Source organism: Balaenoptera physalus (genome assembly GCF_965194825.1).
Source record: "Balaenoptera physalus genome assembly, chromosome: 7".
NCBI classification, from domain to species: domain Eukaryota; kingdom Metazoa; phylum Chordata; class Mammalia; order Artiodactyla; family Balaenopteridae; genus Balaenoptera; species Balaenoptera physalus.
Window position 1 is genome coordinate 62,717,978 of NC_138886.1, and position 111,887 is coordinate 62,829,864.

The 111,887-nt window shown below is 37.2% G+C and overlaps 1 protein-coding gene and 1 long non-coding RNA gene across 3 annotated transcripts; one reads left to right on the forward strand and one right to left on the reverse strand.

The window, feature by feature from the left end:
- Window positions 1–40,502: 40,502 nt before the first annotated feature.
- Window positions 40,503–92,848, reverse strand: LOC309664964 (uncharacterized protein; the record flags this gene model as incomplete). Of its 2 annotated transcripts, none has more annotated exons than XM_082471140.1 (4): window positions 40,503–44,846; window positions 82,886–82,958; window positions 84,755–84,865; window positions 92,721–92,848. In XM_082471140.1, the coding sequence occupies 4 exons, from the start codon at window positions 92,846–92,848 to the stop codon at window positions 44,829–44,831; spliced, it is 330 nt and encodes a 109-aa protein (XP_082327266.1). The 2 variants fall into 2 exon arrangements, with proteins under 2 accessions (XP_082327266.1, XP_082327265.1); XM_082471139.1 differs by lacking the exon at window positions 40,503–44,846 and adding an exon at window positions 72,342–72,440.
- Window positions 72,437–92,726, forward strand: LOC309665003. The gene is made up of 3 exons (XR_014266144.1): window positions 72,437–73,809; window positions 73,856–81,270; window positions 87,006–92,726. It is a non-coding gene; the product is annotated as an uncharacterized lncRNA (long non-coding RNA).
- Window positions 92,849–111,887: the final 19,039 nt, after the last annotated feature.

Consider the following 111,887-nt stretch of genomic DNA (forward strand, 5'->3'; position numbering starts at 1 on the left):
GATTGAGATCCTCCTGCCCCAGAGTGAAGAACCGCCCTGCCCAGTGCATGGGGTCAACATGCACTCATGTCCAATTGTGTCCGGGTAACCGACAGGGAAGAACAGCTTCCTCCAAAATGTAACTTCAAAAGAAAGGGGCATACGTTTCAGTAACTTTGTTGCATGAATAATGTCAAAGGGCAGGAAGGTTCATTGCACAAAGCAGGCCCAGTTGAAAGCAGAGCTATCTTGATAGATAGAGGGTAATCTGAACTGCAGGAGCACCGGGCAGCCAATGGTCTTACCATGGAAGAGAAACTGGGATTAGATGTTGACTTTGGCATGGGTGGAAAGTTAGTTCAAGAGGGAACTCCAGGCACAAGCAGAGCTGTAACTGGACATTTCTGTAATGTGAGGAGTCCCTTCCACCTAAGCAAAGCTGCAATTATGCCTTCCCTTTTGCTCTGGAGAGAGACATTATCTCTACCTCCCAAGGCTATTCGCCATTCAAATATCCTCGAAAAGATGGTCTGGAATAATTTGTCAGGGTCTCAGTGTAAGAGATGCAGAAACATGAGAAACATGTGGAAAGTTGTCTTCCAACAACAGTGGGAAATGAACCTTTATTTCTCCTTCAGCTTGATACTTCACTTTATTCATCCATGCAGTGGAATTAGAAGGATTCAATAATATAGATTGATTAAATAGTCCTCAAATATTCTCTTTAAATGAATGTTCTTTTGATTATTATTGAATATAATGCTTTAAATTGACTCATTTAAGAATTATAATTATTGGGTGAAGTCTGTCCATGTCCTTTGTCACTTATTGGTTCCACTCTTAGGCTAGAATGTGCTGCTTGGTCTTAAAACTACAATCCTAAACCCCAGAAATAAGGCCTGGTGCTGGTTGAAGTTGACCAGGCTGGGTCTGAGCCACTGCTGTTGACAGGTTCTGAGATAAGGGCCCTGCTCTCGCTCACTCACTCTCAATTCCTTCATTTATCTGGAATCCAAGGACTCACCTTCCCCCTTTGCCTAATTTTAGACAAGGATGGACTGATTATAAAAATACACATAAATCCAAATGCCAATAAAGATGAAATACTTCCATAGTTTTTACAAAAATAGCCAAAGGCCAAAGGAAGTGAAAAGTTTCTGTGGTTCAGAAAAGTTTATATAACTGACCAAGAATATGCAATGAAATTTCTAAAAAGAACAGGTAAGCATATAGAACAGAATTTTCCTTCACAAATAATAGAGCTAAGATATATTTTTAAACTAAATTTTTTATATAGAAAGTCCCCATAGGCTTCCCTGGTGACGCAGTGGTTGAGAATCTGCCTGCTAATGCAGGGGACACGGGTTCGGGCCCTGGTCTGGAAGATCCCACATGCCGCGGAGCAACTAGGCCCGTGAGCCACAATTACTGAGCCTGCGCGTCTGGAGCCTGTGCTCCGCAACAAGAGAGGCCACGATAGTGAGAGGCCCGCGCACCGCGATGAAGAGTGGCTCCCGCTTGCCGCAACTAGAGAAAGCTCTCGCACAGAAACGAAGACCCAACACAGCCAAAAATTAATTAATTAATTAATTAATTAATTAAAAAGCAGAACGAAAAACAAAAAAACAAAAACAACTTTCATTTATTAAAAAAAAAAAAAAGAAAGTCCCCATGAAGCCAGTGATTTATACATTATATTGTTTTGGTTTTGGAGTATGAGTAAGATAAGGAAATTTTCCTTTCTTTTATTTACTTGGTTCAAAAATCCAAACAACACAAAAAGGTACATAGTAAAGAAGCTCCCTCTCAATCTTGTCCCTATCTACTCTATAAATATTTTTATTAGTTTCTTGTGCATCTTTCCCAAACAAATCAAACATATTTTCTGAATTGTCTCCTTCCTTATATAAAAGATATATACATTGTTCTGTCCCGTGCTTTTTACACTTCAAAGTATACCTTGAGATTGTTCCATATCAGAACATAGAGTATTTTCTCATTATTTTTGCACTATTTGTAAATTATGTAGCCTATACCCTTTTGATGGAGATTTGTGTCATTTATAAGTTTATGTTATTTCAAATAGCGCTGTTAATATATATAGTGTATATACAATATACTATATATACAGTATACTATATAGTGTATACTATATATTGTATGTATATAATATATACAATATATTATTGTATATGATACTACAATATACAATAATACAATTTGTATTTGTTCTGTCATATATGTGCAACACAAATTCCCAGAAATGGGATGGCTGGATCAAATGGTTTGCAACTTGCATAGATACTGCTGAAATGCTACATATAGGACTTGTAACACTTTGCATAACCCCCAGCAGTATCTGACAGTGTCTGTTCCATGGTATAAATTTCCAAGTATATTTACCAAAGCTGGTGGAAATGTTCTGTGATATCATTTCTCACCATTGTTGACCAAATGCTTTAAAGTGACAACCATCTAGAACTATGACATTGATTTAAAGTATTAGACTATATTACTGAGCAATGTATATCTTTGAAAACATGACTGCAGAATTCTGGAAAGTTGCAGAAAATACAGGAAGTTTATACACTACAGGAAATTATTAGGTATCTGCCATATGATTAAGAAGAATTTTATTACCATAACTACAGATGATAATCTTCTGTATGTCAATAACAAATTACAAGTTTTCTTAAATTTTATCAATTATTGAGGAAAAAAATCAGCAAATTTACTCCTGACTAGAAACTTCATTCAGAAAAGACTAGCCATAAACCCAAAGGAAGACAAAATAGGTTCCTGTTTATTTAGAATAGGAAAGTAGTTAAAACAACAGGATTTATATTCAGGCAGTCCTGGGTTTCAATCCCAGTGCTATTGCCTAATGTGGTCAATTCTTCTTTCCTTCTCTGTCCTTGCCATGCCCCCAGGTGGGCAGAGAATACTCCCCTGAAGACTGACTTTGGGCTTGACCTGTGACTTGCTACGACCCTGGAATGTAAGTTCAAGTGACAGTCTGCCAGTTCCCATCATGTCATTCTCTCCCCTTGAGCTTCTTCCTTTCTCCATGAGAACCTGCCTCAGACAGTGGATCTTTATTCCAGAATGAAAAGGTACTCAGAGGAGACTTGAATCCCACCAGCAGTGTAGAGCCAAGCCCAGCTGAACCCAGACAAGCCCAGTCAAAGCGGCTCATCCAAAGTTTTTCTACAGATGTGTGAGATTTTCAGGGGTTTCTTTTTGTTTGTTTTTTGGTTTTTTGCTACTGCCAAAGCTGACCGATACATCTACTAACTGTGTAACTTTAGAAAAGATCCTCAAACTCTCTACACCACCATTTTCTTATCTGTGAAGTGAAAATAACAATAGTAACACACAATTTACAGAGTTTTCAGGATTAAAAGCAATAATGTAGCTGAAGTGTTTAGCATGGGAATTTGCATGTAATAAATGATGTATAAATGGTCAAAACATGATCAATATTAACAATCCCATACAGCATGGTGACTACATTTGATAGTACCATACTGCATATTTGGAAGTTGCTAAGAGTAAATCTTAAAATTTTTCATCACAAGAAAAAAATTATATAAATGTGTTTGGTGACAGATGTTAACTAGACTTATTGTGGTGATCATTCTGCAATATATACAAATATCAAAAATTATGTTGTATACCTGAAACTAATATAATGTCCTATGCCAATTGCACTTCAATAAAAAAAAAAAGAAAGAAAGAAAGAGTAATAATCCCTACTGAGACCATAAGCTCACTGAGGGTTTTCTCCAGTTTGTTCTGGAACAAACAAGAACGGTTTCTGGAACAGGGCAGTGCTTAACAAATTCTTTTAAATGAGTAAATGAATGTATCAGTGAAGTAAACTTGCCCCGTTCTGAAGAAACGCCTTGTTCTTCTCAAACATAGGGGCGTACGTTCAGTCATGGATTATTTTAGATCAAACCTTGTAAAAACTGGGAAGCAGGTGACTAGCAAATGATAGGGTTCTCTGAGAAGAGCTTTGGTAAACTTCTCAGGGGCTGCTTGGCGTATTGGAAAGAGCACAGATTTCCTAATCTTAGACCTTGGGATGAACCAGAACTTGCTACTTACCACTCAGGTCACTTAAATGAATTACTAGGCCTTGTGGTTGCCATCTAATAGGGTCATTAAAAAAACTGAAAAGAAATAGTATCTACGAGTTTCCAATTACCTAATAAGGGCGTAACAAATCTTAGATTGCCCTTTCTCTCGAAATATGCTTGTTGTAGCAGAGAAAATAATGGGAATATTTTAGAAGACAGTGATATAGATAAATTTTATATTATTTTACTTTAAATCTGAACTATCAATAACTTATGCTAGATACACTACTTTAGAATCTTCCTAATCTCTCCATTTAAAATGAAGTTCTTCTTTAAAATTCACTTTAATGTTGCCTCTTCAACTTGATTTAGTACTTTTGCACATAATGTGTTTAAATTTAAAAATGTGCTTTTAATTACAGAGAGGTTTCAAGGAAAATAGTAATTGCAAGGAAAGATTTAATTTAGGCCCTGCTTCTTTAAAACTCTCCACAGAATAAAATATGGCTGAATATATTTATGCTATATTTTCATACCAATTCATATGAGCGCTCTTGTGAAATAAAGGTACTTGCTCTTTCTGAATTTGCTTCATCAGGAGGCCACTGGCCTCCATTATGCAGCCTTATAAGAAACAGACCTGTGAGACGCATAGCTGTGCTAGTTGAAGGGAAATTAATAAAGACGTTATTCAAGGACATTACAGGGTGTCCTTAGCATGAACGCTCAGGGGCAAGTCCTCTGGTCTTGGCAGGAACATGTGTACTTCACTTGAGTACTCAATATGCTTTTAAGTTACAAACACTAGAAACTGGGTAACTGTCCGGGTTTTCCTTATCAAACTGACTGCTAGACACCTATAGCCCAATTCCTGACCTACCCACAGAAAGCAGGTATACCAACAATACTCAATAGAAAGTTTAAAGGACTCTGCTATGTTCTGAATGTTTGTGTCCCCACAAAATTCCTATGTTGAATTCCTAACCCCCAAGGTGATGGTATTAGAAGGTGGGGACTTTGGGAGGTGATTATTAATCCTCATGAATGCGATTAGTGCCGTTATAAATATAGCCAAGAAAGCTCCCTTGCCCTTCCACCGTTTGAGATTACAGTGAGCAGATAACCATCAATGAGGAAGCAGGGCTCTCATTTCACCAGACCATCAGTTGGATGGCACTGTGATCTTGGACATCCCAGCCTCCAGAACCGTGAGAAATAAATGTTTGTCATTTATAACTACCTAGTTTATGGTATTTTTGTTATAGTAGCCCAAATGGACTAAAAGAGACACTATTTTTTTTACGTAATAGCCTTGGACCTTGGTTAAGTACACACCCTGTTCTTCTTTTATATATATATTTCACCTATTTTAAAACATAAAGAGAGGACTTTTTTCTAGTTTTTTTTTTTTTTTAGAAGTTAGATTATACTATCTAAACTCATTAGTCGGAAATTTTTTTCACTCAAATATATTTGATACATATTTCCAAGTTAATAACTAAAGACCTAACATATTATTTTTAGAAATTTCTAAACGTATCTTCAATGGCTACTTCATATATTCTCAAGAATAAAATAAAGCAAAAGTTAACTGATTAAAGTATGTCATTTATGTCTTAAAATCTTTCCATCTTCTCCTTTCTGATTTCTTCTAAGTTTATTGAGTTACTAAGCCTCCAGAGACTTGATATGTAAATCTTTTTCTCATTTTAAAATGATTGACTTTTAAATATTTATCTTTTTGATTTCCTATGTTACTTATTTTGGCAAAGAAATGATAAATGGAAAATGAGATAAGTGGAAAATGCCCTGTGAAGTTATGAAGCTACTGACAAGGTGGTCATTGGAGATTTAACGAAAAAAACACTTAAGCTATGGGATGCAGCTCGACTGAAGGCAGAGGAGAGGCTCCATAATGGTTCCTTTTAGATCTTAGTGTTTGGTATTAAGAGTCTCTAAAGAGAGAATACTACTAAATGGATCACATTGCCAACTAATAACCATAATATGAAATTGATTATGAAAATAAACCTGACATATTTGACCCTCATCATTAATGAGTTTATTTTACTAATAAAAATAATTAATGAAGTGCAAATATAATAAAGGATCGATAAGTTGAAAGAAATAGTAACGTCATTAAAGTAATAAAAATGTATGTGATACCACAATAATTAGATTTGAGTGATAAATGCTGGTATGAGCTAAATATTCTACCAAAATGAGAATTTATTTTACATTAGTCATAATAGAAAAGGCAGAGATCTGTATAGCTATTATATAAATAGAACAGTTGTAATAATCAACTAAATAACCTATGATCTTTTAAGGCAAGATTTATCTGAGAAATAGTGGTAATTCTCTTCCCAGGGTTCCTGTGAAATACTGAGGGTCAGGATAAATTATTGCTTGTCAAACTGAATATGGTTACGTTATCAAATACAATGCACCATCATAGTACCTCTATTTTTCTGGCTTTTTAAAGGTGTTTGAATCCCAGGAGTGACGAATAAGATTATAACAATCCTGAATTCATTTTATTGTCACAGAATGGACTATGTAATATTGAATTAATAAAAGAATGAAATTTCCTAATCATCTTGTTTTCCCTCTTCCACATTGAGCTTAAGTGATTAATGCTAATAAACTCTGACTCTAAGCATAGGTCGTAATAGACCAAAAATCTGAGTTATTTTTCCCCAAGAAAAACATCACTTAAACTGTAATTTCCCAGAGGAATTTTCACAGTAATTCATCTGAGTCCCATACTCAACCAAAAATGAGGTTGTAAACTCAAGTTTGAATGAGATTTATGAGTAGTTAAATTATGCTTGTAAATAAGCCTAGATCACTAATTTTCTAGCAGTTCCGAGTTGACAGAATTATAGCAGTTTCTTCATATTGTCTAACTTTGATGTTCTTCTTTATTTTCTTGTTGCTTGACATGATAATTGATTGCCCAGGTGTTTTGAAGTTATTACTAGATTTAGATTTACAGTTACAGCAGATGGTTGAAAAGAAAAAGATAAATTCAACAGTTCTATAAATTTGATGTCTTACACTGCTTTTTTAAACTATCAAACTGAAGCTACCCTAACAGTGTCCACCTCTAGTCACATGTCTAAGAGTAGCTATACCCATAATGAATCCATCATTAACAACTTCGGCTGGCATTGAAGACCATACAGAAGGTCAAGCTAACCTCTTTTTCAAGCCTGAGCTTTCACTACTCCAGTTGTGTGTACATTTCCCTCCACTTCACTGAGTAACTCATTCTCTGACCTTGCTTCATGGTTTCCTCCTTACATGGCCCTTTGTTCGTTCAGCAATTATTCATTTTTTAAGTACCAAGTATTGTATTCACTGCTGGAGCTGCAGTAAGAAGCAAGGTATTCAAAATTCTTGTTCTAATATTTTAGTGGAATTTCCAACAAGGAAGTAGCTATACAACATAACGTGATATGTCTCCTTACTCTTCTAAGTTGCCCTCCCTTGCTCCATTTCAGCAACAAAGATATGAAACATTTCTCAAAATCAACCTCACATGGAAACTATACATAAAGCCTTGCCACATAATACCTTCTATAATTATTAATTTATGGAATCACCAAATTATTGTCATAGGGCATTCAGTACCAGATGTTGCATCCTAAGCAATGTCCCAGCATACTGTCTTGCACTTGAAAATGTTCAAGTATTTGTGTGGCCTTTTTAAAAATGTTGTGATAGCAAGGCAAAGATTTCAGTAATCTTCCCCTTAGAAATGTTGGTACACTTGCATTTTAATGCAATTGCTCTTCAATCTTAGGAAAAAGCACAATAGCTTACAAAATTTAAGTCAGAGTTTAAAGTGTCTTTGCAGGTAAATTCAAAAATTCATCTCTCATAAAATCTGTACTAGTCTGAAGTATTTGTGTTAGTTTTACTTTTCTCCCAATCCCAACCTCATTTATTGTATTCTTTGTTTTAGTCCACCCTTTCTCTCCATCTATAGTATTTGTGTTGCTGCAGGCTTCATAGGCAATCCTTCTGAGCACAGGCAACAATGAACTTTTTTTTTTAGCATCTTTATTGGAGTATAATTGCTTTACAATGGTGTGTTACTTTCTGCTGTATAACAAAGTGAATCAGCTATACATATACATATATCCCCCTATCTCCTCCCTCTTGCAACTCCCTCCCACCCTCCCTATCCCACCCCTCTAGGTGGACACAAAGCACCGAGCTGATCTCCCTGTGTTATGCGGCTACTTCCCACTAGCTATCTATTTTACATTTGGTAGTGTATATATATCCCTGCCACTCTCTCACTTCTTCCCAGCTTACCCTTCCCCCTCTCCGTGTCCTCAAGTCCATTCTCTACGTCTGCATCTTTATTCCTGTCCTGCCCCTAGGTTCTTCAGAACCACTTTTTGTTTTGTTTTGTTTTTTAGACTCCATATATATGTGTTAGCATATGGTTATTTGTTTTTCTCTTTCTGACTTACTTCACTCTGTATGACAGTCTCTAGGTCCATCCACCTCACTACAAATAATTCAATTTCATTTACTTTTATGGCTGAGTAGTATTCCATTGTATATATATGCCACATCTTTATCCATTCACCTGTCGATGGACATTTAGGTTGCTTCCATGTCCTGGCTATTGTAAATAGAGCTGCAATGAACATTGTGGTCCATGACTCTTTTTGAATTATGGTTTTCTCAGTGTATATGCCCAGTAGTGGGATTGCTGGGTCATATGGTAGTTCTATTTTTAGTTTTTTAAGGAACCTCCATACTGTTCTCCATAGTGGCTGTTATCAATTTACATTCCCACCAACAGTGCAAGAGGGTTCCCTTTATAATCCGTATATCTTCTTTGGAGAAATGTCTATTTAGGTCTTCTGCCCATTTTTGGATTGGGTTGTTTGATTTTTTGATATTGAGCTGCATGAGCTGCTTGTATATTTTGGAGATTAATCCTTTGCCAGTTGCTTCATTTGCAAATATTTTCTCCCATTCTGAGGGCTGTCTTTTTAGTCTTGCTTATGGTTTCCTTTGCTGTGCAAAAGCTTTTAAGTTTCATTAGGTCCCATTTGTTTATTTTAACAATGATCTTCTTATCTTGGAATTCTTTGTCTTACACAGGTGACTTGTACTCCCAGAGTGTAACAAAAGTCACTGCTCAAGAAATACTCCGGCTTCAACCCTGCTTCAGTCCACAACCATGAGGAAGTTGAACCTTCTGCTTCTGATGAAGCACTTTAAGAAGTATTGATACTTCACTGATTTTAAGCCCTGCCTCCACATGAATGAGTATTAACCTGGGCATCTGCTCGTAGTTGGTGCTAAGTTTCTTCACTTCAGTTACCTGACAAAATGAGTTGCTTTGCGTTATCAATAATCCAAAAGTGAGAAGTGTTACTCCCGGAGGATTTTCTGAAGAATATGCAATCATCTAATCTTGACTTTTATCCTTGGGCGAGCCAAACAGAGAATTCTAGAATTTCCTTTATTTGAACTATGCTTCATTATTGGCCTTACTTCATAGGAACATTAGGGAAATTGCCTTTTAACATGCTTTATGGATACCACTGAAGGTTGACATTGCTCTACTGACTATCTTTTATGAGTACAGACGGCAGTGGTATCCCATCTGTCAGTAAATCTGTGTTTCTTCTAAGCAGTAACTTTTCATTTATCACACAGAGGAAGTAAGTCCTATGGTCAAGGGTGGTTGCTTTGCAGTCGACAGCTTGGGTCCAAATCTTGTGGCCTCCACTTACATGCTGATGCCTTTGTTTCCTCCTTGTGGAAAAGTGGTGGAAAAGTTTTCCTCCTTGTGGAAAAGTAGTTCTACCTGGTAGAATTATTGAAAATATTAAATGACATTAAACATACAGGGCATCTACAAAAATCTCTGACACGGAGTGGGCACTCCCTGTTACCTATGATTCTTAGGAGAATAATATATTTTGAAGTTGATTCTGTTTTCTCTTTTCTGGCTTCTAGGAACATCAAAGTCAAATGTATTGCCTTTCTGAAACTTTGTGATTGGATATATCTTTTCCTGATCTTTCTACTTTTATTCTCACTTAATCTACAATTGTTTGTTTCATTTGGTTCTCTAGTTGTGATATTGCATAAAATCGCATGTAATTGTATGCCCCAAAATTTCTGGTAGAATTAAGGACTACAAAATGTGTGTATACATAATATATTTTCATTTGAATCTTTGGCTACTTCAAAAATAATCTTCAGAATAGAGATTGGACTAGGTAGTGATTGGAAGGGGGGAGTGAGTTTTCTGGAAATGTCCTCCTTGGCTCGCATGATCACTTTGTGATAATCCATTAAGCTGTAATTTGTTTATTTTTCTGTATCCTTGAGTCACATTGCACATTAAAAAGGTTTAAAATGATGGCCGTATTACATATTGTGTACTCCTTTGCACTGAGTTTTCTTCAAACCTAATAAAAGACAGTGCATTTTCTCACTTCCTGTTCAGGTCAGCTGCCTCATTTTTCTTCAAGCCAGCTTAAAGGTCCGTTCTATCATTTAAAATATTTTCAGTTGCATGGAACAGAAGGGCCACTCAAGCAGACAAGCAAGAATTTCTCTGTTCACAGAACATCAAATCCAGAGGTAGCTCATGTTTCCAAAAAGGTTCTGATCAGCTCTTCTGCTGCTGCTTCTTGCAGCCACGGGCTGCTTCTTCTGTGGTTCAGGCTTATCTTCCGCCTGGCTTCCCTCACGACTCCAAAGTGGCTCTCGGCAGCTACCAAGGTCACGTGCTGTCTCAAGTTCATTCCCAAGCTGTGTGAAAAAGCAGCGTTTCTGACTTTCTCTCCGATTGGAACTACTTAGATGATGTAACCCCTACGGTGACCCCAGGGTCAAGGGAGATCGCTTTACCTTGACTGCATCAACAGACCCCTGCCATCCCAGAAGGTGAGCACAGCAGCAAGCCCACTTAAAGGGCATGGGGCTTGGTTTATAATGGAGACGGATGAAATGGCTTGGGGTAGCAAATCAATTTACACATCACTACTTTAACTTGAACTGCTGACATAAAACCATTTATAGTAACAGACAAAGCCATTATTAGCTGTTGGAACCAAGAGCAAATTACTTGAATATTTGACTGAGTCACTCATTCCTTTATACAACAGAATTTTGCTTGAAACTTCTATGTAGACAGCTATTAGTACTTAAGTTTTGGGACACAAAGAGCCCAATAAGTGGCTATGGTAGAGTGGTGGCAATGGTGAGCACGTGAAAAACAACAACTAGAGTGCACATCAACGTTTGCCCAGTGGTATCAAAACTTGTGGGACTCCCGCTATGCAAAACATCAAAGCAATTTCACCCTCCTCTACAATTTGCCCTTGAATTTGCCCTGAATCATGTGGCCTCTGTTATTATTCAAGTATAACTATAATAATTTTACTCAGAACAAATTCGTGACTTATTTTACGTACTTTCTGTGGAGCCAAATAAATAGATCCTAAAATATGTTACAAATCAACCACCCCCAATAGCATTTTCTAATTATAAAACAAATGAGTATCTATTAAAAATCAGGCTTCTCTTAATAACAAGTTAATGAGTGATATTTCAGTAAGTGATTGTTTCTATTTTTATATATTACTTTTGGATAAAATAACATATAATATCAATTGAGACATGTATTTGCCTCAAAGGAAAATTGCAATTTATTTCCTCGCCTGCACACAGTCTCCTACAGGTCTAAGCTTGATTATAATGAAGACGATAAATTAATGTTTGATTAATCAGTACTGTTAAAAGGTCTAAATTTATTTTTCTAAACAAATCATTTTTATAAAATTTCAGGGTTAATGGTCCATGGATCTTAATGAGCGATTTTCTTGATACTGTCAGAGATTTTTGTCAGTTAAAGTAAAATAGCATTATTATTCATTGATACTTAACAAGAGAGAAAAAAAATTTTTTTAAATATTCCTATTGGGACTTCCCTGGTGGTCCAGTGGTTAAGAATCCATCTTGCAATGCAGGGGACACCGGTTCAATCCCTGGTCAGGGAACTAAGATCCCACAGGCCACGGGGTAACTAAGCTTCTCTAATTAACCACCAACGAACACAATCAACTCTGGCAAATGCTATCATACTTTTCACTGAGTGCTCAATTTAGTGTTCAGATCAAAGTCTACTGCCCATTAAACACGCGGATATCATTATCTCTACCTACAAATTTATTTGTACTTTTCATCTTTAAATTCCATTTCAGGAATAAAGATATTAACCATGGAATTCTTTTTTCTTCATGTCACTGATTAAGTGACATATGTGATGAAAGTTTACATTTTTTTCCTTTTTAAAACAGCTAATTTATCACGCAACTGTGGTACACTGTAGAATGTTTTGACGAACGGCCTATTTTACAGAATTTCGTAATACAGAAAGAGCTTTAGTGAATAATGATAATTTAGTTAATAGGCCTCATAAATATAATAGAGTCAAAAGAAAACACTTGACTCCAAACTCCTGACCTCCAAAAATAGGCCCTGCCCCTCTCAGTGTTCGCATCTCTGCAAACAGCACCACCACTCACCCAGTGGCTTCGGCCCACAGCTTTGGAATCATTCCTAGTGCATCTCTTTCTCAAAGTCCTTATTAAAATGTGACTAATATTATTATGGCAAAAGGCCCATCTTCCTCCAGTATTGCTTCCTCTGATGCATTGTTTATTGACAACAAAGCAAACTTATGAAAAGAAGCAAATGTGATCATGTTAACACCACCTCCTTATTAATTAAATATTCTTAAATAGATCCCTATAACCGAAAGAATAAAGCCCATTCTTCTTAGTGTAACATAAAGGGCCTTTCATAAAGCCTGCCTCTCCCATCTCATCTCTCATCATAATGCACTCAAGCTGTTCGCATCAGCCATCCAACTAGCCTAGGCTCTTTGTATTTCTCTGAACGGGCCAAGCTCTTCTGCTTCTAGGACTTTATACATGAATTTCTCTTTTCGTAGCTTGCCCTTCCCCACACTTCTCTACTTCATTCATGTTTATCTTTCAAAAACCCATCCAAATACCACTTCTTCCCAGAATCCTTTGTTGACATCCTAAATCTGAGCGAGCTAGATGGCATAGCGCTCAGTGGCTCTTCTATTAGCATTTTTTACACTCTGATAACTGTCTGTTTACATGGCTATTTCCATTCTTAACTGCAAGTTTCTTATGAGCAAAAACTGTCTGTCTGAACTTCACATACAAATCATCAAGCATAGAACCTGATACATATTAGGCATCCAACTATTCTGAAAGGGAGAAAAGAAGGGAGAGAGGAAAAAGCAAACCAAGAGCTCTACACAGTCTCAAGTATCTGGAGTTATAATCCTATATTGCAACTGGGAAAGCTATGATTTCCTAGGGTGTTTAACACAAAGGAGCCACAGGAATTAGTTACGACATGAAGAGTGGAAGGAAGTACTCTTCCTCCAGGCTTTAAGATTCTCTGAGAAGAACCACATCAGACTAGCAAACCCAATTCTCCTATCCAATGAAAAGGCCAGTACCATTCATGAGTGATGCTAATAATTTCCCTGTTCCAAAGAGACAAGAGCTAACAGCATACCAAAATTCCAGGAAAAGAGCACTTAAATGACACAACCCTGGATAGCCATGGACTTGCTTTATGACCCAGCTGTTTCTCTACCAACGATCATTCGAGAAAGGGACATGATATTATTAGGAAAACAACAGTCAGTATCCCCAAATTTCCCTCATTTTGTGTAATAGCAAGGAACTCAATTAATGAAAATTATACACAATTTCCCAAAATGATTAAAGATAATTTTCCAAGAAAAAATGTTCCAGCTAACTATTACTCCTTAAAGGTGCCAGAAGTTCCATTTGTATTCTACTTCTTCAGTTATTTCTGATTAAAATTACTCTTTCTTAAGTACCAGCCCTGATGATAAAAATATGAGAAAATTATCATTAAATCCTTTACTATAGTGTGTCAGGTATCTATTGCTATAAAAAATTACCCCAAACTTACAATTTAAAATAACAAACATTTTTTACCTTACATTTTCTGTGCATTAGGAAATTGGAAGTGGCTTACCTTAGTGGTTCTGGCTCAGTCTCTCTCATGAGGTTGCATGGCAACACGTCACCTTGGGCTGAACTTACCTGAAGGTTGGAGTAGGGTTGGAAGATCCACCACAAAGGTGATTCATTCACATGCTTTTGGCAGAAGGCCTCAGTTTTTTGCCATGTGGACCTCTTCACTGGGCTGTTTGAGGGTCCTTATCACACTCCTGAGAGTAAGGGATGAGAGAGAGAGAGCAAAGAGGAAACACAATACCTTTTATGGCCTATTATAGAAAATGGCATACATTCATTTCTGATATATCCTATTCATTAGAAATAAGTCACTAAGTCCATTCTATAGGCAAGGGGAGCCAAATTAAGCTCCACATTTTGAAAGAAGAAATATCAAAGAATTTGTACACATATTTTAAGACCAGCACATATGATTAATATTAAAGCAATATTGTTTTTTACTTGCACGGTATTTCAGCTTCATTAAGTCTACTTCGAGAATGAAACCATCAAATGATAGCATGCATTCTATGGAAACACAGTCTGCAAAATGACATTTTGGGATAAACTTCTTTTATTCGTGTGTATCTGCCTCTATTTGCATTGAGTGATACAAGGGGGGAAAAAAGTACATAGCTATTTCCTCTCTATCCTCAGCCTAAAAAGAGCATCAGATCCATTCAATCCTCTATGCCACCCTCTTACTTCCAAAGTTTAAAATATCTGGATGAGAAGACTGATCATTTGATAGTGAATACACAACAAATAAAAAGTAACCTGAATGAGACTTTCCATTGGTATTTCTGGTTGGTGGGTGTGAGGAGTTTGTGGTGACGATTTTTAAACTATCATTTCCTCCTCCCCTCCAGCTCATTTTCCCTTCTCCCTTCTTCTTTTTTTTTCCTCCCTACTCCCTAACCCCAACCCACTTCCTTTCATTGGGAAACAAGATTTCAGCTGATATACCCAACAGAAGGGTAACAGGGTAGCGTTTCTGAGCCTGAGCTTTTAGCTGCCCTCTGCCTCAGTTTATACCAGTCATACAAATTAAGCGACTTGCTTGTTGGCCATCCGTCTATCTTGCCCTTGAGGGCATTTTTCTTTTCTTTTCTTTTTTTATAGTTTTAAATTAATTAATTTATTTTTGGCTGTGTTGGGTCTTCGTTTCTGTGTGGGGGCTTTCTCTAGTTGCGGCAAGCGGGGGCCACTCTTCATCGCGGTGCGCGGGCCTCTCACTATCGCGGCCTCTCTTGTTGCGGAGCACAGGCTCCAGACGCGCAGGCTCAGTAGTTGTGGCTCATGGGCCTAGTTGCTCCGTGGCATGTGGGATCCTCCCGGACCAGGGCTCGAACCCGTGTCCCCTGCATTGGCAGGCAGATTCTCAACCACTGCGCCACCAGGGAAGCCCCAGGACATTTTTCTTTTAACCACTTCTAAGCTCTCTGGAGGTCAGGATCCTGGTTGAAACGCCGACCTTTGCCTCTTATAACAGCAAATGCACATATTTTGCTCTTCACCTCTACTCTGCTGTCTCAGGTTCTTTCATCCCCAATAGCATCAAGGAGCTCAGTCCTGTACTAGCGTCTTCTCCAGACCCTCTGCAGAACATAACAGGCTGGTGGGTTTTCTAGCTGTGTATAATATATCTTCTCTAACAGGTCAAATTCTCTAAGATGCTTGATCCTTTCCTCCTCCATTTGCCACCATTTCTGGCTTTTCTACTTCAGCTAGTGTAGCCCTTTACTTGGTCGAAGCATCCAAGAACTTGGAATCTTCCAGGTTCATCCTAGCAGTGTGTCAGTTGTATCCCCCAGAGTCCTTGTCAGGGCATTAAATCCTATATCACAGGAAAGTGCTTCCATCCTGATAAACTCTCTCTAAACTAACTTTGTTTCCTTGATCCAGCATTCCTAAAATCTAGATTCAGATATATTCTGCACTGTCTTCATATTAGGTCTCAAGCTCCTAGAGCATGAGATCCCTTTCCTCCCCATAGCTTCCCCATAGCACCTCTGGCCAAGTATTTTTTGTGACTTTACCTTAGTTAGCGGTCTGCTGGCAGGAGTGGAGAGGAGATTAGCTTCCGAGGAGTTACACGTAGTCTCGCAAGGCAGAGGCCTCTGTATCCTCTTCGGGTGAGGGAGGAGCATTAGGCTTAATTTGGGAAGGATGGGCTACTTTTGTAGGCCGAGAGGATTCACGGGAAAATATGGACTTAAAAATTTCAGTGCATCAACCCAGATGTCTCCACCCCAGGTCTCAGGGTGCCTTTCACACCCACAATAGTCCTAACCTTGATGTGCATTCTCAATGTACTTCAAATCTCTACCTCCCTTTTAATTAAGTCCTTGGCCACATAGCGTTTTCTGCCTGGGCTGCAGAGGATGAAAGACTATTTGTGTGGTCCAAGAGGTCCTCTGGCTTTCACACTTGGCCTTTTAATTGGGGATTAATCACCCCCAGGCATTCCTTAACTTCTTCCAATGTCGATTGCCTTCAGCAATAGCCATGCACCTTCACAGTCCTTATAAATACTAACCCCAAACCAATTTCACCTGCCATTGCATTCATTTACACTTGTATCCCATTGCTTTTCAGCACTGATGAAAATTGGTACAGCACAGGTGATGTGATTCTCACTTCCAGCCAACCAGTGGGCATTCCAGCCAAAGTGCGATTTTAGAATATGCTTCTTCAAACAACTTCTAGTGCCAAATGTCTATGTGAGGCTCCCCCAGGAAACTGATTCTGAAACAGAAATTTGCACACGTGTAGTTTCTTGGAGTTCTCTCAGGAACACTATCTGCAAGGGAAGGAGAGAAGCAGGACCGAGTAGAGAGAAAGGCTGAACTGCCACACAGTTGCAACACAGACTTCAGCCATCCCCTCAGGGAGCTTTGGAGCTGGAATAGACATTCGAAATGGTTGTGAACTGAGGCAAGACAGCCCAGTCTGCACCCCTAGTCATTGGTATGGGCTGACCTCTCCCTACAAGGGGCCCGAGCATGGGCTTGCAAGTTCCTTAAGTAGAGAATGCCTGAAGAGGGACTCACCTGTGAGCTGTCTTCGGCCAAGACATCAAGTAGCTGAGCAAGTGAGAGCTGCGTGGAAGGAGGGGGAAGAAATAGATCTGAGTAACAAAGCACTTCTACAGGTACTATGCTCCCTGAAATAGGCACAATTAAAGTATCATGAAAGCTAAGAATGGAATAAGGGAGCCTTGTAAATAAAGGATGTTGTAGCATAGGTGTAGAAAAGCATAATTTTTAAAATTGAAGTATAGTTGATTTACAATGTTGTGTTAGTTTCTGGTGTAGAGCAAAGTGATTCAGTTATACGTGTATGTATATTCTTGGTTATATTCTTTTCCATCACAGTTTATTACAAGATATTGAATATAGTTCCCTGTGTCATACAGTAGGACCTTGTTGTTTATCTATTTTATATATAGTAGTGTATATGTTACTCCCAAACTCCTAATTTATCCCTCCCTGCCCCCTTTCCCCTTTGGTAAGCATGAGTTTTTTTTTTCCCCCTATGTCTGTGAGTCTATTTCTGATTTGTAAATAGGTTCATTTGTACAGCAAAGTGATTCAGTTATACATATCCTTATATTCATTCTTTTTTAGATTTTTTTTCTCTTATAGGTTATTCACAGAATATTGAGTAGAGTTCCTTGTGCTATATAGTGTGTCCTTGTCGGTTATGTATCTTATATATAGCAGTGTGTATATGTTCATCCCAAGCTCCTGATTTATCCCTCCCTCCAATGTTTCCCCTTTGGTAACCATAGTTTGTTTTTGATATCCATAAGTCTGTTTCTGTTTTGTAAATAAATTCATTTGTATCATTTTTAATTAGATTTCACATATAAGTGATATATATTTATCTTTCTCTGTCTGACTTATTTCACTTAGGATAATAATCTCCAGGTCCATCCATGCTGCTGCAAATGGCATTATTTCATTCTTTTTTTATGGCTGAGTAGTATTCCATTGTTTTATATATATATATATATATATATATATATATATATATATATATATATATATGCCACACCTTTATCCATTCATTTGCTGATGGACATTTAGGTTGCTTCCATGTCTTGGCTACTGTAAATAGTGCTACTATGAACATTGGGGTGCATGTATCTTTTAGAATTAAAGTTTTCTGCAGATATATACCCAGGAGTGGGATTGCTGTATCGTATGGTAACTCTATTTTAAGATTTTTAAGGAACCTCCACACTGTTCTCCATAGTGGCTGCACCAATTTACATTCCCACCAACAGTGGAGGAGGGTTCCCTTTTCTCCACACCCTCTCCAGCATTTATTATTTGTAGACTTTTTAATGATGGCCATTCTGAGTTTTTTGACAAGTAAGAATGAATAGTTCATTTGGGCTGGAATTAAAAAAATCAATGAAAGGGTATAAGTGAAATATGCCAGCAGTATAGCATGTATAAGTGAGAAATAAGGCAATTAGATCAAGGTGGGAAGGGCTATGGTTAACAGAGGAAGGAGCTTGGGCTCTATTTAGTAGTCAATAGGAAACTTTTTTGAATTGAAGATGACACAAAACATTTTTCTGATATATTCAAATATAATCTAATGATGGCTCAATTTCAGTTTATAACACATCTTTATACGTTTTAAAAGATGTTTCCAATACTTTTACCTCCTCTATTTCTTCTTTCCTTGTACATTATATACGTTGCACACTTCTTTAATAGCAGCAAAAAAAGAACTGAGTTCCTGGTTGCCTTGTGAAAAAGGGATTTGCATAGTAACAGCCTTCCAGGAACAATATATTTGGCAGTTTTGAATAAGCAATAACATATGATCGTTTTCATAATGTTCTCCAATTATCTGAGAAGTATAAAAACCATTACTTGAGTCATTGAAGTTAGAATGAACATTAGGGAATTCACTCTAGGCAGAAAATGTTTCCATTGGCAAAATGCTGAAACAGTTGATCTCATAATTATGTAACTCCTCATTTCTATTTAGCTAAGCTTTATTTAAATTAATATGACTTTTGCCTGTTCCCTTGGAATACCAACCTCTAAAGACATTTGGTAGCTACACGGTGTAATCTAACAGAGCACTTACTGAATTTCTATGTCTTCTGATTTTGCCTTTAGTTCAGGATGTGCTGACATAACTTCCTATAACTCCACCTCTGCTTTACTTTGGAACACCATGATAATCAGCAATTTCTAAAAACTGCTTTCTAAATGGTAAGAAATGGGGTATTTCAACATTAAAAGCAAGAAAACTAACAGTGCCAGCAAGTTTACTTTCTCATGCTCTGTTTCTCGTAACTGGAACAAAAGCATGATTCAAGTTGGAATATCTTGACAAATTACCTGCTTATTTTACATTTATTAATAATAATGACATACATGCCAGAACAAGGTTCTCAGGTTTGTCCCTCTCCACATTTACCCCTGGTGGGGGACGATTTGTTAGCATACTGACCTCAAAGTTGTACAATGAGAGGCTGTCTGTACTGATATATTAGCAAGAATATAACTTGTTTTATTAGCATTTCATCCTGAAGATACAACTTGCTGAGAAATAGAACTTGCATATATAACTTCAAGGAATGAAAGCTTATCAGCAGGGTAGTGGGAGTGGGGAGCCTATCAAGAACAGAAACAAGTCTGGGACTGTAAGGCAGCCAGAAATAAACAGTAAGAAATGTTTGCATGATCCTCTGGACAGTAAGTGTACACCTGACGAACTTCCAGGAAATTGAGGTCCTTTCTGGAGATGTTTTTCATCATATGGGTATCCAGGCAGAGTCTCACTTACTTATATAGTGCTTTACAGTCCCTGAAGCACATTCACACATTTCTCTCCTCTGACCATTATGATAACCCCATAGCATAGGAAGAACAGGGATGATTCCACCATATACAGATGGGAAAAGCGAACCCAAACAACTTATCCAAAATGAAGTAATTACTAAGTAGCAGCAGAATCAATATTAAGCTGAAGTCACCTCTTTCAAACTGTGCTAATTTCACTCTTCCATAGTCTCTCGGATTTTGAGAGTTTAGTTATTTGATTGACTTAAATTGTAAGTTAGTAGAAAAGGCAGATCTAAGATTCTCTTTTGCTTATCCTTTGAAAAATAACTATTTAAGGAATGATTTAGTGCTTTTGATTACATCACTCTTTTCAAGATCAGAAACACAAAACCAAATCAAAATCCCCAACTTAAAATGAAAACCTCCACAGAGCATCATACTATTTACTGTTTTCCCCAGATTGTGACTCTGATCATAATTTTTCAAAACAGCTGGCCTGGACTCATCAAAATTGCATCACTAAAGACTACAAAAGGAGTGACTACTTTGGATTAATGGAGACAAAGATATATGGCATCTTAAATGCCATGTATGTCTGTACCCTGGATCAGGTAGGAAAAAAAACATTGTTGGGACAATTGCAGAAATTTGAATAGGGACTTTACATTTGATATTATTGTAGTGAGGTAAAATTTCCTGAGAGTGATGATGGAAAGTAGGAGAATGCCCTTAAAAGCTAGATGCTGAAGTATATCGAGGTGAAGCTTCATGATGTCTACAAATTACTTACAAATGGTTCAGTGAAAATTATATAAATATGTCCATGTATACAGACACACACAAGTGTGTGTGTGTGTGTGTGTGTGTGTGTATGTGCATGTGTGTGTGCATGGAGAGAGAGAAAGCAAATGTGGCAAAAAGGTAGCACATGAGTCCAGGTAAAGGATGATATATGGATATTCTTTGTATTATTCTTTCAACTTTTCTGTTGGTCTGAAATCTCAACACAAGGAGTATGGCAAAAATAGAAACATAACCACAATAAGTTTTTTTTTAATAAACTGTTAAATTGATTTGTTTTATAGTAATTTTGTATAAATTATCAATAATACTTGGAAATTTGATGAAGATGCTACATAGTGTTGGATTTCTGTACAAATGGGCAAAACTTACTTTATGCGTTAGGATAGTCTTACTTTATATTGTTATTTATAGCATGAATATTAAGCTTTTACTTTAGTAGTAAAAAATAAATAAGAATATGAGAAGAGGAATGAGAGAAAAAAGAAAAAGAAGGAAAAGCATATTTCTGTGTTTTCATTTATTAGTTCTATATCTAGGTAAATTTCAGCCATTTTTCAAGAATCATCTCCAATACCACTTACTACAAAAGGCCATAAATAAAGGCCCGTATCTTCCTGCCTTTCCCTCTTTCTTTCTTCCCTTGGGATACTCTGTCATCTCATGATATAGTCCCTATGACATTGGGCATAAATTGAAGTGGTTAAAAATTCTATTTCCAGCTACTGTTGCTGAGGAAACTTTGAATGATATAACCAGACATTTCTGGCTAAATTCTGGCGGTATTAGATTACACCTCTTCTTCTAGCAATCCCACAGCATCTTTCACCTCCGTTCACATGCCTGGAAGTTTTTGTTTTGTAACTGAAAAATGAAAAAAAAAAAAAAAGAAAGGTCCAGAAAAAAAATAGGGAGAATGGGTAGAAGGCTCTGTTATTTATTCCCTCTTCAGCCCTCTGGTCAGAGCTTGATAAGTATGAAGTCTCAAAATCCATAAGTTTTCAGAACTCTTCAATAAAAAAACACATTTGAGTCTCTAGGAACAAGAAGGGATAAGCTGAGGAGGTGACTGGCACAGAAGGGGAAGAAGGACCTCCCTTGTACCTCTGAATGGAATCTAGAACCCCGTTGGCATCATGAAAAAGAAAGAGAGGGAACATCGAGAAACAGAACTGTGACCTGAACACTGGCATTGGCATAACTGATGAGGCTTTTCCGAGTAACTTTACAGGTCAAGGACAGGGACTAATGGAAATCAGAGCAAAAAAGAAAGAAGAGGAAAGACGTGACTACATGACTGCAGCTAACAGAGGGATCTGTGGGCACATGTAAGGGGCTCCTTTGGGGCCTCCTCTGCAGAGGTCCTGCTTTCATTTGGGTGTAGGCTAGCTATAGAACAAACCTTTGTGTGACAGTGATGTCTCGCCGCAAGAACCAGGATCCCGCACAATGGCTGGGTTTTATTTTTAACTCAAGTTCCCAATGGGAATTTGCTTTTCCCACTGACATAAGTCCTCCTATCACCAGAGAATTAAGAGAACAATGAACCTGCTGGGAAAATGTCTCCATCTGAGAGCAGAAACACACAGAAAGTTCTAAAAAGGTGGGGAGGCCAGAGAGCTGCAGCCTGCACAGAATTATCATTAACAAATTTAGCAAGCAGTCACTATTTAGCAGAATCTATTAAAAGGAAGAATATCCTCCAACATCACTGATAAAGCCTCCTTAAATAAAGACGGTACTTAGAGCAGTTGCAAAGTCAAAAAGAAACGACCTCCTGGGGTTACAAAGAAAGGTCTCAAAGCACGAGGCTGACATCCCAGAAATGACAGAAACATGGAACACACCAGAACAAAACCCAAAAGCTAGAAAAGGAACTCTTCCTTGAAAAGCATTACAACATGTGACCTAGGGGTTAAGAAAAGAGCCTCGACAACCAGCCTGCCTGGCTTTGAATTCTCGCTGTGCCATCGATCATCTGTGTAGCCTCAGAGAAAATATTTACGCTTTCAGTGCCTCAGTCTTCCCCTCTGAACAATGGATATAAAAATAGACTCTGCCTCATGGTTTGTTGTGAGGATTAAATTAGTTAATTTTTCTAAACAGTGCCTGTTCAGAAATAAGTGATAGCTCTTATTAAATATTGTTGGTGACAATAACCAGGCATTGAATATTTTCAAACATCACCTCTTTCTGGGAGAGCGGGGCAGACTTAAATAATCTTGGCAGAACCTATTAAATGTCTACAGTGTGTGGCAATACATGGAAACTACCATGGAGAAGGGGAATGCTATGACAGTTTCTGGTGATCCCCTTCTCTAACAATGTCCAGACCTCCATTTAGACCTTTGCAAGCTTGGGATGTACCTGAGGCAAAGGTCACATGCATTTTGGTGCTAATGAGTTAGGCTCTGTCTCATTTGCCCTTCCTTATTTTCTACCGTATTTGACTTCACTTTCAGTACATAAATTAAGTAGACCTAATATCCCAATCTTCAGGAAAGACTGAAAATTAGCAGAGTGAGATTTTGAATATTTGCTAAGTAGAATTAGATACATGCTGATTGAGTTTAATAAAAGGTGAGATATCCTACTGTTCCAGTTATCTCTAGCTGCACAGCAAACCAAAAAAACAAAACAAAACAAAAACCTAGTGGTGTAGAATAACAACAATCAGTTGTTAGTATTATCTTCCACAGTTCTGAATATGGGCTCCGCAAAGTAGTTTTCCATCATGTGGTGACTGTCATATAGTGGTGAGGCTGAATTCATCTAGATGACTTTCTCACTCACCTGTTTGGTGACTGATGCTGGCGGTTGCTGTAACTTCAGCTGGAACCATCTATCTGAACACCTACACATGGCCCCTCCCACCATGGAGGCTGGATCCCAAGAGCAAGTCTCAAGAGACTGAGAACCAGGTGGACACTATATTTTTTTTTTTGGTCTAGCCCCAGAAGTTAGTTACTTTCCTCTCATTTTACAAAATCCAACCCCTTTTAGATTAAGGAAAATAGACTCCATAAGATCACTGCAGGAAACTTTTAAACGGATGGAATTTTAATGCAGCAACAATAACATGGGAAAATAAAGAACTACCAAGACATCTAAGAAAAACAGGAAATTTGGGATCTTTAGAAAAATAAAAGGGTTTACACAATGTGTGTGTATGTGTGCACTCGTGCACACAACTATCAGTGGCGTTATGCATAAACTCAGGCTGATTATTGTAATCACTCTACAGCTTCATGAAAGAGCACATTTTGGCCAGATTATCCTTCCTTTACTCTGTATTAAGTGAGAAAGGATGAATTAAGCCAAGGCAAATAAAGTTTTGAAGAATATATCATTTCTGTAAATGGAAAATATATATGCTTCTGGAACTTCTGGAAGACAGTGACAGGAGAAGCATCAAGAAACCCTTGTAAAGTTTTAATGAAATTGAATCAATTTTCCAAGCAAGAGCAAGAAGGAAAAAAATAGGAAAATGCCAAACTTTGATAGGAATATATATATAATCCTGCTAATTTAAGGAAAACATTTATGAATCAGTTCTTTTCTGACTGAAATAAGTCATTGGTCTACTGGGTGTGGGGAGGGTGGTCTGGAGAACTTATTCAATAGCATACCTAGAAGCTGGCCCCAGAACTTGCTAAAAACTTGATATGTAGGTACTCTGTTAGGTTTGTCACATAACAGCCCAGCTCCAGGTCTGGGAGACAGCAGCCAGGGCAAGTATGATGAAGTTAATATAAATTCTCAAAAACTAACTGTCTTCCTCAAACAATTAGAATAGAATGCTTTGTATTCAAACACCTACGTGGGCCTTTAAAAAAATGTAGCAATGCAAGAGAAATGCAGCCAAGTGCTGAGAAGAAAACCCTTCCCACCCAAATATGCTGACGTTTAGGAAAGGCAGAAAATACCTGCTTTAGATACAAACAAGACTAAAAATAGTTACTGTAATAAATAAGAGGAGAACAAAGCAATAAGAAGACAGTGAAACTAAATTGCAATAACAGAAGTAAAATCAGTGTTGAAAGCAGTAAATAACCTGAGATTCTGAACATCAAAAGGAGACTGAAGAGGCTAAAATGAATGATGAATGAGTACATTCAGAAGGCAGATGATATTAGTACAGATTGAGAAAGATGAGAGTTGATCTATAAGTAACAAGTATTCTTCCCAGAAAGGAAGCAATGATGAAAATCTAATAGAGAAAACTCCCAATTTGAGAAAAAACCCTCAAATTGGAAATTGAGAGGACTCACAGTATTTGAGAAAAATAACTGAATAGAGATTAACTCCAACATATGATCTAATGAAAATTTACATTTTGAGAATGAAGAATACATCCTGAAATCTTTCATCCATAATAAAAGAAAAAGACACTATATTTTCACTTCAGTAATAAAATGATACCAAAGAAAATGCTCCCATGAAGTTTAGAGAAAAAATAGTCATGCTACACAGATTACATACCCAGCCAAGGTGATAATTTCAGATGTGAATAAAAAGACAATTTCAGATATGCTACCCAGGTTATTTATTTTATTTAAAATGGCTTATGCATTTTTATCAAAGTAAGAAGAACTGAACTTAGAAGTCACTGAAGATTGGGAAGTTTTAATAGCAAAAAGATGGTAGTAAGCATTAAAAACAAATATAGATAAATTATATGGAAAAGTTAAAATTATACACTAAAAACTGAAGCTCATAAATAGTATCATGCCTATAATAAAGTATGTAAAATTTTAATAACTATTAAAATTAATTATGTAAAAAATTAATGTGATCTGTGTCCCAAGATTAAATAGTAATCTGAAATTAAAATATAGCACTACATTCCTAACATTTCATTAAGTAGAATACAAACTAACATTTTAATAATTAGGTTACTATAGATTTATGATAATTTAGACCAAGTGTTTATCTTCCAAACCACAAAAGAAATAAAAGTAGATAAAGCATTTTCTAGCCAGAGAAGTACTAAGTACTAAGTAAATTTTAAATGAAAACAATAAAATAATCATAATATAAATTGACAAAAATAAGACACTGTCTGGATAAGTCAGGTTGGCTTTAAAACAGCATACAATAACTTGCTATAAACAGAGGGACACTCAGAACAGAACGATACAGAAAGGCTTTGAATTAACAGATGAATAAATTTGTCCGAGCAAACATGAACATATAGTAATCAAGGTAGAATTAAAAGCAATAAAGCTTAAACCAGGATAAAAGTGCTGTTTTATATTGATAAAGTCAGTTGAGCTTTTAATCAAGGGGAAATAAACAGAAATACAGCAGAATTTTAAGATACTACCAGCTCATGAGAAGTCATACAAGTAAAATATATGTAATATTAGGATATTTAAATAATGGAGTAATATCAAGTTGTTTACCTTACAGAGAATACTCTTTTTTGAATATTTGGAAATACTCTTGTATCATCTACAAATAATAATTATATAAGATACCATAAAATATATTTAAAAATGTATCCTCAGATAATTTATTTGACAAATTCTCATATCACATTTAATAAAGATGGAGGTTAGTAATGTATAAAAAAAATATCAAAGAAGAAAGAATTTTTTTTAAGCACTGAACACTCATGAGTAATATCTAGGAGATAATGCAAGAACATTATTTAGAAAATAATCAAAAGGAGTATTACATTACAAACCAGTGTTATTGTTGACTATAGTAACAAACAAATGTATGTCCTCAAATATTTTATTATAAAAATAAAGAAATTACAAAAAGGACAGTCAACCTGAGAAAATATGAAAAAGGAAGTAATAAAAGATAAAAAGAGAAATAAATTAATCCAGGAACTGAGGGGAGAACTAACATAATAAAGTTATAGTAAAACTAACGTGAAAGAAAACCAGGAGTTAATAAAAATCTGAATATAAAAGGAGAAGAAATGAAGAGTACAAAGGATGATTTTAAATGTATAAGCAAATACTAATATAAAAATCTGTCATAAAAGAGATAGAAGAATCTCCTATGGAATAAGTACATATGGAAAATATAAAACAAAATAAATATTCACAATATCCAGGGACTATATTAGTTAATATTCAAACATCCATATGAAGTGAATCAGGAAAATAATATATAGGCTAATAAGAAAAAAATCATACTTATGTAAATGAAAAAAATCCATTCATAAGAGTCAAGATCCATGCCTAATAATAGTACTATTAAAAATTGGGATAGAAGGGTATTTTTCTCAATATCAAACATCTTTATTCAAAACAAATAATTAACATTATATATGATTTAACAATAGCGTTATTCCTAATATAGAAAGAAACAGAGCAGATATGTTCTCTCTCTATCATTTATAAGTAATATTGCTTTGATGATCTGATTAACAGGGCTTGATGCAAAATTGAAAAGCATAAATTATTGAAAGGAAGAAATACAGTTATATGTAATCATCTGCATATGGTTGACTGCATCTCTAGAAAACCCAAAGGAAGTAACTAAAATCTATTATAATTAAATAACTAGGCAAGGTGACAGGACAGGGCTTTCCAAATTTAAAAAAATCTCCAATACATTTCTGCTTTAAATCTTCTCCTTTAAACATGGCCTGCACATTTAAATATGCATAAATATGGGGAGGCTATGATATATTGCTGCTTGGGGCCCATACAAAATTTAGGAAACTCTATTAGTTTCCTAGAGCTGCCATAACAAATTACCATAAACTTGGTGACTTAACACAACAGAAATGTATTCTCTCCCAGTTCTGGGGGCTAGAAGTCTGAAGCAGGAACATGCTCGCTGGCAAGTCTCTAGGGAAGAAACTTTCCTTCCTCCTCTAGCTTCTGGTGGTTGCCAGTCATCCCTGGCATTCATTGGCTTTTAGCTGCATCACTCCAATTTCTGCCTTCATCTTCACACGGCTTTCCTCCCTCTTTGTGTATCTATATCTCTGTACCTCTCCTTATAAGGGTCCCAGTCATTTGGGTTTAAGGCCCATCCCAATCCAGTATGATCTCATCTCAGCTTGATTACATCTGCAAAGACCCTATTTCCATATAAGGTCACATTCACAGGTTTTGGGTGAATACAAATTTGGGGGAACAATATTCAAGCCAGTACAGAAAGCATCACTAGGTGGTAGTCAAAAAGGAATAAATTTCCAGTTATAAGACAAAATAATTCCTGGGGATGTAATATACAGTATGGTGAGTATAGTTAACAATATTGTATTGCATATTTGCAAGTTGCTGAGAGTAGATCTTAAAAGTTCTCATCATAAGAAAAAAAATTTTTGCAACTGTGTGGTAATAGATGTTAACTAAACTTATTGTGGTAGTTATTTCACAATATATACATATATCAAATCATTAATTTGTACACCTAAAACTAATACAATGTCAATCATATCTCAATTAAAAAGAAGAAAACGTCCCTAGTCTGTTTCAATTCCACCTATTTTCATGTATATCAATCAAATCTCTTGGCTTTGAAACTTGCTCTCAGTTTCTATGTAAGCTCAACTTTCCATAAAGGTCACTTGTGTTTATATTATTTACAATAGCCTGGACTTTGACTATCTAGATGGAAGTCCCCACATTTGTATATCAGGGCAAGAAAAATACAACTTTAAGAAAGAGACAACTGTCTTACTTTTTTTTTTTTGTTTGTTTGTTTTTTTTTACTAGTGGGTCTTAACCTTCACTGTGCATCAGAACTACCTGGTGAAATTTTAAGAACACAGTTGCCTGGGTTCTCACTCTGCCCTCTCAGACTCTGATTCCATCAGATGGAAGTGGGGTCTAAGCATTTTCAAGAGCTCCCCACCCCATATGATTCTAATGTACAGGTGAGGTTGAAAGCCACTACCTTATACCTTTAACTGTGCCTCCAGTACACAATGAACAGAATGATCATTTAGAAGATGTGGTCAATGTAGATTCATAACAGTCTCAGAATACATAAACTTAGTCCATATAATTAGCATATAAAAATACATTTAATGAGTATATAAAAAGTACTAATAATTATCCTTTGTTATATACATATATAGTATACATTATAACATATACATTATATATGTAGTATATAAAATGTATAAACACATATACACATATATATTAGATTGATGGCCTCAAATTGCTGATCATCTGTTCTCAATGGAAGTTCACTATAACTAAGATACTAAATAATCAGCTAAGGTTATAGGGTAGCATTTAACCAATCGTTGATCTGTGACACACTATATGGATTGCTGGTATTGAGGAAAGGTGGAAATCAATGGTGGCTTCAGTCCTAGGGAAGGTGTTTAGCATTAAGATGGACTGTAAGAGGGTAGGGAAGGCAAAACATAGTCATATTAATATGGCTAAATAGTCAAATCTTTTATTTGCAGAACAAAAAATTAAGTATTTATAGCTAAAAACATTGATAAAATAGGAAAGAGTCCCGGCCCTCTAGGAACTCAGTTTAGTGAAGGAAGCAATCATGTAAAAAAAAACAAAAATTAAAATGCAATGTATTATATAAAAGTAACATTCAGAATATACTAAAATTTAAAATGTGCATACTCTCCAAACTAGAAAACCCATTTAGGGAACTCTAATGAAGTACAGTTCTACATAAGGATATTTGTACAAGAATATTTATGTGCACATTATTAACAGGGAGGGGAGGGAGGAAAAGAAAAGAAAAGAGAAAAACATATATCTCCACTAGTAAAAGGCAGATTGAGTAAATTATGGAGCATTCATCTACAGAAAGAATGAGTAATATTCATGAAAATCAAGTTGTAACATAAAGCATATTACATGACCATATTTTGTTAAAAAATAAGAAATATTTTCTTAACTTATTTATATTAGCACAAAGACAGAATAGTTCAAAGCTAGTTGTATTGTGTATACTGCATTACCTTTTTTCAAGTATATATATATATTTTTCGCTTTTGACAAAAAATGTATTACTTCTGTAATTTAAATATTTAATACATTTAAATAAAAACACACTGTGATAGAAACGTATTCTTACTGAGGTACATACTATGAAAGCAATTATATTTTATGTGGTAATATACGTCTATTTTAAATTGATTGGGACTGTTGTATAGATACCAATAGAATCATAAACTATTTTTATATCCATATCAGCTGAGATAGAGAGGAGATAATAAAAATATAAAACACCATTTTCAAGGGAATTTGCATATGAGAGGAGATGGAAACTAGATTCAACATACTTTATTTTGTAAATCGGTGATTTTCACCCAAGATTGAAATCATATGGGTCTCATTGTTCTTTCTTCCAAAATATAATGTTTTACCTGTCCATCTTTTTCATCATGACTAAACCATTCAATTTACTGTTGGTGTGTGCGATCAAAGTGCACTGATAGTCAAACACGTGAGTGATTTATAAAAAGCCATCAGAGATTTATACACATATTCTAAGAATGGCCCTTGTTCCAGAAGCTTCAGCCCCTTCTCAGTCCTGAGAGGCAGCAGTGAGCCAAAGAGATTCACCAGAGAGCCTTAAGCTGAGAAAGAAGCAGGAAGAAAAACCTCCAATAATTGCTCCATGACACAGTTAATTATTTTTTCAGAGGTTTTGCCCCTCAATGAATGCTTAAGTGCATGACAATTAGTATCTCACCAGCATCCTTCAAGGCATGGCCATGTTATGATAGAATTTCAGTAACAAAAGAGTCCACTGTTCAGATTCGATGGAGAAGTCAAAAGTTTTACAGACAAGCAAAAGCTAAGAGAATTCAGCACCACCAAACCAGCATTACAACAAATCCTAAATGAACTTCTCTAGGTGAAAAAGAAAAGGCCACATCTAGAATCAAGAAAGTTATGAATGGGAAAGCTCACTGGTAAAGGCAAACATAAAGTAAAGGTAGGAAATATTCCACACACAAATATGATATCAAAACTATCAATCTTGAAAAGAAGAGAATAATAATGCAGGAAATGCATTTGAAATTAAGAGATCAGAAACTTAAAACAATCTTGTACAGATATAGACTGCTACATCAAAACCTCATGGGAACCACAAACCAAAATCTGTAATAGATACACACACACAAAAGAAAAAGCAATCCAAACACATCACTAAAGATAGACATCAAATCACAAGAGAAGAGAACAAAAGAGGAAGGGAAGAAAAAAGACCTACAAAACAAATCCAAAACAATTAACAAAATGGCAATAAGAATATTCATATCGATAATTACCTTAAATGTAAATGGATTAAATACTCCAACCAAAGGGCATAGACTGGCTGAATGGATACAAAAACAAGCCCCATATATATGCTGTCTACAAGAGACCCACTGCAGACCTAGGGACACATACAGACTGAAAGTGAGGGGATGGAAAAAGGTATTCCATGCAAATGGGAATCAAAAGAAAGCTGGAGTGGCAATACTCACATCAGACAAAATAGACTTTAAAATAAAGAATGTTACAAGAGACAAAGAAGGACACTACATAATGATCAAGGGATCAATCTAAGAAGAAGATATAACAATTGTAAATATCTATGCACCCAACATAGGAGCACCTCAATATATAAGGCAAATGCTAACAGCCATAAAAGGAGAAATTGACAGTAACATGATAATAGTGGGGAACTTTAACACCCCACTTTCATCAACAGACCAATCATCCAGACAGAAAATTAATAAGGAAACAGGCCTTAAATGAAACATTAGACCAAATGGACTTAATTGATATTTTTTTGCATAAATAAAATTTTATTAGAACACAGCCACATCCCTCCGTTTGTGTTGTCTGTGTCTGATCTCTGCTACAACAGGCTGACCCCAAAGCTGGAAATAATATTTATAGAACATTCCATCTGAAAGCAGCAGAATACACTTTCTTCTCAAGTGCACATGGAACATTCTGTAGGATAGATCACATCTTGGGTCACAAATCAAGCCTCAGTAAATTTAAGAAAATTGAAATCATATCAAGCATCTTTTCCAACCACAATGGTGTGAGATTAGAAACCAATTACAAGAAAAAAAACTGTAAAAAACACAAACACGTGGAGACTAAACAATGTGTTACTAAACAACCAATGGATCACTGAAGAAATCAAAGACCAAATCAAAAAATACCTAGGGACAAATGACAACAAAAACACGATGGTCCAAAACCTATGGGATACAGAAAAAGCAGTTCTAAGAGGAACGTTTATAGCAATACAACCTTATCTCAGGAAACAAGAAAAATCTCACATAAACAACGTAACCTTATACCTAAGGCAACTAGAGAAAGAGGAACAAAGAAAACCCAAAGTTAGTAGAAGGAAAGAAATCATAAAGATCAGAGCAGAAATAAATGAAATACAGATGAAGAAAACAATAGCAAAGATCAATGAAACTAAAAGCTGGTTCTTTGAGAAGATAAACAAAATTGACAAACATTTAGCCAGACTCATCAAGAAAAAAAGGGAGAGGACTCAAATCAATAAAATTAGACATGAAAAAGGAGAAGTTACAACGGACACGACAGAAATACAAAGGATCATAAGAGACTTCTACAAACAACTACATGCCAATAAAATGGACAACCTAGAAGAAATGGACAATTTCCTAGAAAGGTACAATCTCCCAAGACTGAACTGGGAAGAAATAGAAAATATGAACAGTCCAATCACAAGTACTGAAATTGAAACTGTGATTTAAAAACTCCCAACAAACAGAAGTCCAGGACCAGATGGCTTTACAGGCAAATGCAATTAAACCTTTAGAGAAGAGCTAACACCTATCCTTCTGAAACTCTTCCAAAAAACGGCAGGGGAAGAAACACTACTCTCAAGCTCATTCTATGAGGCCACCATCACCCTGATACCAAAACCAGAAAAAGATACCACAGAAAAAGAAAATTACAGGCCAATATCACTGATAAACATAGACACAAAAATCCTCAACAAAATACTCAGCAAACTGAATCCAACAATACATTAAAAAGGATCATACAGTATGATCAAGTGGGATTTATCCCAGGGATGCAAGGATTCTTCAATATCCGCAAACCAATCAGTGTGATACGCCACATTAACAAACTGAAGAATAAAAACCATATGATTATCTCAATAGGTGCAGAAAATGCTTCTGACAAAATTCAACACCCATTTATGATAAAAACTCTCTAGAAAGTGGGCATAGAGGGAACATACCTCAACATAATAAAGGTCATATATGACAAACATACAGCTAACATCATACTCAACAAGGAAAAGCTGAAAGTACTAAAATACTTTCAGTATTTCCTCTAAGATCAGGAACAAGACAAGGATGTCCACTCTTGCCACTTTTATTCTATAAATGTAGTTTTGGAAGTTCTAGCCACAGCAATCAGAGAAGGAAAAGAAATAAAACGAATCCAAATTGGAAAAGAAGTAAAACTGTCACTGTTTGCAGATGACATGATACTATACATAGAAAACCCTAAAGATGCCACCAGAAAACCACTAGAGCTAATCAATGAATTTGATAAAGTTGTAGGATACAGAATTAATGCACAGAAATCTCTTGCATTCCTATACACTAACAGTGAAAGATCAGAAAGAGAAATTAAGGAAACAATCCCATTTACCATTGCAATAAAAAGAATAAAATACCTAGGAATAAACCTAACTAAGGAGGCCAAAAAACTGTCCTCTGAAAACTATAAGACACTGATGAAAGAAATCAAAGAAGACATAAACAGGTGGAAAGATATACCATGTCCTTGGATTGGAAAACTCAATATTGTCAAAATGACTATACTACCCAAGGCAATCTACAGATTCAATGAAATCTCTACCAAATTACCAATGGCATTTTCCACAGAACTAGAACAAAAAAAATTTTTTAATTGTTATGGAGAAACAAAAAACTCCGAATAGCCAAAACAATTTTGAGAAAGAAAAATGGAGCTGGAGGAATTAGGCTCCCTGACTTCAGACTATACTACAAAGCTACAGTAATCAAGACAGTATGGTACTGGCACAAAAACAAAAATATAGATCAATGGAACAGGACAGAAAGCCCAAAGATAAACCCACGCACCTATGGTCACCTAATCTATGACAAAGGAGGCAAGAATATACAATGGAGAAAAGACAGTCTCTTCAATAAGTGGTGCTGGGAAAGCTGGACAGCTACATGTAAAAGAATGAAATTAGAACATTCTTTAACACCATACACAAAAATAAACTCAAAATGGATCAAAAACCTAAATGTAAGGCTGCACACTATGAAACTCTGAGAGGAAAACATAGGCAGAACACTCTTTGACATAAATTGCAGCAATATCTTTTTTGATTCACCTCCTAGAGAAATGAAAATAAAAACAAAAATAAACAAATGGGACCTAATTATACTCAAAAACTTCTGCAAAGGAAACCATAAACAAAACGAAAAGACAACCCACAGAATGGGAGAAAATATTTGTAAACAAAGTGACTGACAAGGGTTTACTCTCCAAAATATACAAATAGCTCATGCAGCTCTATGTCAAAAAACCCAAGCAACCCAATCAAAAAATGGGCAGAAGATCCAAACAGACATTTCTCCAAAAAGTACATATAACTGACCTAAAAGCACATGAACAGATGCTCAGCATCACTAATTATCAGAGAAATGCAAGTCAAAACTACAATGAAGTATCAACTCACACTGGTCAGAATGGCCATCATCAAAAAGTCCACAAATAATAAACGCTGGAGAGGGTGTGGAGAACAGGGGACCCTCCTACACTGTTGGTGGGAATGTAAATTGGAAAAACTACTATGGAGAACAGTATGGAGGTTCCTTAAAAAACTAAAAATAGAACTACCATATGATCCAGCAATCCCACTCCTGGGCATATATCCAGAGAAAACCATAATCTGAAAAGATACATGCACCCCAATGTTCATTGCAGCACTATTTACAATAGCCAAGACGAGGAAGCAACCTAACTGTCCATTGACAGAAGAATGGATAAAGAAGATATGGTACATACATACAATGGAATATTACTCAGCCATAAAAAAGAATGAAATAATGCCATTTGCAGCAACAGGGATGGACCTAGAGATTATCATACTAAATGAAGTAAGTCAGACAGAGAAAGAAAAATATGATATCACTCAAATGTGGAATCTAATTTAAAAAATGATACAAATGAACTTATTTACAAACAGAAACAGACTTACAGATATTGAAAACAAACCTATGGTTACTAAAGAGGAAACATGGAGGGGGAGGGATAAATCAGGATCTTGGGATGAACACACACACACTACTATATATATAAGATAGATATCCAACAAGGACATACTGTTTAGCAGGGGTCCCCAACCCCCGGGCCGTGGACCGGTACTGGGCCACAGCCTGTTAGGAACAGGGCCGCACAGCAGGAGGTGAGCAGGAGGCGAGCGACCGAAGCTTCACCTGCCGCTCCCCATCGCTCCCATTACCACCTGAACCATCCCCTCCACCCTCTGTCCATGGAACAATTGTCTTCCACGAAACCGGTCCCTGGTATCAAACAGGTTGGGGACCACTGCTGTATAGCACAGGGAACTCTACTCAACATTCTGTGATAACCTATAAGAGAAAAGAATCTAAAAAAGAATGAATATATGTATAACTGAATCACTTTACTGTACATCTGAAACTAACACAACATTGTAAATCAACTATACTCTAATAAAATTAAATTAAAAAAAAGAATCCATTGTTGCTTCGATTAAACAGCTTTATATTTCATAAAACTTTGGAAGCTGGTCATTTAGTGTTAAATTTCTAACATCAATTCTTTATTAATATGGGAAATATAAGTTAATCAATATAAAATTATTTCCCATGCATTATCATAATAATCATACAATTTTAAATGGAAATACATGAACAGAACAGTTCCAAGTTTTTGGACTTTCACAGGTTGATTTCTGTTGTTTATTGTTGTTTATATCTCTGTTGCATGCTTCCTACTGGATCAGTTCTTAAAAATCAGAAGTCAGTTAGAAGTCCTGAAATTAGAACTAAGTTATATGAACATGTATTACTACAAGGTAGTCGCCTTCTGAGAAATTCCAGCCAGTAAGCGGAACAGAATATTTCCAGGGAAATGAGAAACTTGCATAAATACGGGTTTGGCTTTCAAGTTGAAAGTAACACCAATTTCATGCGTTTAGTTTTTGTTCTCCAAGATCATGAACTTATGGTAAAACCAAGGACTAGTTTTAGAGCAACACTGAGCCTATATATGAATTTGGGTGAAAACTGTGCAAAGGTGGAGGTGGGTGGTTTCTGCTGAATTACGCCGTGTTTGCAAGATGGGATAAAAATCCCTATTTTGGAACCCATTTCAACAGGTTTGCATCCATGAGGGTTAAATCAAATTTAAAAATCTGCTCAAATTCACTTCGGGTGAGGCTGTCAGATTTCACACAGTTTTCACTGCCAATGGCAAGCATATCTCAGAGCAGACCATAAAGTTAGTATTTTTCAGAGTTGAAGCTTACTCTTAAAAGAAATTTAACGTTGGAACAAAAAATCAAACACCAATGTCCAAAACCAGACCAAATATATGTTTCACATATAGAATACATTGATTAATTATAATCGAAGGCAATAAAATAACAAAAGTTTATATTGCTTTTTCTAGTAATACTGAGGAACAGCCCAGGACTTTCCAAGTATATTTATCATGTTATGAATCACACAACAATGTTATGAAATAGCTATGATTCTATCTTATAGTTAAAACCAAAAAAATCATCAGTCAAAGGGTACAAAATTTCAGTTATACAAAATGAATAAGTCCTGGAAACCTACTATACAGCACAGCGCCTATGCTTAATAGTACTGTATTGAATACTTAAACATTTGCTACGAGGGTAGATCTTATGTTAAACGTTATCACAAAAATATTCGTAATAGGAGGAAATTTTTGGACACAATGGACATATTTATGGCATAGATTGTGATGATGGTTTCATGGGTATATACTTATCTCCAAACTCATCAAGTTGTATACATTAAATATATACAGTTTTTTGAATGTCATTCATGTCCCAATAAAACAGTTAAAAAATAAAATAAAGCAGGAAAACCTCAGGTACCTTCATAAGAAATACAGCAAAGCTGGGTTGTAAAACATGGAACCACAACTTGAGATCCTGTTTCTTTTAACTTTTAACTTTTTATAAGTCTATGATTCTACTCCTTTTACTAAAAGAAACAGAATTATGAAAACACCAGCCCAGGCCAAGTATACATGCTTTTGATCCACTTTAAATGAGGTAGCCTCTGGATGGGACACAGAGCCAATAGATAAGAAGAGACTGAACATTAAAAATTCAGTTAAAATATTGCATAAAAAGTTAGGAGCAAATACCCACAGGGAGGGACTGTTCAGAAGAGAAAAATTCAGTTTTGGAAGAGATGGGCTATACTGCTTTGTGTAAAATTTGATGGTTTTCTTAAATTAAATATATGGCCCTCTCAGATTAAAAGAAAAAATTAAAAGAATAGAATAGGTTAAGGCCACATTCAAATAAAAATCCAAGTTATTATCTTATATCTATTTTTATTTAAAATTAATATGCCAACCTCCCCCCATAAAGCAAAAAGTAAATGTGTGTAATGTTCCATTTTTCCACATGATAAAATTGCATTGCATTATGTCACCAACTGGATATTGCTTTACTGAGAAGTAATCTGGAGCTTAAAAAGAAAAATTAGACTTTAAAGGTCTTAACATTTGCAGATATACTGCTTAATTGCTCAGTTAAATTAAATCTTTGAAATCCAATATTTTTTAAGGTTTAAGAAAAATAAAATAGATGCCTATTAACAAAATTCCCACATAGATTTAACCACTAATGTTTACTAATCAGGAATAGAAAATCTCTTGAAATAATAGACTTGTAAGCTTTCATCTCAGAGGAGACATATGAACACTTAAAATGGAATGATCTTTCAGATGAGAAAGATTATGGTAACATTTTTTCCCCAATTCCCTTATAAATGAATCCAATACATTACTCATAGTACATTTTAATGGAAACGCATTCCAGAAAAAGTACATAATATTGCTTTTCTGCAAATACTGTAGAATATATAAAACTTAACATTCTTATTGTCCATTTGGGTCAATTCTAGTTTTACAAATAAAATATGAGCTCTTCATAAAAATGAGAAAAATAATGGAAGAGTGAAAATAACTTATGCAATAAACTGAAGTTGAAAAATGAGAAGGACTAAAACAGTATTTACTCCCCTGTTATTTAATATAATGTTAAAGTATATAAGTTTCTTTGGAAAATGCATGTGGAATCATTTCATTTAAGGTGGAAGTGATCACGGTTATTTGTCTAGGGACTTCTGCATGAAGAGACAGGAGTCAGCAGAGCGGTATTCAAATATTTGAGAAACTGCCTGTGCAAGAGGAATTAGGCATTTCACAGAGCTCTAAGAAAATGGTATTCAAACTTTAATGTACGTAAGGATACTCATAAAGATTAAAGTTCCTATTTCTGGATTCTATACCTGGAGAATCTGTTTCCAAAGATAAAAAGAATTCCCAGGAATTCTCATTTTCCAAAGTACCAGAAATGATTGTGATGAATATGGTTGATAAATTATATTCTAGAAAATCAGTGGATAGAAGCTGTAGGATTACTTCCATATATGAAAGACAAAACATTAACTAATCTGCTACCCATCAGAAATAAAACTAGCCAACAAAACATTTTTTTTCTCTCAAGATTAAGACCTTATCCATCTGGTCACCTGTCTTCTCAATTAATAGAATCTTCAATGGTTCCCAGAAAGTTGAGACCTGGTAAAACATACATCCTATCACTCATATTTTCCAAACTCTAAAGTTTTAAAGCACTTTTGAACCAGCCTTTTCTGGCTGGGAATTTACCGTCTTTTGCGCTTGAATTCTCCCTTGCATTTACTTTACCATTCTCAGTACAATGTTTTGCGGGGTTTTTTTTGCTACTTTTTAAGGCCTATTGGTGTGAAGGAAATTTCCTATTTTATCATGTACTGAGAGAGAAGGTAAATCATAGGTCTCCTTTCACAGTTTGCTTGAGAACTAACCCCAGAGATCCATTCATAAGATCATGGACATTCATCCCTAACCATCTTTCATAAACTGCCCTTGAGCTCCATGTGTTAATGGTCCAATAGTCCATTCTCAGTCATCATCCTACTTTACCAGCAGCAGTGTTCGACATAGTTGGTCATACATTCTTCCTTGAAACACCTTTTTCACCTGACTTCTAGAACACCCATTGCCCTGTTTTTTAAATTGAATTATAATTGACATACAATATTGCATTATTTTCAGGTGTACAACATAGTGATTCAATATTTTTATACATTATGAAATGATCACCATGATAAGTCCTGTTACCATCTGTCACCATACAAAGTTGTTACAATATTACTGAATATATTCTTATGCTGTACATTACATCCCATGACATTTATTTTAAAGCTGGAAGCTTGTTCCTCTTAATCCCCTGCTCCTATTTTGTCCATCCCTCTACCCCCTCCCTCTGGCAACCACCAGTTTGTTCTCTGTATCTATGAGTCTGTTTCTGTTTTGTTTGTTTTTAGATTCCACACATAAGTGATATCATATATTATTTGTCTTTGCCCATTGCCCTGGTTTTACTACAACCTGAACGGCTCCTACTTTCTAGTCTCCCCTGGGGATTCTTTCTCATTTTTTCACACTGCAATGGCTCAGTGCTCTGTCCTTAAGACTTAACTGTTCTCCACATACACCCCTCCCTTGTTGATCACTTGCAGATATTCATCAGCAAAAACTGAATGCTTAATTTGCAAAATATATACACAATTCAAACACTTCTTACCATGTTCACTGCTATCAGCCTTGTCTGGGATCTATCATCTGAATTACTGCAGTAGCCTTCTTACTGGTATTGCTGATTTTACCAGTCACTCCCCTACAGTCCATTCTCAGCAAAGCAGGCAGAGATGAGACCATTTTAAAAGACATGTCAGATCATTTCACTCCTCTGCTCAAAACTGTACTCAACTGAAGGACCAAGATTTTACTATGGCCTACAAGGCTCCAATGATCTAGCTTTTCATGAGCTCCTTGACCTCCTCTCCCACTGCTTTCTAACTCACTCGCTCCAATCCAGCCACACTGACCTCCCTGCTGTCTGTCGTCACAAACACTCACACCACAGACCACTCGCATTTGCTCCGACCTCTGCCTGGAGCATTCTTGCAACGGAGATGCACGTGGCTTACTCCCTCACTTCCTCTAGGTTTTTGTTCAGGTGTCACCTTCTCCATGTGGCCTGTCCTAGCCACCCTAGTCATAACTGCATTCTCCCCTCCTCTGGTTCATTTTCTCTCCATGTTAGTCATCACAATCTGCACAGCCTCCACCAAGTATTTTATTAACTGTTGTATTGCACATCACCCCAAACTAGAATGCAAGTTTCATAAGGGCAGAAATTCCTGCCTGTTTTGGTCCCTACAATATCCTCAGCAACTAGGAGCTCAATAAATATTTGCTGAATAAGGAATATGGAAAACACTGAATTCTGAATTGGTAAAAATCATGGATTAAAATATTTCTACATATCTCTCCAAACTGTGGGACAACTGTGTTTGGTGACGGATTATTGTGGATCAGTTAGTTTTGTGTGTCATAGTAAAGGCTATTTAAGGACATAAGGAATGAGACTATTTTACCTTTAAGACCTTTCCACAGTTACCATTTGTACCATCTATGAACACTCATCCTCCCAAACAAACACATGTTGTCAGACACTACTAATCACCCACCTCCCACTCCTATTACCATGCCATTGTCCCCTTCTTCTGTAGTAGTAGGTGTTTTAGCTGAACATAATCTCTTAGCTAAAGACCCCAGGCCACAGTTCCCAATCTCCTCTCCATTTTGATGTAACCCATGTGACTAAAGTCTTGAAAACAGGATATGGGTGTGCGTGTGTTAGTTAAAAGTAGCCCTTAAATGGGATGGACATACCTGTACATTTCTCTTTCCCATGTTTCACTGGCTGGAGTAAAGATGTGAGGCAAGCCATCTTATCCGTCAACTATTGGCCGAAGATAACGCCTTAGGAGAGCATAGCTGGAAGATGGGAGGACTTAGCCTTGCCAACTCCATTAAGCCACTAAATATGTTACCCTGAACTGTTACAAGAGAGGTAGATGAAATAAATAAACTCTCTCTTGTTTAAGCCAATGTTTTTATTAGAGCAGCCTAGACAAAATTCTAAATAATATATAGCGTCTTCATAGATAAAATAATCCTTAAAACTCTAAAAGAAATAAAAATCCCAATAATAAAGGCAGGGACATTGTGACAGTGGTTCATTGGCTTATTTAAAGGTGAAGGGTAGAAATCAATGTCTACTAGAATTAGAAACCAAAAGTGTAAACGTGCCTTGAATTAACTATTTACTAAATGTAAGCCACCGTGCTGGCATTGTATGCACATTAAAATTTAATCTTTACAATAACCTCCAAAGGTAGGTGTTTATTATGTGCATTTTACAAGTGAAACTGATAGGGCTCAGCATGTTCAGATTTTTTGAAGCAGCACTGCAAGTAAGTGCTAAAGCTAAGAGCCCAATTCTAAGAGCATACCTCAAAATGTACCTTCCCATTCTCTTTTCTCTAGTTTGACAGTTCTGTTCTCTCCCTCCAGAGGTCACTGAGAATTTAAAATTGAAGTAGTTGATTAAACACTTGACAAATATATCTCTACTCTTCCTGCTCCAAAATGGAGTTCTGCAGAAGTAATATGATTCAAAACCCTGAGCGGTGGATGGAATAACTATCAACTTGAGGCCTAATATTCAACTTGGACTTGGATTTCCAGAGTAAGATATTCAACCAGTCTGGACCTGAACTTGTTGGTCTAGTTCCTGCTGTAAGATAATTCTAATTACTGAGTCTGCCTGAATGAGCTACAAAAGCATTGGCATTAAGTGGAATTTGGTTACCCCAGACAGAATTCCCATTCATTTGAGCAGTCTGGAGTAAAAAGCAAAATCTGAATCCAAAAAACACATACATAGTTCAGATTCAATAAGTCTACAGATGTGGTTACAAAGTGGATTTAAAATTTTAATGTCTTCTTTTCCTGGCTAGGAGGAAGGGAAGTTACTAAAGAAGTTTAACAAAGAAAAATAAACTTAGAGTTTCCAGGCACATATATACACACAGACACACACACTCATCATATATATACACACACATGCATAACCTAAGAATTCTATGCACCTAAGTAAACTATGATCACCCAGGCTTAAATGCACTCTGACCGAAAACCAGTGTATCACGCGCTCAGAGGCCTTCAGATTTCAGAGACAACTTGACTACTCAGGACACGTATCTCTTGAATCTGGATGGCTTCCACATTGGCAAGAGCTCAGTCTCAGTCTGCTAAGAGTACTAATAAAGTCCATAAGACTTGACTTTTTATATAGCCGTACCAGCCAACACCTTCGCTTGACATCCAACTTAGAGTAGAGCCTGTGGCCTGAACACTTGGCTGTATAAAAAGAAAGAATACTTTTCTCTCTCAACTTTCTTATTCATCATTATGGCCCCTGTGTCATGGCAAGCATCCAGGCCACATTAAAAAATTGTTGTGCCTGGTTCTTCCTCCCATCTCTCCTCTCCTTTCTCTCCACTTTTCTTCCAAAGTCTGTTAGCATTCTCGATGTCTGTTAGAATTCTCAAAGGTTTTTCATTTCCTCTAGATCACAGTAAACCAAGGAAACATTTGGGGGACAATCTGATGGGATAATCATACAAGAATAGTGAACACAATTTCCTTCCCTTGCTGTAAATGATTAGATTATTTGCAACCTCTTCCAAAACCACTTATATATTTATCCAAAGAGTTTAGAAAGTGCAACCTACTGCTTCACTTCTAGCCAATGCTGTGTCTCTGTTCTTTCTATACTGGGCCATCTTCAAGGTACTCATGGTCATCTGTTAGATGTATAGCAGACAAAATTGTAATAAATTATTTTCTAATTCATTGTGTCAGCTATTATACGTGTTTAGAGCAACCAAAATTTGCTAGAGGAAATTATAAAGATTCTCTGAAAATTGAAAAAGTGTACAAAAAGGTTTCCAGAGTCATTTTCTCTTTCAGGATTTTGTTTCATCTTGCTTTTTATATGCATGTGTGTAGAAAGCGAGAAACAACTCTGCGTGTACCATTAGAAATATTGCCAAAAATGAAAAAAGGTTATAGAGGATGTACAAAATGAATGAAACATTTAATGAGCACTTTCCTCTCATCTCTCAACTTAATACAAGGGTCTTGAGAAATTTAGTACATGTGGCTGGATAGGAGTCTTCCTTTAAAAAAAAATGTACACTTGTGGGAAATGTCAAGACATATCTTAAGAATTCAGGTATGTTACTATAGAGATTCAGTATAGTACACTGGAAAGAGTATCCTGTGTAAGAGTTAAAAAGATAATATATACGAAGTGCCTCGTAGATGGTATACCTTACACAGCATCTATTATTTTTTAATTCTTTTTTAATTGAATAATTGACATACAATATTATATGAATTCAGGTGTACAACATAGTGATTCAATACTTATACACATTACAAAATGATCACCACAATAAGCCTAGTTACCTTCTGTCACCATCTATTATACTAGCTCTCTTATTTTTTAAAAGAAGGTACAATCTATTTAGACCTCTGTATTATTTAGCTATAGCTGAGTAATCACCCCCAAACTTAGTGACTTAAAATACCAATCATTTCTTATTTTTCATGAGTCTATGGGCTAGCTGTGCTGTTCTGCTGACCTAAGCTGGGCGCAGCTAATTTCAGCTGGGCTTGTTCATGCATCAGTACTCAGCTCATAGGTTAACTGAAGGCTTAATGCTCTAAGATGGCCTAAGAGACATGACTGAACTCTGCTCCGCCATGGTGGTCTTTCTCATGGCAAAGCAAGGGTTGGAGAGAGTGAGTAGAAACTTGCAAGGCCTCTTGGGGCCTCAATTCAGAACTGGCATGCCACCATTTCCACCACATGCTTTAGCCTAAGGAACTGATAAGGCTGGTCTAGACTCGAGGGACGTGGAAATAGACCTCACTTTTGTATGGAAGAGCTGCAAAATTAAACTCCAAATGGCGTAGATACAGCAAAGTGTGGACTATTGGGGTCATTTTTGCAATCAATCTACCAATGCATCTCTAACATCAGACACCAAAAATTGTAATAAAGTTTGTGAAACTTCCATATGCTATTTTACACAGATTGGTTTTTTTTTAACCAAATGTCAAGATTCCTCAAGCTTGAGAGCTCTAGATAGAAGTCAAAGCAACTTTGCAGTTCAAGTCCATTAAGTTTGCTTTCTTAAACCTGGTCTTTTTTTTTAAGGAAAAAAAAATGTTTCTGAAAATGTATCACTATAATTTAGCCTTCATATATAATTTACTACATACTTTTTTTTTTTGATGAAAATTCTTTGAAGAGTTTCCTTTGTTGGGCTTGGGGGTAGTTATTACCTATACTGGAGCTACTGGCTGCCTAAATGTATCTGACAAACCAAAAATGTGTAGGTTAGAGATGAAACTTTAGAACTTGAACAGGAAGTTCAAAGCATGGCATGGTCTTTTACATGGAAATATGTATGTTATCTTTTATATAACCCTTTACATTCTATTAATCTTATCTTTTAAGTGGATGCCCGTAAGTCCCCAGTGTCTGGACCCACAAAAGGATATAAGAGCAAAGAAAAGTAGATATCCTACAGTTCACTTTATCATGCAAGGAAGACTGAGTCAAGGGACTTCAGAATTCTTCAGGACCATCTGAACTAAATTTATTTCTTTTGGCTTCAAATTACTGAGGCAAGGCCACTACATATGGCTGAGTGCAGTCACCTTGCATTGAAGTCTTTCACAACATCTGCCTCTTCAATGTTCACCATATCAGTAAGGAAGGAATGAAAATCCATATTTTCAACCTCAGGTCTTCTCGGCAGTTGTAAATCTCAAGTGTGATGGCTGTTTCTAGATGTCTGCAGGTTTCTATAGGCAAAGAACTTGACAAGGCAGTGTCACCCTCTGAGCCAGCCAAGGAAGCACATTCTCAGCACTAGAAATCCCACACAATGGTCTTCTGATCTCTTTTCCCAAAATGTCAGTCAAGCAAAAGAGATCTGAGTGTTTCAGCAACATCCATAACACTGATTGTAGGGCCTTGAAACAGGAGATGTATCTCTTTATAAAAAAAAAAATACACTGAATGAATGCATTCATAAGACCGAATCTGTACGTATGCCACATTTTGAATGAAATAATTCTTATCAAATTATTCAAGGCATTTCGTGGGATTCAAAGAGTGAAACTTCTACCCAAAGATCAGTGAAGCATATCAAGACATGACCTATAAGAAGTCAGTATACTTCTGTGAAGTAGAGAAGAACTGTTTATTTTGTTCCTTCATTGACAAGATGATGATTTATGGCCCCAGTTCTCACATCATCAGCAACTTTCATGGAAGGAGAGGAGGCCTATTGCGGGATTGCTGGCCGTATTACTTTTATTACAATGTATCCTGATGTAGAAAAGTCGTAAATCACAATGGTGAGTGAAGCTCTTTTTTTTCACCCAAGTCATGAAGTATAAAAGCTGCCAAGCTCTTTAGGTACTACACACTCACAAAATACCAAGAGTTTTACCCAGACAAAATTTTGCTTGGCAAAGAAACTTTACACCATTTCAAGACCTCTGAATATTCCCAGTGAGATGCACAGAAATAGGAATTCTTCCTTAACGACATTAGCATGCACATAGCAGATGAAAACCAGAAGCTGGCTTCACTCAGAGACAAGAACAATCTCTTTCTGTTGTTGCCAATTCTTCTACGACCTTCCTCTAAGTTATAAAAGAAATGTCACTAACTCTGGAGTTGATGACACTGGATGAGCAAGGCACTGCTTCCCATTTTTCTCTTGTTCCTGGTTACAAATCATCCACTGCTTCACCAAGTTCCTTCAGATTGTGGCTTCCTTTATTAAGGGATGCTCTGAGCCACATTCAGAATAAAGTTTTACTGTTGCAACACACATGATTCTTTTTTTCAAATTTCATGCATATCAAGTTGAAAATTCTTCTCCCAGGGAAGATAGGCATATGCCAGCGTATATTCAAGGTGGTAAGTTGTCACGTACATTCAAGTTCATTGGCTTCTTTTTCCCATTGTCAAGAACCTTACCATCTGTGAGTGGTGCCTCACAGCAGTGCTTCTGTGATATAATGTGTGGCTTTCCTTCCCATTTCTCTTTTTAACACTTTCTAGTTAAGTGGACCAAATGCAAAGGAAGACAGATGTCCCCAAGCGTAAAGCAGGATATGTTTTATTTAATTCCTATAAATGGAAGTCTATTGTACACATTGTCACATCATAACATGATGATTACAACTATCCAAATTATAGAGTAGCTTCTCCTACCATACTACCATCGTGTGTGTGAAAAGTTGCTTCCATAGCATGATTTGATACCAAAGTAATTTCTTTCAAAAAAAAATAATTGCCACTGAAACAATAAAAATATCAAAGGAAAAATATGGATAATTGAATGTGGCTTGTGGACCACTAATTAAAAGCCTCTGTTCTAAGACAGGCCTTGTATTCTTTCATTATCTGATATTTTAAAACTTTCTGAAGCAAAAAGGGCTTAAATTCTCATTTTAACTTGTTCCCCCCTCTGTATTCAGGGGCACGGAATGCACCCTCTATAAACCATGGGGAAATGAATAATCCTTTTATTTTAACCTGGCTTGCATCCACATACAGGAAACTCTCCAGTCTTGTAATAACTAAGGCACACTGTTAGCTCGGTCTCCCCAGAACACTGCTCGATACTAATAATTGATAATCATGATAATGACTATGTGGTTCACAAAATTTATAAAAGGTCGGCGAATCATCAAAAAAATTTGAATTATGCACAATGTATTCTTAGCTTGGAAACCTTTGTGATTCTAAATACTTCTGGCACTTCCTACCAGCTAATGCCTCAAGCAGCCAGTGGTGCCTAACCCTTTCTGCTCCAAGGAGCTCTTCTAGGAGAAAGCATCTAGTACGTACTAGCTTTTTTTTCAGATACCCTGCAGATAAGTGTTCTGCAAACATTTTGACCATGACACCCAGTAAGGAATACATATTATTTATGTATCTATAACACACACGTGCATATGTGTATAACTGAACTACACTGGCCACAAAACCCTTCTTATTATTAAATGTAATACTCTTAACGTTTTCTAGTAAATGCTAATCTATCACATTATGGTATATCTATTTCATAATGTAAATGACACTAAATTTATTTCAACAACCAAGAATGGGCTACAACCTATAGTTCAGATGATACCAGCCCAACCCCGAAAGAATGTGTTTTTTTCCCCTGCAAGATTAATAGGTTTACTTATTCACATGTATTTCTAGAGCTTATCCTTTGAAAATGAGGAGGCTTTATTCTAGTCTCTTGAACATTTATAATTCTCAATTAACAGGAACATTCTACTATCCTGAGCACATTATTCTTTAGATAATCAACTTTTTTTGGCAAGATTAAAAGTTTATATGAAACCAAGATTTTCACTGATAAATAAGAGACCACAAATGCACAAAATCTGAAGTAGCTTTTCACAAATCGGCTCTAATAATTGATGAGAATATTTTGTTTGTTAAAATCTTTTAATTAAATCCCATGATGAAAAGACCAGGCAAGTGACCTGGGAGCACAGAGAACAATTGACTTGTGGATCATTTAGAATTTGGCAAACATTTTTGGTATGACACGTAGAGAAAGGAGTGACACTTGGTCTGAGCCATGAAGGATACAAAGGATTTCAATGGGTAATAAAGAGGCAAGATTATTTCACGCCTATAGAAAGAGCTTAAGACAGAGTATGGGAAGTGGGAGAGCGCATCAAGTGTTTGTGGGCTCTGAGCAGGCAGCCCAATAGAGCAAGAGAATAAGACAGGGGGAGGGTAAAGTGGGAGATGAGTTTGGAAATTCAGGAATCAGCCACAGTCTTCAAAAGATTGAATAATAAGAAGCTTATGCTATATTCTCTATTCCTTATTTTTCTTTTTTAAAAAATCATTTCTTGTTTTACAAACTTTGCTTTAAAAAGTAGCTTTTGACTTTACTTCCATCAGTCTTCAACTAGTCAGAAAAAAGCATAGTCAAATACAGCTACATTCAAACAATTAAATGTGAACCATTCTACAGAGTGGCTGTAAAGTCTGGAAACGTAGGTGAATATATATAATGGTATACATACACATATGTGGGGTTATTAATATTACATGTCAACATATAATATGTTGAATAACATTATATGAACATGTTTTCCATACTTTATGACCATCTAGTATTTTATAGTTCTATTCCATACGTAGTTTTTGGTAGCAATATACAGATATCACAGCCTAAACACCCTCCTTCACAGTCAGAAAAATGTATCCTTTAGTCTGAAATTTTAGGTAAGAACCGGACAACCTCCTAACTCAATATAAGGTCACAAACTTTTTATGTTTTTATCATTACAAAATGGTCCTTAAATTCCATACTTTCCCCTGGGTATATTCAGAGTTCAACCCAAGTTCTGGTTTGCCAGCAATGGTTTCATTCCATTCTCATATCAGAGTATGACTGTGCTGTCAGAGTATAATGCTCAATCCAGATCATTTATAGGTAAAGTAAATAATTTACCAACCAGGTATGAACTTTATGAAATCAGGCATTATTTTGTCAAGGAAATTATATATCATATCCCTACCACATAATACAATGTAAGCACATAGTAGACATTCAATAGTTAACAAATAAAGGACTACTTGAATTAGTATTGTTTTCAGCCAGAGTAATTCTCTTGTAACATCCTTTAGGAGTGCAAACAACCATAAGTCTGTCAAAGGAATAAAAGAAACAGACCAAGAAAGAGACCAATTATGTGTGCTTTCATTTTTTCTATTTTTGCAAACCAATTAATAATTTAAAGCTAACAGACGATCCACCTTAGAGATGCTTACTACTGTGAAAATAATGGAATTTGTAAAAGAGGATTCTCTGTTCTTTCCACTTGAGTTAATTCTACTGTCTTTATCTTTGCTGCCCTCCTCTGGAATTTTTATATCACCTGGTTCTCTTTTCCAAAGGATATGTGCTTTATACTTGCCTTTAGAATAGAACTATAGGAAGAAATTCAAACTTTTAAATTTCTGTTTTGCAGTGCATTTTTATCCAATTTTATAGCACAGTATGGGGGAAACAGCAATGTAAATAATTACGTAGGTTACAATGTAAATAATGTGTACATAGGTATATATTAATTTCAGACCTAACATTTGAAAATAAGTCTTTCTTGTTCCAAACTGTTTCTAAAGGCTGCCAGGCATCTGTTCTTTGCTTTGTTTGGAATTCCTTTCTTCATTATCTCCATTTATCCAAATCCCATCCATCCTCTGAATCCAACTGTCACATTTCCATGAAGTCCTCCCTCATTTTCCCAGCTGGAATTAATCTTTCATACCTCTAAAGCCTGTAACAATTGTATCTCAGTGATTTAAAATACAACCTACAGCTTTCTAACCTGTCTTGTAATTATTTGGGTTCATAGCATCTCTTAATAAATTATAAACTACTGAATATAGAGTTTATATCTGAGTTATGTTTGAATTATTGCAAGATCTACCTAAACATAGTATGTAATGTATAAATATGAATGAATGAAAATGTTAATGTAATTAAGCATTACATTTAATATCGTGGCATACAGAGCCAAATGAAGATAAATTTAAAGGCTGACAGAGTTTAACAAATTACTTTAGGTGCTTGCTGATTGTGTACCTTTAGCAGTTGAAAAGTCAAGTCAATAGGTTAGATATTGTGGAATGGTTTCTCAGTAATTTCCTGCAAATAACAACTGCATCTTAATTTCTGAACTAGGAATATTAAGTTTAGCAACTACCATTTTGCAATTGTTTGTCCTTTTAAGGAGAGAATGTTTATCCTCTCTGATTCCTAACAGTACATTTAAATTATCTAAACATTGCAGCAGCTGAATGTAGAAAATTCTTTTTAGACTTGAGCCAATTGCAACATACAAAGAGGTATAGAAAAATGCTGAAAATAAACACGCAAAATAGTGAGTATGATGCCTCCCATATACAAAATTCCTCCTTTTCTCACTTTTGTAATAAAAATATATTCCAAAGCATTACATTTTTATAGAAATCAATGCCAAATAATTCTTCAAGGCCACCAAGATCTGCTTATTAATAAAAAGTCCTCTTAAAAGAGAGGATACTATTAAAGAATGCCCCAATTCAGTTACACAACACATGAGTCCTTGAGAGAAATGAATCATGTGTATCTGTGATCTATTTGATTAATTAGGTGGGACATCACTTGAGGGACAAGAGAACTGGCACCCGTAAGCTAGACAGACCAGCACTGTATACACCTGTGTTGCACAGGCGCCTCTTCAAAAACAGCTATAGGGCTTCCCTGGTGGCGCAGTGGTTGAGAGTCTGCCTGCCAATGCAGGGGACACGGGTTCGAGCCCTGGTCTGGGAAGATCCCACATGCCGCGGAGCAACTGGGCCCGTGAGCCACAACTACTGAGCCTGCGCGTCTGGAGTCTGTGCTCCGCAACAAGGGAGGCCGCGACAGTGAGAGGCCCGCGCACCGCGATGAAGAGTGGCCCCCGCTCGCCGCAACTAGAGAAAGCCCTCGCACAGAAACGAAGACCCAACGCAGCCATAAATAAATAAATAAATAAATAAATAAATAAATAAATAAATAAAATAAATAAATAAAATAAAATAAAATAAACATCTATAACATAAGTATGAGATAATAATAAGCATGAGATCTCTCAAATAGGTGTGTCTATAGGTCCCTGAAAACTTGAAAATCAGCTCTTTTAGAAGATTACTGACTGGTCTCTTTTCTGACTGCCTAAAGATGGGTACCAGCCTTTCAAGAAAACTGTGTGATAAGAAAGGGGAAATAGGCATCCATATTCTGAGCAGGATAAAACCAAAACTGATGATCTGAGCAGCAGACTGTGAAGTCAAAGAAGCATTTGAAATGCAATGAGATGAGAACAGGTCATCTAAAGACCAGGGAGAACAGTCCCTGGGCAAGAAAAGGGCAGAGAGAGAAGGCCAAAAGGGCATGAGACATGACGCCGCAAAGAGATGTGAACTTTCCTTTATCTCTTGAAGTTGTGATAAATTCCTAGAGATCAACTGAGGGCTAGATTGTCAGTTCAGGATCTCTAGGAACCCCAGATACAAGTGGAGTCCATATCCACTCCTGCAATATTTGTCAAGGGCCTCTACCAAGCACGCATAAGAAAGACTGGAGGCAGGGCAGAGGACCTGTGTTCCTCCTCCAGTAACACAAGTGTGTGAGATTTGCCAAAGATTGAGAATGGAGCAGGAATACCTGCAGAAGCCCATCTATTCTCTAGAAACTCTGAATATAAAGAAATGATTGGCTGCCACTAGAGACGGGCACAAACACTCCTATGTCTCGAATCCCTTTCAAACTCAAAGCCAAAGCCACCTGCCATTGGACAAGGGGCAAGAAACGTCTCCATGTCCCAGAGCTGACTTTATTTGCCGTAAGGCAAAGCTGACTTGCTCTGGAGGAGGACCCTTCCATCCCTCATCTAGGGCAAAGATCAGCTGCAGCTGGGTAAGTGGCAAAAATCCCATTTGTGCAAAACATTCTGCCCTTTTCAAGGCAGTACTTGGCTGCAAAACATGAAGGGAAAGAAATGTAATTGCACCCAAGATCTCCCACTTACATGTGACAGAATTTAATTGGCACCATGGGGAGAAGCAAGGGGATCTGCTTGCACGGGGAAACATGCAGGAATGCCGAGAAAACCCTACTCCCAAGGCTCAGGTGTACAGGACCTGCCTAAGATTGAAGGTGGAGTAGGAGAAGTGAGAAACCAGCCATGTTGCCATCATAAGGCTTGCACTAAATAGCAAGAAATTAAGTTGTGCACTGGGGGAGGGCAAGAGCCTGGAGAAAGAGCCCTTCCGTGATGCAGGTGTGCAAGGTGAAGGCTGGGGGTGGAGCTGAAACACTCAGAAACACTTTCCTCTGGGACCCCAAGTCCCACACTAGCCCAAGATAATGGTAGATCAACACTGGAGGATAGCCAAATGCAAAATGAATGAACCACAACTTTTAGCTCACCATGTACAAAAATTAACTCAAAATAGATTATACACCCAAATAAAAGAGCTAAAACTATAAAACTTCTAGATAAAAACAATAACTTTTAAAATTCAATAAAAAGAGCCCAAAGAAGATAAAAAATGGCAAATAAGCACATAAAAGATGCTCCTCATCTTAATCATTAGGAAAATGCAATTTTAAAACCACTATGATACTATTACCCAACTACTAGAATTACTAATATAAAAATTCTGGTCATAGTAAATTTTGGTAAGGCAGTAGAAAAAACTGAGACTCTCATTCTTTGCTAGAGGGAATGCAAAATGGTACAGTCACTTTGAAAAACAGTTTGGCTTTTTTTTTTTAATAAAGGTAAACATACATTTACTATAATAAGCCAGGTTCAAGTTTATACCCAAGAAAATTGAAAGCATGTGTTCACACAATAACTTGTGTGTGAATCATTGTAGCAGCTTAAGCTGTAAATGCCCCAAACTGTAAACAATCCAAATGTCAACCAGCGAATAAACAAATTGTGATTTATCTATAAATGGAATACTATTCAACAATTAAAAGGAACAAACTAGTGATATATGCAACAAAATGGATGACTCTTGAAAGCCTTACGTTAATTTAAAAAGCTAGACACACAAGACATATACTGTATAACAACATTATATGACCTTCTACAAACATCAAAATTATGGGAACAGAAAACGGATGGTTTCTAGTGGCTGGGGATGAAGGAAGGAGCCTGACTGAAAAGGAGCGTGAGGAAAACTTTTGGAGTGATGAAAATTCCATATCTTAATTGCGATGGCCATTTTACAACTGTATACATTTGTCAAACTTGTAAATGGACTTTTGAACGTAAATTATGTATCAATAGAAAGAGAGAAAAATTAAAACCTTCAATATTTAACTCTGTGCAGCTAGGGTTATGAACCATTGCAATATTGTCAAGCAAAAAATAGTATTGCATTCATACATGAGTAGAAGTTGCTGACTGTCCAGTTGTATCGAATTTCTTGGACAAAACTTGTTCTCACTGGAGATGGACCAGGTGCATCCTGATTCCAAACCATCTACTTAACTCAAGGAAGCAGGTGTGACTTATCTTACATTACTTTTTCCCAAAAGAAGGAATGAAGGAAATTGTCACTACAGGATGTGCAATTGCTTAGAAAACTATAGAAACTAAGGTTTCTATAAGAGAACTATAGAAATAAAGGTTAGCAGAAAAACACTGGAGGCCGGTTGGTAAAATTCTCAGAGAGAAATAAATAAATAGAAGCTTTTTTCCTTAGCTTTGTTCTTTCATATTATCCTGGGTCAAAATAAATTCCACCCAGCCACCCAGCCTAACGGTGTGTGTGTGTGTGTGTGTGTGTGTGTGTGTGTGCGCGCGCGTGTGTGTGTGTGTGTGTGTGTATGTATGTTTCCTGGAAGGTTTTAGCAAAACAGTTTTTTAAATGTATGTGCTTTGAAGTCCTGTAAAAGCCCTGAAAATGGAAAGAAGTTGGCCCTAAAGAACAGACCTTTGCTTCTATTTTAATTCACGAAAAAAATGTTTAAAGTAGACTTATAAAATAAGCTCTTACCGTTCTGTTGGAAGCCGCACGCAGCAGGTTTGAAACAGGAAGCTGGGAGGCGGAGCTCTGAGTATCCTTCACAGGGCTCTCTAATGAGGAAGACCCTTCAGCTTCTTAATTACAAAAGTACCTACACGTTAGTTAGCTGTCTGAGTTCCAATTAGAGTTGGTTCAAACAGAACACATTTACCTAGGGACAGGATGTGGCTGGACGTGACCGCCAGCAAATGCTTAGGTGGCAGAATTTATTATGCATGGCCTGTATTGTGAACTCCTTTTCAGTAGTACCTGCTGGACTATAAATACCACTTGCCAAGAAATGCTGACTTGAGCTTATAGATGCCTCACCACATCCCAGAGTTAATTTCCAGTTCTCCTTTAACACACCTCCCAAATTTTTACATCTTTGCTGGTTTTTTTCTTTTGAAAATGTATTTTGCTTGTTGACTTTAATATAGATTAAAACTCTGAAATCAATAAAGAGGCTCCTTGCAGATCTAAGAACCATGAGCATGTGAGATAAACTCTATTAAAATAAATATATGCAACGAGCAGGTATCTAAATCTGCCAAAGTATTAAGAGCAAAATTTTCTGAGCTAAATAAAAATGAACTTTCAAAAAGTCTTAAAAAATTCTGAATGTACATGAAATACTTTTTTATGTCATCTTGGAAAAATGATCACTTGAGGGAGTTTTATATACCTTTGATGTTTTATTCAGTTCACTCAAGCTATTTTTTGTGATTGTTTATCAAAACCAGTAAGTATATATCTGATAATATTTTGTAATATAATGCCCATTTTATCACAAGATGTATATTTGTGTTTCTTTTTTTGTGGGGGGGGGCCCTAAATTTATCATAGAATGACTTGTAATAAGGAAAAGAACTTACTGTATGAGAATTTATGTCTAGAAGTCATGACTAATAAACATAGCCATTCTTTATCAATGTCATCAGATGTTCTAAAATGACTTAAAGGTCTCTGACAACCTCGTTCTTAACACATAATGTATTAAGTGGAGCATTTAATTCATCCACAGTTGGAAAATACTTCAGTTATGTTATATTCCATTCTCTGAAATCAGGCCATCATGGAGTTGATAAAGTAGTCTCCCTTTTTTTCTCTTTTGATGTTTGTCACAGCTCTGTTTATAATGTGCAGCATTAAAAACAGATTAAGTGTCGGACATAAGAGAGTAGATTTAAAAGATTTTGGTACATTCACAAGATAGAGTATTACAAAGGTATTCTATGAAACTATAATAAAAGATATGGACATATGTTCATGATATATTGCATAGTGAAACAATCAAGTTATAAAGTAATATGTATAATAAAATACAGTTTGGGGAGAAAAATGTGTTGTGTGCACATGAGGGGTGGTGACTCAGAGGAAGAATATTTAAAAGAACAAACACTGAGTTAACAGTGGCCATCATTTGGTTGTATTCTGGGCAATAGTTTCTTCTTTTATTCAAATTTTCTCATTTTTATGATGAACATGAAATACTTGTGTAATCAAAACAAATATCTAAAGCTCATTAAAACCTTCAAGTCAGAATCTTGGGCAAAAGAAAATAACTGGAAACTAACATCCATTTAAAATAAATACAGAAAGCCATATTTTAATCTGTTTAAGTGCTATACATATACTGAATGATTTATCAAGATAACATTGTTCTGCATAACTAATGGCAAAGTCACGAATTAGGCACAGCAAATTTGTTGGTTGGAGTAGCATAGGTAATTTAATGCCTAAGAGAACCACTCCATGACCTTCTGGGTAGTTTCACAGAAAGATTCACAGAATATTATCTGTGAGTTGAATCTTCCCTCCTAATGACCCAGGAAGCTATCTGTTGATGAAAAGTAAGGTACAACTCCTACTGTGAGATACAAACTTAAAAGAAGCATGTAATAGTAATAATAATAGTAATAATAATAAGAACACTTGTTCAGTGCGTCACTATGTCCCAGGCAATATCCTAAGTGTAAAAGCCATTTAATCCTCAAGACACTATGATACAGTATTACTGTTACCTTATTTTTTAGATGAAGAAATGGAGAAGTAATTTATCCAAATATAGCTCACCGGTGGTATAGAAAGATCCAAATTTAGGCAGCCAGAGTCTGTGTTCTTAACCATTGTGATATACTACGTCTCAGGAGAAAATTAATAGGATATTAACAGAAAGTAATATCCAGATGTATAATATAACTTGCATTTATATTAGAAACTATTTTGGTGAACTGTGTATAATTGCAGACTACCAGGCAACCTCATGTAGTTCTCAGAAGCTTCTGTGCTGGATCCCAGAAGTTTTCTCTCTGCCCAGAGTTACCCAAGGCCCTCATGGGGCTTGCATGTTCCAAGGCTAGGTAATCTGCAAGGTTTCCATGTTGCCTACAACGTCCATGTGTACTTTCCACTTTCTGTACCCTCTGAGATACACTCAGTATATGTGGCTTAGTGGAATAATCTTGACAAACAGAATAACAGGAGGAAAGAAGAAAACAGTCCCTGCACATCTCTTCTGGAGAAGGCACCATGAATGCTCTCAGCTCATTGACCATCTCCCATATTTTCTGGTCTTTTCACTGAACCTAGGAGATGATGAAAATAAGTTCCCCACTATGGCCCCATGTGTAAAGGAAATTCCTGAACTTGGCTAACACTTCCCCTGGAAACAGGCTAATTAATCCTACCATATTTGTACCAGGTTTCATATATTACAGCTCAAGACCAAGTCTGACTGTTAGCGTGGTAAAGTCTGTTCTTTGTGAAACCTAAGCAGCAACACTGATTTAAATAACTGGGCTATGTAAAAAATTAAACAACAACACAACATATAAATATATGTATCATTTTCTCATTAATTATCTTAACCATTTTATAGTATTTGGGCAAAAAAATATGCATTTAATAATATGAAGAAATTCGAATTCACTTTTGGTATTACCTTTTGGCCATTTAATTAATGGTTTATAACATCCCAGCACCAAATTTTTATTGTATCATTCAGCTAATGGGTTCTGATACATATTCTGTGAATGTTCTAGAGACGAGAGTTGGGATGACAAATACCTGAGTCTCCACTCCTCTTATCACTCAAATTCTCTGCCAGTATGTGAGTAGATTCTGTAGCTGGTACAAACAGAAGAAAGAGTTGGGGAAATGTAACAGCTCAACCAAAGTCTTCCTGCTTCTGTTTAACTCTGATCTTGCTACTTGATTATGACCATGCTCAGTTACTAATTTCAAACTCACCTAAACCTGGAAAAAAGTTTCAGAGTCAGAATTACTAGTTCCTATAAGTATCAACTGAAAAAAGAAAAGATGCACAACCTAAAATCTGAGAAGTCTGTTTTACTCAGGGCATTACTGAGGACTACAGCCTGGGAAGGCAGCCTCTCAGACAGCTCTGAGGGACTGTTCTGAAGGGGTTTTTGCTGAAAAAAAATTGGTTGAACATCAAAAGATTACCGCTAATCACAAAAACTAGACATCTCAAGTTAATGATTTTAGAGTTTTTCTATGTAGGGGAAGATGCAAGAGTCTGGGCTCACTGAAGTTATTCCTTCAATATGCATCTTAACTCTCTAGGGCCAGTATCCTGTTTTTCTGCATTCCGAATTCCCCTCAGGGAACACCACTGGGAGCAGCTGCAGGGGCTGATGACTTGGTGGCAGGCAACATTCTTTGTTTACTGAAATGACAGGCGACATTTTTTTTGTCCATAGAGGTAAAATGCAAAATCTCTGAGGCAAGAGATACAGCATATTGTGTTGTTGTCTGTGTCTCTGGACTCCTCTATGCCTTCAATTCCACTCCTTTTCTCAAGGTCAGTATTCAACGAAATACTTGGCTTCAAAGGTATCACAAGAAATCTTTATGCCAATACCTAGGTGACTTGAGCTATTCCTCTTCTTTTCTGCATGAAAGCATTTGAAGCCTGCATTCTTTGATAGCCTCGCCCCTAGATGATTGAGCCAATTTGTTAATAAAACAGAATACTTAAATTTGAATATCTTATGGCATAAATATAGGACAGATCAACTTTTTAAAAAGAAATGTGCTTTTTAAAGAATGTTTGAAATTTTCTCAGTGACAAATACTCTTTGATCTTTGCAGCGGTAGGAACAGTCATCAAAAAGTGAAAGTAGGTTAATCCACATTGCAATAGTTCTCACTTGACTGACTCACTCTTATTCAGTGTGGGTAATGATTACAAGTTCATGATAACCCAAATTTTCCACCTCCGAGCTGTGCATTTGTCCTGTTGCTGAACAACGAAATTGCCTCAGGTGACTGTGCCCTGTGCAAGAAATTATTTTCAACAGCCTGAAGCATAACAGAATGTTTTATGTGACAAGTTCAAGAAATGTTTCTTATCAGACATCACAGGAGTCACTTTTACCTCTGTTGCCAATCTGATCTGTCTGGCTTGAATTTTTGTAAAAAAAAAAAAAAAAAAAAAAAAAAAACAACAACTTTCATCATACTCGCTCTGCTTCTTCCAGATACAGTGTCAAACCAACACATAAATAAAGTTGCTTTCTAAAGCATGAACACCTTAATTTTCACGGCCTCCACTGAATTGTGCCTTAGACATTTACTAGCTCACCTTGGATTATTACACACTTTTGAAGAAATACAGAACCAAACCTTGTCAAAGAGCATAAACTGAACAACTACAATGACAGGTAGCTAAAAATGTCTTTTTGTTAACTCCTGAAAGATACTGGTTTGATGCTTGGCAATATTCAGAAATACAGGAGCACAATTTGGAAGAATCATTTAAATAGTGACTCTGCTCTAGAATTACAGAATGCCTTTCTTCAGAAATCTCAGAGTATTTCCAAGTATAAAACTGTCTAGACTCAAATAACAACAGGGCTAACAATTGAGAATTAACAGAGGCCCACGGGCATGTGTGCTGTTTTCTTCGTTTGCGGGCAGGTGAGTTACCTCAGGGACTTTCAACTACATGCAGTGAAAACACAAGGCAGCATCATTTGAAAGAACTCAGCTGAGTTTCTTAAGCTCCCTGTTATGATGGGTTCAACTAAACTATTTTAATCTTATCAATTCATCATGCATTTTTTCAAATGTATACTGAGAAAATATCTATGAAGGGAGAAATCTGGTTGACCTGGTAGTTTTCATTGTCAAAATTTTCCATAGTGAGTTGGCATGTCAGCTCATGATAGCTAATAGCACACTTCCATGAGTTTTTCTAGAGGAAGGAAAAGTAGGAGAGAAAAAATAATGAAATGAAAAAGGAACAATACAAAAATAAAAGGGAAACGAGTTGGAATGGAAATTGGTACCTATTAAATTTGTGATTATACGTTTGGAAATTTGTAAGACAGATTTACCTGGTTTCCTTGATGATTTTCAGATTCAAATTCTGATTTGATTTATTCTCTTTTTTCCCTGTTTCTCACTCTCTGTATTCAACCTTTTTTATTACTGACTACACTGAATAAAGTCTACACAGATTTTAAACTTTACGTGCAACCAAAAGTCATAGCAGGCTCCAGGTGGAGAGGCATGAGGCATGCAGGTTATTTGAAGTTTGTGGATGAGCGAAGAAACCTTTCGGTAGCAACCAGTTCAGGCAGAGAAATGGTGGGATATTTCATTAGGTAGATATAAGACAACTTCTAGAGTATCTGATCCCTATATGGGGACTTAAACCTCATCTACTGTATTAGTTTTCCATTGCAATTATAATAAATGACTACACATGTAGTGGCCTAAAGCAACATCCATTTATTATCTGACAATTCTGTAGGTCAGAAGTCCACATATACTGTGGCTCAACTTGGTCGTCTGCTTAGAGTCTCAAAGCCCGAAGTCAAGGTGTTCACAGGCTGTGTTCTTTTCTGGAGACTCTGAGGATAAATCCAGGCTGATTTACATTGTTGGCTGAATTCAGTTCCTTTCTGAGGAACTGAGTCCCCGTCCCTTGCTGGCTGTCAGGAGCCTGTCTTTGCTCCTAGGGTATGCCCACGTTTCTTCTCATGCCTTCCATTGGCATCCTCCAACGATGGCAGGACGAGTCCTTCCCACACTTCAAATCTCTCTGACTTCCCCTTCTGACACATTCCTCTGAGTGTAGCCAGAGAACGTTCTCTGCTTTTAAGAGCTCATGTGATTAGAATGGGTCAACCCAGATGATCCAGGATAATCTACCCATTTTAAGGTTCAAAACTTTAATTCCATACATAAATTCCCTTTGCTATGCAATGTGACACATTCACAGGTCTCAGGGATTTGGCCAGGGCCATTTCTGGAACACAATTATCCAGCCTACTATATGCACCTTCACAGATTCCCTTGGTTAAACTAGTCATGCAGGTCGACCTGGTTTCCAGGGGAGGGGATATAGACCCCACTGCTTCACAGGGGGAATGCCAAGGTCATATTAAAAATAACATGTGAGGTGTGAGATCTTGTTACAGGCATACTGAAAAATACAATCTGACGCAGGAACAGACCCTACAACGATAGGTAGGTTGGAGCCAGATTCTAGAGGTTTTGGTGCCAAGGGGGTTGGTTTGGAATCCATCTGGGAGTTGGTGAAAAGTGGTGATTTTTAAGCAGAGAAGTAAGATGGGTACAGACGAGGAGGAGAAGGTGGAGATAGAAAGGATAAGAATTGTAGTCTCCTGAGATTGTCCCATTTAATACGGCCAGGATTTTTATTGTGCTTTGAAGGCAAGCCAAACTGTAAGTGTCATTATCTGAATCAAAAGGATTCCCAGTGATTTTGTGTTACTCTCCCAGTGTTGCTTCATAATAGATGTAAAAATTAATTTGACCCTCTATTCCACAATATGAGTATGCAGAGTACCAGGCACCAGCAGGTACCAGGGTGTATGGAATCAATTTAAGACTTACGTTGTTTTATTCTATCGGAAGGATGATTTTCAATGTTTATCAAAACACTGACTGCACACAACATGAGTACTACTCCCTCACCCCCATTTAAGCTCTACATTAAAGGGTTTCTTCCCACAGGAAGTTTTGGCTGAAGTGGAAAAATTTTGAATACGTGACATTCTCACACACACCCAGTCTAACTGCAATTTCATGTTTAGAATGAAAGCTTAAAAGTCAATAAGGAAAGGCAGTGGAGTAGGTTACTAGTAAATTCTTCATCAAAGAAAACAGTCCAAAACCCTTCACCGGCAGCATAACCTTTTATTTTTCTTTGTCAAAGAGCTATTTTTTTCCATGCTACAAAAATATACACTTTAACATCACCAACCTATAGCATTGCATCTAAAGACTTTTAAAGGACTCGAAAAGAGTAACATGAACTAAAGATACCATGTAGAGACAGATGTTTATCGAAGAACAGATGGAAATAAAGACTGGCAGCTCCTCCTGCCCTCAGATGGGTCTCTGTTCCTCTGGGTGTTCGTGCCACTTCATACAAACTGATTAACTAGAGGATACAGATGCAGGGGGAACAGGAGGCTTTATTTTCTGTTCCATTGAGTTCAAAGAGTGAAAACATCATGATCCAATTACCATTTAATTTCTGAGGTCAAAATGTTAACTCTTAATTTTCAAAGCTGTGTATTTTTGCTGGGATACTTGGTGGCTACAAATACATAGCAACAATATTTAGCCCCGATTGCAGTGCACACAGGAGACAACTTGATTTTTCTCCCATTGCCACCTTCAGAGCTCTGCAGGCTCCCCCCTTCTCCACACCTTACAGACACCCTCCTCTGTCTGTGACACATTCATTCAGGTATTAAAATGCCCAGTCGATTCCAATTTCATTCAAAGCAGACTATGTTTGTGCATTCATTTTCCATCTGCTTTCATCCGTAGAATGAAAGAATGTCAGAGACATTCATGCTGGGATAATGGAACACCTGGGTGGACTCTTTAGCATCCCTAACATGGGCAGTGCACTCACTGGCTGACCTCTTCAAATCCTTCCTCCCCCTGGGTACATCTCCTCTACTTACAGCTAAGAACCTGCAGGCAGGACCCTCTAGATGGCTCAAACACCCACAGCATCTTTGTCACACCTAATGTGGATCTACAGTTTCCCTTACTTTGCGGCCCCCTCTCCCCACACGTATCTATTTCAGCCAGCAACCACTTCTCTAGCTAAAAGCAGACACTGATTTAAATCATGCTCCCAAATTCCTGGAGACACACGTCAGGTTCTTCTGAGAGAACCCTCACCAAGCTCTATGCCAGTATCTTTGCAGAGACCGGACTACGAGTGCTAAAGCTTACTCCTTCCCAGTTGGCAGGAAGAAGGCAGATTCTACTTCTTACAGGCACCACATTTCTACACTGTATTCTCTTAGAGCTTCCCTGATTTGGGCCTGAATGTGAGTGGGGATCAGGCCAAACCTCTTCCTTTCCCTGCCCCTGCAAGCAGAAGAGTCAGAGCTCTCCCTTCTCCTAAATCCTCCTTTCAAGGGATCCCCCTCTTGGATTTCTAGAGGTGGTAACAGTCATTGGATCAGTTCTTCTCTCGTTAATAAGTCCTGGATGCATGTATCTAGCAGATAGATCTTTCTAGAATATGGATAAATTACCACCTATTGTCCTAAATTAGAGGCTCAGCTGAAATTTCAAGATAGCAAGACAATTCCATTCCATATTCTATTACATATTATCAAGTTTATTTGCACTATGATCTACCTTCAGATACCAATCAAGAATTCTAGATATGGAACTCTAACTTAGGTGCCCACAAGATTTATCAGATATTACCTTTTCTTTAAAAAGGAATTTGTCTGAATAAAAATCTGCTGGCAGATCTTCTTGCCCATGGGTTCCCATTTTCTTCTGTTATTTCTTTATTTGCAACATCAGACTTTAAGAGAGAGAGAGACAGAGAAGCAGAGGCTCATGGGGGAAAAGTCAAAGAAGAGAATGTTTGTGAATGAGAGAGCCAGAATTTTTTTTTTTTTCAGAATTTTTAAATGATCATTCTAGCCTGTTACTCTGAATTCTTCATGCCACTTTTCCCCCCAAAGAAAATAAAATAGCAGCTGATGTATGATATTTCCTACTTTTCATGACATGAGCTACATCTTTAAATGGATGTGTGCTTTAGGAGTATTTTGGGAAGAACATATGTGAATTTATCCGGATAACAGCAGAAATAATCTTCTCAGATGCCCTATCATTCTATTCTGAGTATGGCAGGCTGTTCCCAGCTGAGCCTCAACTGGCTTTGAGAGGCAGAGCCTGGCTGACTGCTAATTGGTTGCGATGATGGCCTTCAGGCATTGATTTGCAAAAGTTGATAAGCCTGGGGACAAGGGAACCTTCTAAGATTTTCCAGGTGCCTGGAGATTTTCAAAATACATAAACTGAAGGATAAAAAGCATCAATGTCTCAGCCTAGTGTTTAGGTCAGATCCTCATCAGAGAGGTCTGAATTTCTTAGAGGATTTTCCTAACCAGTTTATAATTCCCTTCAACCTGCTAACCTTGAATCAGACAACATGTTTGCTTTTTAATGGTCTTCTAACACTTGTATGATCTACATTTGAGTTGGAAAGGCTATAAATATTTTTTCCTTATCTAGGGCCAAATATCTTGCCTTCTGTGGATAACTACAGGGTATTTAAAACAACAACAACAAAATGTTTATGTACTTGATTATGAGATATAGACAATGGCTTGTTAAAACTTTTATTCTATTAATACTACAATGTTTCTCTACTTGTTTTATGAATTTGGCCTTAAATAAGGAAAACTGAAAGTGTTAAACATGCATGAGCTGTCGCATATGTTTTCATCAATGAGCAGTAACAGTGATTTCAGGACTTAAGAAACTACAACTAATCCCACGTCTAAGAAGAAAAATCTCTACTTACGTTGGACCAATGTTCAAATGAACCAAACGTCCTCAGACCCCACCAACCATAAGATAAAATGAGTGAGAATTAGGTAATATGGAAAATCACCACCCGAATCTCACTACTCTTTAGCCTTTACTTGCCTAAGTGCAGAGCCTCAGCTACCCCATCACCCCCACTCCTACCAATGTCCAGTGTCCTTCTCCCTTGCAATAGCTTCACTATTTTTTTCAGTGTAGTCTTTTTTTCCTCCAATGTGGCAAAAAATAAGGTCACTGAGAACTCCCAAGGTTTACATTTTACAGCCTCCGCCCCACAGAGAAAGATTAGACCAATGATCTCTTGAGCCAAAGGGAAAAACCTAAAGCCACAGATGCATTGGTCCAGTTAGAGTAGCAACCAATCCCTGGGCCAATGAACTGCAGTCAGGGAGCGAGCCGCACTGGACATGGGCTGCTTCTGCTTCTGTGGCAGCCTGGGGATTACGAGAGTGGACAGCATTTCGGTAACAGTGGGACATCCTTCCTAATGAGAAAATAAGGGCTTAAGTTCTCATCCTTACATTCATTCACCTATTATTTGCCAGACATTTTACTAGATTCTAGGGATGCAACCATGAATAAGCAAGATAGCTCTTGTCTAGCAGAACTTATGTTATATGTTATGGTAGGGAATGATAAACAAGAAACAAAAATTCAGTAAAATAAAGCTATCATGAATACTATAAAAAAAAAAACTCGAGCACCATGCTAAATGGTTTATATGCATTATTCTCCTCTAATTTTCATAAAACTTAGTAGGATCACTTGACAACTGAAGAAAACTGAGGCTTAGCCTGGCAGTGTAACTTATTCCAAGTCAAACAGCTAAGAAAGCACAGATGGGAGTTTTTGAGAGAGGTCTGCTTGACACCAAAATCTGCATCTTTCTAGATTAAATCACACTCTGCTATTCTGATAGTAGAATCATACAGGAACACATAAAAATGACATTCATGGTCAAGGAAAGCTTCTCAGAGGAGCTGAAGTATAAATTGGAACCTTAAGGATGAATATAATTTAGCTCACTAAAGAGGAGGTGGTGTGTTCTAGATAAAAACAACAACATAAGCAAAGAGATGGGAATGAGATGGTCACAGTTGAGGAAGTGAAAGACCTGTAGTGCTGCTGAAACAGAGTAAGGGGAAAATGCTGTCAAAAGAAAACCTAGAGGAGAATTCACACTGGTGCATGTATCAACAGTTCATTCTTTTTTATTGCTGAGTAGTATTCACTGTAGGATGTACCACAATTTGTTTATCCATTCGTCTGTTGATGGGCATTTGGACTATTTCCAGTTTATAAATAAATCCACTATAAACATTTGCATATTCATATATCACTGTATAAACATATCTTTTATTTTTCTTTGGATAAAAACCTAGGAACAGAGTGACTGGATCATATGGTAGTACACGCTTACATTTATAAAAAACTGCCTAATTGTTTTCCAAAGTGGCTATACCATTTTATATTCCTACCAGAAGTGTATGAGTGTTGAAGTTCTTCCATATCTTCCCTGACACTTGCCATGGTCAATCTTCTTAATTTTAGATATTCTAATAAGTATGAGGTAGTATCTCCTTGTGGTTTTAATTTGTGGTTCCCTAAAATATGAAACATCTTTTCATGTTGTTATTTGCCATCTATATATCTTACTAGATGAGGTGTTTTTCAAATTATTTTCCCATTTTATATTGGGTTGTTTATTTTCTTATTATTGAGTTTTGAGAGTTCTTTAATACTCCATAATTCAAGTTCTTTGTTAGACATATGATTTACAAGTATTTCTCCTATTTTGTGACTTTTCATTCTGTTACCAGTATCTCTTGACGAGCAGAAGTTCTTAATTTTGATAAAATCTAATTTATCAATGTTTACTTTTGTGAACCATGTTTTTGGTATCATATGTAAAAGTTCTTTGCCTAAACACGCAATGACAAAAATTTTCCTCCTGGGCTTTATTTTAGAAGTTTTACAGTTTTAGGTTTTACATTTAGGTCTATGATCCATAACTTTGAATTATATGGAGGTTCAAAGGACCTAGAATAGCCAAAAGTAACTTAGAAAAAAAAGAACAAAGTCAGAGTACTACCTCATTCCAAAAGTTATTACACAGCCACAGTAATCAAGAGTGTGATATTGGTCTAAAGAGAGACAAATATACTGATGGAACAGAATAAAGAGTCCAGAAACAGACTCATTCATACATGGTCAACTGATTTTTAACAAAGTTACATAGGCAATTCAGTGGCAAAGGATAATCTTTTCAACAAAGCATGCTGGAAAAATGGGATATCCGTATGCAAAAATAAATAAATAATAATGAACTTTGATCCATATTTCATGCCATCCAAAACTGGTTATAATTGTTAACAAATTATTTAAAATAGCTAACAAAAATTTGATTAATAGACTCTTGATTGATATTGTAGAGAAAAGGGAACCCCCCCTACACTGTTGGTAGGCATGTAAATTGGAACAACCACTATGGAGAACAGTATGGAGTTTCCTTAAAAAATTAAAAATAAAACTGCCATATGATCCAGCAATCCCACTCCTGGGCATATATCTGGAGAAAACCATAATTCAAAAATATACATGCACCCCAAGATTCATTGCCGCACTTTTACAATACAGTAGCCAACACATGGAATCAACCTAAATGTCCATCAACAGAGGAATGGATAAAGAAGATGTGGCACGTATATACAATGGACTATTACTCAGCCATAAAAAAGAATGAAATAATGACGTTTGCAGCAACATGGATAGATCTAGAGATTATCATACTAAGTGAAATAAGTCAGACAGAGACAAATACTATACGACATCACTCATATGTGGAATCTAAAAAACATGATGCAAATGAACTTATTTACAAAACAGAAACAGACTCCCAGACTTTGAAAACAAACTTATGGTTACCAAAGGGGAGAGGTCGGGGGGAGGGATAAATTAGGAGGTTGAGATTAACACATACACACTACTATATATAAAACAGATAATCAACAAGGACCAACTGTGTAGCACAGGGAACTCTACTCAATATTCTGTAATAACCTATATGGGAAAGGACTCTGAAAAAGAATGGACAATGTATATGTATAAATGTACCACTTTGCTGTACACCTGAAACTAAAACATTGTAAATTAACTACACCCCAATATGAAATAAAAATAATATTTCCTGAGACTTCCCTGGTGGCACAGTGGTTAAGAATCCCCTGCCAATGTGCCACAACTATTGAGCCTGCACTCTAGAGCCCACGAGCCACAACTACTGAGCCTGCGAGCCACAACTACTGAAGCCCGCGTGCCCTAGAGCCCGTGCTCCACAACAAGAGAAGCCACCGCAATGAGAAGCCCGCGCACCGCAATGAAGAGTAGCTCCCGCTCGCCTCAACTAGAGAAAGCCCGCGTGCAGCAAAAAAGACCCAATGCAGCCAAAAATAAATAAATAAATATTTAAAAAATAATAATATTTACTTAAAAAATAAAAATAGCTAACAAAAATGTGATTAATAGAATCTTGATTAATACAACAGATACATTCGTACTACCAATATGTGTCAAGAATAAAACTAGACTTACACAGGAGTAAAAATACCAGAAGGGAGAAAAGGTTTCACTAAAATAAGAATATCATATGTATCGTACAGAGATAAAAATAGTAACACGGTAAAGCAAGTGAAAATAGAAAAAGCTTTAAATTAGATCAAAAAGCTTTTATAAAGGAAATGTCATCATTTTACAAAAGAATATTTTCTTATTCCAGTTGTTTTCAAGCTTATTTTTAGTCATGGGAGACTTTATTCAAGGGAAATGTTAATCAGAACCAAAAACAAATAACTCTGGTTGAAGCTAGGGTGAGGAGCCAAAACCACGTGAGTTGACTGCTCTTCACCACCGTCTTTCTGTACATACACATAAACATCTATCACTGAGGTCCCTCGAATACTTTAGGTAGACTTCAGTTTGAACACTAGGTTCTTGGTTTGAATGTGGGAGAAAGGTAAGCAGAATTGGGGATCACCAGTATGCACACTGTCAGCTTTATTAGATGTATTAGTTTCCTAAGGCTGTCATATCAAAGTACCTGCAACTGGGTGGCTTAAAGCAACAGGAATGTATTGTCCCCCTAGTTCCAGGAGGCTAGAAGTCTGCAATCAAGGTGTTGGCAGGGCCAAGGCTCTAGGAGAGGACCCTTTCTTGCCCCTTCCAGCTTCTGGCAGCCCCAGACCTTCCTTGGCTTGTGGCCGCATAATTCTAATCTCTGCCTCCATGTCATGTGGCACTCTCCTTGTATCCTGACACAGCCATCTCCATACAGAAGCATCACTCACGTTAGGCGAGAAGCCCGCTGCACTCAAGTACGACATCATCTTAACTGTTTGCATCTGCAATAATCCTATTTCTAAATAAGGTCACATTCTGAGGTACTGCACAATGTGACTTCAACATATCTTATGGGGGGTAGACACAATTCAAACCATAACACTAAATAATTCCAAACTGTTCTTTAAGTTGGTTGTGCCAATATTCACTTCCAATAACCATGTATTAGAATTCACTTTTTCAATATGCTTATCATTATTAGATTTTAAAACTATGTCTAATTTTATGGCTACAAAACAGCATTTCTCTGTTGCATTCTCCTGATTACTAGCAAAACTGAATATCTTTTATATATATAATGGGCATCCTGGCTTCCTCTTTTGTAAACTGCTTGCTCATGTCCTTTGTCTATTTTGCTATGGGGTTGTCATTTTTTTTATTGATTTGTAGATCTCTATAGTTTTTGTATAGTAATTGTGGTTACATAAATGTCTGCTGTATTTTACATATTTAACAATCAAAACAATATTTAATGCAACCAACTAACTCTATTACCTAAAAAGGCAAAAATGAAAAGTTGAGGATGGAAGACTTATACATAGCATTTGTGGTACACCATCACACACACACATACCCACAGACATCTCCATACTGGTTAATTATTCTCACTCCCAAGGTGAAGAATTGTTACTCCAGACAAGTAGGAAAGCTTATATGATGCCAGATCCCTAAGCAGAGGACCCGTGGAGGGATTTTCCATCTCTTAGAATAAGATTAAGGGGAGAACCAACACAAGCCTCAATAACTAGTTTCAACAATTTCCTCTATTCTTCATATAACACACTATTCTAGAGCTAATGAAACAACCTGAGTGTCAACATGCTGGAAAACATCACGTTTTTGAATTAAGGACTGGACCCATTTAAGGAACCACTTGGAAGAAGCCACCAATATGAAATCTGAACTGTGGCAATAGATAAAAGCCAGCTTATCTTTAGAGTATATTCTATTTGCAAACATTTGGGAACAGGACTAAAAGAGAGAAATACAAAGATCTCTAAGAGTACAAGGTGGTTGTCTTCACTTTACGCTCAGTACGATTTTTGAGATAATGATTGTTAAAGTATAATTTATCCATTCATAAAGGTAGTTTGTGTGTATATATAGATATATACAAATAAATATGGAAATACACAAATATTAAAAAGTATATGCCAAGTCACACTACTTTAAGCCAGATATGTTTCTCTCCAGTTTTTTTTAAACATAAATTTTTGTTTGTCTACTTCTTTATTTGGTTGACTAGTATAGAATGAGTCAGGATAAACTGCAGGTTATACTGCAGTAACAAATTAACTCTGATATCTAAGAGTCTTAATACAACAAAGACTATTTCTCATCAACTCTGAATGTTCGATACAAGAGTACTTTGTTCTACTCCACAAAGTCTGCAGCTGATGGAAACTCATAATTTAAAAAATGTGGTTTCAGAACTCCTTTCAGAGGACAGTAGAAGTAGTAGAAAACCACACAGAGGCTTTTTCGATCATATTTCACGGACAAGAACAAGTCAATGGCCCCATCTCACTGCCAGGGATCAGGGAAGGGTAGTCTCCCTCACGCCCAGGAAGGAGAGAGAACTGGATATTGGTAAGCATTACAATGTATACCGGAGCTAACTTGCTTTGTTTTCTTTTTTATTTTGAAGCAGCAGTGTTTTTCCGTGGTAATAGTTTCTGAGGAATTTGGCCTGATATCTTTTTATCTTACGCAACCCAAATTTGTCTCAGAATCGTTAGGAATTTCCATGTGTAATGTTATGTTGGCACTTTTTAATCTAAGCATATTACTTACTAAATTCCTTTCTGGAAAGGATCAGCTTAATATACTAGGGATATAGCTGACAGATACAAGCAGAAAGCAGCCCTGGAAGGTAATAAGCCGGGAGTGTTCCATGGCCCTAACCTGTGTGAGTTTACGTCTTACAGAATTTCCATCCTCAACATTCCAAGTAAACAGGAGTTTCTCAGCCTTGAGATGAGAAAGTAATACATTTTAATTTATTATGAATTTGAACTCTATTCCTCCTCCACTCACATGGTCATTTGCCCTTGATTTTACTTTTCAGTAAATACACAGCCCTGTCTCCTTTCCTGTAAAGAAGAAGCAATGAATCAACCACAAGAAAAAATGAGATAATCCAGAAGATAGATGGGGTGGGAAAAGTCATTTTCACGTTTAATAACATCCACTGTGCATTTTCACACCATTGGGAGGAAAAAAAGAGGATAAGGCTAAAATCAAATTTTAAAAAGAGACCTCACTTTTGATCTGTTCTATAAATTTTGAGAATGTTTGCTTTGCCTTTTGCAAATGAGGAAGTTTTACAGAAATTCCTACCTTTATCATTAGACACAGTGATCTTTGCTCACAGGCCTGCCTAGCATTCTAAGGGATATTTTATTTTAATTTCAATCTCTGTTTTTTATACATTATTTTCTTTGAGGACAGAGGAAGATTTAATGTATTAATCATGCATTTATGGGCTTTGTCACCTGAAATTTTTAAATATTCTCAGTTCAAACTAATTGTGTTTGACTTCATGGTCCAGTTCTAATGCCATCCCTACCACACATCTTAGAACTCACTAGAAGAACTCATATGTTCATTCTTCTGTCAATTCGTGGCCATTTGCTAACCGGCCCCTTCAATAAGGACTTCATTACTTTTTTTTTAGTTAACTGGGTATTTGATTTTCCCATCTAATTGATTTTTGACTACCTGGGAACAGAAAGGATGTTTTATTTCATGCTAAGGAAATCCCTGTATTAGTTTCCTATGGCTGCTGTAACAAATTACCACAAACCTGGTGGCTTAAACCATCAGAAATCTATTCTCTCAGAGTTCTGGAGGCCAGAAATCTGAACTCAATTTCATGAGACAAAATCGAAGAAGGGCCTGTCAGCAGGGTCACATTTCGACTGGAGGCTCTAGGAAAGAAATCGTCCCCTGACCCGTCCAGCTTCTGGTGGATATCAGCATCCTTTGACTTGTGGCCATATCACTGCAATCTCTGCCTCTCTGGTCACACTGCCTCCTTCCCTTCTTTGTGTGTCTTATCTTCCTCTGCCTCTCTTGTACCAGGATGCTCATGATGGCATTTAGGACCCACCCACATAATCCAGGATGACCTCTCCATTTCAAGATTCTCATCACATCTGTGAAAACCCATTTTCCAAATATGGTAGCATTTACAGGTAGAAGGAATTAGGACATGGACATATCTTTGGGAGCCTCATAAGTCTACCACATACCCCAAGCCTTGCCCAGCTTGGAGCACAGTACGAACACAGCAGGCACTCAGGAACATCCTGAGAGCGGTATCTGCCTGTCTCTGCCTCTCTGATTGCGATGTTTCTTCTCTCTACTTCTCCTGGGGTATTACCTCTTCTGTGGACTGACTTATAATATTTGCACACCATCAAATCCAACCTAAAATGGCAGCCTTCATCTTAGGGACTACATAATTTTCCACCTTGGTCTCCACAGACTACTAATTCATTCTCTCAATGGCCTTGTTCCGAAACTCATGAGAGACACTATCTAATCCATCTTTTGTGTCTCGCATTCACTACTTGTGAAGGCAGCTTAGACCAGAAGGAAGAGCTCAGAATTACAGATTTTGCAGATTCTCTCTTAAGGAAGTGGGGGTGGGAGATAAAACTGGTACCTTGAATATGGTGGAGACATATGATAGACACTTCTTTAATCTTTGGTATGCAAGACTAACTTCAGTCTACAGGTTTGCTAATCAGAGTTTTAGGACCTAGATTAGAGGAAATTTAGTGAATAATACCCCCTTCTTTTGTTTCCTACACACCACCTTCAGAAATCTGGGAACTCTTTTTTTCTGGGCACATTTTGCCGGGCACCACAAAGATTGAACCTTGGCACTCCTAAGAGATCAGGGCAAGGCACCTGATGTCTAACCCCAGTTTAATCTCTCTCTCTCTATATGATGTCTTTTGGCAAAATACATTCCTTCTAGTTCTGATTTTCTAGCATCGGTAGGGGAACACTGTATCTTAATATGTCATTTCCACCAACTTGAATAACTCCAAACTAATGTAAATATATGCTTTTACATTATTAAGAAATAATATAATTTCCAAATGAATGCATTTTATTGCCTCTCCAAAGGAAATCATATGATACATTGTGAAATCCAATAATAGAAACAGAAACAAGAAAAAAAACCAGAGAAATTCTATTCTGTTGCTGCCAACAGCCTGGAAATCCCCTTTAAGAAATATTTTAAAATTAAGATAGCAGCTGGAAGCATTTAGATATTCCAAAATACTTCAACATTCCTTATGGTCTGCCATTTAAATAAGATTTTTAATCATGTATTTAAAAAAGAAATAAAGACTGGATTTCTTAGCAAAATGATTTTTGGAAAAACTGCTTTCTTATTTCTAAGAAAATCAGAGGTTATAGATATTTGGTTCCAGACAAGCCTTTTTCTTCTGCAACTTCAAGAAAATATCTCTGGTCTGTGCCAGCTCTTTCCCCTCTTCCCGCTCCTATTTGAAAGGGGTATAGGAAGGAGATAGAAGGATATTAATCTCACACATATTGAACCAGTAATTGAGTAAAAACGTTTGTGGTATTTCCTCTTAACATTTTGTATATATTTTTGTCTGCTGTTTTATAGTTTGGACTTTGTTCTCCCAAGAGACTCATAAGCCTTTTCCTTAAAATGCTTCCATCCTTTTTGTTTAATTTCTCTCAAATTTTCCCAGGATATTCTTTTGCTCCCTAAAAACAGAGACATTAATTTTAGGAAAGTTGGTTTCCCTAAAATTCAGCTTTCCACATGTGAGAGTTGTCCTGGGTACTCAGCACAGAATATCTGCTATCCAGTCAAGATGGTGCCTAGTTTGAGGTCTGCATTACTTTAATGCCTCTGTTTGTCTACCTCTAAATTGATCGTAAAATGTATGTTACATGAAGCTTAATTACTGTTAATTAAGCACGCTCACATCCTCACATGAAGGATAATACTTACAGTTACATTTTGAGATTTATATGTTAGTTATAAATACACTTTATGAGGAAAGTACCACAAATTCTTTGAGAAATCTTTCCTGACAATATTTTCACTTTTCTCTCCAATTTAGAAACTTCACCAACAAAGACTAATGTAAGAACAAGACAAAGAAAGATTATAGCTTAAGAATTCTGATTAAGGAGAAGAAAGTCTGGAATTGACAACAGATATCTTTTTTTCTGTTCTGAAAATTCCAAGTTTCTAAATTTGCTCCTCTTTTCAAAGCTGGGAATTAGATTACAGATAGGAAATCTTACATTTAATGAATAATAATCCAGGGCAGTCAAAATGTGCCTCTGAGCAAGTGTGATTACTGTTAGTCCACATCAGGCTGGAATATATATGCACAGTAATTCTGTGTCCAGTGTACACTTGCATATCTATTTGTCTCACTGGAATGCCCCTCTCCCCAGGAATCCCAAGCTTGTCTGACTAGGCAAAGTAACCAAAGGGCTCTTAAGTCCCTAGTTTCTGCCCTGTGATATTAGTGAAAAATTCAAAGGAGTCTGCAAAAGCTTGAAATCAAATACATCATGTGTGAATCTTCTCTCTACAAAATGCAAATGTTCCTATCAAATTTAATAGAGCATATTTTTAAAAAATTCCTTTCAAAGGTTTATGCCAAAAACTTGGAGGTACAATTAGCCAAGAGTACACTGGGAGGAAGTCTTTAGAGTGTCCTTGAAAAACTCCTTACCATTTGGCAAGAAAAATAATCCAGAAAAAAATTTCTGTATTATCTACATTTTGTACTAGAGAAGAGATAAATATAAACTTCAACACTGGTCTTCACTGACTAAATACCTCCCATTTTTCAACATTTAAGAGAAGGAGAGAGGGAGGTAGGGAGGGGAAGAGAAGAAGAAGAAGAAGGAGAAGGAGAAGGAGAAGGAGAGAGGGAGGGGGAAAAGGAGAAGAGGGAAAAAAGGGAGGAAAAGACCACAAGACTGAGTTGTGCTTTTTGTCCTCCATTCTGTCCTCACAATATCAAACTGAATGTTTGAGAATAAGTTTTTACAGAAAGTAATGGAAAGAAAATATGGTATAAAAATGCTCTCCAAAATATGACATCAATTTAGAATTGTTCCAGGACTAAATGAGAGCCTCTGTTTCTTGTCTTCATTGTGAATTCTATTTTAACTTTAAAATTAATATACAGAAATCTGTTGCATTTCTATACACTAACAATGAACTACTGGAAAGAGAAATTAAGGAAACAATCCCATTTACTACTGCATCAAAAAGAATAAAATACCTAAGAATAAACCTGACTAAGGAGGTAAAAGACCTGTACTCAGAAAACTATAAGGCACTGATGAAAGAAATTGAAGACGACACAAATAGAAAGATATACCATGTTCTTGGATTGAAAGACTCAATATTGTTCAAATGGCCATACTACCCAAGGCAGTCTGCAGATTCAACGCAATCCCTATCAAATTACCAATGGCATTTTTCACATAACAAGAACAAATAATTTTAAAATCTGTATGGAAACACAAAAGGCCCTGAATAGCCAAAAGAATCTTGAGAAAGAAGAACAGAGCTCGGGGTATCACACTCCCTGACTTCAGACAATACAACAAAGCTACAGTAATCAAAACAGTATGGTACTGGCATAAAAACAGCCACACAGATCAATGGAACATGATAGGGAGCCCAGAAATAAACTCACACACTTATGGTCAATTAATCTATGACAAAGGAGGCAAGAATATACAATGGAGAAAAAGACAGTCTCCTCAATAAGTGGTGCTGGAAAATTGGACAGCTACATGTAAAAGAATGAAATTAGAACATTCTCTAACACCATATACCAAAATAAATTCAAAATGGATTAATGACCTAAATGTAAGACTGGATATTCCTAGAGGAAAAACATAGGCAGAACGCTCTTTGACATAAATCACAGCAATACTTTTTTGATCCATCTCCTAAAGTAAAGGAAATAAAAGCAAAAATAAACAAATGGGACCTAATTAAACTTAAAAGTTTTTGCACAACAAAGGAAGTCATTGATAAAATAAAAAGATAACCTACTAAATGGGAGAAAATATTTGCAAGTTATATGACCAACAAGGGATTAATATCCATAATTATTTACTTATAAATAAATATTTATTTATAAATGATTATGGATATTAATATTTATTAATTAATTAAATAATAATTAATATTATTAATTTAATTAATAAAGAGCGCATACAGCTCAACATCAAAAAACCAACCCAATTTTTAAAATGGGCAGAAGAACTGAATAGACATCTTTCCAAAGAGGAAATGCAGATGGACAACAGGCACATGAAAAGATGCTCAACATCACTAATCATCAGGGGAATGTAAATCAAAACTACAATGAGATATCACCTCACACCTGTCAGAATGGCTATCGTCAAAAAGAACAAAAATAACAAATGTTGGTGAGGATGTAGAGCAAAGAGAACCCTTGTACACTGTTGGTGGGAATGTAAATTGGGGCAGCCACTGTGGAAAACAGTATGAAGTTTTCTCAAAAACTAAAAATAGAACTACCATATGATCCAGCAATTCCACTCCTGGATGTATATCTAAAAAAACAAAAACACTAATTTGAAAAGACACATGTACCCCAATGTTCCTAGCAGCATTATTTATAATTGCCAAGATATGAAAGCAACCTAAGTGTCCATCAGCAGATGAATGGATAAAGAAGATGTGGTATACATTGTGGTGTATACACACACACACACACACACACACACACACACACACACACACAATAGAATACTACTCAGCCATAAAAAAGAATGAAATTTTGCCATTTGCAACAACATGGACGGACTTGGAGGGTATCATGCTAAGTGAAATAAGTCAGACAAAGACAAATACTGTATGATATCACTTATATGTGGAATCTGAAAAATACATCAAACAAACAAATATAACAAAAAAAGAAGCAGACTCATAGAAATAGAGAAGAAACTAGTGGTTACAAGTGGGGAGAGGGGAGAGGGGCAACACAGGGTGGAGGAGTGGGAGGTACAAACTATTGGGTATAAGACAGGCTACAGGGATGTATTGTACAACATGGGAAATATAGCCAATATTTTTTAATAACCATAAATGGAGTACAACCTATAAAAAATGTATTAAAAGTAAAAAAAAGTTTTTAAAAATAATCTTTGTCAGTTTGGTAGTTGAGAGCTGGCATAACACTTTAAAATTTGCATTTCTAATTTTATAAACTCATGTCTTTTGCCTTGTGAAGGGAGGAAGGTATTTCTTACACATTCATGTCGCTTTTTATGTTGAAAATGATTTTCTAATATTTATCTTTGTTTTATCTACACTTTCTTAAAATAGACTTATTTTTAAGGCTTAATTGTTTTAGAGTAGTTTCAGCATAATTGAGAAGAAGGTACAGGGATTCCCATATACCCCCTGCCCTCACACATCCACAACCTCTCCCATTATCAACATCCCCCACCAGAGTAGTGCATTTGTTACAACTGATATTGACACATCATAATCACCTGAAGCCCATAGTTTACATTAGGGTTAAGTCTTGGCGTTGTGCAGTCTATGAGTTTGGACAAATGCATAATGACATGTGTCCATCATTATAGTATTACACATATTTTCAGAGCCCTAGAAATCCTGTCCTCCTACTATTCATCTCTCAACCCCCAGTAACTACTGATCGTTGTATTGTTTCCATAGTTTTGCCTTTTCCAGAGTGTCGTATAATTGAAATCATGCAGTATGTCCCCTTTTCAGGTTGGCTTTTTTCCCTTAGTAGTATGCATTTCAGTTTCCCCCATGTCTTTTCATGGTTTGAAAGCTCATTTCTTTTTAGCAATGAATAATATTCAATGTCTAGATGTACCACAGTTTATTCAACCATTCACCTACTGAAGGACTTCTTGCTTGCTTCCAAGCTTGAACAATTATGAATAAAGCTTCTATAAACATCCATGTGCAGGTTTTTGTGAGGACATAAGTTTTCAACTGTTTTGGGTAAATCCCAAGGAGCATGATTACTGTATTGTATGGTAAGAGTATGTTTAGTTGTATAAGAAACTACCAAATTGTCTTCCAAAGTGGCTAAACCATTTTGCATTCTCACCAGCAATGAATAAGAGTCCCTGTTGTTCCATGTCCTCACTAACATTTGGTGTTGTCAATGTTCTAGATTTTGGCTATTCTAATAGGTGTGTAGTGGTATCTCACTGTTATAATTTTCATTTCCTTAATGACATATGATGAGGAATATATTTTCAAATGCTTATTTCCATCTGTAAATCTTCTTTGGTGAGGTGTCTCTTAAGGTCTTTAACCCATTTTTTAATCAGGTTGTTTGCTTTCTTATTCTTGAGTTTTTAGAGTTCTCTGTATAGTTTGGATAATAGTCCTTCATCAGATGCGCCTTTTGTAAATATTTTCTCCCAGTTTCTGGTTGATCCTCTAATTCTCTTGATATTGTCTTTCACAGAAGTTTTCAATATTAATGAAGTCCAGTTTATCAATTATTTCTTTCATATATCATGTCGTTGGTATTGTAACTAAAAAGTCATCAGTATACCCAAGGTCATCTAGGTTTTCGCCTATGTTATCTTCTAGGAGTTTTATAGTTTTGTGTTTTACATTTATATGCACAGGCCTATGAACAATTTTGATTTAATTTTTGTGAAGAGTGTAACAACTGTGTCTAGATTCATTATTCACAGGTGGATGTCCAGTTGTTCCAGTACCATTTGTTGAAAAGACTGTCTTTGCTTCATTGTATTGCTTTTGTTCCTTTGTCAAAGATCTGTTGACTATATTTATGCAGATTTATTTCTGGGCTCTCAATTACGTTACATTGATCTAGTTGTCTCTTCTTTCCCCAATACCACACTGTCTTAATTACCGTAGTTTTATAGTAAATCTTGAAATCAGGTAGTGTCAGTCATCCAACTTTGTTCTCCTTCTTCAATATTGTGTTGGTATTCTGGATATTTTACTTCTCCATATGAACTTTAGGAGCAGTTTGTCAATATCCACAAAATACCTTGCTGGGATTTTGAAGGAGATTTCAGTGAATCTATAGATCAAGTTGGGAAGAACTCACATCTTGACAATAGTGTCTTCCTATCCATGGACATGGAATATGCCCCCAGTTATTTAGTTCCTTTTTTATTTCATTCATCAGAGTTCTGCAGTTTTCTTCATATAGATCTTGCACATATTTTGTTAGATTTATAACCTCAGTATTTCATTTTGGGGGATGCTAATATAAATGGTATTATAGTTTCAATTTCAAATTCCACTTTTTCATTGCTAGTACATAGGAAAGTGAAATGATTTTTGTATATTAACCTTGTACCCTGCAACCTTGCTGTAATTGTTCATTAGTTCCAGGAATTATTTTGTAAATTCTTTTGGATATTTTACATAGATGATCATATCATCTGTGAATAAAGACAATTTCATATCTTCCTTCTCAGTCTTGCCTTGTCTTATTGTATTAGCTAGGACTGGACTGATTTTAATGTAATCAAATAACAATCTTTTCCCTTATAATACCTACATATAGCATAAATGAAAGGAAAAATGTGAGAATGAAATAAATTCAAGTTTAATAGAATATGGCAAAAATAACATTTCTTTTTAAAAAAATTGTATGTGTTCTAGTATACTGTGTGCTTACTGATGTCTGTAGCTAATACCAGTTTTTGAGGTAAAGAAATTATTCCAGGTCAGGCCTCTGACCTTTGTGAGATTACTCTGAGTCCAGCAACAGGTTTCTCAACTATGCAGGTGGAGACGTCCATAGTCAGCTCATTCCAAAAGGATAAGGCTTAAAGATGAATACTCATACCATACAGATACCAATGAGACCTCCAACAAAATGTATTCACTGAAAATGGGAAGTAAGTTCATAAGCAATAAGCTAATCCATCAGCTGTACACAGCACCAATCCCCTAATATGAGAGAGCCATGAATGAGTGCAAGAAATTCCTTAGATTGTAGAACTTAAGAAAAAGGAGTTTTGAATGGCCTGTAGCCTAAAACCTGCCCAGAAATGTATTGAGTGAGACACAGTCTTTAATAGGATCTGAATAGATTATTATGCTTTAATTACTATGACTATGAGTAAACTAACAATTTCCTTTCTCTTATCATCACCTGCCCAGAAATGTATTGAGTGAGACACAGTCTTTAATAGGATCTGAATAGATTATTATGCTTTAATTACTATGACTATGAGTAAACTAACAATTTCCTTTCTCTTATCATCATTACTATGACTTGGAGCAGTTTCTATCAGTGACTATTTTGAATATTGATGAGATCCTTTTTGCCTTTTTCAAGGGCCTCCAAGTCAAATGTAAGATTCAGATTCTTCTCAACCTAAATGAATTGACTTGATTGTTTTGTGGTTTATTTGGGGAGTTTCCCACACATCAAGTACCATGTTAAGCAAAATTTCCCCCTAAAGGGCACCCTTGTGGGGCTAATGGATAGAATATGCAGGTGTATAGAAATTGCAAAACTAATTGACAGATGACAAATGCTTCACTGCTCTGCCCTGGAGCCAAAAACCAGCAGGTAACACATCTTTTTTCTTTGTTCCCTTTTTCAACATTTTCTTTGCCAGTAGAGAAATCTCTTAACTCCCTGTGCATTTATAGTTCGCCATTTCACCATTTTAAAATTTTCTCTTATCCATTTCCAAAACCTCTTAATATTTGTCAGTTTTATTTCAACCTGTTAAAAATACTGGCTTGTGGTTGCAGCTTCATATAAAGTAGTAACTGGTTTCCAGCATAAAGACAGTACATAAACACCACTCCTAAGTAGAAATATTTCTGTACTGACAGCCAATAGCTCACGTGCATTATCAGGCCTGACCATAATGAGGTGAAGAATGGAAGTTAAAACTTTCAGTTTTCAGTATATCCTTCTAATGAATTATCAGAGCACCTATTATAGCAAGCATTATTTTTAGCAATTCCAGAAAAGAAACACCAACTCTACCCTCAAGATAGTTATTAATTCTTTGAAAAGACAAAACAGTCACGCATGAAAAGATGAACAATAGGAGCGTTAAATAGTCAATTAAAAAACAGTAGAATAGATGTCTGTAGGTATTACACATGACTATGATACAGACAATAAATGCTATGGAATTCAGATGAATTCAGGGGAAAACTGTAAGCAAACTCAGAGAATGTTCCATTGCTGGTCAGACTTGAAGAATGGGTAGGATTTGGAAAGAACAGAGAACAAGGGTGAATGTGTGGATGGGCGAAGAGATTAAATGGTATGAACAGCTATGTTGGCAATATGCAAGTTGTGTTAGAACAGTGACTCTATCAGTCTGAATAGATATGATAGTCAAAGGTAGAATGCTCTCTCTCATATCTTATGGCACATGTGAACACTTCTTCCTTTGTGTTCTTGGGGGCTGTTTTAACAGCGTTACAATGGCGCATATCATATTGGTCAAAGTTCAGTTTTATAGGTTTGTTCTTCAACTCATCTGAGACCTCCAGAGACAGGAGCTGTATTCTCGCTCTCCACTACCATGAGCATCTAGTACACACCTGATACATGAAAGTCATTTACTAAAACTTAGTTAGGTGAATGAAAGGAGGCAAAAGAAATACTGAGAGATTCTTCTCTTTGTAAAGATCATCATTTTCCATGAATTACTGGAGTTTCCATCCTCAGTAAGAAAGGCATAGATATCTGAAGAGTCTCTACTTTCCAATGACATTTCATCTGGCTTTCCACTAATAATGGGATCAATTGAAAAACATATTTGAAAATGTTGGCTTTAAACACAGTTAAATGGGTTTATTTTTATGCATTCATTCACAAATATCTATTGAGTACCTACTATGTGCAGGGCACTGTTCTAAGTAATAAAAGCAAGTAGTTAACAAAATAGATTAAAAAAACCCTGCCTTTGTGGAGCTTATATTCTAGTAGAGGGAAACAAAAAAAATTTAAAGTTCTAACACATATGGTAGTTTACAAAAGTAACCCAAATTATTCACCTCTTCCTGTATCCGCATCTTTTACTTTGTAGCATTGCAGTGCCTGCCTGCTCTGAGTCTGTGCCTGGCCATGTGACCTGCTTTGGCCAATAGAACATTAGCAAATTGATATAAGCACACTGAAAGGCTTGCTGGCTCTTGTGTCTCTGTGACTGTCAGAAGATTATGCCTTTGCTAGCTTGCTGACGGATGAGAGGCACATACAACAGAGCTAAGATGCTCCAGTCATCTCACTGGGGCCTCCTAGGTTACCCAACAGCCGGGAGACCCACAGACAAGTGAGTGTGCCTAACCCGTATCAATTGAGTTGCCAGAGATTGACAGAGAGACGTGGGAGATGAAGACAGGAAAGTAAAGGGAACAGGACAGACCCAATTTTGTAGAGCTCTAAGAATTCTCAAAGCCTTAATATGCTAACAAGCCGTGAGAGTTTTCAAACAGGAGATTTAGAATTCTGCAATTCCTCAAATGTATTTGATACCCAACGCTTTTTTTTTTTTTTCTCTCACAGAGTATCTCAAAGCTCTGCCAAATCCACCTGTGGGTAGTTTTCATCTTAAGGTCCCAGGCTAGGCTGAGATGGAATGGTTGGAGACAAGCTGAAACTAGCACCCTGACAACATTCCAGAAGATCCAAACACTTAGGTAGAGTCTGCTCCAAATCATGCCCCTCCTGGCTATGTAATTTGACATGCAGCAGATATACTGGCTTTTTTCATTAGAAAAGTTTCATATGTGGCATATTACATCATCACATAAAGGTTCCAAATGAAATAAAGTTCTAAAAAAAGAAAAAATCAGATGGTGTGTTAGAATATACAGAAGTTATAAATCACTAAGCCTTACAAGCTTTCCATTAATAAAAAAACAAGGGTAGGTTCTCCAGATGTTCCTAATCCACATCACTTGGATGAAGACCCAATAGCTTAACCTGTCTCAACAAAGAACATCTTATTTCTACATAAAAGAAATGGAATTGCTGTGATAATTTTAAAGATGGATTAACATTTAAGTAACTTACATAAAAATGCACGTGCCTATTGATTTGTTACAGGAAGTATCATCTCAATCCAAGGTCCCTGACGCCAGAGAGGTTTTGCTGGCACTGCTGAATTTAAGACCCTATATGTATACACGAGACAAGAATTATCACTCACACTGTATTATTCGATCCCAAACTCCCTTCTTTCCCTAACTTCTTCATTATACCTTTTCACCCCAACTCCTTCCAATTATAGCTACTTCTTCTGAGAATAAGAAATAATTTTAAAGTTGAGAATGTATAGCATCTCCACCCAAACAGAATCCATCATATTTAAATTGAAAACCTCTTGGCTATTAGCGAAACTATTTGATCAGTTTTATCTTCCATATTTTTTCTCTGTCATATTGTACATGAAATAATGCATGTAGAAATACTGTAAATTAAGCATTTTAAGGAAACAGGTTCTCAAAACAGCATATCATACACACTTTTAAAAATTGCTGTTTAAGTGCAAACTACCTTTTGCACACTGAGAAGAGGTACATTTTCCTCTGCTTCCCTGCAAGGTCCATATTCCCCCTCTCTATGACTGATCATACTCTGTCAATTCCTTTTCTGTAGGCCAGAAGGGAGACTTTCCCCCTCTTCCGTTCCACGTAGCTACTGGCAAGGAAGACTTACCAAACACATGGAAATGCCAGAAAGCACACATACAGGAGAACCCAAAGCAAGTCCCTAAGATTCTCCTGCTGTAGAAACCCTCTCTCTACCTCCTTGCCAGCATGGGATATACTTCCTGCTAGGATGGAACCCTCCCAGCCAATCCACATATGAGCATGGCACTGCATCCTTCAAGGGAATAGAATGGGAATATCTACTTAATCAAGTAACAGATATTTATTGCTTACCTGAGAAGCCATGTATTGGTTATTTCGGAGATATCCAACGTATGACACCAATCCTGGCCACAAGGCAAATACCCTATAGTTGGGGGAATAAGGTAGCATTTCTATGTAAAAAAATATTAACTGTTCAAACTAAATTGACTTATTCAAATACTAACATTACAGAAGTTCAGTAGAAGAGCTATTACTTGGGATGAGTCAGGCCATCAGGGAAAACCTCAGAGAGGAGGAAACTTTTATTTCAACCGTGTAACATAAGCCTAAATTCAGTTAGGTAGGGAGAGAAACAAGGAGATGCAAGGCCACAAGCAAGGCTTTTGGTTGGAACATATATTCCCTCCAAAAAAAAACCCCCGCATTAAGTGTATCAGGTACTATCCCACGTGGAGAAGATAGTAACAGACAAGACAGAATGCTGGTTCCCTTGGATCTTACATCCCAGAGGGAAAAACAACAAAAAATAAGTAACAAGCAATAAGCATCATCACATCAAATTGTGACAAGTATTAAGAAGAAAATAAAACAGGAGGACGGCATAGAGGAGGGATGGCAACTTCCACCAAGATGGTCGGGAAGGCAGTTCTGAGGTGGCCTCTGACCTGGGGCAATGACAGGAGCACAGAATGTGGAGGGCAGGCTTTCCTAAACTCTAGGTTGGAGAACTCTGGTGTCCAGGGAAATACCAAAGAGTGATTGAGGAGAACAAAAACAACCCTTTTCCATAGACATTCTTTTTGGAGATTCATCATACACATTAGCATATGGAAGACATATGAACGTCCTCCAGGAAAGAGAACCTATTTGACTCAATGCTTCCCCAACATACCTGAAGGTAATGGCCCATTTTTTTCTTGGTGATGGTGTATGCCTTGCTGGGGCTGGGAGAGTGGAGGGGCAGGTTGTAATAGAATAACATTTCTGTTACTGGTTCTCAAAATACTGCTTAATGCTAAACTAAGAAGTCTGAAGACTCCAACAGAATAAAACCTGAATGGGGCTCCCTGTAGTTGTGTCATATGGTGGCCTCTTTGGAGTTTGATCTGTAGGAAATAGAAAGCCCTTCTAACTTTTGAACAGGAAATTGACAAGGTGAAAGTGTGTGTTTTGATACTGTTACCCTGACGTGATAATGCTGAGTGGGTTTAATAAAGGAGATTAGGTAGATTAGTTAGGAAAACATTTTTCTAGTCTAAGCAAGAATTCTTGAACCAAGATTTAGCGAAGGGGATGAAGAGAAAGGGAGAGACATGAAAAATTAGGAAAGAAGATTTGGCCAAACAAGTGGACATCTCATCTAGAACGTGGGAGAGACACAACAGTGAGTTGGAAGCAATGGGTTGGTATTGGGATGGTGGATCAGACATAACAAAATACAATTAAAGAACATTTCACAAGCAAAAATGGATAGGCAGAGACAGAAGGATGAAATGGCAATAAGGAATGAAACAAGGCTGAGGTTATCATATGAACAACCTACAGTGGAAAGTTTAGGAGCTTACTATACATTTTATAGGCAAGCTACTAGGATTTTCTTAGCAGGAATGATTTGAAGTATGTTTTAGTAAGTTTCATTGCGAGTAGTGTGTAGGATTCACTGGAGAAGAAAGAATGGAGATAGGAAGAACCACTCAAGGTCAATTTCAAAAGTCCAGGTTAAAGATAAGCAATGCCTCGGAGAGAATGGAGCCTGGGGATAGGGAAGAGGAAAGAGATGCTAAAGGCGTCTCATAGGTAGAATACGGGAATTGGCTGGGACCAAGTGTGAGTGAGGCAAGCACTGATGGGGAAGGAAGAGCGGAGCCTGACAGCATCTTCATCACAACTGGGAAGGTAAGTTAGACAATCGAAGTTAAGGGTGGAGGCAGCAGGTACCTGGCAGCAGATCCTCCGTTCCATCTGGAACATGCTGAATTTGATGATCTGGTGGGCTGTTCGGGAAGAGACGGTCTGCAGCCAGATATGAAGTTGAAGGAAGATTTCAGCCTAGAGATAAAGAGTAGCATTGACATATATAAACTACCGTGTGTAAAATAGATAGCTAGTGGGAAGCTGCTGTATAGGACCAGGAGCTCAGCTTGGTGCTCTGTGACCACCTAGAGGGGTGGGATAGGGAGGGTGGGAGGGAGACGCAAGAGGGAGGGGATATGGGGATATATGTATACGTATAGCTGATTCACTCTGTTGTACAGCAGAAACTAATACACCATTGTAAAGCAATTATACTCCAATAAAGATGTAAAAAAAAAATAAAAAAGATTACAGAGAGGATTCGTTTAGCAGGAAGAGCACGTGACAAGACTCTGTCCTGACTCTACCACCTCCTCTCTATGTGACTCTGAATGTTACTCCTCCTTCCTGTGACTCAGTTTCCTCCTCAATAAAATGGGGATAATAATACCAATCTCATAACACTGTCATAAGAGTTAAATAAGTTAGTATATGTGAGGTGCCTAAAACAGTATCTAGCACATAGTGTTTTAGGACCACAACGTTATTATTTTATTGTGGTTATTATTGTTATTAAATGACATAGATGAGGAACTTTTTAAGCAATGAACTAGAGCAATAATCTTTAAATAACTCTTTCTATTCTCAGTGTCAAGTTATACAAGCCTTCTTATCCTTCATGAAAATGAGTAAATAATGCTATGGCTATGGAATTGATACTTGATTTTCAAATTCAAGCTCAAAAAATACCCTAGTAAAGGCGCAATATACTATATTGTTGCCTTGGATACAAAACAGTGTTATTTTCTTTGTAGTATTTGATTAATTAGGCCATGAGAGTAACATATAGATGAGACCTATATTTTGAAATAATTTTACAGACAATTCAAGACTCTGTTAAATTGGTATAGACTTGGAGGTTCAGAGGGATGAGTCTAGAAAGTGTCACTTTATTCATGAAGATTCTATCTCAACTGTTTACACTATTGATGACCTTCATCAGACAACTTAGGCACCTTAGGGTCAGGCTGAGGGAAATTTTAGGGAAATAAGTTCTCTAAAAATATATGACTATGAGAATAGTAACCATTTTAAATATAAAAGCCTATTTATTTGACAACAGAATGTTCACCAGTTATTGCTGCAATAAAACTGCAAAGATTATTAATGCAGTTTAATGAAGCTGGCTGTGAACCGCGACTTTAAAAATGCACGCCGTTAATCCAGCCTGTCTCTCAAACTGGCCCTTCACAAAGGAAAGGATTATCTCATCAGTACATCCTGTTCTGTTGTGCAGTGAGGATGCTTCATCGATTCAACTGACGATGGTTTTCTGGAAGCAGTTAATACCCTGAAGAGGCATGCTAGGATGAGAACAGCACAGTTTCTCTTCACAAAGGGAAAACAGTCGGTTCATATGTCCTAAATGCAAAGACCTCAGAAATAAAATTGCAAGGCATGCTTTTGGGTGTTGTTTTAAAGTCTGAAAAATATTTTAAATATGTATTTTTAAATGAGGATTCAGTTCTTTTATTGGACTTGTTTTAATAGTGACCAATAACATGTTTAAAATTCTGATGAAACAACTGTTCTCTGTAGAAGCATAGACAGATCAGATTTATGTCTTTAAAGGCTTGAGTCAGCGATACACAGGAGAATTTTTTAATGTTTCAATTTTGTTATCAAATGTATGTAGACTGTACATTTTTCAACAACTGTGACCAGGTCATGTAAATATATAGAAATTTAGGCAAAGGATATTTTTTTATTGTTGATGACAGGTTTGTTTTTTTTGGCAAAGATTACAGTTTTTTCCTCTCAGATGGCACTATGAATCAAAAGACGTTTTCCTTGAAATTCATAAAGAGCACAAAGTTGGTTTTGTGTTTAATGTCTGAAACACCTGGAGCTAAAAGAAAGTTACCACAGCATAGAATTTACAACTGTATTTTATATGAAATAACACATAATCTCTATTTAGCTTCAATTTAAAAAAAAAAAAAAAACTCCCTGCAAATTTAAATGAACAGGAAGCTGATAGGCTTACAGGTACGAGCCACTGGGCTGATTAAATTGGTGGGGAAAGTAGTTGAGCCTGAAGCGGAAAGTCTGGGCATCCTGGCCCCCTCCTCTAGTGAGTTCAGTGTGATGATTTAAATTATTTCTCTCATTTCAGGTCACTAGAAGAGTCCCCCTTCCCTGCTCTGGCTCCCAAAGTTGGAGCAGATGGAAAGACAGCCGACTCTGTGTGATTGAGGGGCTGAGGCTGCAAACCTCTCCCTGATGCCTGTGAGTGCCAAGGTGCAGGGGCTGGCTGTGTATGCAGCGTGCTGCCAGCTTCCGAAGATCTGCTACTTTGATTATAAAATTCTGATACCATTCATGTTTATTACATGCATGACCCTAAAGCAGCCAGGAGAAACTGAGATGAGGAAGTAAACCTGACAAATGAAGCATTTAATAGAGCTAAGCTAGAAGTCTGCTCCCAAATTCTGACTTTGTGGCTTAACAAATAAATGAAACCCAAGTACCCTTCTGAGGAATAGGAAAGTTAAGTCAATTTCCCAGAATCCTTCAGGAAGAAGTCAGGCTGATTTAAAAATCTCAAACTAACTCGAAATAGTTTAGAATAATTATTCACAAGCTAATAAGTAAGGAACAACAGACATGGGTGGGAAATATAAAATAAAAACAACAAAAAGAAATAGGCAAAAAGAAAATAGCTTATGTTTTATATATATGACATATATGACATTTTTTTTAACAGTTCACTCCCCACACACAAGCTTAACAAAAGAAGAAACATTTTCTGTCTTTTCCCTTTGTATCTGTTATCTCCCAGCACTTAACAGCAGTGCTGGCATATAGTAGGATCTCAATAAATAATTACTGAATCAATCCATCCATCAATCAATAATTATAGCTAGATTTTTTTAAAGTGTACGGGCAAGTGACACAAGCAATAGGATCAACACAGGCCTTTCAGGGAATAAGATTATAGCACCAAATTGCAGGGGTGGAGGGGACATCATAGCATTTCTGGTAAATATTAAAATCTCCCACTTGGCTCCTTTCAGTGGCAGTGTCTCTTTCAGTCCTGCACTAGAGTACTTGTATGATTGCTCTAATATTTTGTTCACAGGTTTGTCTGCTTCATTAGACCATGATGCCTGCTTTTCTCCTGCTTAGTACAGGGTCTGGCACAGTGTTTAATAAATGTTCCATGAATGAAGGAACGGATAACAGGTATCTGGATAACAACCACGATTCCAGATGTGTTACTAATTGAGATGTCAAGAATCCCTTCAGCTTTTAAATGGAAAAGAATTATAGTGTGATAGCCTTCTCAAAGTTTTTCAGGCCCTTTGGGTGACTGGTTTTTTTATTCCACTCTTCAAAGGTAGTGGGGAAAGAATTCCTTTCTTCCTCTGAAATTCCACTGATGACCACATGATGGCGCTGGCACTGCACCATAAATACAGAAGCAGCTGGGCAGTGTGGATTCCCTAGGCCCCTCCAGGGGCCTCCCTCTCTCTTTTTCCTGCCCCCACTCTTCTGCTGTGTTTCCCCTCAGGTCCTCCTTTCCATCCAGTCGAGCTTGATACACATAATACTTGCCAAGAAGCTGTCAGACCGGAACTAGATACTGCCCACCTGAAGCTGGTTTGTTCTTTGTTCTCAGACAGGCCAAATTCTGTCCGTTCCTCCCATCTGAAAAAATGCCCAAGAACATTTTGAATGCTGTTTAAAGCTGTACATTCTTAGTTTGAAGTACAGGTCTTTTTATTTTGCACTTGATTGGCCCCTGCAAGTGACCTATTCCCTTCCTAACAAAATAGCCAACAGAGCAAATTATGTCCTGATAAGTTATTAGAACCCTCCCAACTGAGGAAACTGAGAGCTAAGGCTTTGCCAACATGCACAGAAGTGAACTCTGACGGTATGAGTTGTATGAATTCTTACATTCAAGGTAGATTGGAAAACTTAGAGAATAAAAATAAATCACTTGAAAATCATCTACTGCCTAAGAATTAAAAGTGAGTTCAGAAAGCAGATAATTAGTATGGTTTTCAAAAACAGAAGAGGGATAAACATTTTCATTAAATTAAATGAGGATTTTCTCGTCTTTTTAAATTGAGGTAAATATTATATATCGTGAAATGCTCCAAGATTTATGTTTCTTTATAACAATTTTGTTGAAATATAATTTACATTTAATAAAATGCATCCACTTATGTCTATAGCCCAATGGGTTTTGACAAATGTATATACATTAACTTAAACAACACCACCACACCTCCACAGTCGAGATACAGAACTTTTCCAGTGTCTGAGATAGTCCCTTCAGGCCCTCTCAGGTCGACCCCTCCCCTCCCCTCACTGGTCTAATTTTAATTGCCTGTGAATACTTTTGCTTGCCCTTGACCTTCATATCAATGGACTCATAGAGTATAAATACTCTTTGTTTCTGGCTTCTTTTACTGTCTTGTCTTGTTTGGTTTGGTTTTTTGATGTTCATTCATGCTATAGAGTTTATTCCTTTTTATTGCTGAACAGTGTTTGATTATATGAATATAAAGCAATTTTTTATTCATTCCCTTCTTGCACATTTGATTTGTTTCCGGTCTCAGCTATTACAACTAAAGCCACTATGAATACTCTTATACAAATATTTTCACAGACATATGCTTTCATTTCTTTGGGGTAAATACCAAGGAGGGGAATCGCTGAGTTTTAAGGTAGGTATATATGTTTAAGGTTATAAGAAACTGCCTAAGTTTCTAACGTGGTTGTATTAGTTTCCTAGGATTGCCATAACAAAGTACCACAAACTGGGTAGATGAAAACAACCGAAATGCATTGTCACAGGGTTCAGGAATCCAGAACTTCTGAAATCAGGCAGTTGGATATCGAGTTCCTGTCACGGACAAACTCCCTCCGAAGGCTCTAGGGAAGAATCCTTACTTGCCTCTTCCAGCTTATGGTGGTTGCTGGCAATTTTTGCCATTCCTTGCCTTGTGTCAGCATAACTCCAATGTCTACCTAGTCTTCTCACATGGCCTTCTTTCCTGTATGTCTCCTCTCTCCCTGTGTTTCAATTTCCCTCTTCTTACAAAAACACCAGTCATCAGATTCAGGATCCATCCTAATCCACTATGACCTCATTTTAGCTTGAATACACCTGCAAAAACCCTGTTTCCAAATAAGGTCACATTCTGAGGTTCCAGGTGGACATTAATTTGGGGAGACACTAATCAACCCAGTAGAGTGGTTAGTTGAATAGTTTTACACCTCCCACCAATACGTGTGGGAATTCCAGTTGCTCTGCATCCTTGCCAATCCTGGGTATTGTCAGTGTTGAAAGTTTTGGCCATTCTAGTGTGTGTGTAGCATTATCTCATTTTGGTTTTATTTTGCGGTTCCCTGATGACTCTTGATGTTAAGCATCTTTTCACATACTTATTGGTTAGGGATCTTCCTTGGTAAAGTTCTCTAAGATATTTTCCCACTTGAAAGTTAGGTCGTCCTTTTTTTGATTTGTAGGAATTATTTACGTAACCCAGATATAAATCACTGGTCCGATATATGTTTTGCAAATATTTTCTGTCTGTGGCTTTACTTTTCATTTTCTACAGTGGCTTTCGATGAATGGAAGTTTAATTCTGATAATGTCCAATTTTTAACTTTTATATTTAGTGCCCACTCTAAGAAACTCCCCGAACACAGGGTTCTAAAGATGTTATATACGCTTCCAGAAGCTTTGTGATTTTAGCTTTTTTGTTTAGTTCTATGATTCACCTTGAACTGATTTCTGTATAGAGTAAGCGTAAATGTTCATTTTCCCCACATTTATCTACTTGGTCTGACTCCATTATGGAGAAGACTCTCGTTACTCTGTTAAAAAGCTCTACCTGAAAATTACCTGACTATACATTTTATGTTGAAAATTGATGGTACATGGTCTGTTCCAATGATCTCTTTGCCTATTCTTGCCACAATGTTATAATTGCTGTAGTTTTACAGTAAGTCTTGAAATCAGGTGGTGTGAGTCTTCCAACTTTGTTCTTTTTCAGGATAATTTTGGCTATTCTAGGTACATTTCTTTTTCATGTAAATGTCAGGGCTAGCGCTTCAATTTCCACCAAAAAAAAAAACTGTTTGGATTTTATTGGGTTGAATCAAATATATAGTTAACTGGGCTTTTTAATAGTTAATTTGTAAAATCCATTTCTTGCTAAGAAAACCTCATTTTCTAAACTTTTTTTTATTTTCCCGAACTTGCCTTGTCTTTGGAAAATATGTATAACAGTCTTAACCCAGATCAGAATTTATTTTAAAAATCCTGGAAATTATCCAATCCATTTTAAGCTACTCTTCCTTGAAAATAAAAGTAAATAAATAAAAACTTCTCAATAATTCAAGTCTGGGAAAGAATTTTTCTGACATTAGAAAAAAATGTACACATTTATGACAAGTAAAAACCATAATTCCCAAAATGTTTTGGAAGCTTTATTTTTAAAAAAACTCATTAATTTCCATTTTATTTAACTGTTAGCTTCTAAACACATTTCCAGACTAGATTTGACAGAAAAGTATGTTGCCTAGTTATTTTAATTCAGTATGTTCAAATTACTGAAAATTAAAAAGCAAATTTATTTTTCCTCACATCTCTCTCTTATTCCATTATCCACTTTAATTACATATTCACAGTATAAAGGTAGAGAACATTTGAGAAATCCACCACACAGAAGAAAGCACCTGGCATACTCTACTTTGCAAATGTTTTCAGCCTCAGGTTATTCTCAGTCTTATTTGTGTTCCTTCCCACATGAAATATTTCAATGTTCAAAAAGTAAAAACTCAAAAACAAAGTCTTAATTATGATTGCCCCACATTTCTTTTAAAAATCTTGTTCCCTGGGGCTTCCCTGGTGGCGCAGTGGTTGAGAGTCTGCCTGTCAATGCAGGGAACACGGGTTCGAGCCCTGGTCTGGGAAGATCCCACATGCCGCGGAGCAACTAGGCCCGTGAGCCACAGCTACTGAGCCTGCGCGTCTGGAGCTTGTGCTCTGCAACAAGAGAGGCCGCAACAGTGAGAGGCCTGCGCACCTCGATGAAGAGTGGCCCCCGCTCGCTGCAACTAGAGAAAAGCCCTCGCACAGAAACGAAGACCCAACACAGCCAAAACTAAAAAAAAACAAAAACAAAAACAAAAACAAAAAAAACAAATCTTGTTCCCTGGTGCATTTTGAAGAAAGCAGTGATGGATTTTTTTTTTCCCTTCTCAGAATTTTATTATTTATTTATTTTTTAATATATTTTTTAATTGAGGTATAGTTGATGCACAGTATTTGCAAATACTTTCTCCCATTCTGCGGGTTGTCTTTTCACTTTGTTAATGGTTTCCTTTGCTGTGCAAAAGCTTTTAAGTTTCATTAGGTCCCATTTGTTTATTTTTGTTTTTATTTTCATTACTCTAGGAGGTGGATCAAGAAAGATCTTGCTGAGATTTATGTCGAAGAGTGTTCTGCCTATGTTTTCCTCTAAGAGTTTTATAGCGCCCGGCCTTACATTTAGGTCTTTAATCCATTTTGAGTTTATTTTTGTGTATGGTGTTCGGGAGTGTTCTAATTTCATTCATTTACATGTAGCTGTCCAGTTTTCCCAGCACCAGCAGTGATGCATTTTGAAGAAAGGAATCTGACTGCCATCCCTTCCCAGACATTCCTATGTACTTTACCCCAACCTCACCTCAATTTTCAGTGCGTGAAATATCTGGATTTTAGCACACTGTTCTTTATCTTTCCAAATTCGAAGTGACAAGAGCTTCAAAATTAAGACATTTTTTGTCTACAGAATTACAATGATTCAAAGAAAACTGCAGCTCTCACCAGATAGTGTGAAACTTAGGTCTCCACGGGGAAGGTGCCATCTGCTGGGCGGGTCTGGGAGCACAGAACTGCAGCTTCATCTCCCTCACCGATTCAACGGGGGTGATTCCTATTATTTCTTCCATCATGAGATATAGTTTCCCCTCAGTGTAATATTTCCTAAAATTAAAATACATTGGAAAATCTACATTAAAATTTAACCAGAGTAGGTAATAACCTCCCCCCATCAGAGAAATACATAACTAAGTTTACTAAACTTAAATCAACTCAATACGACAAAGCTTGCAAAACTAGATCTGTTTGGGGAATGGCATGGAGAGTATTTATAAATAAATTGAATGAATTATAAAACATCCATATAATGAATGCTTCACAGTTATTAAAGATATTTATGAAAATGTTTAATGAAAACAGAATTATTTATATCATCATAATATTAATGGGAAAATGAAGACAACATAACATATGTACCTTTTAAGCCCAAACTAAGGCACTACTGTTTCCTGGTTCACAGTGAACCAGCCCTGGGTTCCAATCCTACCTCTGCCTTTATTTCCTCTGTGACATTGGGCAAGTTAACTACTCTGAGCCTTTGTTTCCTCATCAAAAAATGCTGAAAATTACAAAATTCATAGCATTGTGAAAATTAACTGAAGGTAAAGCCCTTAGAATGATCTCTGGCACAGACCACACTCTCATGGGAAGTACTTATGAGTTTATAGGAAAAAAAAAATAATCCAGGCCAAAATGTAAAAGTTAACTTATGAGAAACAATTTTAATTCTTCAATAAGTATTTCCTAAGTTTTCCAGAGTGAAGATATTTTATTTCAAAAATCAGGGAAATGAAGTAAAAATCAAAAACGAGAGATATCTATTAATATTAGTGCTTACAGGTCAATGGGGCAATTACAAATAACCAGAAGCCAATAACTGCTATATGGTTCTAATGCAGGCTTCAAGAGTGGTAGGCTAGCTCTCAGAAAAGCAGCTGCTCACAGGCCAATCTTATACTAGTCCTACTTATATTAGAGCTGTCTGTAAGAAATGCAGTGGACTACATTTGAAACACTTGGGCAGCAGGGACCATCAAGATACAGAGGCATTACTTCTAGAATCTTATATACGGTTTTGAAAAAACACAAAATAATTAATACCAAAAAGTGATGGGTCCATATCTTCTTCAGCAGGAGACGATGCTCTTGATCTTTGCAAGTATTAAGAATTGCGCAAGCTTAGAATGTCCTCACAAATGGATACCAACAAGGAAAGTGGGAATAAATCTATTTCCCATGCTGGTAGTTACTATTTTCCTTTAGGATCTCATAAAAATAAATACTCCCTAATTACACAAAGATGAAAGGGAAAGTTATCATAAAGAAATTGTAAGAAAGGTATGAAGGAGCATTATAATGCTAAACCCCATACTATGGCAGTTAGGTAATGCAAAATGTACCAGTTTTAACAATACGTAACTGTTTACATATATTGTGGTTGTATAACTCCTGATAACGTGAAAGTCTATTAAACTTACACATGAAGAAGGAATATAATGCTGCAATTTCAGATACTTAAAACTAGTCTGATGAGGGAACTGGTTTCTTGCAATTAAGATTATGTCTTAATATTTCTGTCTTCTTAGTACCAGACAGTGGTTTATGTCTATGCAGCAGGTATGAATTTGCAACCTCCTATTTAGGTAACAGAAATAGTACACCTTGTTTTCTTTAATTAACTTAAATGTGACTCTAAGCACCCATCCCAATAGGCTGTAAAGAAATTCAACCTCAATCAGTACCAGCACTTCTGCTCCAAAGTCAAATACTGCAGCAAAGCTTGGGAGTTTTGTTCGGAATGGGGCATGGGGAGGGAGTAAGCACCAGTCTTCCGGAAAAAATGACAGCTGCCGAGATGCAGAAACCAGGCTCTCACGGTCATCACTACTTCTGTGTCGTTCTCGGGGCATGTGAACTTGTGCCCAGCATGGGAACCTGAATGCCAGAGGATGCTGTCCCCTTCAGGCCTCTCTCTGATATCCTGCTGTCACAATCCTTCAGGCTAGAAGGAAATGGCCTTAGGCTTCCAGTATCTTTTGCATGATTTTACCCCCTCTTTTGGACACAGAATAAAATTCTATTTTTTAATCAGGAAAAGATAGAAGAACATAGATAATTGTTTCTACCCTTAATCAATCCTGACTATGCACTGCCTGGACGAGACATCAAAACTTCCTCATTGAAGGACAGAGACTTAGTATTTACTCTTTTATATCACTATAATCAAATTCTTAAATCTTCTCTATTCCACTCATCCCAACACCCACACCTCACTCGGGTCAGGCAGGGGTTAACTTGAGGGCACCAGGGAAATCACATACACAGAAAAGCAAAGAGGAGCAGAACACTTATTTTCCTAAGTGTTGGACCATCTATCATGATTTCTCTCCTACTACCTCTGCCAGGACCAGTTAAGTAATTTGCAGGGCCAAGTGCAAAATGAATGCAGGGTCCCTTTTCCAAAAATTATTAAAAGTTTCAAGACAATGACAACAGAGCATGAAAACAAGCACAGGACCTTTCTAAGTCGGGGAGCTTTCTTGTGTGATTGCACAGGACACATGACCCTGAAGCTGGTCTTGACCACTGTTTATTTCAGCTCTTCATCATCTCCCTTGTTCTTCAACAACCTCCTGATGTTCTTTAGATTTGCTCCCTTGGGAATCATCCTGTACACGCCCTCCATATAAAATCCTAAAGCAGACATCTGGTTCTGTCACATCCCTGTTTAAATCCTTCAATAAATCCCTGAAAGGGGGATGTCCAAGTTATAAATGTGAACTGCAAGGTACTCCTCCATCTGGCCTCTAATTGACCGGTCATCTCCTATCTCTTTCCACTCCCTGCTCCACATGCAAAGTTCCACCTGAGAGTCAAAATTCAGAGCCATTTAGGTACCAGATTCCATTTTCAAAACACCTGAGAAAGATGGTAAAACAACATGGGATTATACCATATACAGGCCTTCATTTCATGTTGATAGCAGTCTGTCCTTTCAGAAGAAACAGCTTCCAAACATGTTCATTTGTCAGCAGAGGAAAGCTCAAGAACCAGAAAATCAAATGCTGTTTTAAATACGCTTGAGATTTACAGACACTATCAAAGTCATTATTTCTAATCCTGCTGTAGTACGAATTCGCAAAGAGATTTCACCATTCACGTACCTTTTATTTTTTGTTGATTCTTTGAGCAAATATTTATTACACAATTGCTATGTGCCAGGCTCTTTGCTAAGTACTGAGGCCAGAATGATGAACAAGAAAAAATAAGATGATATAACCCCTTTTTTCAAAGTCATAGTTTAAAGGAGATGAAGACGACAACAAAGCAATTGCAATATAATCTACTGTGGCTATCATATATAGAGCCCTTACTATGAGTCAAGTATAGCATCAGGTATTTCATATATGCTATTGCTAATCCTCACAAAACTTGGGCATTCTTATTCCTATTTGACAAATGGGAGAACTAGGGTTCCAAGAGTATAAATAATTTGCCATAGTAGGTTGTAAGCTAGGACTTAAAACCAAATTTGATTCCAAAGCTCCCTTCTTTCCACTATGTTATGATGCTGTATCTCACATATATTGAGAGCAGTACTCTAAAAGCTGGTGTGTACAGAGAGAAGTGACCAGCAAACCCAAACCAGGTTATCTAATAAGCTAGACAGAAAAGGATAAGAAGTGACTGGCTTTGTGGACAAGTGTGCAGAGTGAAGAATGCACAATGAAGGAGGAACGCATTGCCAGGCTCCAAAGAATGTTGTATTCTAGGAACTGAAAGTAGTATGGAAGGAAAGGACCGTGTATGGAGTTAGGACACATGGAACAAAAAGTCAGGCAAAGGGCCCTATCATAAAGGATCAGCAGGCCACCTAAAGAGCTCAAGCTTTGTTCAGTAGGTGAGAGTGGGCATGGAGAAGGCTTAAGTGGGGAAATGACACCTCAGGTCTGAATTTTAGGAAAACATTCTGTTACCAATTTGGAGAACAGATCAAAGGAGCAGGAGACCACAGGCAGAAAGATCATTCAGCAGGCCACTGAACTCTAGGCAAAAATGGAGATGGCTTGAACAAAGTCCGTGGGAGGGAGAATAAAAAGAGGAAGCCCATTTTATGACACAGATAACAAGAAGAGAGAGTTGGTGATCAATTAAATCAGGACTTTGTGATAAGTGTAAAAAAGAAACCTAGGTAGACTTTAAGGGTTTCTAATTTAAATACTGGAGTGAACAGTTAACCCAACTGCTCATTCAGATCTACAACCCCAAGTAGTGGACGTCTGAAATTTATCTTCTGTCATAATCTTCCATTTAAGAAACCATTACTACCTTTATCTCTTTCTTCATCATTGAAGCAAACCTTCATTCCCTGTTTCCTGAATCCCTCAGCTTTGTTGTTGTGTCTCTTTTCAATGGAAGGGTCAGTGATTACTTAGGGACATGGCTGCCTTTCTTCTCAATTATTTTCTAAGAGACGGTTGCTATTCCAGGATAAAGTGTACCACAGCTCATGTGTGGGGGAATCCTTACCCTGTTAGGGCTCTCTACAGTATACACAGCATTTTCAGGAAAAGTTTCCATCTGATCTCCTGTGAGAAGGGGAGGAATTAAATTTCCTATTTTAAAATGTGGGAAAGGCAACTTTCAGAGAATCTTTGCCATTCCCATTCAAATAGGGAACAGAACTCAGGCCAATCTGGTTTTTTGAAAAGGTGTGCATTCATCACCATGTCTCCTCCCTCTAGCAGGCATGTCTGAAGTGTACTGACCAGCAACAAAGTAACAAACATGTGCAATGTAATTAAACATGACAATTTATTTTAAAAAAGTATAAGGAACCGACAACTTTCAGGACCTGGGGAAGCTAAGGCTCAAGCCAGTTTCTACTAAGTAAGGATTCATCTGGTCACTTGAATTTCCCCTGAGACATTATGCGAGATTGGATCTAGGCAGTTTGCACAATGCAGTGCATCAGCTAATTGCTCCTCTGCTTACTATAAGTACAATTGGCTACATTGGTTGGAAAACCAACCCAGGGAATAGGCTATTAAATTGGTATTGAAGCTTTGGCAGTGGACTGGCTGATGATACTGAATGAAAAGCTGAAACACAAAGCACAGCTTGTTTGGTTTGGTTTGGTTTTTTTTAACAGTAATTTCTAGTGGCGGGGACAGATGTTTCTTGAAGTGGCAAGAGATTTGCAAAGCAGAACGTTATAGCACTTACTGTAATTGCTTTATTAATATTGTATGTGTTTATGGCTTCTATCTTTTGGCTTGTGAAACCTTTTATTTCAAATGACTTTAGGTTTCCTGATGACTGGCAGTTAATCTTTACTTCAGAGATCCTTTGAGTCCCATATTCAGCTTTGTTCCTGCATAGTGAATTATTTCATACGATGTCGCTTTTTCGTTTGCTTTTATTACACTTAGAAGCCCTCAGGGGGCACTGGAACATCATCAGAGACAGCAGTCCAATATCTGCAAAGGAACCTCTAGTTAGCAGAGAAATAAACACCCAGATACATGCCCATCCCTGCAAAAGAAATGACCTTTGATATCCCTAGCCAAGCCTCGGAAGTTAATGTCAGCTACCATATCAGGAGAAGGACCGAAGAGATTTTAATCCAGGATCTAGAAAAGACTGGATCGGTTTGGGAGAGCCAAGTTTGTAATAGACATATCCTAAATAACATCTTTTTTGGTGCTTGGTTTACTTTGCTTTGAAAAGTAGAGACCGTATTCTCATTCTCTTCCAATGTGTTACTAAAAAAAAAGGGAAGAAGGAACCAACAAGGAAATTGACTAACAAATGCAAGTTAAATCTGGAGTTGATATTTTCCGAGAAGGTTGGCTGGTTTGCTCAGTGGCTATTGTATCTCCTTCCTTCCCTTCCCAGGCCTGTCAGAGGGGCTCCTAGTTAGTCCTTCATCTTCTCTCAGTAGGTTCTTGTTCCCGGGGCTTGCTCACTGAGCCTTCCCGAGTTAGGAAGGGAAAGGGGCATCGTTTGGGGGTGTTTTCATCTGTTTCGTGGTTGACATAGCTATTGTTGTAATTTGCTTTAGGACTGCCCATCATGGGTCTGTGGGTTAAGTTCAGGCCCCACTCAACCGAAGGCCATAAAGGGTGCATGGGAAAAAACAGCAGAGTCTACAGAAAGATTCTCATCACCAAGTCACTTCCGAGAACTGTTGGGACATCCTTGTGACACCAACCAGCACTGGAGGACAGAGCCGGGCGTGATGTACTCAGTGTTCTGCGTCATGTTGTGACAGATTCCTTTGTGCAAAGACTAGTTAACGGGAAGCCTCCAGATGCACTGATGAAAAAGAAGCATTTTTCTTTGATTCATGCCTCTAGGAGGAAACCTACTCAATATTTAATTTTAATCTAACATGTCACACTTTTTCCATGCCAACAACTAGCCTTTCAGTTATGCGTAATTCACTGTAGTGGACAAGACCGACAGCAGTGCTTCTGGACAGGATGCCGTTGAGAGGTGGTGCGTGGCAGCCAGCACTGTCGCCTGTCGCCTTCCTTGAGACGTTCGGATTAAGGCATTTTTAAAATCGATCAACACAACATAGATTGCTTATACAGAGACAGAAATTATTTGATGCAAAAAAGAAAAACACTAAAATGGAGTCAAAACATGTAAGTTTTCGAATATACCCTGTGCAGGTAGCAGAAATAAGTGCGGCTTATAGCTAATCACAGACAACCTTTCTGCGCTTCAGATTCTCCATCTGTGCCAATGGCCTTTCTTTAAATAATGTGTGTGAAACGGATTTTAGAATAATCCAAGACAAAGAAACAGGACTGCAGATATACTTCCAGGATGCTCCATTATTGTTGCCTTTAGGTTGCAACTAGTAAGAAATTGAGGCAAACTTCTCATGGTCAAAAAACATCAAATGATAAGAATTACTGGAACCTACATTCAACCCTGACAAAGACATAGTCACAGCTGTTTTTATGTTCAATAATCAACATTCCTCTCCTCCAAATCTAATCTAATTCCTCTCCTTAAAAAAAGACTTAAATGCTACCTTGCTCATTCAAATAAAAATCAAGTGATATACAGCTATAGAAATGACATTTCTGTACTTAAGCTAATACCATCTTGCAGGTAAACAGAGATGATTTATAAAGGCCAGGTTACCATATAATATTATTAAAATACTGCCATTCCCTCAAGCTGTTCAACGGCACAACCAATCTGACGCATTAACATACTGCATAGTGAAAAGGCTGCACTTGCTACATTCTCCCCAGATTTTGTTTCATTTAAAATATTGTGTACAAAAAAGAGTCATATTCAAGACATTGCTTATCCACAACATCCCTGAAGTGCTTTGACAGCTATGAGACTTTTTTTTAGTAACTGAGCCATGTATACATGCATTTGTTCCCCCTTAATGCTTATTCTTTTTGTATCACTTACTAGCATTTAATTTCACTTTTCCTTATGGTTAGTTCTTAACGTTGTACATTTTTTTTCTGTGTGGTAACCAACTTTCCAAATGGATACTGTTGACCGGAAGCTACCCTATCTTATCTGTATCTTACTTCTGATGCCTTCCTGGTCCACAGTTAAATTGTTTCCATTAAAAAAAGAACAAGAAAAAGAGGAAGAAGAAGGAGGGGATGGGAAGGAGAGGAAGGAAGGAAGGAAGGAAGGAAGGAAGGAAGGAAGGGAGGGAGGGAGGGAGGGAGGGAGGGAGAGGCAGAAAGAACCTCATGGATAGTTTCCCTCCAATTTCTCATTTTCTTCAGTCCCAAGATGTGCAGTTCTCAAGAATATTATTTTCCCTGGGCTGATCAGTATTCTCTTTCAATAAAACCATAGGACATAGCTGTTGAGCACAGAAACTAAATGTCATGAATTCAGTGCCCTGCTACTTGGCAGGAAACTCTGGCTGCATGCTTTTTATGTAATGTTTTTTTCACCTTCACTCCTTTGTTGTGCTTTTTTCAACAAAAATTAGACAGTAATAACTAGTACATTTACACACTGCAGTTAATGATTGTAATAGTATAAGGTAAGAGGATAAATACTTATTAACACAAAGAAAGTACAGTATAGCCCTACAATGAATAGAAAAAATTATTTCAGCAGTTAATGAAAACATGGATACATTTGACAGAATTACTTAGGAGAAGAAAATTGCTTGCATGCCTCCTGGGGTCAAATTAACTGGGTGTGTATGTGTTTAATCCTTTCAGGACTGTAAAGTATAATTGTTGTAAACTGCCACCCTCCTTGCCTCCTACCCAAGTCTGAGCAGGCACCCCAGTTCTATCTTACCTTTTGGTAGCTAATTTGAATTTCTCTTCCCAAGATGCACCACAATGTCTGCAGGAAAGGAGGCTAATAATGCCTTCCTGGGAAATCCTAGATTCTGTTCCTGGGGGTTAACTGTTGATCGAATAATGGACAATCAGAGCAGTAGTCATTTGGATGAAGGAGGAGGAAGGTGGGGAGCCATGGATAGAACAAGAGAAAAAAATAGGATACTTTCAAAAACATCCCATAGATTATCTAAATTCATTTTTCATTATTAATTAGCACTTTTATGTCTTTTAATACTGTACTCTATATTAACTTCCTGGCCCAGACTAATTAAATTAAATATATATTAATTAACGGGCTTTCCATGATCACCTTGTTCCTTGCTAATCTAGCCCTGGGCAAATAGCTTTCCCCAGCATATACGGAATATATACCCCCAAGGAGAATGCACTCATCACATATACAGAGCTAATCTATCAAACCTCAGATGAGTAAAATAATCTTAAAGACATTAGGAAGTCATTTAATAAGATTAGTAAATGAGCAGTATAGGGCTAGGATCTGACACTTTCTGATTAGAAATGTCATGAAAGTGAAGAAATTCTCTTGAGACAATTAACTTATAACGGAAATTCATCCTATAATTCTTGCAATTTGGGATGAATCACTTAACTACTCTGGCCCTCAGCTAAATCATATCATCTATAAAAGAGCAGTGTTGGGTAAGGTGGCTGCAACTCCAGAATTATTTGATTTGGTAACATTGAAAATTTGTGATTATTAGCAAAAAAAGGAAAAAAAGACTTCAGAACATGAGGACATGAATATATCGCCTTAGAGTTCTTGATAAACTTTAGCAACGTAGATTTCAGTTAAGTTGTGTGCAGAAATATGTGGGATTTTACTGCCAGAGAATCTATAAACATCCCTAAGAAAGGATGGGAGACACTAAAAATTTCAAGCAATCACAGAGCAGAAGAAAAGGAAAACAATTTAAGGAATTGTATCTCTTGGAAGCAGACGTGAAAAGGTAATTTGGGGACAAAACGTTTACTGGGGGAGAAGGGGTGATGATGTCCATGAAAGACAAGGGAGCAAGAAGCATGTCTGGGTAAAGAAAGACATTAGGTGATAGCGCAGATCTGAACCTTGTGAAAGGAAAGCAGGGAGGGGGAAGGATTGGGCAGAGGAGCCGTAAGCGAACTCTCCACCAGCCCACCAGTAACTGCAGATAGAAGATTGCTGTGTCCTGCCAAAATGGCTAGGTCCTAGAATCCCCCCGCCACTGACACGCTCAGACATTGGCTGAGGACTTCCCAGAAAGTTTGTGGCCTTGGCCTAAAGCTCAGGTGGTGATTGTCTCACTGTGGATTTAATTTGCATATCCCGGATGATTAGTGATATGAACACCTTTTTATGTATCTGTTGGCCATCTACATATCTTCTTTGGAGAAGGATGGCTATTATCAAAAAACCCAAAAGATAACAAGCGTTGGCGAGGATGTGGAGAAAAGAGAAGAGTAGTACTCTGTTGGTGGGAATAGAAACTGGTATAGTCACTATGGAAAACAGTATGCAGGTTCCTCAAAAAATTAAAAATAGAATTACTTCTGGGTATATATCCAAGGGACTTGAAATCAGGATCTTGAAGAGATACACCCATGTTTATTGTAGCATTATTCATGATAGCCATGGAAACAACCTAAATGTCCATCAACGGACAGTGTAAACTATCTTTCAATTTAATACCATTTTAGTCCTCCATTTTGTGCTAACTATTGCATCTTGTAATATATTGTACTATGTGCGAGGTGCTAATGCATCTTTTCTAGTATCGTATAAAGCACATGTCAGTGCCAATGAATTAATTCAGTTCAAATTTTTTCTATGAATCAATGCAACATTGTAATGCATTTATTTGAATATCTTAAGAAAACACCACAGGTTATCATGATATCTATGTAAGTTTAATTGATAATTAAATTGAAATGAATGATTTTACAGTGAAAATATTAACTTATTTCTCCAGTTCAGCAACATAAATATGAAAAATTTTTATTATTTAAAATAAAGACACAGAGTGGAAATGGTAAAGTTAGTATCTTAACTGGAGCAATAAAGAAAAAAGAAGGGGCTTCCCTGGTGGTGCAGTGGTTAAGAATCCTCCTGCCAATGCAGGAGACACGGGTTCGAGCCCTGGTCCGGGAAGATCCCACATGCCGCAGAGCAACTAAGCCCGTGTGCCACAACTACTGAAGCCCACGCGCCTAGAGCCCGTGCTTCGCAACAAGAGAAGCCACTGGAATAAGAAGCTTGTGCACCGCAACGAAGAGTAGCCCCCGCTCACTGCAACTAGAGAAAGCCCGCGCGCAGCAAAGACCACCCAACGCAGCCAAAAATAAAATAAATTAATTAATAAAAAAAGAAAAAGGAAGATGGTTTGTCGTAAATATCACATTAAATAGAAAGTGAAACTTGCTGGGGCCAAGAAAATAGCTGTTTGTTGCATAAAACTGAAAAAATAAGATACATGACTCTATGCATTTGTTTAAACCTATACAGAGATGATGTTTTTGTGAGGGTGCTTTTAGATAAGATTAACATTTAAATGAGCGCACTTGCATAAAGCATAGTATTGCCTTTCACAATGCAGGTGGCCCTCTTCAATCAGTTAAAGGCCTGAATAGAACAAAAGACTGACCTCCCCTGAGCAAGAAGGAACTTTCCAGCAGATGGCCTTCAGACTTGAACCACATCTGCTCTTACCTGGGTCTCCAGCCTGCCAGGCCATCCTGAGGATCTTGGACTTGCCAGCCTCCATAATCATGTGAGCCAATTCCTTAAATAAATCTGACTATGCACACCCTAGTGGCTCTGTTTCTCTGGATAACCCTGACTAGTGTACACTGCAGCCCACACCACCACTGAGTAGGCGGGCCCCATTGCCCAGCTCTGTCATACTTTTATTCCCATGGCTGGCCCGGCAATTTCCCTCCTTTGGACTTCCCTTTTGATGGCCCTGTTTCTGAGAAGGGAGTCACTCTAATAACTGACATCTTCAGAGATTGTCAACCTGGGTCCCCACAGAAAGAGAGTTTAAGGTCAACCCTTGGAAAGCACAGTGTTGAAGGGGCAGAAACGCACCTGTGAGTGTTCCAACTTCCTGTTAATGCTCCTCTTCCTGGCCCTGCTGATGCTAAAAGACAAAAAAGAATGAGTCGGGGACTTCATTCTCATTCCCCTTTCTCTAGACAACATGCAGATATTCATTATTCACGAATACTATGCTTTAGTATTCTGTATTGAATTCGTTACGATCAGTTTTCCATTTCTGTTATTCATTTCTTGAAGTGGATAAAGTAATTTTTCATTGTTTCTTGCCTAAAAAACTCAAGTAACAGAGGTTTCCTGCTCGAGGTCTTCAGTTGACATTCCCACCAGCAGTCCTTGGCTGAAGAAGGGCAGAGATCCTCAGACCTTCAGAAACATCTATGCTCCATTCAATGGGATTCTGTTCCCTGTGCATCCGTGGGATGGTGTCTGCGCAGAGGCTCAGCACCGCTCTCCAGGTCAGCCCTCACACAGGGAGAGGATTATCCCAGAGACAGCTGAGATAGAAGGCAGCTGAAGAACAATGTTGAGAAACGTTTCTTCTCGGGTGTCCTGAAAGACCTTAAAAAGCCAAATTATCACCCCTGATTAATGGTGTTTGGGATTTACCCTGGAAACCTCTACCACACCCAGGAAGATGGTCTGTGAATTTCGCATGGAAGTCTCAGTCTCCACTCTGACCTCTGTCCCACCCAACTTTTTCCCCTAGAAGGATGGTATCCTATTACTTTCTGAGAGTTTTCAAGTGTCTTTCTGCTCCTGGGAGCTGTTCCAAATTAAAGGAGACTAGAGAAACATGATAAGTGAAGGATCAGAAATATGTGATCCTTAATTGTATCCTGTACTGGAGGGAAAACATGCTGTAAAGGACATTGCTGGGTGGGTGAACTGACAAAACTGAAAGAGAGATGGTAGATGAGACAGAGGTCCCGTGTTGATGTTAAATTAGTTAAGCTGTGCTGTGGATTTATAAGGGAATAGCCTTTTTCTTAGGAGATACACATGAATATTTAAAAGCAAAGGGCCACGATGTATGTAACTCAATTTCAAAAGTATGGGACAAAGAATGATGTTTACACAGAAAGAGAGCAAACAGGACAAATTATAAACAATAAGTGGATCTGGGTAAAGGCTATTGGGCAGTCTTTTTCTGTAAGACTTGCAAATTTTCTGTAAGTTTCAAACTGCAAATCTTCTGTAAGTTTCGAACTGCAAATCTTCTGTAAGTTTCAAACTGTTTCCTAATAAACAGTTTTAAGAAATGGTCCATCGATCAGTCCTGCTGAGCTTTAACTCCTTTTGAGATACACACATTGATGCCCACAGCTGTCACCATCACATCCAACTCCTCAAAGTGAGATATCCTAACTTAAAAAATTTTTTTTATATCTTTATTGGAGTATAATTGCTTTACAATGCTGTGTTAGTTTCTGTTGTACAACAAAGTAAATCAGCTATAAGTATACATGCATCCCCATATGCCCTCCCTCTTGAGCCTCGCTCCCATCCTCCCTATCCCACCCTTCTAGGTGGTCACAAAGCATCGAGCTGATCTCTCTGTGCTATACAGCAGCTTCCCACTAGCCATCCATTTTACAAGAAATCCCAACTTTTAAACAATTTTATTAGGTTCTGTCTCAGACAAAAACACTAGGATCTTCTTATTACAACTGTGGTTCTAAACATTTTCAACATGGATTTTAAAAATTATTGGAAAATGCAAATGAAATAAAAATACATACATGCAAAAACATAAATTAAAAGAATCACATTAATATGACTTCAAACCTTTGCCCTGTAACATGCCAACAGAGTGATGTGGGAAATGTCATTTTACTTCTTTCTTTTTCTGTTTCTTTATCTGGAAGGTAGAGATAAAAATCCTCGGTCACATGAGACATAGTAATTATGATTAAGAATACTAATAAAACCAATAGGAGCTTTACCGCACCTGACATGTCTTTATTCAGAAGACCCCAGTTTTTCAGAGTGCACCTGGCACAGCTCCTAGAGTCCTATAATCCACCGGACACAGTCCTACAAGCCTATATAGCTTGATTCTCCTCAACAAGATGAAGTGCTCCGTTCTTCTTATTTCTGCATGTTAATATCACTGCCCCATAATGCTGTTCTGCTGAGGACCAACTCAAGGCAGACGTCGCCCCACTTCAGTCTTTTATGGGACCCTCCTGAGAGTTCTTTCGCCTCAGGGTTTTTTCTCTTCCATTGAAACCCACTCACAGTGTTGGGTGAACAGATTTCACTTGAACTCTATTTCTCTTCAAAGCGTTTCTACATTGGGATAAAGCTGCCCTACGTTTGCTTTACCATGCCTCATTGCGGATTTGGGGTTCTTCTCCCTTCATATTTACAGTTGTCATTTTCTACTAACAGAAACATTTTGTTCCCAGCCTCCTACAGAGGAGAAACAAATATTCAGGTATAGGTATCCACTCCTCTGCACTCTGTGCATTACTATAAATATCTAGAAAGAAATCTATAGTTGCACGGAGAGTTCAAACTGTATTTGAAAATTGCAGGCTGCCAAACCTGGGGATGAACCTGTGTTTCACCAGATTCTTGAAATTCCCAATTTGAAAGCTTAAACCAATGAAACATAAGGCTTTATCATGTATCTCAATGCTAATTACTGAATGATTTTTCTTAAAAAGGAAAGAATACAAAGGTTTTAGCATGTAGCATACGTTGTTCCAAATACATACCAATATCAACATGTTCTTAGAGAAGTTTCTTTTAAAGTAATTTTTTTTTGGCTCAAACCCAATTTTTTCCAGGTGCTACTTTTAGGAAATCCTACGTAGACTTAGCATGTTAGGGTTTCATATAATAAAATCACATTTGAGAAACATGAAAAACTTTCCAAGTCATAACATAACTGAAAGTAATATGATAACCAATATTTCTGCTTTCTGCCCACCTTCTCCCAAAGAGTAAGTAATCACCTTTATTGCAGGGAGTCAGACAAGAGATTTCTAGAATAAAACATAAGGATTATAAAAATGTACATTAGACTTAGAAAAGAATCTAAGGGGTAAATAAATTAGTTTATTTAATATAGTAAGAAACTAGGCCCGCAGAAGGTTTGTCCCAGGATTCCTCGGCTAGAGACGGCACATCCAGGTCTACCTTGGTCTCCTTGCTCCTGGCCTGGTCCTGTTTCATGGCCCTGTACGTCCCACCCATTCTACAGCCCTGTCACCAACATCTCTCCCCTTCATCAAGGACTTCTCAGGGCTTTCTAGACAGGCTGCTTCAGAACAAACATCTTTAAAAGTCATTATTTACACTCCAGTTGTTTTCCTTCTGTGATACTAAGATTCTCTTCAATTCTAATGGAAATATCCCATTCTTGTTCCCTGAAATGCAATTTGATAGCATTCGCATCTAGGAGTCTTTATTTCTGTTCTTGTACCTCCATTTATCCAACTTTATTGAGCTACTGAATGAGAGGGACTATGATAGATGCGGAGGATATAAAGTCAAGTAAGACAAAGCTCGTGCCAGAAAGAACTGTGTTCCTTGAGTTATTTCTACTGTCATTACTGAGGCTACCTACCAATTGGCAATTCTCTTGGTTCTTCCTGCTTTTTTCTATTTGACATGAACACTGGGTGGCATTTGTTTACATGAGTACTGTCTGCCCATCTATCCATCAGTTCATTCTGCCGTCTGTCCATCCACCTATTTATCCCATCAGCTGAAGATACCATTCTGTTGCCTAAGGCACCCATTTGCCTGATTTATTAGTTGGCCTAGCATAGGCATGTTGAATTATATCCCCTACTTCTCATAATGAATGGTCTTTTGTCCACGGGGGAAATAGTTGGGAGTTACGTAAGACGAAAACCTGGAGTACAGTGGTTTTTTACTCTTGTCCCCTCAGGATGATTATTTTGTTAAGGTGCTTCTTCTGTCATTTTTTAAAACTATAAAATGACATTTAAAAATAGTACCATATAATCAAATCTTCTCAAAATACCAGAAAAGAAGCAGTAAACCTCTAGAAACTTGAGTCTTCATGTTCTTAATGGTTAGTCTCTTAATTAACAGCTTAGAGATCCCATCTGCTGTCAAAATAATTGGGCCATCTTTTCACTTATTTTTTATATGACCTCAAAAGACTCCCAGTTGTTTTTTTTTCCTTCTTGGAGATTAACTTTACTTCCCCACATTACCTTCCTCATAAAGTGTTTCAATACACATTCTAACTCAAGGGAAAACTGAAAGAAAAAAAAAAAAAGAGTGTTTTCTTTGTTAAAATACAAGAGCCTTCTTGACAGGGAAGGGCTCTGAAATAAAGAGAGCAGCCTTGTTAAAACTTTGAGTTGTGCCTGAACACATCCTAAAATGTTTAAATTGTCTGTTCCGGTAATAAATTATAAGCTTGGTAGTTTAAAGCCAACTCCCATTGACCAATAAAATGGAAAATACTGGAGTAGGCCAGATACTAGTTTTCGGTGAACAGCTTCTGCACGAATTGCAATGAGAAATGTTCAGTACAAGTGACAGTAAACAAGAATTAGATTTAAAAAATGCCTGGAGGATATGTGATTCACGAGAATTATGGGATTTGTTTCTGCTTTCAGATGAAGGCTATTAATAAATTATAAGCACATCAAATGTAGCTGCTGATACAATAATAAACATTGATACAAAACAAAGCTCAGAATACCTTCTTTTGCAGCCTGGATCTTGTAGTCCAGCCTGGCAGCTCTATGTTACTCAGACTTTACCAAGGGAAACCTTTCTTTTTTTCTTTTTTCTTTTTAGATTAAACAGCAGTAACAGAAAGCACTGTGTGTATCTAATAAGGCATTGCAGTTCACGAGAGTAATGGATTCTTAGGTAGACAAGATTTTGTATAACACTAAGTCCCCAAAGATCAAATGTTCGGTACCCCTACCGATTTTCGATTGCTACCAAAAGAAGCCATCACATCATAACAGAAATAAAAGAAGGTGAGCTTAGATGCTTGCATTCTTGGTGTTTCATGTAAACCACAAAATTTAAGAATCTACTTCCACTTTCCTGCACAAAATAGTAATATCTGATCTTTGATTTTCAACTGATTATTTACATTCCTGCTCTTTTCTTCCCTACTCAAAGTACTTCCATTTTGAAACCTTCACGACAAAGCTATTTTTGTGTGTGTGACTGCCTTTGACTTTCACTATACACTAAAATCTGGAAAGGACCCCCAGTCTGGAAACTGGAAAGCCTGTACTCTGGTTCAGTATCTACCTTGCGTTAGCTGTGAGACCATGGGGAATTCATTTACCATCTCTGTACCTCTATGTTTTCACTTATGACATGAGAAAATTGGCTTGGATGGCCTGTACAATCCCTCCTAACTGTAAATTATGACTTCGGGAGATCTAGCTTTATGTCTCCAAGAAAGCTGACAAGTTTGAGTCCATCCTATCTTTGACTTTTTTAAGCTTAAATTAGCTTTGGTGTGACTTCCCAGATAAAACTAGAAATGAAGTGAAACGTGCTCCAGCTAACCGGACTAGGTCTTCATCCCATCTTCCTATTGAGTCTGGTACAAAAGAGCAGCTTTGCAAACTCCAGTTACTCTACCCTCCATCCATCCTGAATTACACCAGGCCATTTTCTTTAACACAGTTTCCCTTTTATCATTCTTCTGCATCCAATCTTTCCATACTTCCTGTTGGCTATCGCTTCAAATCTAAGTATTCCCGTCTGACTGAGGGACCCTCACTATCACCATCTCCTACCACCGCCCCTCACATACCTTTTTTCACAAGTTCCCACTGCTGTAAGCAGCTAGTCACTTCTCCCCGCAGCCGCTTATGACTTTTCCAAACACTATGCCTTCACTCCTGTCATTATCCACTTTCTCTCTTCTTCATCCATCTAGTTCACATTCCAACAGAATTTATGGCAAAGACGGAAATGTTCTGTGCTGTCCAATATGGTAACCATCAGGCACAAATGATTACTGAGCACGTGAAGTGGGACAAGGCAACTGAGAACCTTTTATTTCATTTTAATTAATTAATTGAAGTTCTAATGGCCACATGTGGCTAGTGGCTAACATACTGGCCAGTACAGCTCTAGATTATACCATCATTTGACATCTAGCTCAAATTCCACTTCTTGCAGGATAAGTTTCATTAAAATTACCTCCAAAACTTTAAAAAAAAAACCAGAGAGCTGTCTAAGCCCCATCGCAGATCCTCTAATCTAATTGATCTGGGGTGGGACCTGGCCATGAATATTTTTTGAAGGCTCCCAGACTATTCCGGGGGGCAGCCAGGGCTGACCACCACTGCCCCGTGAAACCCACTCAGGCTTCTCATGTCTCAGTAGTTGCTGGTTGTCTCTGAAACTCTGCACAATAGTCTGAATCATTCAAGTTCGCATTTCTTTTTACCACTACCTTCAGTTTTCTTTACCTGATTGGAAACATCTTTTTCTTGTTTTGTCCACTGAGGCTACTGCCACTCATGGCAGGTTCTGGAAACATTTTTGATTATGCAACAGTTTTCACTTATTACACATAGCCTTGAAATGCAAAATATTTATAGCTTTTGATTTTATAAACCTAAATGAGGGTTTCTACCCTGCCTGTAAATCATTACCATGAATTGTAGTGAGTCTATTAATGAGACTTCTGTGCTAGACTGTAAGCTCCATGAGAGCAGGGGCCACTGCCCTTCACCAATGTACTCCTGCTACCTAGAACCTAATCTAACACATAGAGGTATTGAATAAATCATTGCTGAATGAATCATTTAATGAAATAAGTACTTGAATAAATACATTTAAAGTCACACCAGTGTATTGTATTCTTCATGGAAAGTGAGCATACAGTCATCTGTACCTTGAGGTGGTGTGTGTGTGTGTGTGCACATGTGTACATGGGCAAGTGTATGCACATGCATGGGTGTATGTGCACGCATGTGCGCCTATATATATATATATACATATATACACACACACACACATATATGTTGTGTGTGTGTGTTTCATATGCCCAATCACTGTGAGCATCCTTAAGAGAACCCAAAAGTTGCTGAGTATTCCAAAGGATCCTCCAGCACCTCTTAGTTCTGCACAGCTGGTAGCTCTGCTCTCCATAGCTATCGTCCTGGGAAATATGGTTATTAATACTGAGTGAACAGATGGTGCAGGGTGTGTTACTTAAGACAGTTTTGCCAGGAGGTAAATTTATGCTTTATAAATGTACTTCAAAACTATGCTATTTGATTTAATCACTTAATGCAAAGACAGCTGCATACTATATTTGCCTTAACTGCAGTTCTATGGGTTATCTGCCAATCTGTTAATTATAGTATTTTGAAAGGCTTCAGGAAAAGAAAAAAACAGTAATTATACAGATTGGGATGGGGGGAGGAATATTTTTGAAGCCTAAATTCAGACATTCATTCCCAGCGAACACAAACTTATTGAAGATTTAGAAAACCTGCTAAGAAAGTGGGAGTAGATGTGATGGCTTTCCTTTGAAAGGGACTTACGTGTGTGTTCTCAGTCTGCATTAGTTACTGTGGGTAACTGCCAGGGAGATGGGAATGGAGTGATGTTCAGCTGCACAGAGCTCCAGCGCCATCGCCAAGGTCTTTGAGCAACTACTCAATTCCTTGAAATTAAAAAGAGGAAGAGGAAGAGGAAGATGAGGATTAAGAGAAGGGGGAGGAAGAGGGG